Source organism: Oncorhynchus mykiss, chromosome 18 (assembly GCF_057628025.1).
Source record: "Oncorhynchus mykiss isolate SJ-2025 chromosome 18, ASM5762802v1, whole genome shotgun sequence".
Taxonomy (NCBI): domain Eukaryota; kingdom Metazoa; phylum Chordata; class Actinopteri; order Salmoniformes; family Salmonidae; genus Oncorhynchus; species Oncorhynchus mykiss.
The window spans coordinates 60353988-60495223 of NC_143039.1; the positions used below are offsets into that span (position 1 = coordinate 60353988).

Consider the following 141236-nt stretch of genomic DNA (forward strand, 5'->3'; position numbering starts at 1 on the left):
GTGGTCATAAACCTTCCACCTCCATGAGGAAAACACTTCCTATGGGGTCGAGGAATGGAGAGTAAGGTGGGAGGAAAACACTTCCTCTATGGGGTCGAGGAATGGAGAGTAAGGTGGGAGGAAAACACTTCCTCTATGGGGTCGAGGAATGGAGAGTAAGGTGGGAGGAAAACACTTCCTCTATGGGGTCGAGGAATGGAGAGTAAGGTGGGAGGAAAACACTTCCTGTATGGGGTCGAGGAATGGAGAGTAAGGTGGGAGGAAAACACTTCCTCTATGGGGTCGAGGAATGGAGAGTAAGGTGGGAGGAAAACACTTCCTCTATGGGGTCGAGGAATGGAGAGTAAGGTGGGAGGAAAACACTTCCTCTATGGGGTCGAGGAATGGAGAGTAAGGTGGGAAGAAAAGTGACACCATCCTGGGATGGGCTGTAAACCACTCTGTGACTGTATAGGAGTGGTGAAATGCCACATTGTCCCATACAATTACAAACATTAGCCGATTTTGCCTCACTGCAACCCTTTCCTCACCTGGCACAACCCTTCCATAGAGGTCATCCAGGAATGAAATGAGACGCTCGGTGTTGTGTGGCCCAATTAGCATTGTGATGTTGTCACCCCTCTGGCCCGGGACATCCACTGTGGCTCTTTTCCCAATCACATTCCTTCCTCACCGCCGTGTTTTGGCCAAGTTAAAACCAGCGTCATCCACAAAGATGAATATGTGGGGTGTTTGCCTGGCTTCAATCTCCATGACTCTCTCAAATAAATCCACAAGGCAACATAACAGTGAGGCTATTACGGTAGTTTACATTATACCTAAAAACATGCCATTGTGTGCCTCTGCCCTGTTTGGTTTTGTTCAAAACCAGTATTTTATAGTCATCTTACCTGGACATATTGGTTCCTGATTTGCTTAACCCGTTCAGAGTTCCTCTCAAAGGGGACAGTGTACAGCTGCTTCATCCTGACTTGATGTTGTTTCAGGACTACATTGTGAATATTTCCATATGCAATACTGTCTGTCAACACTCTGTCCCGAATCTCTGTGAGTTTTATGCCATTGTTTCTGATGACCATATCAACGATTGCAGTTTCCTGCACAGCAGTGAAAATCCTACTTCTCCCGCCTGTGGGAGGTAACCGTTGGGTCCTAAGCAGAAATGCAAAAACAATTACACACAAGTGGGTTTGGAGGCTTTGCTCAAATTACTTCTGTAATGTGCAGTACAGTCAGATGTCTTTGCAGAATGCACATCTAACCAGTTTTTTGGCCGGAAATTTCTCACAATAGATGCCACTGTTGAGCGTTGCAGATTTGGCTGCACTCTCAGACCAGCCTCACTCATTGACAGATCATTAATTATTACATTATCAATTAGAGTAGCCCTAATCTCATCTGAGACTACAGCTCTTGATCTTCCTCTCGGTCTTCTTCCACCATGCATACATACTCCTCTCCCTCTCCCAGCCACTCTTCTTCCTCTGTCAGCCACTTCTCTATCTCTTTCTGGGTCCATGTTTACATTACAGTACAGCATTATTCCTAAGATGTCCCCTTTGGTATAGATGGTAATGAAATTGAAAGACTAACACCTGGGTAGGTGTTCAGCTACAATGGGAATCAGCTGTGGTTGGTCTAATTGTTTTGATAGTATTTCATTTTTTAGATTTGGAATATATTTCAATACGGTATTACTGTAAAAATGTAGCAAATTGGGCCTCCCGGGTGGCCCAGTGGTTAAGGGCGCTGTACTGCAGCGCCAGCTGTGCCATCAGAGTCCCTGGGTTCGCGCCCAGGCTCTGTCGTAACCGGCCGCGACCGGGAGGTCCGTGGGGCGACGCACAATTGGCCTAGCGTCGCCCATTGGCCTGTAGGTACATAGAGTTTTGGTGGTGGTTGTGTCTGAGTGAGAAAATAATTCATGAAATTTGAAAGATTGGCATTTTGTGCCAAAGCAATGAAAATGGATCCACAGTTTAGCCCACATAGACTGCTGTAGTGCTCACTGTGTGAAGAGTTTTGAAAAAGTGAAATGAGCCCTATCGATTTCATTCTGTTTTGAATGTGTTTTTAACAGTTTTGGAAACAGTGTGTTAGCATCTGAAAACGTGCTGGAAATATATTGTTTTGCAGGTGGTGGAGTATGAATGAGAAAAGGGTTCATGGATTTCGTAGAATGTGGTCATTGAAAGCATTTTGTGTGAAAGCAATGAAAAATGATTCACAGTTTGTTCCACATACACTTCTGTTTCGCTGACTGTGTGAAGTGTTTTGACAATGTGACTTCAGTTTTGACCAATGCATGTTAGCAATTGAAAAAAAACTGTAATATTTTTTTTTATTTTTTAAAGCTGCTGAAAATCCAGTGTTTCTATTTCAAACGGTTTTGTTATATTTCAGTCTTCTGTGATGTATATAAAGTATAATATTGGGATGCAAACTCAAAATATAATACATATCTGACATGGTATAGTTGTCTTCTTTTGTTTAACCCCATAACCATGTGTGTGAAGTGTATACACTCAGTGTGACCCTGATTTAGCCCAATGCAGGGAAAGGGATATATTAAAAAGTGTAGTAGATTGGTAATGAAGTACTGAAGTTGCCCTGCACAAAGCCAAGGGGAAAGTTGTTTTTGTTGTCAATCGCATAGCCTACTGTGTGTGTGTGTGTCTGTGATTGTGTGTGTGTGATTATGTGTGTGTGATTGTGTGTGTGTCTGTGATTGTGTGTGTGTGATTATGTGTGTGTGATTGTGTGTGTGTCTGTGATTGTGTGTGTGTGATTATGTGTGTGTGATTGTGTGTGTGTCTGTGATTGTGTGTGTGTGATTGTGTGTGTGTGTATGTATGTATGTGTGTGTGTGTGTGTGTGTGTGTGTGTGTGTGATTGTGTGTGTGTGTGTGTGTGTGTGTGTGTTTGTCGTGTGTGCGTGTGTGTGTCATGTGTGCGTGTGTGTGTGTTGTGTGTGTGTGGGGGGGGGAAAGGCACCGGGGCTGTTTGGAAACGGGCTCGAGCTGTGCCAGAGCGGTGACGCATCTCTCCCGTTATTCCGGCAATGATCACCTGGACTCACCTTGTTATTGTTACCGTCCCGGTTTGGCGGCAGTGTTGCTGTTATGTACGCTAACATCCCATTCGACGCACAGGTTTCGGTTGTCCCTGCCCGCCTTCCCTTTCTTATAACTTTCGAGAGAGCGTTTTAAATTGCACAACTGGACTCCTCCCACGCGCACCCGTAGCAACCCTGGTGTTCCTCCCATGTTCTGGTCAAAGCGGCTCAACGCGCGAATCCAGTCAACTACTGTAGCCCTATCCCTCATCTCTCTTCCAAAAACGGAAAAGGAAGACGATATTACATTGAAATAATGACCACCGCTGCCGGTAAAGAAATATCCAACTGAAACTCCGAATGATTGTGCTGTGAACAGGTAGGCTATGAAGCCCGTGTGGAAACAACGGTTCGGATGCGGTTACGCGGCGCCAGGCACGAGATGGAGAGCGGCATGTCAGTCAAGAGGTGAAAACACTCAATCTTCATGCTTTAAAAGTAAAAAGTATAATTTCTCTCAAATATATATATTTATTGCTTAGTCTTTTTCTTATTTTTAGTCTTTATTTATTATTTCTTATGTATTTTAGAAAAATATATAGATTATTTTTATGTAAAAAAAAGTCGCAAATTGTGAGGAATGAAGAATGAGCAAAATACAGATACAACTGTATCTTGTATTCATTCTGGTCGCCGTTGTGGCTTCATCTGTGCATAAACCTCAGCACTTTGGCCTTGTTCTTATTGTTGTGTTAGAGTTATTTTTACCAGGTGTTTGTTTATAGGAGGTTAGGATCTGCTTCAGTGAAAAGCTGACAGAACAAGTGTTTTGTAGCTTGGTGGGAGATGGTGAATTTTTGGGATAGCCTTGTTAAAGGGGTAAAATAGGTTCATGGCACATACTGGATGGGGTGTGCGTCAGGGAGGGATTCCATACCTCCTCTCCAACTCCATGGACAACACAGGTGTGTGTGTGTCTGAAAGTGAAACATCTTCAACTTTGACACTGTGTCTAATGCTTAATTAATCATGCAGCTCCAGGAAAGAACTAGGCCACGCTTTTGTTGTTGTGGCTTGTGTGTGTGTGTGTGTGTGTGTGTGTGTGTGTGTGTGTGTGTGTGTGTGTGTGTGTGTGTGTGTGTGTGTGTGTGTGTGTGTGTGTGTGTGTGTGTGTGTGTGTGTGTGTAAACAAATCCGGCTGATCAGATTTGAGTCTTTTCCATGGACTGCATGAGATTCTTTGAGCGCCCCGCTCTCCTGCCTAAATTATTAACGCTTCCTTAAGACACACAAACACACACACACACATACACGATGAGGACCACGCATCATGTTACCTCCTTGTTTATCTAAGGAAAAGCAATAACCCAGTTAACCTATACAGACAGTTGATGATGACAAATTTAGAAAGTGGAAAGAAATCGTCTCAACTAACTTATCTAACTAACCCGTTGATTCTTTCATCTCTCTCTCAACCCTACACTCTTTACCCCCTTTTCCGGCACCCTCTCTTTCTCACCCCTTTCCCCTTTCCCCACATCTTTCATTTCTCTCTCTCCCTGCCTCCCCACCATCCTCTCTTCCCCCATCTCTCTCAGATTCCTCCCTCTCTAAACGTATGGGGGGTATTCCTCACCCTCAGGCCTGGCCCTCTCTCCCCCTCCCCCACCTTGACCCCCTCCCTCCAGCCACTAGGACACATCTCCCTAGTCCTTTTCCAGTCTTCCACACTCGTCATGCTGAGTTGAGTGCCGAGCGACCACGCTTGGTTACTGTGGTCCGACCATGCGGTCACAGCACCCTCAGGAAGGTAACGGTCCAGAATGAAATGATTAATGATTACAAAGAAGTAACCAACCCTCTTTCTGGAGAGCTACTGGATCTGCAGGATTTTGTTCCATTCCTGCACTAACACACATGATTCATAACGGAAGAAGTTGGCTTCAATTACATTTTATTCAATTATAATGATATGGTTGGCTTGGCTCCCACATGTTCAGTTCTTCCTGGTTTCTTGATGACATCATCTTTATGCCTGGTCAGGTGACATTGCTGTTGAATCGTAGGAGCGTGGTCTCGTACGAGCAGCTTCTATTGGACGTCTCTGAGGCGCTGGGGTTCCCTCGCTGGCACAGGGCCAGAGTCACACGCCTCTACACACCACACGCACGAGAGGTAACCACACACACGCACGCACGCACACACACGCACGCACGCACGCACGCACGCACGCACGCACGCACGCACGCACGCACGCACGCACGCACGCACACACACACACACACACACACACACACACACACACACACACACACACACACACACACACACACACACACACACACACACACACACACACACACACACACACACACACACACAACAACAACACACCTCTAATTCCAGGTGTTTGTGTCTAACCCTCCAGGTGCGAGGTGTGTGTGATTTCTTCCGTGGCGAAGCAGCGTTCCTGGCATTGGGAAAGTCTCGTCCAGAGCTCCGTAGTGTCGAGGAGGCCCTGGAGGAGCTGTTTCCACAACATTCCTGTTACCGCAACGACGCACTCCAGGCCTGGGAGAGGAGGTTACAACCTTCACCTGATAAAGCTGCCAAGGCCGACAGCGGATACAGCGAGGGGACAGACATACACACACACCCTGACAAGGATACACACACAAGCCTCGACACGAACACACAGACATACAGTGTTACATACACACAGGGATGCAACCTGGACACACACACACATACGCACCAAGACACACTGACACAACCCAATACACACCCCAAAACACTGACACACCACAATACACACCCAAACAGGCACTCCACACACAAAAACAAACACCCAACTAGACAGCCCATACACCCTATTCACACACACCTCGACACGGATGCGCACACACATAGACACCCTAACACGCATTCTAACCAACACTCCACACACCCCTCTCACCCCCCCAATCACCTTCAGAGGGTTAAAGTGAAAGTTGCAGCCAGAGAGATTCTCTCCTCACCGATAGGTCCCCCCACCCAGGAGGAGGAGCCCCCTCCTCCACTCTGCAGGAACTGTAAGCCTTCTGAAGGACCCATTCCGAGAGCAGGGAGGGCTCCACTTCCTCCCGTAACCAGGAAGCAAACAGGAAACGGACCAAACAACCAGGAAGTAGAGAAACATCACGTCGGTCCCACCCCACTCCACACTGGACCAATCTGCAGGCTTGATGAGGAGTCCCTCAGCCCATCAGAACCTTCATCCTCAGAGTCTAAACAGGAAGAGGCGAGGACTAAACAGGAAGTGATATTTGACCTCCCATCTGATGGTAGTGATGTCACCCTGTCAGACATTGAGCGTTGCTATGACATTGGCCGCATGGTCGGAGACGGGAACTTTGCTGTTGTGCACGAGTGTCATCGGCGCGACAATGGGGAAGCCTTCGCTGTGAAGATTGTGGAGCACTCAAAGCTCATTGGCCGAGAGCACATGATGCAGAATGAGCTGAGCCTTCTGGGTAGCCTGTCACACCCCCGCGTGGTTCGCCTCTTCACACACCACCACACACACACACACTCCTATCTCGTCATGGAGATGGTTGCCGGGGGCGACCTGTTTGAGGCAATCGCGGTCCGTGGGAAGTTTCCAGAAGAGGAGGCAGGGCTGATGGTGTGTGATGTCAGCGAGGCTCTGAGATACATCCACAGCAAGACCATAGTACATAGAGATCTGAAACCTGAAAACCTACTGGTGAGGGAGAGGGTATGTGTGTGTGTCTGTGTGTCTGTGCAGGTGCGTGTGTGTGTGTGTGAATACAAGCATTCCAAGCATCTCTCTCTGTAACCCACTCTCTCCCTGCTGCTCTCTCCCCCCCTCTCTCTCCCTGCCCCTCCCTCTCTCTTCTAGGTGGAATGCAGTAGTGATGGCATCAGTAGGTTGAAGCTGGGTGATTTTGGTCTGGCCATGGTTGTAACAGAACCCATCTTCACTGTGTGTGGAACTCCCACCTATGTCGCCCCGGAGATCCTCTCAGAGACAGGTGACCATGTCTATCACTTTATTTCTACCTTTATCTATCACTCTACAGTAGCTGTGCCTGTGTTGTGACAATTGCGATGTTTGCTCTATAACCTATTAATTCATATGCCTTGCCACCGTGATATATAGGCCTAAGACTGAGACAATAAGAAGACACAGTGGCAGAATAAATTCAACCACACCTCTGTTTTATCACAAAACCGGAGAGCAACATCTGCCTGGTGAAGTCCACAACCCCACCATTTTGCATGTAACACACAGTAACATGACCTACAGCATGGTCAAACAAGTTAATTGAGTACGTTAACATGCACACTAATAATTCGATATTAAATTGATTATGGCAAAAGGCAGAGTATGGCATTAGTCATGTAAACACCTAACTCTGTTTATCTTAATCAGCGTAAGGTCATAATCGAAGTAAGCATGTACCAATTAAAACACCTGGTTTTGTGTGAAACCTTTTGAATTATTAGGACACCTAAACAGCTTAATCGGCATCCCAGTGGTGTATTTGATCTGCACATTTCCCAGCAAAGGGTAGCGCAAGTTTCCCTAAAATGGACGAGTGAAGTGAGTTTGGAAAAACTGAAAGTATGCATCTTATAAATAGCTTTCACATACAAACTTTATATATCCGGACTAAGAATCGAATAGTCTTCGCAAAAATAACATGGTCATTGTGGTAGAATGTTTATTTTGATTGGCGATTTTCTGCATTGATCAAAAATCCCATCAGTAGCCTGATTTCAGATGTGTCCATGTAAACAGGAATATTAGAGAAATCGTTATTCTTGCAAAGTATGTAAACGTTTTAAACAAACTATTATATTAACCTATCCACAATAATCGTACTATTGTGTGCATGTAACTTTGCTCAATGTTTCCAACATTTTCAGACCACTAAACAACTAATGATTTAGAACCACAGAGTTACCGCAACTCGTAAAGAAAACTCCACTATTCCAGCACCATTTCAACTTCAACATTTCAACATCATCATATCACCTCTGCATAGTTGAATACAGTGACAACTAAAAGATACCATAAACAATGTAGTCCAACCAACGTAAACTAAATATGATGTGACCGTCCATGGTATTGATTTGTGTGTGTGTGTGCAATTAGAAAAACATGTCGACTCACCCTACTTGTATAGAAACACCAATGACATCCTCCTCTCTTTCATGTTGCCGAAACGGTCTATGACTGTCACACAGTACACTCTGTTAGTTTTTGTTATCCTAGGCTACCTGGCTAAAATGCTTGCTCGCTAGCCTAACTTCCTTTCATGGGCAACGATGCGCCAGGCCAGCTCGTTAACATTAGCCTTCTACATATATCTACATATTGAACTTCCATCCTCTCAGGCCAGGGGCACAATGTATGAATTAATGGTTGGATCAGAATGAAGTAAAACCACAAATCTAAATCCCTATCTTCTTCCATGGCTAGTTTAGGAAAGGGACGATTTTAGCTAGCTAGCCACCAGAAGACAATGAGATGCAACAATTCAATTTTTTTCTCTGAATGACGTTCTGCTTTTGATGTGATGTGATTGGAGTGAAGCCAAATCCAAACTGGCTTCCCTTGACACTTTGTTTTGGTGCACCAGGACCATTCACAGTTGAGCTCACTCAGTTTAGCTCAACACCGATTGGCTGTTATTTATTTATTTATTTTTTAATCAAAGGAGGCCAAACGCTCTCTGGCTTCCCTTCCATTCAATGCTAGGGGTGGCAACAATGTCATACTCCTTCTGACCAGACAGTATCAGATAGATGGGCTTTGGCTACACATACTGAGACAGAGGGGCGCTGTTTCGCTCGCTCAGATACTTCCTCCGGTGAGATATGTTCAGCCTCTTGTGAATTGAAGAAAAATGATGAAACACAGACAGGCGAAAGATGAACTGTTTTATATGGATGGATTTTCTCTTTTTTTTGTACATTTTTGGGGAAGCCTGGCTTCCCTTAGCATCCATGAATACACGCCACTGTCACTCTATCAATCACTTACCTCTACCTCTGTCTCTCTCTCTCCTCCCTCCACAGGGTATGGTCTGCCAGTAGACCTGTGGGCATTGGGAGTGATACTGTACGTCCTTCTCTGTGGGTTCCCTCCGTTCCGGAGCAGAGACCGAGACCAAGGGGAGCTGTTCCAGATGATCAGAGAGGCTCACCTCACCTTCCTGTCACCTTACTGGGATGACATCTCAGACGGTGAGACACACACATGGTTATAGACATAAGCAGGCACATACACACATGCTTGTACAAACACACATACACATGCACGCGCACGTGAGCGCACACACACACACACACACACACACACACACACACACACACACACTTGTAGACATACATGTATACACACACATGCTCACACATATTGTACCCTGTGTGTGTGTGTGTGTGTGTGTGTGTGTGTGTGTGTGTGTGTGTGTGCGTAGGAGCGCGAGGCCTGGTGAGAGCCTTGCTGCAGGTGGATCCAACAGAAAGACTGACGGCAGCTCAGACTCTTATGCACCCCTGGATTCAGACCACTACTGACCAGTACAGACCAACACAGACCACTACTGACCAGCACAGACCAACACAAATCAGTACTGACCAGTACAGAACAACACAGATCAGTACTGACCAGTACAGACCAACACAGATCAGTACTGACCAGTACAGACCAACCCAGACCACTACTGACCAGTACAGACCAACACAGACCACTACTGACCAGTACAGACCAACACAGATCAGTACTGACCAGCAGAGCCCAGCACAGCCGAGCAAAGGCAAACACAGACATGAACCGATCAGTGCAAACCAGCAGAGCCCAGCAAAGACCAGCACAGAACACTACAGACCAGTACAGAGTCCAACCACAGACCAGTCCCGACCAGCACAGACCGCTACAGAACACCACAGACCAGTACCAACCCCAGACCAACAGCGACCACCACATCCAATCCTCCCAGCGCACCACCCACCCACCCAGCCAGCCCCATCTCCTCACTCCAGCACCCAGCCAGCCCCATCTCCTCACTCCACCACCGAGCCAGCCCCATCTCCTCACTCCAGCACCCAGCCAGCCCCATCTCCTCACTCCAGCACCCAGCCAGTCCCATCTCCTCACTCCAGCACCCAGCCAGCCCCATCTTCTCACTCCAGCACTCAGCCAGCCCCATCTCCTCACTCCACCACCCAGCCAGCCCCATCTCCTCACTCCAGCACCCAGCCAGTCCCATCTCCTCACTTCACCACCCAACCAGCCCCATCTCTTCACTCCAGCACCCAGCCAGCCCCATCTCCTCACTCCACCACCCAACCAGCCCCATCTCTTCACTCCAGCACCCAGCCAGCCCCATCTCCTCACTTCACCACCCAACCAGCCCCATCTCTTCACTCCAGCACCCAGCCAGCCCCATCTCCTTACTCCACCACCCAGCCAGCCCCATCTCCTTACTCCACCACCCAGCCAGCCCCATCTCCTTACTCCACCACCCAGCCAGCCCCATCTCCTCACTCCACCACCCAGCCAGCCCCATCTCCTCACTCCACCACCCAACCAGCCTCATCTCCTCACTCCAGCACCCAGCCAGCCCCATCTTCTCACTCCAGCACTCAGCCAGCCCCATCTCCTCACTCCACCACCCAGCCAGCCCCATCTCCTCACTCCAGCACCCAGCCAGTCCCATCTCCTCACTCCACCACCCAGCCAGCCCAATCTCTTCACTCCACCACCCAGCCAGCCCCATCTCCTTACTCCACCACCCAGCCAGCCCCATCTCCTCACTCCAGCCCCATCTCCTCACTCCACCACCCAGCCAGCCCCATCTCCTCACTCCACCACCCAGCCAGTCCCATCTCCTCACTCCAGCACCCAGCCAGCCCCATCTCCTCACTCCACCACCCAGCCAGCCCCATCTCTTCACTCCACCCCCAAGCAGGACCCATCAACTGCTCCCCAGCCCCCCGGCAGTAGCACCTCTCAACCGCCCCACCCAATTTCCCCACCCTCCATCCTATCCACAGCAACATCCAAACCCAGCTGCCACCCACCTGGCAGAACCCCTCAATCTGCCCTCCCACTCCACCCAGTCTCCATCCCTCCACCCACCCACCCACCCTGCCTCCCTCCCAACACCCACCCATTCCCAGCCGAATACCCACCCAGTCCCAGTCCCAGCACGCAGTGTCCCACCCCTCAACAGCAACACCCAAGCCCCACTTCCCCTCAACCCATCCTCCTGAATGATGGGTTTCCTGAAACTTTAAACGCTTCTCCAGGAATTGAAAAGATCTGGTATTCTGCACAGACCCTGTTCAGGATTGTGTATCTGGAACTCACCAATTGTCATACACTGATGTTCAGTTCTATTCCAATAAAATAGTCATCAACAACTTTACCATTTAGGTTGTAGTATTTAGTTCAGTAGATTATCTAGCATAACAGATAACTCTAATAGTTTCAATACATGTTTTTTTCTGACAATGTGGTGTATTACACACACTTCCCCTTTGTACTGCACTAACAATAAATAACTTTGAACTGACTTTTACGTTGTGATGTATGACAACCGATAACAACAGACCAGCCAATCAGAATCTAATATTTATTATTTATTCCTTTTACCACAGAAGTATTTTAATACAGCTATTCCAGTGACATCATCAACAGTGGTCCAGGGAAGAGGGAGGAGGGTTGCATCCATAGAAATATAATGACTAGAGTTAACAAAGCCCCTCAGACCATATAGTTAGAATTACTAGAGTGGTGGAAATAATCATTTTCACAGTTTAACCAGCATCCCAGGATCTGGTGTGGAGGCCATCTTGGATATGCTATTGGACCCAGTTTCCAGTATTATAATTAAGAAGTAAGTTGTTATACTCTTACTAAGTGGTTTAAATGAGTGTTTATCAAGTTTAAAAACAATTTACCACAGAAATAGGTAAGTTACCCCAGCCCTGAGTTATTGGAAACCAAACCCATCCTTGTTCTAATAGAGAACGATAGACAGCACTGAGACAGGTGTAAAAGACTAGCAATATCACACACAAACATCATCACACACTAATATCATATCACACACAAACGTGTCAGAAAAATAAATCATCATTATTATCATTATCATAATTCTGCTTCAGTCCTCCTATTGGTCCGCTGGTCTGAAGAGAGCCCGCCCCCTGAGGCTGAACCCCACCTTCCTGCTTCCTGGGAGAGAGGAGGAGAGGGATGAAGAGGAAGAGGAGGAGGAAGGAAGGGAGGAGGGGGAGGAAGAAGAGGAGGGAGGTGCCTGGGTTGCAGCAGGATGTAGGGACGGCTGGCGAGAGAGAAGCTCCTTGAATACAGAGTTCATCTGTTTACTGATGTCCTGAAAGAGAGAGCGAGGGGGAGGGAGAGAGCGAGGAAGGAAGAGACGTTTCAGTGTCTTAGACGTACAGTATCCAGCCACATCTACCTCAAAATTAAACATCTGCAATGCTTCAAATTGACTATTTGCACTACATTCCTTTCAATGTATTTAATTTCAGCAGTCTCAAGGGCGAGTCCCCAAAAATGACTTAATCTCCACCCACCGGTCTTTCAATAGATCCTCCATCTGTCTGTCTCTCTATGGCTCCTGCCCTCTGCCTCACACTGTCCAAGGTGTGCCTACGCTCCTGATTCCTGAGAGAGAGAGAGAGAGAGAGAGAGAGGGGGAGAGAGAGAGAGAGAGAGAGAGAGGGGGAGAGAGAGAGAGAGAGAGAGGGGGGGGGAGAGAGAGAGAGAGAGAGGGGGGGGGAGAGAGAGAGAGAGAGAGAGAGAGGGGGAGAGAGAGAGAGAGAAGAGAGTGAGAGAAGAGAGAGAGAGAGAGAGAGGAGGGAGAGAGAGAGAGAGAGAGAGAAAAGAGTGAGAGAAGAGAGTGAGTGAGTGAGTGAGTGAGTGAGTGAGTGAGTGAGTGAGTGAGTGAGTGAGTGAGTGAGTGAGTGAGTGAGTGAGTGAGAGAGAGAGAGAGAGAGAGAGAGAGAGAGAGAGAGAGAGAGCGGAGGAGGGGAGAAAGAAGAGAGGGAAAGACAGAGAGGGGAGAGAAAGGGAGGGAGTAAGATTGCTGATGGAGTGTTTTTGGTACATTACAGGTGTGTGTGAGTGTGTTAGTTTGTGTGTGTTTATGTGTGTGTGTGTGCGTGCATGCGTAGCATGTTGTACCCTGTGTTTTGACGTGTCACAGGGGAAAGGGGGTTCTTTCGGACAGGACTGCCTCTGCCCTCCGCTGCCCTCTGCCGTCCAGGCAACGAAGCACTGTCACTGTTCACCCGCAGCCTGTCAAACACACACACACACACATAGACCTTGCTTTACTAGTTATTGATATAGACAGGTAGACCCCCTCAAGCATTTGCATGTCTATGTGTTTATGTGTTTATGTGTTTATGTGTTTGTGTGTTTGTGTGTTTGTGTGTGTGTGTGTGTGTGTGTGTGTGTGTACCGGGTCGTGTTCTCAGTCTGAAGCTCTTCTGAAGCCAGGTTTCCAGTACTTCCTCCACTGACCTCATCCCTCCTCCCTCGCTCCGCTCTGAGAAGAGAGGGGGAACATGGAAAGTAGGTGAAGAGAGAAGGGAACAGGGAAAATTAGGAGAAGAGAGAGGGAACAGGGAAAAGTAGGAGAGGAGAGGGGGAACAGGGAAAAGTAGGAAAAGAGAGAGGGAACAGGGAAAAGTAGGAGAAGAGAGGGGGAACAGGGAAAAGTAGGAGAAGAGAGGGGGAACAGGGAAAAGTAGGAGAGGAGAGGGGGAACAGGGAAAAGTAGGAGAAGAGAGGGGGAACAGGGAAAAGTAGGAGAAGAGAGAGGGAACAGGGAAAAGTAGGAGAGGAGAGGGGGAACAGGGAAAAAGCAGGAGAAGAGAGAGGGAACAGGGAAAAGTAGGAGAGGAGAGGGGGAACAGGGAAAAGTAGGAGAAGAGAGGGGGAACAGAGAAAAGTAGGAGAAGAGAAGAGGGAACAGGGAAAAGTAGGAGAGGAGAGGGGGAACAGGGAAAAGTAGGAGAAGAGAGGGGAACAGAGAAAGTAGGAGAAGAGAGGGGGACAGGGAAAAGTAGGAGAGGAGAGGGAACAGGGAAAAGTAGGAGAAGAGAGAGGGAACAGGGAAAAGTAGGAGAAGAGAGGGGGTACAGAGAAAAGTAGAAGAAGAGAGGGAACAGGGAAAAGTCGGAGAAGAGAGGGGGAACAGGGAAAAGTAGGAGAAGAGAGAGGGAACAGGGAAAAGTAGGAGAGGAGATGGAACAGGGAAAAGTAGGAGAAGAGAGAGGGAACAGGGAAAAGTAGGTGAAGAGAGGGGGAACAGGGAAAGTAGGAGTGGAGAGAGGGAACAGGGAAAAGTTGGAGAAGAGAGAGGGAACAGGGAAAAGTAGGAGAAGAGAGGGGGAACAGAGAAAAGTAGGAGAAGAGAGGGGGAACAGGGAAAAGTAGGAGAGGAGAGGGAACAGGGAAAAGTAGGAGAAGAGAGAGGGAACAGGGAAAAGTAGGAGAAGAGAGGGGGAACAGAGAAAAGTAGGAGAAGAGAGGGGGAACAGGGAAAAGTAGGAGAGGAGAGGGAACAGGGAAAAGTAGGAGAAGAGAGGGGGAACAGGGAAAAGTAGGAGAAGAGAGGGAACAGGGAAAAGTTAGGAGAAGAGAGGGAACAAGGGAAATGTAGGATGGGAGAGGGGGAACAGGAAAAGTAGAAGAAGAGAGAGGGAACAGGGAAAAGTAGGATGGGAGAGGGGGAACAGGGAAAAGTAGAAGAAGAGAGAGGGAACAGGGAAAAGTAGGAGAGGAGAGGGAACAGGGAAAAGTAGGAGAAGAGAGGGGGAACAGGGAAAAGTAGGAGAAGAGAGAGGGAACAGGGAAAAGTAGGTGAAGAGAGGGGGAACAGGGAAAAGTAGGAGAAGAGAGGGGGAACAGGGAAAAGTAGGAGAGGAGAGAGGGAACAGGGAAAAGTAGGAGAGGAGAGGGGGAACAGGGTAAAGTAGAAGAAGAGACGGGGAACAGGGAAAAGTAGGAGAGGAGAGAGGGAACAGGGAAAAGTAGGAGAGGAGAGGGAACAGGGAAAAGTAGGAGAGGAGAGAGGGAACAGGGAAAAGTAGGAGAAGAGAGAGGGAACAGGGAAAAGTAGGAGAAGAGAGAGGGAACAGGGAAAGTAGGAGAGGAGAGGGAACAGGGAAAAGTAGGAGAGGAGAGAGGGAACAGAGAAAAGTAGGAGAAGAGAGGGGGAACAGGGAAAAGTAGGAGAGGAGAGGGAACAGGGAAAAGTAGTAGAAGAGAGGGGGAACAGGGAAAAGTAGGAGAAGAGAGGGGGAACAGGGAATGTAGGAGTGGAGAGAGGGAACAGGGAAAAGTAGGAGAAGAGAGAGGGAACAGGGAAAAGTAGGAGAGGAGAGGGAACAGGGAAAAGTAGGAGAAGAGAAAGGGAACAGGGAAAGTAGGAGAGGAGAGGGAACAGGGAAAAGTAGGAGAAGAGAGAGGGAACAGGGAAAAGTAGGAGAAGAGAGAGGGAACAGGGAAAAGTAGGAGAAGAGAGAGGGAACAGGGAAAAGTAGGAGAGGAGAGGGAACAGGGAAAAGTAGGAGAAGAGAAAGGGAACAGGGAAAGTAGGAGAGGAGAGGGAACAGGGAAAAGTAGGAGAAGAGAGAGGGAACAGGGAAAAGTAGGAGAAGAGAGAGGGAACAGGGAAAAGTAGGAGAAGAGAGAGGGAACAGGGAAAAGTAGGAGAAGAGAGGGGAACAGGGAAAAGTAGGAGTAGAGAGGGAACAGGGAAAAGTAGGAGAGGAGAGAGGGAACAGAGAAACGTAGGAGAAGAGAGGGGGAACAGGGAAAAGTAGGAGAGGAGAGGGAACAGGGAAAAGTCGGAGGAGAGAGGGGGAACAGGGAAAAGTAGGAGAAGAGAGAGGGAACAGGGAAAAGTAGGAGAAGAGAGAGGGAACAGGGAAAAGTAGGAGAGGAGAGGGAACAGGGAAAAGTAGGAGAAGAGAGAGGGAACAGGGAAAAGTAGGAGAAGAGAGAGGGAACAGGGAAAAGTAGGAGAAGAGAGGGGGAACAGGGAAAAGTAGGAGAGGAGAGGGAACAGGGAAAAGTAGGAGAGGAGAGGGAACAGGGAAAAGTAGGAGAAGAGAGGGAGCAGGGAAAAGTAGGAGAAGAGAGGGGGAACAGGTAAAGTAGGAGAAGAGAGAGGGAACAGGGAAAAGTAGGAGAAGAGAGAGGGAACAGGGAAAAGTAGGAGAAGAGAGAGGGAACAGGGAAAAGTAGGAGAAGAGAGGGGGAACAGGGAAAAGTAGGAGAAGAGAGGGGGAACAGGGAAAAGTAGGAGAAGAGAGAGGGAACAGGGAAAAGTAGGAGAGGAGATGGAACAGGGAAAAGTAGGAGAAGAGAGGGGGAACAGGGAAAAGTAGGAGAAGAGAGAGGGAACAGGGAAAAGTAGGTGAAGAGAGGGGGAACAGGGAATGTAGGAGTGGAGAGAGGGAACAGGGAAAAGTAGGAGAAGAGAGAGGGAACAGGGAAAAGTAGGAGAAGAGAGGGAACAGGGAAAAGTAGGAGAAGAGAGAGGGAACAGGGAAAAGTAGGAGAGGAGAGGGGGAACAGGGAAAAGTAGGAGAAGAGAGGGAACAGGGAAAAGTAGGTGAAGAGAGGGGGAACAGGGAAAGTAGGAGTGGAGAGAGGGAACAGGGAAAAGTAGGAGAAGAGAGAGGGAACAGGGAAAAGTAGGAGAAGAGAGAGGGAACAGGGAAAAGTAGGAGAAGAGAGAGGGAACAGTGAAAAGTAGGAGAAGAGAGAGGGAACAGGGAAAAGTAGGAGAGGAGAGAGGGAACAGGGAAAAGTAGGAGAAGAGAGAGGGAACAGGGAAAAGTAGGTGAAGAGAGGGGGAACAGGGAAAGTAGGAGTGGAGAGAGGGAACAGGGAAAAGTAGGAGAAGAGAGAGGGAACAGGGAAAAGTAGGAGAAGAGAGAGGGAACATGGAAAAGTAGGAGAAGAGAGGGGGAACAGGGAAAGTAGGAGAAGAGAGAGGGAACAGGGAAAAGTAGGAACAGAGAGAGGGAACAGGGAAAAGTAGGAGAAGAGAGGGAACAGGGAAAAGTAGGAGAAGAGAGAGGGAACAGGGAAAAGTAGGAGAAGAGAGAGGGGGAACAGGGAAAAGTAGGAGAAGAGAGGGGGAACAGGGAAAAGTAGGAGAAGAGAGAGGGAACAGGGAAAAGTAGGAGAAGAGAGGGGGAACAGGGAAAAGTAGGAGAAGAGAGAGGAACAGGGAAAAGTAGGAGAAGAGAGAGGGAACAGGGAAAAGTAGGAGAAGAGAGGGGGTACAGAGAAAAGTAGAAGAAGAGAGGGAACAGGGAAAAGTCGGAGAAGAGAGGGGGAACAGGGAAAAGTAGGAGAAGAGAGAGGGAACAGGGAAAAGTAGGAGAGGAGATGGAACAGGGAAAAGTAGGAGAAGAGAGAGGGAACAGGGAAAAGTAGGTGAAGAGAGGGGGAACAGGGAAAGTAGGAGTGGTGAGAGGGAACAGGGAAAAGTTGGAGAAGAGAGAGGGAACAGGGAAAAGTAGGAGAAGAGAGGGGGAACAGAGAAAAGTAGGAGAAGAGAGGGGGAACAGGGAAAAGTAGGAGAGGAGAGGGAACAGGGAAAAGTAGGAGAAGAGAGAGGGAACAGGGAAAAGTAGGAGAAGAGAGGGGGTACAGAGAAAAGTAGAAGAAGAGAGGGAACAGGGAAAAGTAGGAGAAGAGAGGGGGAACAGGGAAAAGTAGGAGAAGAGAGAGGGAACAGGGAAAAGTAGGAGAGGAGATGGAACAGGGAAAAGTAGGAGAAGAAAGGGGGAACAGAGAAAAGTAGGAGAAGAGAGGGGGAACAGGGAAAAGTAGGAGAGGAGAGGGAACAGGGAAAAGTAGGAGAGGAGAGGGGGAACAGGGAAAAGTAGGAGAAGAGAGGGGGGACAGGGAAAAGTAGGAGAGGAGAGGGAACAGGGAAAAGTAGGAGAAGAGAGGGGGAACAGGGAAAAGTAGGAGAAGAGAGAGGGAACAGGGAAAAGTAGGAGAAGAGAGAGGGAACAGAGAAAAGTAGGAGAAGAGAGGGGGAACAGGGAAAAGTAGGAGAAGAGAGGGAACAGGGAAAAGTAGGAGAGGAGCGGGAACAGGGAAAAGTAGGAGAGGAGAGGAACAAAGAAAATTAGGAGAAGAGAGGGGGAACAGGGAAAAGTAGGAGAAGAGAGGGAACAGGGAAAAGTAGGATGGGAGAGGGGGAACAGGGAAAAGTAGAAGAAGAGAGATGGAACAGGGAAAAGTAGGAGAGGAGAGGGAACAGGGAAAAGTAGGAGAAGAGAGGGGGAACAGGGAAAAGTAGGAGAAGAGAGAGGGAACAGGGAAAAGTAGGTGAAGAGAGGGGGAACAGGGAAAAGTAGGAGAAGAGAGGGGGAACAGGGAAAAGTAGGAGAGGAGAGAGGGAACAGGGAAAAGTAGGAGAGGAGAGGGGGAACAGGGTAAAGTTGAAGAAGAGACGGGGAACAGGGAAAAGTAGGAGAGGAGAGAGGGAACAGGGAAAAGTAGGAGAGGAGAGGGAACAGGGAAAAGTAGGAGAGGAGAGAGGGAACAGGGAAAAGTAGGAGAAGAGAGAGGGAACAGGGAAAAGTAGGAGAAGAGAGAGGGAACAGGGAAAGTAGGAGAGGAGATGGAACAGGGAAAAGTAGGAGAGGAGAGAGGGAACAGAGAAAAGTAGGAGAAGAGAGGGGGAACAGGGAAAAGTAGGAGAGGAGAGGGAACAGGGAAAAGTAGTAGAAGAGAGGGGGAACAGGGAAAAGTAGGAGAAGAGAGGGGGAACAGGGAATGTAGGAGTGGAGAGAGGGAACAGGGAAAAGTAGGAGAAGAGAGAGGGAACAGGGAAAAGTAGGAGAGGAGAGGGAACAGGGAAAAGTAGGAGAAGAGAGAGGGAACAGGGAAAAGTAGGAGAAGAGAGAGGGAACAGGGAAAAGTAGGAGAAGAGAGAGGGAACAGGGAAAAGTAGGAGAGGAGAGGGAACAGGGAAATGTAGGAGAAGAGAAAGGGAACAGGGAAAAGTAGGAGAGGAGAGGGAACAGGGAAAAGTAGGAGAAGAGAGAGGGAACAGGGAAAAGTAGGAGAAGAGAGAGGGAACAGGGAAAAGTAGGAGAAGAGAGGGGGAACAGGGAAAAGTAGGAGAAGAGAGAGGGAACAGGGAAAAGTAGGAGAAGAGAGAGGGAACAGGGAAAAGTAGGAGAGGAGAGGGAACAGGGAAAAGTAGGAGAAGAGAAAGGGAACAGGGAAAAGTAGGAGAAGAGAGGGAACAGGGAAAAGTAGGAGAAGAGAGAGGGAACAGGGAAAAGTAGGAGAGGAGAGGGAACAGGGAAAAGTAGGAGAAGAGAGAGGGAACAGGGAAAAGTAGGAGAAGAGAGAGGGAACAGGGAAAAGTAGGAGAAGAGAGGGGGAACAGGGAAAAGTAGGAGAGGAGAGGGAACAGGGAAAAGTAGGAGAGGAGAGGGAACAGGGAAAAGTAGGAGAAGAGAGGGAGCAGGGAAAAGTAGGAGAAGAGAGGGGGAACAGGTAAAGTAGGAGAAGAGAGAGGGAACAGGGAAAAGTAGGAGAAGAGAGAGGGAACAGGGAAAAGTAGGAGAAGAGAGAGGGAACAGGGAAAAGTAGGAGAAGAGAGGGGGAACAGGGAAAAGTAGGAGAAGAGAGGGGGAACAGAGAAAAGTAGGAGAAGAGAGGGGGAACAGGGAAAAGTAGGAGAAGAGAGAGGGAACAGGGAAAAGTAGGGGAGGAGATGGAACAGGGAAAAGTAGGAGAAGAGAGGGGGAACAGGGAAAAGTAGGAGAAGAGAGAGGGAACAGGGAAAAGTAGGTGAAGAGAGGGGGAACAGGGAATGTAGGAGTGGAGAGAGGGAACAGGGAAAAGTAGGAGAAGAGAGAGGGAACAGGGAAAAGTAGGAGAAGAGAGGGAACAGGGAAAAGTAGGAGAAGAGAGAGGGAACAGGGAAAAGTAGGAGAGGAGAGGGGGAACAGGGAAAAGTAGGAGAAGAGAGGGAACAGGGAAAAGTAGGTGAAGAGAGGGGGAACAGGGAAAGTAGGAGTGGAGAGAGGGAACAGGGAAAAGTAGGAGAAGAGAGAGGGAACAGGGAAAAGTAGGAGAAGAGAGAGGGAACAGGGAAAAGTAGGAGAAGAGAGAGGGAACAGGGAAAAGTAGGAGAAGAGAGAGGGAACAGGGAAAAGTAGGAGAGGAGAGAGGGAACAAGGAAAAGTAGGAGAAGAGAGAGGGAACAGGGAAAAGTAGGTGAAGAGAGGGGGAACAGGGAAAGTAGGAGTGGAGAGAGGGAACAGGGAAAAGTAGGAGAAGAGAGAGGGAACAGGGAAAAGTAGGAGAAGAGAGAGGGAACATGGAAAAGTAGGAGAAGAGAGGGGGAACAGGGAAAGTAGGAGAAGAGAGAGGGAACAGGGAAAAGTAGGAGAAGAGAGAGGGAACAGGGAAAAGTAGGAGAAGAGAGGGAACAGGGAAAAGTAGGAGAAGAGAGAGGGAACAGGGAAAAGTAGGAGAAGAGAGAGGGGGAACAGGGAAAAGTAGGAGAAGAGAGGGGGAACAGGGAAAAGTAGGAGAAGAGAGAGGGAACAGGGAAAAGTAGGAGAAGAGAGGGGGAACAGGGAAAAGTAAGAGAAGAGAGAGGGAACAGGGAAAAGTAGGAGAAGAGAGGGAAGAGGTATTTCTCTAGTCTCTTGTTTACATTTTACTCACCCTTCCAACACACTGATATATTTATGCGGTATGAGACCCCTAACTCCTCCCGCTTCCCCTCTCCACCAATCAGAAGAGGCCTTGCTGTGCAGAAGGAGGGGATCCCCCTGCTTAAAGGACAGTTCAGTAGCAGATCGCGCGGTGTAATCAAACATGGCCACCGCCTCCCACTCTACAAGAAATACAAAACTTTATTGTACTGTACATTTCTGAAGAAAGAGAGAGGTGTGAGCATGTGTGTGCATGTGTTTGTGTGTTGTGGGGGTGAAAAATTAGTATTACTTTAAATTATAGGTATGTACAGTCCTGTATTCTGGTTGTGTAAATTGCTGTTTTCACCCAACTCTGTGCCTAATCCACCATCTTTCTTTTTCTTCTTTCTTTTTTTTTTCTCCCCAATTTCATGGTATCCAATTGTTGTAGTAGCTACTATCTTGTCTCATTGTTACAACTCCCGTACGGGCTCGGGAGAGACGAAGGTTGAATGTCATGCGTCCTCCGATACACAACCCAACCAGCCGTACTGCTTCTTAACACAGCGCACATCCAACCCGGAAGCCAGCCGCACCAATGTGTTGGAGGCTACACTGTGCACCTGGCAACCTTGGCTAGCACCGGTTACGACAGAGCCTGGGCGCGAACCCAGGGACTCTGATGGCACAGCTGGCGCTGCAGTACAGCGCCCTTAACCACTGCGCCACCCGGGAGGCCCTAATCCACCATCTTGTGTTCTTGCCCCCACCCTCTGAACTCTGTACTCTGAAACTTGCATGTTCGGAACGAGGTATCTCTGTTCTGAACAAAAGTCTCTCCTTAACCTCTATTCTAAGAACAAACAGTTCTTAGTACTAACAAGAGAACACAGGGTACAGAATATTTGGACATCTTGTAGATAGGGGTTGGTTCGACACATTGACACAGTTGTGGTGGATTGTAGGAAATGTAGGAAGGTTGGGCTGTATAAGACAATATCTACCACAGTGTGTGTGTGTGTGTGTGTGTGTGTGTGTGTGTGTGTGTGTGTGTGTGTGTGTGTATATGTGCGTGCTCACCATCCTCAATGTGGAATTGTTCAGTCTCACCATCTCCCTCCTCTGTGATTGGTTCACTACAAACAGAGACGACATCAGTCTTTTTCTCTCTGTTTCTCTCTGTAAACAATATGGTCAGTACTGCATAAAAGCCCAGATCCGATGTGGTTGGAGGCTCCGTATGGAGGATGTGATGCAATTGCGGAGCATCCGGAGGCATATTAGAGGCCAAATTGAGCTCTGTACTGCATCACTGTGCACCTCCCAAATTTTGTAACAATGCGGAGTGCTCCGTAAGCTCCGTTTAGCTTCACATTGACATGATTGGTTGCCGGTCGGTGGGAAAGGGAGGTCCTGTATAAATACAAGCTACTTTCCTTGACAAGTTCCTTAACAACAGCTCTGTGCTGCTCCACGAAGCACAAGAAGTATGAATGCCCTGACTTCTGCAGAGGCTGAATCACTGTAAATGCTGCACAGCCAATGCAGACGTCAGATTGACCATTCAGCACCTTTAAGAGATGTTTAAATGTGACAAAATGATTGTGCTTTATGGTAACTGGTTTATAAATCAGGATAGTACAGTATCTGTTAGTATCTATCTATCTCTCTCTATCTTACCAGTACTCCTGCTCCAGAGTCATGTGCTTCTCGTACACGGGCCCGGGCAGCTCTGATTGGCACGGGAAGATGACATCATACTGGAGGATCATGGTCTTGACGAGGTCATTGACCTGTGGTTGCCTAGCGACAACATCACCAGAATCCGACCCTCTCAGGAGGCTCGGCCCGAAACACACAGCCAGGTTATAGGGCTGCATCATGTTCTCATCGCTGTACTGGGACACACTACACACACACCAGACACATACACAGCCACACGCATGCACGCACACACACCCACCCACCGCCAAGTTATACAGCTGTGTAAGGGAGTTGGCTCTGTGAAGACACACGCAGGACATGAATGTGCAAACTGAAACGTACTGGTTGAGGAAAGCGAAGAGGTAACGTATGACGATAAGGAGAGGTCGAGGGAAGGAGGAGACAACTGACTTTATCTGAGCTGCTTTCTCTGCCAATCCCTCGTTTTCTGAGAGAGAGAGAGAGAGAGAGAGAGCGAGAGAGAGAGAGAGAGAGAGAGAGCAGGGGAGGGAGAGAGACGGAGAGAGAGAGAGAGAGAGGAGAGCAGGGGAGGGAGAGAGAGAGAGAGAGAGGGAGGGAGAGGGAGAGCGAGAGAGAGAGAGGGAGGGAGAGGGAGGGAGGGAGGGAGAAAGAGAGATGGAGAAAGAGAGAGAGCGAGAGAGACAGAGAGAGAGAGAGAGGGAGGGAGGGAGGGAGGGAGGGAGGGAGGGAGGGAGGGAGGGAGGGAGGGAGGGAGGGAGGGAGGGAGGGAGGGAGGGAGGGAGGGAGGGAGGGAGGGAGGGAGGGAGGGAGGGAGGGAGGGAGGGAGGGATGGAGAAAGAGAGAGAGACAGAGAGAGAGGGGGGGGAAGAGGGATGGAGAAAGAGAGAGAGCGAGAGAGAGACAGAGAAAGGGAGGAAGGGAGAAATAGGGAGGGAGGGAGAGGCATGATATCATACAGTACATGTGTTTAGTTACAGACACAAGTCAGTCGTGTCAGTAGTGTGTAGCATTGTGTGTGTGTGTTTGACTTACGGACACAGTCCAATAGTTCTGTGTAGTATTCATCAGGGAACAACGACGGGTCCAGTCCTCTGAAGTACAGCTTCAACACACCAGCCACCGAATCAATGTCACAGTCACTGTCTGCTAGAGGGTCCTCTCCTACAAACACACACACACACACACAAACATGTTGTTGACAACTCAGCTTCCATGCACACATACACACTGCATCCCCCAAATATAATCTTTGAATGGGCATCTGATGCAACACTCCCCAGTACCTCTCTCAGACAACACCTATGTGTGTGCAGGTTACCTCGCTCAAAAGCGTCCCTGATGTGGTTGACCTCTCTCTGGGACCCTGGAACACGGAATATCCCCTCATGGTGCAGACCGTGAAGATTTATAAAGCGAATGCAGCTTTCAACCACCACAGGAATCTGCTGCCCTGAACTCTGAGAGAGAGAGAGAGAGAGAGAGAGAGAGAGGAGAGAGAGAGAGAGAGCGAGAGAGAGAGAGAGAGAGAGAGAGAGAGAGAGTGAGTGAGAGTCAAACGGAAGTCAACATACACCACACACACACACACGACAGGAAAGAGTCAATAATACCTGTGTCCTAGACATTCTCCTCCTTCTTCTACACTCAGCCAAGCAGAAAGAGAGAGGGAGAGGGAAAGAGAAAGAGAAGGATTGAAGAGAAGATTATAAAAGTGAAAGAAAGCACAAGAGGGGAACAAGGCACACTCACAAGAGTAGAAGAGACACTACTGTTTAAGATCACTCACCGGAGTAGGAGAGAGACTACTGTTTAAGATCACTCACCGGAGTAGGAGAGAGACTACCGTTTAAGATCACTCACCGGAGTAGGAGAGAGACTACCGTTTAAGATCACTCACCGGAGTAGGAGAGAGACTACTGTTTAAGATCACTCACCAGAGTAGGAGAGAGACTACTGTTTAAGATCACTCACCGGAGTAGGAGAGAGACTACTGTTTAAGATCACTCACCAGAGTAGGAGAGAGACTACTGTTTAAGATCACTCACCGGAGTAGGAGAGAGACTACTGTTTAAGATCACTCACCAGAGTAGGAGAGAGACTACTGTTTAAGATCACTCACCGGAGTAGGAGAGAGACTACTGTTTAAGATCACTCACCGGAGTAGGAGAGAGACTACTGTTTAAGATCACTCACCGGAGTAGGAGAGAGACTACTGTTTAAGATCACTCACCGGAGTAGGAGAGAGACTACTGTTTAAGATCACTCACCGGAGTAGGAGAGAGACTACTGTTTAAGATCACTCACCGGAGTAGGAGAGAGACTACTGTTTAAGATCACTCACCGGAGTAGGAGAGAGACTACTGTTTAAGATCACTCACCGGAGTAGGAGAGAGACTACTGTTTAAGATCACTCACCGGAGTAGGAGAGAGACTACTGTTTAAGATCACTCACCGGAGTAGGAGAGAGACTACTGTTTAAGATCACTCACCGGAGTAGGAGAGAGACTACTGTTTAAGATCACTCACCGGAGTAGGAGAGAGACTACTGTTTAAGATCACTCACCGGAGTAGGAGAGAGACTACTGTTTAAGATCACTCACCGGAGTAGGAGAGAGACTACTGTTTAAGATCACTCACCGGAGTAGGAGAGAGACTACTGTTTAAGATCACTCACCGGAGTAGGAGAGAGACTACTGTTTAAGATCACTCACCGGAGTAGGAGAGAGACTACTGTTTAAGATCACTCACCGGAGTAGGAGAGAGACTACTGTTTAAGATCACTCACCGGAGTAGGAGAGAGACTACTGTTTAAGATCACTCACCGGAGTAGGAGAGAGACTACCGTTTAAGATCACTCACCGGAGTAGGAGAGAGACTACTGTTTAAGATCACTCACCGGAGTAGGAGAGAGACTACTGTTTAAGATCACTCACCGGAGTAGGAGAGAGACTACTGTTTAAGATCACTCACCGGAGTAGGAGAGAGACTACTGTTTAAGATCACTCACCGGAGTAGGAGAGAGACTACTGTTTAAGATCACTCACCAGAGTAGGAGAGAGACTACTGTTTAAGATCACTCACCGGAGTAGGAGAGAGACTACTGTTTAAGATCACTCACCGGAGTAGGAGAGAGACTACCGTTTAAGATCACTCACCGGAGTAGGAGAGAGACTACTGTTTAAGATCACTCACCGGAGTAGGAGAGAGACTACTGTTTAAGATCACTCACCGGAGTAGGAGAGAGACTACTGTTTAAGATCACTCACCGGAGTAGGAGAGAGACTACTGTTTAAGATCACTCACCGGAGTAGGAGAGAGACTACTGTTTAAGATCACTCACCGGAGTAGGAGAGAGACTACTGTTTAAGATCACTCACCGGAGTAGGAGAGAGACTACTGTTTAAGATCACTCACCGGAGTAGGAGAGAGACTACTGTTTAAGATCACTCACCGGAGTAGGAGAGAGACTACTGTTTAAGATCACTCACCGGAGTAGGAGAGAGACTACTGTTTAAGATCACTCACCAGAGTAGGAGAGAGACTACTGTTTAAGATCACTCACCGGAGTAGGAGAGAGACTACTGTTTAAGATCACTCACCGGAGTAGGAGAGAGACTACTGTTTAAGATCACTCACCGGAGTAGGAGAGAGACTACTGTTTAAGATCACTCACCGGAGTAGGAGAGAGACTACTGTTTAAGCTCTCAGAAGAGGAGAATTTAGAGAGAGAAAGAAAGTTGAGGAGAGAGAACAAAAGTGCCGAAGAGCTTTATGACACATTGTCAGTATTAGTGTTGGAGCGTGGAGATTGATTCCCTGAAGCTTCTGTCCACACACTGCATATCTCTCCTACACATGTTAGCGTTATGACATATTAGTGTGTATGTTTGTGTGTGTGTGTTACCTGTATGAAACCCAGCATATCAGAGGTGAAGAGAGTGTGGCTGTACATGGAACAGGGTCTGGACCTCCGCACACGCACTGACCTAGCACACTGCATTCTGGGAGATATACAGCATCACTCACCAGTCATACACTGATACACACACATCATGCTTTTCAACAGTAACAGTGTAGTGTTGTTTTTGCTACAGTCTTGGATTTGTTGCTGCGTTGAAGATTATACTCTCTCTTTCTCTCTTTCATCTCTTTTTCTTTCTCTCTCGTCTTTCTTTTTCTCTCTCATTTCTCTCTCTCTCCATGTCTCTCTCCCTTTCTCTCTCTCAGAGAAATAACAGGAATGTTTACCTGGAGGGGTCGCTATCAACGGCCTTAGCTGGAAAACAAACAGATATTTGAAGATAGAGGGGGTGAGGGAGGGGGGCGAGAGAGGAAGAATGGGAGAGGGAGAAGGAAGAAGGAGAGCGAGAGGGAGAGAGTTAGGAATAGTGCAAGATTAGTTATGTAGTAGTTGTGTGGTATTACAGTAGTAGAAGTATAGTAGTAGTACAGTTGTAGTATATAGTATTAGTATAGTAGTACAGTAGTGGTGCAGTAGTAGTATAGTATTAGTAAAGTAGTAGAATAGTAGTAGTACAGTAGTAGTGCAGTAGTAGTATAGTAGAAGTACCTTTCTGTATGGCCTCCTGCAGCAGGTCATGTTTAGCCTGTAGTTTGGAGATCAGGGAGCTTCCAATCAGATACTCCTTAACTTTCTGACAAACGACAGAAACAGAGATACACACTTTAACCTTTGCAGCTTTAGCTTGTTTACACAGCTTCAGCTCAGTTGGCTAACACAGTCTTGTGTTTTTCAGATGTCCCGGGTTTTAAACCTAGATGGTCACAGAAGCACTATAAGGAGACGCAATCCATAATACTATCATTAGACTCCCCTCACACCTTCCCCTGATCAATGGGATGTCCTCACCGTAAAGTAGAATGTCTCTGTTTCCTGCTGATTGGCTCTCCGCTTGGCAAGGGCTAGCTTGGAGGCAGAGGCGGTTCCCATGGGGTCGTGTGATAGGCTGATGGGCAGGTCAGGGGGGGGGTTACTGTCACTGTCACACATATTGTCCAATAGCGCGGAGAGGGTGGCTTTCAGTGTCTTACTGACCTGGAAAATAGATACATACAATATATAGAAAATGGATCCATCGATTGATCGATGGTTCGATAAATCAATGGATAGATTAAGGATAGAGCGAAAACCTCACCTCCTCTGTTTCCAAGGTTTCGGTGGAGAGGCGGGACTGGAGCTGTTGGAACCTGGTCTCTAACTCATACCTCACCTGGCTCTCCGCACTCACCTCGCCCACCTGGAACACATTAGGGATGTGTATAGTATAACAGGTGTACTGGTGTGTGAACCAACAGCACTTCCTATGGGATCTCAACATATCATGTTCAGTGTGTCACAGAATATACAGGACACATATTGGCCTCGTCAACAGCCATCTTTGCACTCCATAATTCTGATCAAATGTGTCACGGTCATCATCCACTGATGGATGACCATGAATGTGTGTGTACCTGGTCTCCCTCATGAGGATGGTAACTGAAGCGGAAGGGCAGACAGAATGCTGTGTCGTGGTTCTGTAGGAGAGCGTCTCTGTCTCCGCCCTGATCCAGTGATGTCACTTCCTGTTCCAGCTGCTTCAGCCCGGCCTCCTCAGCCTTCAGGACACGCCCCCTGCTGGCTAGGTAGGACCTCATCACTCGCTCCAAGGAGAGATGGAACCCCAGGTCAGTACACTGAGAGGTAGAGAGTGTGTGTGTGTGAGCGAGAGAGAGAGAGAGAGAGAGAGAGAGAGAGAGAGAGAGAGAGATTAATACTTAGTTTGTCAGTTAAACATTTTATAATATAAGATTGCGTAACAGACACACACAAAGGCACCAGCGCGCACAAAAACACGCACACACGCGCACACACGCGCACACACACACACACACACACACACACACACACACACACACACACACACACACACATACACACAGTGACTCACGTCTATGAGTGTGCTGAGATCCTGTAGATAGTACTTGTTCATAGTTGCGTTGGCAGCTGCCAGATTCAGCAGATAGTCATTACGAGCCTTAGTGCACTTCAGCTGGGTCTCCTGCACTCTGCCATGTCTCTATGGAGAGCACACACACACAATTTGGTTAAAAGAATAGCTAATGACAACGAAGGTCCGTTGATTCATACTGCCTTTGGTACAGGCTCAGGCCAGGGGTTAGAGGTTAGGGTTTAGGGTCAAGGGGTTTGACACTAGCTGTAGTTGGTTTGATTTGGCACTACAGAAGTAGCTCACATTATTGTTCCGTTGTGTGTGGTTTTCATGTGGCACAGGATGTCTGACTCAAAACTCTACAAAACTGTCTGTATCCTGTGCCACATGAAAACCACACACGTCTCAACAACAACCATGGCCACCCTCCAGGCTGACTTCATTGCAGACGTTGCATTGGATTAACAAATGGTTATGTGCCACATCATGGACTGTGCAGTCGGGCATCAGATTGTTATATCATACGATGTGGTTAGCTGTTATAGTAAATACATTGTGAGATCTGGCAGTGTAGTCAGATGCGACCTTTACCTTTTCCATCATTTTCTCCATCTTCTTCACAGAGCTCCGCCGCTGGCCTCCTGATTGGGTTATCCCCAGTTCAGCTGACTTCCCTGTCTGTCTCTCCTCCAATCGTGTGGCTTCCTTTAGTTTCCCCTCCGCTGTCAGACTCTCTGTATGGTACTGGTGGTATGTCCTCAGAGCCTACACACACACACACACACACACACACACACACACACACACACACACACACACTAGTGATACAATCTTCATCTTTTTACTTTTGTCCACATCGTTAGTGACTGAGGTATGTTCGTACCGTCTGCAGTTCAGTGGTGACCTTCAGTAGCTCATCTTGCATCTGAACTCCCACCTCCTTACTCTGATCAGAGACATATCAGTCATCAGACAGTGTAACACGCTATCACATTTTCACTTTTAGATTTTGGAGTTGTGTAGATCAGTGAAAAATACGTATCATTTTATGTACAGACGATCTTGACTGGAAGCCAAAGGAAGTGGGTCGATCATTTGTTCAGGTACTGTAAATATGAATGTGTGTTTACCCGTTTTGCCAGACGGTGTGTGTCCTCTGAGCAGTGTGTGAGTCGCTGTGTGAGTGTGTGTGAGCAGGAGTCACTCAGCGCTGCATGTTCTCTGCTCTCTGCACGTGTCTGAGTCAACAAAACTGACCAACACTGAGACACTGATTGACCACTCTGCTCCTTCCTACAGGGAGGGAGGGGGAGGAGGGGGTAGAGGAGAGAAAGACAGAGGGGGAAAGATAGATAGGGAGAGACAGAGGGGGAGAGACAGGGGGGAGAGACAGGGTGAGGACAGAGAGGGCAAGACTTAAACCAATTTACGTAATATTATCATTGAGTTCCCTATACTAACATTCCACCAATAATAATGTCTGCCAGTCAGTATGAACAGATCAAGCAATAAAAGCAAAATAAACAATGCAGAATTGTTTTTTACACACACACACACACACACCTCTTGGTCTTTAGGGTGAACCTCTCTGTAAGTTTGTCGAGGGCACGGGCATACTCCGCCTCAATGTCACCACGACGACGGAAGAACTCGGACAGGTCAGACAGCTGTTGACCTTTGACCTCCACCTGACCGTCCAGAACCTTCATTTGGTCACACAGCTGGGCCCGCAGGTCTACACACACACACATACAGACACACGCACACACACAGACACACGTACGAAGTTCACAACAGAGGCGATCACGAACAGATCTGATCAAAAAACATCATTATTAATGGGCCGTCATTGTAAATAAGAATTTGTTCTTAACTGACTTGCCTTAAATAAAGGTTACATAAGAAATGTAAATGTACGTTGAAAACACTCTAACGCCTCAAACCACTCAGGCCACAGCTAAGTGCATTGTTAGATGCCTTTTTGCCATCCCGAGTCAATATATACATAGAAGAGCTCAGCTAAACATAGAATCACATGGTTTATCCATCTCTCTGACCTCATGGTTTATCCATCTCTCTGACCTCATGGTTTATCCATCTCTCTGACCTCATGGTTTATCCATCTCTCTGACCTCATGGTTTATCCATCTCTCTGACCTCATGGTTTATCCATCTCTCTGACCTCATGGTTTATCAATCTCTCTGACCTCATGGTTTATCCATTTCTCTGACCTCATGGTTTATCCATCTCTCTGACCTCATGGTTTATCCATCTCTCTGACCTCATGGTTTATCCATCTCTCTGACCTCATGGTTTATCCATCTCTCTGACCTCATGGTTTATCCATCTCTCTGACCTCATGGTTTATCCATCTCTCTGACCTCATGGTTTATCCATCTCTCTGACCTCATGGTTTATCCATCTCTCTGACCTCATGGTTTATCCATCTCTCTGACCTCATGGTTTATCCATCTCTCTGACCTCATGGTTTATCCATCTCTCTGACCTCATGGTTTAACCATCTCTCTGACCTCATGGTTTATCCATCTCTCTGACCTCATGGTTTATCCATCTCTCTGACCTCATGGTTTATCCATCTCTCTGACCTCATGGTTTATCCATCTCTCTGACCTCATGGTTTATCCATCTCTCTGACCTCATGGTTTATCCATCTCTCTGACCTCATGGTTTAACCATCTCTCTGACCTCATGGTTTATCCATCTCTCTGACCTCATGGTTTATCCATCTCTCTGACCTCATGGTTTATCCATCTCTCTGACCTCATGGATTATCCATCTCTCTGACCTCATGGTTTATCCATCTCTCTGACCTCATGGTTTATCCATCTCTCTGACCTCATGGTTTATCCATCTCTCTGACCTCATGGTTTATCCATCTCTCTGACCTCATGGTTTATCCATCTCTCTGACCTCATGGTTTATCCATCTCTCTGACCTCATGGTTTATCCATCTCTCTGACCTCAGAACAAAGGTGACTACAAATGCAAAGGTACCAATGTCTATTCAATTGATACAAACAAGCTACATATCAAAATAAGCTTCAAACGAAAACTGAGGTGACTGCATTATAAAAAACAATTATTTCTTTGGCCGCCTCTCCTTCCAGTTCTCTGCTGCCAATGACTGGAACGAACTACAAAAATCTCTGAAACTGGAAACACTTATCTCCCTCACTAGCTTTAAGCACCAACTGTCAGAGCAGCTCACAGATTACTGCACCTGTACATAGTCCACCTATAATTTAGCCCAAACAACTACCTCTTTCCCTACTGTATTTTATTTATTTATTTATTTTGCTCCTTTGCACCCCATTATTTTTATTTCTACTTTGCACATTCTCCCATTGCAAATCTACCATTCCAGTGTTTTACTTGCTATATTGTATTTACTTTGCCACCATGGCCTGTTTGCCTTTACCTCCCTTATCTCACCTAATTTGCTCACATCGTATATAGACTTGTTTATACTGTATTATTGACTGTATGTTTGTTTTACTCCATGTGTAACTCTGTGTCGTTGTATGTGTTGAACTGCTTTGCTTTATCTTGGCCAGGTCGCAATTGTAAATGAGAACTTGTTCTCAACTTGCCTACCTGGTTAAATAAAGGTGAAATAAATAAATAAATAAAATAATAAATAAAAATAATGTAAACAGTAGGCTATAGGCCTATTTCAATCATATTGAAATACAGTGCCTTGCAAAAGTATTCAACCCCTTGGCATTTTTCCTATTTTGTTGCATTGCAACCTGTAATTTAAATAGATTTTTATTTGGATTTCATGCAATGGATTTACACAAAATAGTCCAAATTGGTAAAGTGAAATGAAAAAAATGACTTGTCTCAAAACATTAAAAAAAAATACAATCTGAAAAGTGGTGTGTGTATATGTATTCACCCCTTGCTATGAAGCCCATAAATAAGATCTGGTGCAACCAATTACCTTCAGAAGTCACATAATTTGTTAAATAAAGTATACCTGTAAGCAATCTAAGTGTCACATGATCTTCATATGATCATATGACCTGTTCTGAAAGGCCCCAGAGTCTGAAACACCACTAAGCAAGAGGCACCACTAAGCAAGCGGCACCATGAAGACCAAGGAGCTCTCCAAACAGGTCAGGGACAAAGTTGTGGAGAAGTACAGATCAGGGTTGGGTTACAAAAAAATATCAGAAACTTTGAACATCCCACGGAGCACCATTAAATCTATTATTAAAAAAATTAAAGGATATGGCATCACAACAAACCTACCAAGAGAGGGCCGCCCACCAAAACTCACCAGGCAAGGAGGGCATTAATCAAAGAGGCAACAAAGAGACCAAAGATAACCCTGAAGGAGCTGCAAAGCTCCACTGCGGAGTATCTGTAGTATCTGTCCATAGGACCACTTTAAGCCGTACACTCCACAGAGCTGGGCTTTATGGAAGATTGGCCAGAAAAAAGCCATTACTTAAAGAAAAAAATAAGAAAAAACGTTTGGTGTTCGCCAAAAGGCATGTGGGAGACTCCCCAAACATATGGAAGAAGGTACTCTGGTCAGATGAGACTGACATTTAGCTTTTTGGCCATCAAGGAAAATGCTACGTCTGGTGCAAACCAAACACCTCTCATTAACCTGATTCCCACAGTGAAGCATGGTGGTGGCAGCATCATGCTGTGGGGTTGTTTTTCACCGCCAGGGACTGGGAAACTGGTCAGAATTGAAGGAATGGTGGATGACGCTAAATACAGGGAAATTCTTGAGGGAAAACTGTTTGTCTTCCAGAGATTTGAGACTGGTACGGAGGTTCACCTTCCAGCAGGACAATGACCCTAAGCATACTGCTAAAGCAACACTCGAATGGTTTAAGGGGAAACATTTAAATGTCTTGGAATGGCCTAGCCAAAGCCCAGACCTCAATTCAACTGAGAATCTGTGGTATGACTTAAAGCTTGCTGTACACCAGGGGAACCAATCCAAGTTGAAGGAGCTGGAGCAGTTTTGCCTTGAATAATGGCTAGATGTGCCAAGAGACTTGCAGCTGTATTCGCTGCAAAGGGTGGCTCTACAAAGGATTGACTTTGGTGGGGTGAATAGTTATGCACGCTTAAGTTTTCAATTTTTTTGTCTTATTTCTTGTTTGTTTCACAATAAAAAACTATTTTTCATCTTCAAAGTGCTAGGCATGTTGTCTAAATCAAATGATTCTAACCCCCCAAAAAATCAATTTTAATTACAGGTTTGAAAAATTTGAAAAATTATCGGCCTACATCGAATCTCCCATTCCTTTCAAAAATGTTAGAAAAAGCTGTTGCACAGCAACTCACTGCCTTCCTGAAGACAAATAATGCATATAAAACACTTCAGTCTGGTTTTAGACCACATCATATTACTGAGACTGTACTCGTGAAGGTGGTAAATTACCTTTTAATGGCGTCAGACCAAGGCTTTGCATCTGTCCTCGTGCTCCTAGACCTTAGTGCCGCCTTTAACACCATCGATCACCACATTCTTTTGGAGAGATTGGAAACCCTAATTGGTCTACACGGACAAGTTCTGGCCTGGTTTAGATCTTATCTGTCAGAAAGATATCAGTTCGTCTCTGTGGATGGTTTGTCCTCTGACAAATCAATTGATCACTATATATTCTCTTGGTCATTCGGAAACGCAATGTCAACTTTCACTGCTATGCGGACGACACACAGCTGTACATTTCGATGAAACATAGGGAAGCCCTAAAATTGCATGCCCTGGAAGCCTGTGTTTCAGACATAAGGAAGAGGATGGTGGCAAATGTTTTACTTTTAAACTTGGACCAAGCAGAGATGCTAGTTCTAGGTCCCAAGAAACAAAGAGATCTGCTGTTGGATCTGAAAATGTATCTTAATGGTTGTACAGTCGTCTCAAATAAAACTGTGAAGGACCTCTGTGTTACTCTGGACCCTGATCTCCCTTTTGAGGAACGTATCAAGAATATTTTTTACATCTTCGTAACGTTGCAAAAATCTTCAACTTTTTGTCCAAAAATTATGCAGAAAAGCTAATCCATGCTTTTGTCACTTCTAGATTAGACTACCAGAATGTTCTACTCTCTGGTTAACCGGATAAAGCACTAAATACATTTCAGTTAGTGCTAAATACGGCTGCTAGAATCTTGACTAGAACCCTAAATGATCATATTCCTGTTAAGGCTAGAGCTGATTTCAAGGTTTTACTGCTAACCTACAAAGCATTACATGGACTTTCTCCTATCTATCTCTCCGATTTGGTCCTGCCGTACATACCTACACGTACGCTACGTTCACAAGACGCAGGCCTCCTTATTGTTCCTAGGCAGGGCTTTCTCCTATAGAGCTCAATTTTTATGGAATGGTCTGCCGATCCAAGTGAGAGACACAGACTCGGTCTCGAACTTTGTCTTTATTGAAGACTCATCTCTTCAGTAGGTCCTATTATTGAGTGTAGTCTGGCCCAGGGGTGCGAACGGCAAGGCACTGGAGTGACGAACCGCCCTTGCTGTCTCTGCCTGGCCGGCTCCCCTCACTCCACTGGGATCTCTGCCTCTGACCCCATTACGGGGGTTGAGTCACTGGCTTACTTGTGCTCTTCCATGCTGTCCCTAGGAGGGGTGCGTCATGTCGTGCCAGGCTTTTTTTACTATACATGACTTGAGTGGGTTCAGTCACTGATGTGATTTTCCTGTCCAATTTTGCGCCCACTCGGGCTTGTGCAGTGGAGGAGATCTTCGTGGGCTATACTCAGCCTTGTCTCAGGGTAGTAAGGTAGTAAGTTGGTGGTCTGTTAATATCCCTCTAGTGTTGAGGGGGCTGTGCTTTGGAAAGTAGGTGGGGTTATATCCTGCCTGGTTGGCCCTGTCCGGGGGTATAGGTGTCACAGTGTCCCCTGACTCCCCCTATCTCAGCCTCCAATATCTATGCTGCGATAGTCTATGTGTCGGGGGGCTAGGGTCAATCTGTCCAATCCAGTGAAATTCTCCTGTCTTATCTGGTGTTCTGTGTGAACTTAAGTATGCTCCTTCTAATTGTCCCATCTCTCTCTCTCTCGAAGGACCTAAGGCCTAGGATCATGCTTTAGGACTACCTGGCCTAATGACTCCCGATTGTCCCCAGTCCACCTGGTTGTGGTGCTGATCCAGTTTCTGCTGTTTTGCTTGTGGCTATGGAACCCTGACCTGTTCACCAGATGTTCTACCTTGTCCAGGACCTGATGTTTTCAACCCTCTCTCTCTTGTTCTCCATCTCTCTCTCTCTCTGTGTACCTCATCTGCTCTCTTGACCACTGAATACTCAGCTATGAAAATCCAACTGACATTTACTCCTGAGGTGCTGACATATTGCACCCTCTACAACCACTGTGATTATTATTTGACTGCTGGTCATCTATGAATGTTTGAAAATCTTGAAGAATAATCTGGCGTTAATGGCCATCTACTCTTATAATCTCCACCTGGCACAGCCAGAGGACGACTGGCCACTCCTCATAGCCTGGTTCCTCACTAGGTTTCTTCGAAGTCACCGTGTTTCTACATCTGCATTGCTTGCTGTTGGGGTTTTAGGCTGGGTTTCTGTATAAGCACTTTGTGTCATGTTTCTGCTCCTCCCCTCCGGCATCACCAAAATAATAACCACCGGTCCTGGGAATCATCATTGCGCACACCTGGCACTCATCATTACGCTCACCTGGCACTCATCATTATGATTCACACCTGGACCTCATTACCTCCCCTTCATAGGTCCCTTCCTTTTGTTCATTGCTCAGTTGGTCTTGAACCTGTGTTCATGTTACCGCGCTTCTGTTACGCTGTCTTGTTTTATGTTTGTTGTTTTCATTAAACGTTTTACCTGCACCTGCTTCTTGACTCACGGCGTCGTCATTACACTTTGACATCTGCTGATTTAAAAAGGGTTTCATAAATACATTTGATAGCCTAACATGTGCCAAATCTGATTTAGTGTATTTTCATTAGGTAAGCATTACAATAAGCTGCCTCAATATTTGCAGCCGTAGGTGGTAATATCTATCTAGGAGTTCTGAAATAATTCTTATGTTATGGAAAGATTTGGAAGGAGAAAGCTGATCCGAGAACAGCGCTCTTTTCCTTTCGTTCCTTTGGTTCTCTGTGTGGTGTTTTGGGAAACGCATGTTACATCTTCTGCTGTTGTAGGAAAGATGGATTGTTAAAACACTTGTTAAAACATCCATCACTACTTTAAGTCATACCACAGGCCCTGGTACCTTTATACACATGGTTTGGGAATGCTCTTAGGTGTCTATATTCTGGAATGAAGTAGCATCAAACTTGTCCACTGTGTTAAATATTCCTGCATCTCCTTTTATTTTACTTTTTAAATGTTTTTCTGTACTTCATTTATCTTTGTCAGATGCACATTCTTCCATTCTGACCAATTGGAATCTATGCTTCAAGATTGTTTTGATCACGCGGACATGGAAATGTTCCGGGTTGCCTCTGAGAATAGTATCAATGTACACTGAGTAAACAAAACATTAAGAACACCTGCTCTTTCCATGACATAGACTGACCAGGTGAAAGCTATGATCCATTATTGATGTCACTTGTTAAATCCACTTCAGTCCTCCACCCGGTACCCTGCCCTGAACCTTAGTCACCGTTCTAGTTTACCTCCACCCGGTACCCTGCCCTGAACCTTAGTCACTGTTCTAGCTGACCTCCACCCGGTACCCTGCCCTGAACCTTAGTCACTGTTCTAGCTGACCTCCACCCGGTACCCTGCCCTGAACCTTAGTCACTGTTCTAGCTGACCTCCACCCGATACCCTGCCATGAACCTTAGTTACTGTTCTAGCTGACCTCCACCCAGTAACCTGCCCCGAACCTTAGTCACTGTTCTAGCTGACCTCCACCCAGTACCCTGCCCTGAACCTTAGTCACTGTTCTAGCTGACCTCCACCCAGTACCCTGTCCTAAACCTAGTCACTGTTCTAGCTGACCTCCACCCAGTACCCTGCCTTGAACCTTAGTCACTGTTCTAGTTGACCTCCACCCAGTACCCTGCCCTGAACCTTAGTCACTGTTCTAGCTGACCTCCACCCGGTACCCTGCCCTGAACCTTAGTCACTGTTCTAGCTGACCTCCACCCGGTACCCTGCCCTGAACCTAGTCACCTTCTAGTTTACCTCCACCCGGTACCCTGCCCTGAACCTTAGTCACCAGTCTAGTTTACCTCCACCCGGTACCCTGCCCTGAACCTAGTCACCGTTCTAGTTTACCTCCACCCGGTACCCTGCCCTGAACCTTAGTCACCAGTCTAGTTTACCTCCATCCGGTACCCTGCCCTTAACCTTAGTCACCGTTCTAGTTTACCTCCACCCGGTACCCTGCCCTGAACCTAGTCACCGTTCTAGTTTACCTCCATCCGGTACCCTGCCCTTAACCTTAGTCACCGTTCTAGCTGACCTCCACCCGGTACCCTGCCCTGAACCTAGTCACCGTTCTAGCTGACCTCCACCCAGTACCCTGCCCTGAACCTTAGTCACCGTTCTAGTTTACCTCCACCCGGTACCCTGCCCTGAACCTTAGTCACTGTTCTAGCTGACCTCCACCCGGTACCCTGCCCTTAACCTTAGTCACTGTTCTAGTTGATCTCCACCCAGTACCCTGCCCTGAACCTTAGTCACCGTTCTAGTTTACCTCCACCCAGTACCCTGTCCTAAACCTAGTCACTGTTCTAGCTGACCTCCACCCGGTACCCTGTCCTGAACCTTAGTCACTGTTCTAGCTGAGCTCCACCCAGTACCCTGTCCTGAACCTTAGTCACTGTTACTAGCCACCTATCACCCGGTACCCTGCCCTGAACCTAGTCACTGTTCTAGTTTACCTCCACCCGGTACCCTGCCCTGAACCTTAGTCACCGTTCTAGTTTACCTCCACCCGGTACCCTGCCCTGCACCTTAGTCACCGTTCTAGTTTACCTCCACCCGGTACCCTGCCCTGCACCTTAGTCACCGTTCTAGTTTACCTCCACCCGGTACCCTGCCCTGCACCACCCGGTACCCTGCCCTGAACCTTAGTCACCAGTCTAGTTTACGTCCACCCAGTACCCTGCCCTGAACCTAGTCACCGTTCTAGTTTACCTCCACCCGGTACCCTGCCCTGAACCTTAGTCACCGTTCTAGTTTACCTCCACCCGGTACCCTGCCCTGAACCTTAGTCACTGTTCTAGCTGACCTCCACCCGGTACCCTGCCCTGAACCTTAGTCACTGTTCTAGCTGACCTCCACCCGGTACCCTGCCATGAACCTTAGTTACTGTTCTAGCTGACCTCCACCCAGTAACCTGCCCCAAACCTTAGTCACTGTTCTAGCTGACCTCCACCCAGTACCCTGCCCTGAACCTTAGTCACTGTTCTAGCTGACCTCCACCCAGTACCCTGTCCTAAACCTAGTCACTGTTCTAGCTGACCTCCACCCAGTACCCTGCCTTGAACCTTAGTCACTGTTCTAGTTGACCTCCACCCAGTACCCTGCCCTGAACCTTAGTCACTGTTCTAGCTGACCTCCACCCGGTACCCTGCCCTGAACCTTAGTCACTGTTCTAGCTGACCTCCACCCGGTACCCTGCCCTGAACCTTAGTCACTGTTCTAGCTGACCTCCACCCAGTACCCTGCCCTGAACCTTAGTCACTGTTCTAGCTGACCTCCACCCGGTACCCTGCCCTGAACCTTAGTTACGGTTCTAGCTGACCTCCACCCTGTACCCTGCCCTGAACCTTAGTTACTATTCTAGCTGACCTCCACCCAGTATTGTGCCCTGAACCTTAGTCACTGTTCTAGCTGACCTCCACCCAGTACCCTGCCCTGAACTTTAGTCACTGTTCTAGCTGACCTCCACCCAGTACCCTGCCCTGAACCTTAGTCACTGTTCTAGCTGACCTCCACCCAGTACCCTGCCCTTAACCTTAGTTACTGTTCTAGCTGACCTCCACCCAGTACCCTGCCTTGAACCTTAGTCACTGTTCTAGCTGACCTCCACCCAGTACCCTGCCCTGAACTTTAGTCACTGTTCTAGCTGACGTCCACGCAGTACCCTGCCCTGAACCTTAGTCACTGTTCTAGCTGACCTCCACCCAGTACCCTGCCCTTAACCTTAGTTACTGTTCTAGCTGACCTCCACGCAGTACCCTGCCCTGAACCTTAGTCACTGTTCTAGCTGACCTCCACCCAGTACCCTGCCCTTAACCTTAGTCACTGTTCTAGCCGGCTTCCATCTGGTATTCTACCCTGCTGCACCTAAGAGACTGCTGCCCTATGTACATAGTCATTGAACACTGGTCACTTTAATAATGTTTACATATTGTTTCACCCATTTTATATGTATAACTGTATTCTAGTCATGGCTCAGCCTATGTAACTTATTTTTTTGTATTTTGCTGGATTATGTGTGTAATAATTGTTTTATTGCTAGGTATTGCACTGTTCGCTGAACCTGTCATAACATCTGCTAATCTGTGTACACAACCAATACACTTTGATCTGATTTGTTGCTGGCCTAAAGGCTGCCAAGAAAATGATTGTAGTACGATGGAAGCCTCAACACTCACTCTTTATCCATCAATGTATACTCACTTTTTTGGTGTACAAAACATTAGGAAGACAAAGGAGAGGAGACAGCCCATTACAACATTGTTGCCCAAAGACCCATAAAAGAATGCACAACTTGTTGTATCTTGAGACGAATGGGGTTTGGCAGCCGATGACCTTACAGAGTTCCACTTATTTCAGCAAAAAACATGAAACTGCAGTTGCAGTGGGCTAAGGAATGAAAACACTGGACACTGGAGAATTGGGAAAACATTGCCTGGTCTGATGAATCCCGGTTCCTGCTGTTTCACACTGATGGGAGTACCACGGTATGGAGAAAACCACACGAGTACGTGCATCCATCATGCCATGTCAACATTGCAGGCTGGTGATGGTGGTGTGATGGTGTGGAGTGTGTTTTTATGCCACACATTGGGCCCCTTGATAAAAGTGGAGCAATGTTTGAATGCCACAGGATAGCTGAACATCATTGCCAATCAGGTGCATCCCTTCATCGCAACAGTGTATCCATATGTAAAGACATTGTTTTCAGCAGGATAATGCCCCATGCCACAAGGCTAGGATTGCCCAGGAATGCTTCCAATTCAGCTTCCTGCAGTGGGCTGCCCAGTCACCAGATCTCAATCCAATTGAGGATCTGAGGGATGAGATGGAACAAGCCATTTCCGCAGTAAAGCTCCACGACCAGCCAACTCGACACAACTGTGGGAAGCATTGGAGTCAGCATAGGCCAGCATCACTGTGGAATGTTTTTGACACCTTGTAGAGTCCATGCCCCAACAAATTGAGGCTGTTCTGAGAGCAAAAGGAGGTGTAACGCAATATTAGGAAGGGGTTCCTAATATTTTGTACAGTCAGTGTCTGGTGCGTTCACGGAGCTACAGAAAGTACTTTGAATGTGCTGCTTTAAGTTTTTCTTTTTTCTTTTTCGGGTCAATGTGTGTTGATTTCATTTGATCCCTAAAGTCCTCGGGTGGGCTGGGATGGGGGAGGGGAGTTGTAACCTATTTGTGTTTGTATGTATTCATGTTTGCTGACAGTTATTATTACTAAATAAAAAACATTTGATCACAAAAGAAGTTCACACAGTACATGCATGAACACACACACGAACACACGTGTACACACATACACACATGTATGAACTCACATGAACATACACACGACAACACAAGTTAGACAGTACATGCAGTATACTGTATGTATGAACACACACACACACACAGAAAAGTATGTGTTCTCACCTTTGATCTGGGAGTCATACTCATATAGACTCCCTCTCTGCATCCTCAGCTTTCCATGTGATGTCATCATGTCTGCCTAGTCCCTGACCTCTAACCCTGTCAATAGATCCTCCAGGTCTCCAATATGAATCTGGCTAAGCAGATGAACATGAGTGAGAGAGAGAGAGGGGGGGGGGGGAGAGAGATGAATAGAGTGGAAGAGAAAGAGCGATACAGAGAGAAAGAGAGAGATGAAAAGAGAGAAAGAAAAAGATAGAGAGAGAAAGACAGAGAAAGAGGAAGCGAGAGAGAGATAAGGAGATTTCATCTCCTTTTATCTCCTTTAGTCCTCATCTGGACTAATCGTCAAAGAGTCCTTAAATATTCAAATACAATTTATAATGCAATCACATGTTCACATATAACACACTGTTACAAACAACAGACATAACACACTGCCATATTGACCAGATAAATACTCTGGCAGTCTGAAAAGGTAGATTGGTTCCTTCATCCACCATAGTCCTGCGCATCCGCATCGGGAGACCATGAGTAATCTGAATAATGAAGGTTATGAAGTGCTGTAGGGTTAGGGTTCACACACAAACACACGCACACCCTGCCACATCCTGTACTGCTAACAGACAGCTTCACCTTGCCTTTTAGAACCTCTTCCATGTTGCTTCCTATTAAAACTAACTGGCTAGCACATGCTAATCCACTGATCCACATCAGTGGATAGACTATAGATCCTGTATATGATATGAAGAGTCTCAGATTCGTCTGCTCCAATAGAAATCCCTGATCACGCTATTAAGTAGTGTGACACACACACACACATTATGAAGCAGTGTCATGGCGGTGTTGGCTAGCTGAGCTCATGCGCAGAAACATTTGATCATGTCAAATTGCCCAACTGTGCATGTGCACACACAATATATAAAACGAATGAACACACACACACACACACCTAAACACATTCATCGGCACGATTTATATGCACATCCACAAACACACCATTAAGATATATAGACAAACACACACACACACACAGACACACGGACACACTGAAAATTCTGCACTAACATTACATCATTAATAATCTAACCATCATATTCCATCCATCATACATCAGCAAACGCAGGGTCAATGCAGTCATACACACACACACATAGACACACACACACACACACACACACGCACACACACACACACACACACACATGCATGCACACAAACAGTGTAATACATTAATTGTTCATACATACATACACACACACAAACTCATACACACGCCTCTGTCATAGCTATGAATAACGCAACCCATGACAGCAGTACCTCCCTGTGCAGTCCTGTGTTCTCTCGCTTCTTCTTCCTCTCTTCTCTTCCGCCTCTCTTCTCCTCCTCCCTCTCTCCTCTATCGCAGAGACCAGTGTGCGGATCAGACAGATTTTTCTCAGCTCAGTTCTCTCCTTTGCCTCCTCCCTCCTCCGTTTTCAAGCACATCCTCAAAACAGCCCTCCCTCAATCTCTTTTTTTCTCCTTCCCTCTATCAAAAACAGCTCTCTTATATTTCCCTATTTTTCTCCCTCTCTTTTACACACACAGCCCTCTTCTCTGTCCCCATCTCATTTTCATCCTCTCTGTCACATACATACTTAGCCCTCCTCCCTGTCTCCCTATCTCTCCCTCTCTCTCTCTCACACACACACACAGAACTCTCTCTCTCTCTCTCTCAGTGAATGTCATAACCTAAGCCACACCCCCATCCTCTCCTCTTTCCTCCTCGAGGCCTACTAGATATACCAGATACTGTCTTCCCCTCTCAGCCTCTCTCTCTCTCCCTTTTCCTCACACCCTCCCTCCCTGTCTATATCGCCCCCTCCCTCTCCCTCCATCTCTCCCTCCCATTCTCTCGAACTCTCCCTCCATCTCCCTTTCTCTTTCTCAGCCATTAAATGTTTTTCTGACGACCTTGTATTGTTTAGCTTAATACAATCACCATCGAACAGCCCCTTGTCTCTCAACACACATGCATGCACGCGCACACACACATACACTCACATACATATATACACACAGATACACACAGTGTTGCTCACTGTCTCCTCTGCATCCTTCATCTCTGCTCAGTCACAGCGGATGTGGTGAGGAGAGAAAACGCTAGATATAACACATATTTGATACAGTCATTTTCAACATATGTAGCCAACAATGGTTAATTGGCTGATTCAGATTCTCTATTGGCCCATTGCAGAGCAATTTGGTTTCAGCATAATAAAAACAGCAGAAAAAAATATACATAGTTTGCTATACCTCCCAAAAAACGTTATACTTATAGAGAAAATAAATATGACATTTTCAATAATAAGGTTAATTAGTGAAAAGAACAGCAGTATAAAAAAACAGGTCACGACATAGACGAACACTGTATAGATGTGATATGCTTTTGATTCAATTCCAGAACAATAGCATTTTTTGGCGTATTGGCACCACCTGGTGTATACTGAGGGAAACGCTAGCTATAGTGGTATCTGAGGAAACTACAAATCACTATTGCAATGTGGAGAATGTAGGTATGTGATGTCGATGATAACCCCTCAATAAAACCACAACCGAATCCCCGAGACAGTTTTTGGCAGAGGAGGCTGGTGGGGGGAGTTCTTGGAGGAGGGGCTCATTATAATGACTGGAAGAGAATGAATGGAACAGAGTCAAACGTGGTTTCCTTATGTTTGATACCATTCAATTGATTAAAGTCCAGCCATTACAATGAGTTTGTCCTCCTATAGCTTCTCCCACCAGCCTCCTCTGGTTTGTGATATGTAGTCTTGTGGATTTGACTATAGCCAGGGTAAGTTAAAGAGATTCTTTGGTACTTTTGTATACTTTTTAGCCAGTAGTTCTGAAAGCAACGCTCATGAGGCAAAAGTGTTCCCTGAAAATTGCTTACTACTACACGTCATTGCTCTCTCTCTCTATTTGTGTGTATGATGTGCCTCTTGCTAGCTGTCACTCAAATGGCGAGGGGCTGAAGCTCATTGGCTGAACTCGAATATCTAGGGTGCTGGCCCATGTGGGGGGAAATGTGGAGAAAATGGCGCAGCACAGCTTCCAGAAAAACAGTTGCTTTCAAACTAGGGATTTTGTGGCTAAACAGTAATTCTGCTCATAGATTATGCATGTATGAACTACACATTGACCGATCCAGCTCAAAGCAGGAGGTTTCAAAAATACTTACTAGTCGCCAAAGATCCGGAGCATGTCTTTAAGTTAAGTTGGCAAGTAAGTTAAATTGTTAAGTTAAGTTGTTAAGTAAGAGTTGAGTTGTATTTGGAGTGGTTCAGTGTGAGAGGGAGGTGATGATGATGGGTGTCACCAATGGCAGTGTGACTTTTGTGGCGCAGGTTCACTTCCTGTCTCCTCCTGGGTGTAAAGGGGAAAGGGAACTGTTTTGTGTACATATGCTACATATTAATCTTGTTTGACGATTGATGGTAGGGTAGTGACTGCTGAGTAACTTGTGTGTGAGTGTGTTTGTGTGTGTGTGTGCTCGCACGCACGCGAATAGCAGATATTGGTCTCTGACCATGTCATTTAGCTCATTTAAGGCATGTCCCTTTGGCCAAAGACATGCTACGACCCTACGGTGCCTGATCAGACAACTGATACCATGACATTCTGCCCCTGCACACACACACGCACACACGTCTAACAACCCCACCCACCCACGCCGACATACACACACAAAACTGCAATCTCAAGTCAAACCCTTCCACACACTATTCAGACTAGCTCCCCTTTCCTGCCCTGAGGATATCCTGGGTTGCTCAGCCATTTTGATTGACAGCTGTCACCCCCCATAAACACCTCACAGCAACTGGATTGGCACAACTGGAAGATGGGGGAAGGGACTGAAGGTTTCACTCTTGTGAATGAATATAGTAAAATACAGTAAAACAACATAAAGCAGTCAAATACAATAAAGAAAATGTATACAGTCAAATACAGTAAATAAATGAATACAGTCAAATACAGTAAAGAAAAAACAGCAACAAAAGAGTCCCATGATTGAAACTAAAGGAAGCCATAGATTTAACACACACACACCGTCCCCTTGCATAACTCAATTCTCAAACACATAAACCTAAATAGAATGGTCGTAATAACTACCATCGACACTCACAGAATTACACAACAGACAGACAAGGCTTACTCAAACTCTAACCCCACCTGCTCACTTTCTTCTCTGGCTCACGAGTTAATATGGGTGTTTCAGATACAAGACAAACATTTATGGCAAAGTTTTCCTTTGAGAGTATTTTATTTTGAGTGACCAAATAGTGTAATAACAGTGTAATGATCCTTAACAAGATCACAAAAACTGGGTCCTCTGGGGGTGGCCTATCACTGAATGTATCAGTCTATTAGCCTACATCATTTGACAAATGAAGGATAGGCCTATTGTTAGCACTGTTTGTAGGCTAGCCTACACTGTGTGTACAAAACATTAAGAACACCTGCTCTTTCCATGACATAGACTGACCAGGTGAATCCAGGTGGAAGCTTTGATCCCTTATTGAGGTCACTTGTTAAACCAATGTAGATGAAGGGGAGGGGACAGGTTAAATAAGGATGTTTAAGCCTTGAGACATGAATTGTGTATGTGTGCCATTCAGGGGGTGAATGGACAAGACAGAATATTTGAGTGCCTTTGAACGGCCTATGGTACTAGGTGCCAGGCACACTGGTTTGAATGTGTCAAGAATTGCAACACACCATGGTCTTTCACGCTCAACAGTTTCCCGTGTGTATCAAGAATGGTCCACCACCCAAAGAACATCCAGCCAACTTGACACAACCGTGTGACGCATTGAACATATGCCAGCATCGCCACGTAACGCTTTTGACACCTTGTAGAGTCCATGCCCCAACAAATTGAGGCTGTTCTGAGGGCAAAAGGAGGAGTACAAGTACAACACAATATTACAAGGTGTTCTTCATGATTTGCACAGTGTATATTGTGCAAGGGCAGGGTCAACCAAGGGTTTTCTGGTAGCATGATGTGTCTGGCCATTTCTGGCTGTGTCCAGGAAGGTGACGCCATGCTGGTGAGGTGACGCGCCCCATTTTAGTTAAATTCATCCTACCAGTATATTCATTCAGTCACTGGTCCGACCACGCTGACCCTGCAGACAGCCACTACGCATGCGCATCCACACTCTTTCCCCCCCCCCCCCCCCCCCCCCCCCCCAAGTCATCTGATACAACAAAACATTCCACTGATAGCCAATCCGCGATGCAGCCCAGGGACTGGCAAGAAAGGCCATAACAGCTACTGGCAAAATATTGACAGTTTCTCCGAAACTCGGGCTTAGTTTTTTTGTGACCTTGGCTAAGTAACACCAGTAAGGATCGGAAATCCTTAGCGCCGAGCTAGGGTGTAGTGAAGTCGGGGAGAGGAAGAGGCGACCGTCCGGACAGGAGAAAAACAAAGATGGCTGTGTAGTTAGAGAGTAGTCCCAGCGAACTGTCTGAACATATCTCTGCTTTTTCCAAAACTGACACTTCCCGGGGGCCGGTGGATAGTGAGCTGGTACAGGGGTAAAGCCATTAACCGATCAGCCGAACCGGGCAGTTGCTGAACGTCCGCTCACGCGCTGGCACGGCAAATAAAAGAATGGTCAACACAAAAACATCTGACGGGGTGTTTTGTTATAGCTAGACAGCGGAGAGAACTGGAGTGTTTTGTGAGCTTGATACCTATAGCCTAGTAGCTAGCTGAATTTCGCTTATCTGCCAACATCGCTAAATATCCATCTACAAAAAACGATAATCAAATAACAATTTAGGATATTCCAGAACGTTACGCGAGGGTTCGTGATTCTAAATTCCAAGCGCGTTATTGCGTAACATTGCCTACGAACAGGCACGCTATCTAGCTAGCCAACTGACCCTGAGCTGGGTGGCTTGGTTTTCCCTTGCCTGTGACGTTAAACCTGCCAGCTAGGTAACATTTGTGACGGGTAGCTAGCTAACGCCTGACAATCACCACCACCCACCATGTCCTCGGTGGAAGAGCGGGGAGAGGTGGGCGTCGCGGCCACCCCAGGCTCCTCCTCAGGCGGCCTGGGTGTTGTGGCGGTGGGGGCAGCCCTGGAGGCAGTCGTCGGGGGGCCGTCTATGCTGGAGGAGGTGAGCATCCGGAGAGGAGAGGGGCTCGGTCCCGAGTCGGATCCGGACGAGCCGCCGCCCAAGAAGCGGATGAGACTGCCGGAGGGAGAGTCGGGAAAGCTGGAAGAGAGGCTGTATTCAGTCCTGTGCTGCACTGTATGCCTAGACCTGCCCAAAGCCTCCGTGTATCAGGTAAATACTGTCACAAACACGCCTGTCCCTGGCCTACTGACTTTGGCCCTCTTGTCAATGCTAGCTAACTTCGTATGAAGTAAGCCTAACTAACATGTCTGTTAGTTAGCTAACTAGGCTGTCAGGCAAGAAGTGGGGGTTGAAGACAGTTTGTAGACTGAGCACCACCTGTCATGGACTGTAACGACAGGCGAAGAGTTGTAGGGCCCAGGGCCGCAGCCTAGCAGCTACGTTAACTCTGTAGCTAACTTGTTCAGGAGGGTTAGCCAGAGCTCAGCGCAGTGCAGAGAGATGATCTGATCTATAAATCATCTGGATGTAGATAGCTAGGTGTCTGAAATGGCTGCCGATTCTATTCAGATTAGCCAACAACAAGACATGAACAGATACAGATGTGTGGATCCCAGGCTGCCCCCTAGGAGTTAGGAATAGGCAAACCCCAACACATCTGCATGTAACACTGAATGAACATCCTGCCTCACACCCAGTTTACACCTGTGTCATTACTGTGGTTTGGTACTGAGTAGTATGCCCTCAAATAACACCTGCTCTCCCCACCCCCAAAGACTGGTTAGAAAAGATGGCCATTCTCTGTACTATGCATTTTTCTATAGCGTATGAACACGGATTTATAAAGACGACTATCCACAGTATGGACACACCAAACACACCTACATTAACTATTTCCTCTCTGCTCTACAGTGCACCAACGGTCACCTGATGTGTGCTGGCTGTTTCATCCACCTGCTGGCTGACTCTCGTCTGAAAGAGGAGCAGGCCACGTGTCCTAACTGCAGGTCTGTACACACAGTTTATAAATACAGTTGAATTGAGTGAGTGATTGACTGATTTAGGTGACTCTGTTTTAAGTGTGAGATTAGTAACCGCTTCTCTATACAAATATAATTGGATTGACTGGTTGATTGATTACCCCCCCCCCCCCCCCTTCTCCCTTTAGGTGTGAGATCAGTAAGTCCCTGTGTTGTAGGAACCTGGCTGTAGAGAAGGCTGTGAGTGAGCTGCCCACAGACTGCCCCTTCTGTCTCAAACAGTTCCCTCGCTCCAGCCTAGAGAGGCACCAGAGAGAGGAGTGTCAAGACAGGTACTCACCTCATTGGTATTCACGCACACACACACTTTGTTTTTCTATCCTCGTGGGGACCTACAATGTATTTGTAGAAACATGGTTTGCTTAGGCCTTGGGGAGGGAGGGGATATGACTTGCTGCTCTTCTGAAAAGAAAACAGCTGATCTACTTACTGACCAAACTGATTACAGGGTGTGTGTGCGTGCCTGTTCTGTTGTTGTTATGACGATCAGATGACCCTGCTGCAGGTGTTACTGACAACCAGCAGAAATTATACAGCCGGTCCCAAATCACTTCTTACCCCTCCCCCTCTGCCCTAACCCCTCCATGTTTGTAGATCTATAGGGTGATGGGTATAAGCAGTGCAGTGGTGGAGATTGTACCATATTCCTTACAGATCTGCAGAAACTAGGGGGTTGGACCAAGGGGGAAGGGTAGGAAGCAATTTGGGACTGGCTGATAGACACAAAACAAATTTGCTTATGGTCTTATTCCTCCTTATGATTGGCCCTAAACTCCCACCTCCTGATATGTTGCCAGGGTGACACAGTGTAAGTACAAGCGGATTGGCTGCCCGTGGAAGGGGCCGTTCCACGAGCTGCCGGCCCACGAGGAGGAGTGCTGCCACCCCACCAAGACTGGCACAGAGCTGATGGGCATCCTGGGGGAGATGGACCAGAGCCACCGCAGAGAACTAACCCTTTACAACTCTATATTCTCCCTGCTCTGTTACGAGAAGATTGGCTTCACAGGTAGGCTAGGTACACAGTACGCACTGTCTTACACACCATACCTGACTACCAGGACAATCGTTCCTATCGTTCTTGAAGGACCAGTCACACACATAGAAAACATGGATCTCTCTAATTCATTCCTACCTCTCCCCTGCGCAGAGGTCCAGTTCCGGCCGTACCGCACCGATGACTTTATAACCCGTCTGTACTATGAGACTCCTCGTTTCACCGTGTTGAACCAAACCTGGGTTCTGAAGGCCAGGGTCAACGACTCTGAACGCAACCCTAACCTCTCCTGCAAACGCACCCTCTCCTTCCAGCTCATCCTCAAGAGCAAGGTACACACTCACTGAACTTATGCGCGCACACTCACTGACGTACACACACTCTCTCTCGCTAACCCTCCTCCTCTCTGTAGGTGAACTCCGCTATAGAGTGTTCCTTCCTGCTGTTGAAAGGTCCGTACGATGACGTGAGGATCAAGCCTGTGATCCACCACCACGCGTTCAGCAACGACACCAACGAGACAGACTACGTCCCCCTGCCCATCACCGACTCTGTGGAGTGTAACAAACTACTGGCTGCCAAGAACATCAACCTTCGACTCTTCATCTTCCAGATCCAGAAATAGACGGGGGGGGGGGGGGGGGGGAGAAAGAGGGGTAGAGGAAGGGGGAGAGAGGACCGAGAGAGGGGTAGAGGAAGGGGGAGAGAGGACCGAGAGAGGGGTAGAGGAAGGGGGAGAGAGGACCGAGAGAGGGGTAGAGGAAGGGGGAGAGAGGACCGAGAGAGGGGTAGCGGAAGGGGGGAGAGAAGACTGAAAGAGGGGCAGGGGAAGGGGGGAGGAGAACGAAGAGAGGGAGAGCTTGTTCACCCCCTGAAGTTTGAGATTAAAGTGATACACCACTGAACCACTGATACCTCTTTACACAGACACACACACCACTGGCTGACATACTTCTGAGAGTTTTATAGAACCCTAACTTGGGGTGCTTTCATTGTTGCTATGAAGACAAGGTGGTGTTGCCAGGGGAATTTGTCTGTAGAGACTGACATGGTTCTTCCTATGGAGACGGGGATGTTGCTAGGGGAGAGAGGGTGTTGTTGCTATGGACTCAGTGGTGACACCTGAGCCTACGGTAGCACATACAGTGCATTCGGAAAGTATTCAGACCCCTTTCCACATTTTGTTACGCTACAGCCTTATTCTAAAATAATTATTCTACACACAATACCCCATAATGACAAACCAAAAACATGTTTAGAAATTTTATTATAAATAAAAACTGAAATAGCACATTTACATAAGTATTCAGACCCTTTACTCAGTACTTCGTTGAAACACCTTTGGCAGCGATTACACCCTTAATTCTTCTTGGGTATGACGCTACAAGCTTGGCACACCTGTATTTGGGGGGTTTCTCCCCATTCTTCTCTGCAGATCATTTCAAGCTGTGGAGCAGGTTTTCATCAAGGATCTCACTGTACTTTGCTCCGTTCATCTTTCCCTCGATCCTGACTAATCTCCCAATCCCTGCCACAGATGGTGCCAGGTTTCCTCCAGACGTGACTCTTGGCATTCGGGCCAAAGAGTTCAATTTTGGTTTCATCGGACCAGAGAATCTTGTTTCTCAAGGTCTGAGTCCTTTAGGCAAATGGGCTGTTAGGTGGCTTTTCCTGAGGAGTGGTTTCTGTCTGGCCATTCTACCATAAAGGCCTGATTGGTAGAGTGCTGCAGAGATGGCTGTCCTTCTGGAAGGTTCTCCCATATCCACAGAGGAGCTCTGACAGAGCTCCAATCGGGTTCTTAGTCACCTCCCTGACCAAGGCCCTTCTCCCCCGAATGCTCAGTTTGGCCAGGTGGCCAGCTCTTGGAACAGTCTTGGTGGTTCCAAATTTCTTCCATTTAAGAATGATGGAGGCCACTGTGTTCTTGGAGACCTTCAATGCTGCAGAAATGTTTTGGTACCCTTCCCCAGATCTGTGCCTCGGCACAATCCTGTCTCGGAGCTCTATGGACAATTCCTTCGACCTCATGGATTGGTTTTTACTTTGACATGCACTGTGAACTGTGGGACCTTATATAGATGTGTGTGCATTTCCAAATCATGTCCAATCAAATGAATTTACCACAGGTGGACACCAAGTTGTAGAAACATCTCAAGGATGATCAATGGAAACGGGATGCACCTGAGCTGAGTTTTGAGTCTCATAGCAAAGGGTCTGAATATTTATGTAATAAGGTATTATAAATAAATAAAAAATGCAAACTTAAAAAAAAAAAAAAATGTTTTCACTTGTCATTTTGGGGTATTGTGTGTAGTAGATTGATGAGGACATTTTTTCATTTAAATCATTTTAGAATAAGGACGTAACAATGTTTTTTTTTTTTTTTAAATCAAGGGGTCTGAATACTTTTCGAATGCATTGTACCAACCAAAGCAGGATGGTCCGCGCGTGTTCCAAAGATGTGAATTTTGAATTCTGTTGACCACTCAGTTAGTTTGTCCAATGGAGAGGTAAAGGGTGTATGTGTGTCTTTGAGCCACCTGTATACACACACACTCACTTGCTCCCTGACCTGATCCTAGTCTGTGTGTTTAGGACAGGTGTTCATTTTGTATCTGAGAGCAGCCAAGACCAGAGCCAAGATGGCTGTGTTTTGTCCTTTGACACACAGGAGAGGTGTTCTGCATGCTCCTTTTTAATTAGCCCTTTAAACATTAGTTGTGATTTATATATTAACGTTATAAGCTAACTTATACCAATTCATATTTACTTTTAACCCTGAATATTTAAATACCTGTGAACTTTTCCTTTGTAGTTAGTTTTTTTTGTTTTTTGTTTTTTGTGTGTGTGTGTGTGTGTGTGTGTGTGTGTGTGTGTGTGTGTGTGTGTGTGTGTGTGTGTGTGTGTGTGTGTGTGTGTGTGTGTGTGTGTGTGTGTGTGTGTGTGTGTGTGTGTGTGTGTGTGTGTGTGTGTGTGTGTGTGTGGAGAGACAGATTAATTTTGGGCCCAAGTGAACACATCCCTATAAACACACATGTGGACTCCTCCCTCTGCTCTGGTTGGTCTGTACTAGAGACCTGCTAGAATTGGAGAACCCCAGCTTGCTCTGAGAGAGGGGAAGCCCGGGGTTTGAACCCAGTTTGTCTGCGTGCCACGAGACTGTGTTGGTCCTCTGAGCTGAAGTGTAGGCATTAGCTTGGGGAGGTACCCCAAGTCTTCTAGTCTCAGATAAGGTTATTGGCGATGGGAGGGTGGTTCATCTCAGAGAGAGGGAAAATATAACCTGAATGGTCCACCAGCTCAACCTTGTTCTAGAGGACTAGACCATGACTCCGGTTCTAAAGGGGGAGAACCCTTTGGGGCAGTGTGTGTGTGAGAGTGTGTGTGTGTGTATAGGGGGTGGGTGTGGTGCATTACTATGGTGACATGTTTAGAGCGTTAGACTTACTTGAGTGACGCTATGATGATGAGTGACATTACTAAAAGTAGAATCTACTGTGATAGGTCAGGAGTAAAGACCAGGCCTATCTAGGGCTTGTATTCTGTGTTTTAATGCTTTTTGTCTCTATACCAATAGACTCACTGACTCATCTCACTATGGCTGCCTTTTTATTAAAGATCATGGAAACTGAAAAATACATTCCTCTCCTGTGAGTGAGTGACTGAGTGTGTGTGAGTGTGTGTGTGTGAGTGAGTGTGTGAGTGAGTGTGTGTGTGTGAGTGAGTGTGTGTGAGTGTGTGTGAGTGAACGTGTGTGAGAGTTATCCAAATTGTTAACTGCTGAAACTAGTGACAATGAGGATGATAACCCCTTTGGTCGGTCACGTATACTAAGTTTTGCTTTGCTTACTTCAATACTGTGGTGTGTATTATGTCATTTTATGGAATTAGATGGCAGTGTTTGTGTTCCTGGGTCACTTCCGGGGCTATACTCACCAATGCCGACTGGCCACCTGTAGGGTGCCATGAAGCCAAATTGCCAAGCAGACAGCTTACATCCCTTTGCATTTTGAAAGACGGGGGGAGGGGAGTTGTGAGGTGTCTCCCCCACACTGACAGAAGCCAGGCAGAACGTGTGTGTTTTATACATTTGTGTTTGTCTCATCATTGGCCATGTTGCATCAGTAAAGGTTTGTGTGTGTGTGAGAGAGTTAGTGATGGAGACCATGAGAGTGAGTGAGGGAGAAAGACAGATACTGAGCAGAAAGGGTGAACTAAAAAAATTGCCACACGAAATGTCTTAATAGAGTGGTTTTGTCTTTTTTTAAACCTCACATCACTCTTTTCCTTTCTGCAAAAGGGACAGCAGTGGTTATTATGGTAGTGGGTGTCCTCATCTACTACAGATCCTACTGTCCCACAACCACTAACTCCTCGATGGACCCTTAAGAGTGAAGACAAGACTTTGGAGACAGGACCATAACAAAAGGTGTAAATATACTGAAATATATATAAATGCAACATGCATCAATTTCACTGAGTTAGTTCATAAGGAAATCTGTCAATTGAAATCAATTCATTAGGCCCTAATCTGGATTTCACGACTGGAAATACAAATATGCATCTGTTGGTCACAGATGCCTTAAAAGGTAGGGGTGTATATCAGAAAACCAGTCCATATCTGGTGAGACCACCATTTGCCTCATGCAGCGTGACACATCTCCTTCTCATAGAGTTGATCAGGCTGTGGCCTGTGGAATGTTGTCCCACTCCTCTTCAACAGCTGTGTGAAGTTCCTTGATATTGGCGGGAACTGGAAGACACCGTCGATCCTGAGCATCCCAAACATGCTCAATGGGTGACATGTCTGGTGAGTATGCAGGCCATGGAAGAACTGGGACATTTTCAGCTTCCAGGAATTGTGTAGAAATCCTTGCAACATGGGGCTGTGCATTATCATGCTAAAAAAATAAGGTGATGGCTGCAGATGACTTGCACAAAAATGGGCCTTTGGATCTCAAATTGGCATCAATAAGATGCAATTGTGTTTGTTGTCCGTAGCTTATGCCTGCCCATACCATAACCCCACCACCACCATGGGGCACTCTGTACACAATGTTGACATCGGCAAACCGCTCACCAACACAATGTCATAAATGTGGTCTGCAGTTGTGATGCCGGTTGAACGTACTGCCAAATTCTCTAAAATGGCATTGGAGGTGGCTTATGGTAGAGAAATTAGCATTCAATTTCTGCAGTCATGTCAATTGCATGCTCCCTCAACTTGAGACATCGGTGGCATTGTGTTGTGTGACAACTGCACATTTTACAGTGGCCTTTTATTGTCCCCAGCACAAGGTACACCTGTGCAATGATAATGCTGTTTAATCAGCTTCTTGATATGCCACCCGTCAGATCGATTAATTATCTTGGCAAAGGAGAAAAGCTCACTAACAGGGATGTAAATAAATGTGCACAAAATTTGAGAGATAAATGGAAAATATCTGGGATCTTTTACATGTTGCGTTTTATATTTTTCATAAGTGTAAGACTTGTTATAGATTGCTCTCTGTGAATTACATTCTGGATCTATCAACAACAAAAAAAACATCCGTTCAACAATTTAATAATTGTGATACAATCAATGCTAACAAATGTCAGCAGTGTGTAGATTAGAAAATCAGATCAAATCCTCAATGTGAAAGAGACCACAGCCGTTAGAAAGGTGCCCTGTCAAAGCAGCCACATCAGTTTATTCTGCTCAAACACTACAATACATATATATAATCATTTCATATCCATACAAAACTCAACTGGAGTATATAAATGATGCTTTTAAATCAGTACAGTACCTCTGATACAGCTTTGGCACAATACATTGCCTGTGGTATACTGTGTGTGTGACAGCTTGAACACTGGTTGCATCTCAATCAACACAGTCCGGTGGGGTTGTGCAAGTAGAGGTGGGGGGGAAGGGAGGTCAAGTGTGTGTATGTGTGGGGGTTATGTAAGTTTAGTTTGGGTGGGGGCGTGTGTATGTGTGGGGTCGTGTTAGTATTTTCCCGCCCACCCCTGGCTGCTGATGTTGCTACAGCTGGAGGCATGGCAGCCGGTGTGTAGAGGGGGAGGGGGTATGGGACCAGGGGGACAGGTTGGAGATACCATGCAGCAGTAACCCCCCTCACCCCGCGACATGAGACCAGTCTGGGGATACGATACCCCCACACCACCCTGAGGGAGAGATTCAATTTAGGCATAGATTTGATTAGTAGCCTGACAACACTGCAACTTTAATTCAACACTGAGGAATTACTGTGGTCAGTTTATTAGGTACACCCATCTAGTACCAGGCCGGACCCCCCTTTGCCTCCAGAACAACCGGAACTCTTCAGGGCATGGAAATGTTGCTAATTTGGTCTAATATAAGCCATTTAGCAGACGCTTATCCAAAGGGACTTAGTCATCCTGCAGACATTTGACCTTCCACACCATTACACCCCCATCATCAGCCTGTACCGTTGACACCATGCAGGATGGGCCATGGACTCATGCTGCTTACGCCAAAGCCTGACTCTTCCATTGGTATGACGCAACAGAAACCGGGATTCGTCGAACCAGGCAATGTTTTTCCACTCCTCAATTGTCCAGTTGGTGATTGCGTGACCACTTGAGCCAGCTCTTCTTGTTTTTAGCTGATAGGAGTAGTACCAGGTGTGGTCGTCTCCTGCAATAGCCAATATGTGACAAGGTCCGACAAGTGCGTTCCGAGGTGCCGTTTTACATACCACTGTTGTACTCTCACCAAGGAGCTGTTTTCGCCCACAGGACTGCCGCTGACTGGATGTTTTTGTTTGTGGCACCATTCTCTGTAAACCCTAGATACTGTCAAACGTGAAAAGCGCAGGAGTCCGTTTCTGAGATACTGAAACCGGCGCGTCTGGCACCGACTATCATACCATGCTCAAAATCACTTGGGCCACTCGTTCTGCCAATTCTAACGTTCAATCAAACAGTTACTGAATGCTTCGATGCCTGTCTGCCTGCTTTATACAGCAAGCCACAGCTACGTGACTCACTGTAGGAGCTCACCATTTCTGTGAACAGGGTGGTGTACCTAATACAATGGCCACTGAGTATATGACACTGTGGTTGTCATAGTTACCTGTGTTACACCACATGGGTGGGAGGAGCCAGGTGGATAAGAACCCAGCAATCTTTGGGCTTGGCTCTGAGGCAGCTGCAAACTCATCATCCCCTGGTAGGTCTGCTGCTGATTGGCTACGACAGGAGAGTAACCTACAAATACACACAGAGACAGATATACAGATAAATGCCCAGCAGATTATTCATAAAACATCAATCAATTGCTTGTTTGTTTAAAGCTAATTCAAAGCTGTATCATTTGCTGTAATATCTGACAAATGGAGGACTAGCAGCTAATCAGGATCTCTCTGTAGAGTAGAAGCAGCAGGAAAAGAGACCGGTTCACTGTGAGACCTCAGACTACATCTCTTACAGTGTAACGGCCCCCCTCCCTACTGCCGCACGCACGCACACACACACGTACGTACCTGTAGGCTGTATGGCCTGGGTAGGTGTGGCAGGTCTTTGGGGTGCTGAGGTAGGATACTGAGTAGTAGAGTAGTAATACACAGGCACCTACAGTACAGAGTTCAACATCATGTCAACACATGGGACTATTCTATTATTCTGTTCTATCATTCTACGATTCTATGCTAACACATGGGACTATTCTATTATTCTGTTCTGTCATTCTACGATTCTATGCTAACACATGGGACTATTCTATTATTCTGTTCTGTCATTCTACGATTCTATGCTAACACATGGGACTATTCTATTATTCTGTTCTGTCATTCTACGATTCTATGCTAACACATGGGACTATTCTATTATTCTGTTCTGTCATTCTACGATTCTATGCTAACACATGGGACTATTCTATTATTCTGTTCTGTCATTCTACGATTCTATGCTAACACATGGGACTATTCTATTATTCTGTTCTGTCATTCTACGATTCTATGCTAACACATGGGACTATTCTATTATTCTGTTCTGTCATTCTACGATTCTATGCTAACACATGGGACTATTCTATTATTCTGTTCTATCATTCTACGATTCTATGCTAACACATGGGACTATTCTATTATTCTGTTCTGTCATTCTACGATTCTATGCTAACACATGGGACTATTCTATTATTCTGTTCTGTCATTCTACGATTCTATGCTAACACATGGGACTATTCTATTATTCTGTTCTGTCATTCTACGATTCTATGCTAACACATGGGACTATTCTATCATTCTACGATTCTATGCTAACACATGGGACTATTCTATCATTCTACGATTCTATGCTAACACATGGGACTATTCTATCATTCTACGATTCTATGCTACCATTCTATTATGATTGTGTTGTGTTATTCCTACCTGAGTTGGAGGGGGTTGGCAGTAGCTGGGGGGGTTGTGAGGAGGGGGAGGGGCGGTATAGACATAACTCTGTGTGGGAGAGGCTAAGGGAGGGTATAGAGACGGAGCTTCCCCCAATGGCTGACAGCTCACAGTAATGTGACCAAACTGAGACGACAGGTCCTCGCTCTGAGGACCACAGAGAGCATGTTAACAAAGACACGCAGACAGACATAATAAATTTTTACTGTTCATGCATACACTGTTATGTCCACAAAAACACATGCATGAAAAAACTCAGTACCGTAGAGTATTGCAACTGCTGGGGAGGATAAGAGACGGACGAATATTGAACCACCTGAGAGAAAGCATTGTTATTGCCAGTCTTCTATTACAAAAACAGGCTCTGTTTATTGCTATTATCGACACGGCTGGAACACAATTTGGCCAATCGGGTTGCATGGACAGGACTGTTTATACATTTAGTATAACTAATGAATAGGTAGATTATTGTATTTGTATTCAAATTCTATTTGGTTACTGTGCAATCAGTGTTTTTACCTGAGGGACTGTGTGGCCAGCCATTGGCTGCTGCGGCAGAGGGGCCTGCTGCTGAGGCTGGCTTCTTGTTGGCTGCTGGGGGTCGGGGGGGTTGTAGATGGCAGGACTTCCGTCTGGGTTCAAGAAGGGCTGGCCTGGGGTTAGAGGTCAAGGTTAAACTCACAATTCCCTTTTCACATATACATGTATGTGTATGTGTGTGTACCTGTATGTGGGTTCAGTAATATACTTCCTGGTGGAATCCCGTTCTCCATGGGCACCGTGAGGTAGTTGGAGCCTGTGGTGGGGGCATGGTCATCTGGGAGAGAGAGATACAGAGAGACAGATGACAGATGAGGAGGTAAAGGGAGAGAGGAGGAGAGAAGGAGGGAAAGGGAGATAAGGAGGAGAGAAGGTGGGAAAGGGAGAGAGGAGAGAAGGTGGGAAAGGGAGAGAGGAGGAGAGAAGGTGGGAAAGGGAGAGAGGAGGAGAGAAGGTGGGAAAGGGAGAGAGGAGGAGAGAAGGTGGGAAAGGGAGAGAGGAGGAGAGAAGGTGGGGAAGGGAGAGGGGAGGAGAGAAGGTGGGAAAGGAAGAGGAGGAGGAGAGAAGTTGGGAAAGGGAGAGGAGGAGGAGAGAAGGTGGGAAAGGGAGAGAAGGTGGGAAAGGGAGAGAGGAGGAGAGAAGTTGGGAAAGGGAGAGAAGTTGGGAAAGGGAGAGAGGAGGAGAGAAGTTGGGAAAGGGAGAGAAGTTGGGAAAGGGAGAGAGGAGGAGAGAAGTTGGGAAAGGGAGAGAAGTTGGGAAAGGGAGAGAGGAGGAGAGAAGTTGGGAAAGGGAGAGAGGAGGAGAGAAGTTGGGAAAGGGAGAGAAGTTGGGAAAGGGAGAGAGGAGGAGAGAAGGTGGGAAAGGGAGAGAAGTTGGGAAAGGGAGAGAGGGTGGGAAAGGGAGAGAGGAGGAGAGAAGGTGGGAAAGGGAGAGAGGAGGAGAGAAGTTGGGAAAGGGAGAGAAGGTGGGAAAGGGAGAGAGGAGGAGAGAAGGTGGGAAAGGGAGAGAAGGTGGGAAAAGGAGAGAAGGTGGGAAAGGGAGAGAGGAGGAGAGAAGGTGGGAAAGGGAGAGAGGAGGAGAGAAGGTGGGAAAGGGAGAGAAGGTGGGAAAGGGAGAGAGGAGGAGAGAAGGTGGGAAAGGGGGAGAGGAGGAGAGAAGGTGGGAAAGGGAGAGAGGAGGAGAGAAGGTGGGAAAGGGAGAGAAGTTGGGAAAGGGAGAGAGGGTGGGAAAGGGAGAGAGGAGGAGAGAAGGTGGGAAAGGGAGAGAGGAGGAGAGAAGTTGGGAAAGGGAGAGAAGGTGGGAAAGGGAGAGAGGAGGAGAGAAGGTGGGAAAGGGAGAGAAGGTGGGAAAGGGAGAGAGGAGGAGAGAAGGTGGGAAAGGGAGAGAGGAGGAGAGAAGGTGGGAAAGGGAGAGAAGGTGGGAAAGGGAGAGAGGAGGAGAGAAGGTGGGAATGGGAGAGAGGAGGAGAGAAGGTGGGAAAGGGAGAGAGGAGGCGAGAAGGTGGGAAAGGGAGAGAGGAGGCGAGAAGGTGGGAAAGGGAGAGAGGAGGCGAGAAGGTGGGAAAGGGAGAGAGGAGGCGAGAAGGTGGGAAAGGGAGAGAGGAGGCGAGAAGGTGGGAAAGGGAGAGAGGAGGAGAGAAGGTGGGAAAGGGAGAGAGGAGGAGAGAAGGTGGGAAAGGGAGAGAGGAGGAGAGAAGGTGGGAAAGGGAGAGAGGAGGAGAGAAGGTGGGAAAGGGAGAGAGGAGGAGAGAAGGTGGGAAAGGGAGAGAGGAGCAGAGAAGGTGGGAAAGGGAGAGAGGAGCAGAGAAGGTGGGAAAGGGAGAGAGGAGCAGAGAAGGTGGGAAAGGGAGAGAGGAGGAGAGAAGGTGGGAAAGTGAGAGAGGAGGAGAGAAGGTGGGAAAGGGAGAGAGGAGGAGAGAAGGTGGGAAAGGGAGAGAAGGTGGGAAAGGGAGAGAGGAGGAGAGAAGGTGGGAAAGGGAGAGAGGAGGAGAGAAGGTGGGAAAGGGAGAGAGGAGGAGAGAAGGTGGGAAAGGGAGAGAGGAGCAGAGAAGGTGGGAAAGGGAGAGAGGAGCAGAGAAGTCGGGAAAGGGAGAGAGGAGCAGAGAAGGTGGGAAAGGGAGAGAGGAGCAGAGAAGGTGGGAAAGGGAGAGAGGAGGAGAGAAGGTGGGAAAGGGAGAGAAGGTGGTAAAGGGAGAGAAGGTGGTAAAGGGAGAGAGGAGTGGAGAAGGTGGGAAAGGGAGAGAAGGTGGGAAAGGGAGAGAAGGTGGGAAAGGGAGAGAGGAGGAGAGAAGGTGGGAAAGGGAGAGAGGAGGAGAGAAGGTGGGAAAGGGAGAGAGGAGGAGAGAAGGTGGGAAAGGGAGAGGAGGAGGAGAGAAGGTGGGAAAGGGAGAGAGGAGGAGAGAAGTTGGGAAAGGGAGAGAAGTTGGGAAAGGAGAGAGGAGGAGAGAAGTTGGGAAAGGGAGAGAAGTTGGGAAAGGGAGAGAGGAGGAGAGAAGTTGGGAAAGGGAGAGAAGTTGGGAAAGGGAGAGAGGAGGAGAGAAGTTGGGAAAGGGAGAGAAGTTGGGAAAGGGAGAGAGGAGGAGAGAAGTTGGGAAAGGGAGAGAAGTTGGGAAAGGGAGAGAGGGTGGGAAAGGGAGAGAGGAGCAGAGAAGGTGGGAAAGGGAGAGAGGAGCAGAGAAGATGGGAAAGGGAGAGAGGAGCAGAGAAGGTGGGAAAGGGAGAGAGGAGCAGAGAAGGTGGGAAAGGGAGAGAGGAGGAGAGAAGGTGGGAAAGGGAGAGAGGAGGAGAGAAGGTGGGAAAGGGAGAGAGGAGGAGAGAAGGTGGGAAAGGGAGAGAAGGTGGGAAAGGGAGAGAGGAGGAGAGAAGGTGGGAAAGGGAGAGAGGAGGAGAGAAGGTGGGAAAGGGAGAGAGGAGGAGAGAAGGTGGGAAAGGGAGAGAGGAGCAGAGAAGGTGGGAAAGGGAGAGAGGAGCAGAGAAGGTGGGAAAGGGAGAGAGGAGCAGAGAAGGTGGGAAAGGGAGAGAGGAGGAGAGAAGGTGGGAAAGGGAGAGAGGAGGAGAGAAGGTGGGAAAGGGAGAGAAGGTGGTAAAGGGAGAGAAGGTGGGAAAGGGAGAGAGGAGGAGAGAAGGTGGGAAAGGGAGAGAAGGTGGGAAAGGGAGAGAAGGTGGGAAAGGGAGAGAGGAGGAGAGAAGGTGGGAAAGGGAGAGAGGAGGAGAGAAGGTGGGAAAGGGAGAGAAGGGAGACATTAAAGTACATGGAAAAGGATCAGGATCATAGTTCCATTAAATTAGATTATTTTCTACCTCGTGCGTCCCAGCTGTGATTGGCTGGTCGGGCCTTGGGGGCGGGCCTCTGATAGGCAGAGTCTGAGTCTGTGCTGCTCCAGGGTCGGGGGTCGTTGCTATAGCGACCTGAGTCAGTGCTGCTCCAGTTACTATAGCGACTATAGTCAGTCTCCGTGCTGCTCTGTCGGCTTGAGCCCGAGTTACCCCTGGTACCCCTGAAGGACACACAGACCAGCAACTGATTTAGACTAGTAAACTGGTCATTAAAGGCCCGGTAGTGTGTTCAGCTAAACGCTACTAGCACGGTCAAGATTCAGTACCACTCAGCCACCAGTCGAGAGCACACTCACCTAAAGAGCTGCCTTCTCTGAGTCGCAGCATGGGGGCTACCATCCTCTATAGACCTGCAATAACGACACACAATAATCATCACAATGTTATTACAACCGTCCATTGGGGAACATAAAAAAAAAACGTCAACCCAACTTTATTTACGTCTAACATAAAAACAATATTACCTGGTCTCCTGGGGACAGGCAGGCTGTGGAAGACAGAAGAAAGAATAAGATGTGTGTGTGTGTGTGTGTGTGTGTGTGTGTGTGTGTGTGTGTGGTTGTACCTCCTGGTTGAATATCCTTTCTCTAGCTCTCTGGTACTCCTCCTCTCTCTCTTCCATTGATTTGCTCCGCCTCTCCTCGCGTAGTGGGTGGAGCCTCGCCTGGTGGGGGCAGGATAAGAACACAACCTCTCAAAATCTGGAACTCTGACAAGGACCTCTAAAAGCTGTCCAAATATGCAAGCTTATATAGTGCTTACATGCTACTAAGAAAGAAAGAAAGAAAGACAGAAAGAAAGACAGACAGACAGACAGCTAGCTACCTGGTTGTCTTCTGCGTTGTCTCTCTTCAGTATGGTTCTCCACTGAGTCTCCTCTCCTCTCTCCTCCTGGACATAGTCCATAAACCTCTGCTCTGGTCTACACACATACAGAAATAGAGAATAATACAACAACAATAATATGTCCTTCAGACACATTTATGTCCAAAGACTTATAGTAGTGAGGACACACGTTATTGTATGGGTGTCCCCAGCGGGAATCAAACCCAACCCACGATCCTGTTGTTGCAAGCGTACTGATATACCACAGAGAGGAGAGAGTTACGTACATGCGTGTGTTACTGGTGCTATTGATGATGACAGATTTGCCAGTCTGGTCCACATTGTGTTCCATGCCAAAGTAGGCTGCTACCCGGTGGACCAACATACGATGGTAGGAAGACATGTGAGGGAATTTCTTATAAGGACTGAGAGAGGGAGAGAGAAGAAGATGGGAGGGGATGACAGTCCTGCTTAGACAACACATTGAAGTAAATACAGTAAATCATATTTGCATTAAAAATTATGGCCACACATACACACACATACCCGTTGTCTGTGATGAAGTCGATCATGTCCTGCTCCAGTTTCAACAGCATCATCCTGTCCCTGAAAGATGACAACACCATGACATCATATTATTACCATGACATCATTGCTAGCTAAGCAGTTACACACACACACACACAGTTTTTTGTACCTGGGATTGCTGTTCAGGGTGGTGATGATAAACTGGTGCAGGTCAATCCCAGTAGAGTCTGTGTATTCCTGACTGGTGTCTGAGATAATTAGCGTGGGCACATTTGGCTCTTTGCTCTGCTCTTCCTCATCGTTGTCATGGCAACCTGGCAGCATGGTGACTTCAACAGAGCTCTAAAACATCAAACATCACATGATGTGTGTGTGTTGTGCATGTTTTGTGTCTGTGTTATGAGAGTGTGTGTGTTGTGCGTGCATGTTTTATGTGTGTGTGTGTGTTACCTGGCTGTCTTGGGTGGTGTCAGGAGGGGATGGTGGGAATGACTCCTCACACACAGCCATGCTCCTCACCAACCTGCCTTTGGCCTGAAACAAGCAACAACATTAACCAATGAAATAGCCTCAGAAGTGCAAACCCTGCCCCCCCGGGGCTAAATCAAGGCTGACACAGTGTACATACACAACAGTGATATATATGGTTCTACGTAGGTGTGTGACAGAAACAGAGTCTACCTTGGTTCTCTTCCTGGCTGGTTGCCCCTGGTTACTGACGGGTTTCTGTGGGACAAAATGTGACAAATCATCACACAGTGACATCACATGGCATTCCTCAGGGACCACCAGTCATGTCACCTATCTGATCTATAATAACAACACCTAATTCAGTCACAAGTCTTACCTGCTGCTCCACCTTTCTGTTGTCATGGTGACACTCATCCTCTGTGGCAAGGGGGGGTGAGGATGGCAGAGCGGAGGGGCATAACTCGTTACATGACCTCAGCCCTGAGGATTCTGGGACGATCGCTTCAGACATCCTCTCTGAAAACTACAAAACACACACGTCAGTTACTGATATAAACACACACACACCTACTTAATGTCACTTGCAGATCCCATAGAACGGCTTTTACATATGCTGCCTCTCTCTGACCTCCTTCCCCCTGTACAACACACTCCATGGCTGCCTAGTTGGGTCTAAGGGTGTGTGCATGAGCGTGTGTGTACATAGTAAATGTGTGTGCGCAGTGAGTGTATGCGTAACGTGTGTATTCTTAGGCTTTTCTTAGTAACAGCAGCTGTGGGAGGCATCATCCGATCTGCCGGCAGCAATATTCCCAGAATTCCGAGCTGAGCTCCTGATCCCACTGGTGGGAAAAACCACATTCCGGCCAGCGCTCCAACCCCTTGGACAGGAACACTTATTCCTGTAACACCACAGTGTCATAGGGAACACTTATTCCTGTAACACCACAGGGTCATAGGGGACACTTATTCCTGTAACACCACAGGGTCATAGGGGACACTTATTCCTGTAACACCAGTGTCATAGGGGTAATTTATATATGGAACACCACCCTATTAGAGTTATGATTACTAATGTTGCGTCTAAAGCAGTTTGTTTAATAGATAGTTTGGGCAGACGTGGTCTACGTTTCAAATGGCACCTATTTCCTTATGTAGTGTCTGGTCCAAAGTAGTGCACTGCATAGGGAATAGAGGTGCCATTTGGGACACAGCCATGGCTACAAAGAAAGTGTATTACATAGATCCAGAAAGAGGGGTAAAGAGATTTAGGGACACGGACAGAGAGAGATGGGAGAGAGAAAGGATACAGAAAAAGATGGGGAGAAGCAGTGATGAAAAGAGAGAGAGATCAGAGAGAAAGCTCAGAAAGAGGGATAGAAAAGAGGGTAGGGAAAGTGTAGAATCAGCAGGAAGAGGAGAGTGGAGCATATGGCTGCTGGGTTGAACTGATCACCGTGGTAACGGAGCTTTATGGGAGGCTTTAAGGAGGGGAGAGAGGAGAGTTTTAGCTGAACACTGGAGAAACTGTGACACGCTTGTTGGAGTGTGACAGATGGAGGCGGGACACAGGGACCTGTGTCTGTTTAGGCCTGTGCATCATCATTCATCTGCTGATCCAACTGCCCCTGTGCCCGAGGAGAGAAAAGTTTAGTTACCAGTTCTTCACCTGCAGAAAGTGGTTTTGCACACCATATCGAGTAGCCTACTAAACTACACTGAACAAAAATAGAAAAGCAACAATTATTTTTTTTTTACTGACTTACATTTCATATAAGAAAATCAGTCAATTGAAATAAATGAGGCCCAAATCTATGGGTTTCACATGAGTGGGCAGGGGCACAGCTATGGGTGGGCCTGGGAGGGCATAGACCCACCCACTTTGGAGCCAGGCCCACCTAATGGGGAGCCTTGCCCAGCCAATCTGAGTTTTTTCCCCCACAAAAGGGCTTTATTACAGACAGAAATATTCCTCAGTTTCATCAGCTGTCCGGGTGACGGGTCTCAGACGAAGCCGGATGTGGAGGTCCTGGGCTGGCGTGGTTACACGTGGTTGGCGGTTGTGAGGCTGGTTGGACATACTGCCAAATTCTCTAAAATTATGTTGGAGGCAGTTTATGGTAGAGAAATGAACATTCAATTCTCTGGCAACAGCTCTGGTGGACTTTCCTGCAATCAGCATGCCAATTGCACGCTCCCGCAAAACTTGAGACAATTGTGGCATTGTTGTGTGGCAAAACTGAACATTTTAGAGTGGCCTTTTATTGTCCCCAGCACAAGGTGGACCTGTGTAATGATCATGCCGTTTAATCAGCTTCTTCATATGCCACACCTGTCAGGGGGATGGGTTATCGTGGCAAATGATAAATGCTCACTAACAGGGACGTAAACAAATTTATGCACAACATTTGAGAGAAATAAGCTTTTTGTTTGTATATAACATTTTGGGGATCTTTTATTTCAGCTCATGAAACATGGGACCAACACTACATGTTGCGTTAATATTTTTGTTCAGTGTAGTTCTGGGGGGAAAAAGTAAAAAAAATCTGTATAACGTTGTGTCCGACTTTGTACGGCCAACCCGAGTCTGGAACCTTACAACAACAACAACACTTGGTACCTGCAGTGGGCTAACCACTGGTCAACCAGAGTCATGGTTGACTGGGGGCCACACACCAGTACAGTGCACTCAAAGTATTCAGGCCCCTTGACTTTTTCCACATTTTTATTACATTACAGCCTTATTCTAAAATAGTTTTTTTTTCTTCATTAGTGTACACACAATATTTCATAATGACAAAGCACAAACAGGTTTTAAGAATTATTTGAAAATGTAAAAAAATAAACAGAAATATCACATTTACATAAGTATTCAGACCCTTTACTCAGTACTTTGTTGATACACCTTTGGCAGCAATTATAACCTTGAGTCTTCTTGGATATGACACTACAAGCCTGGCACACCTGTGTTTGGGGAGTTTCTCCCATTCTTCTCTGAAGATCCTCTTAAGCTCTGTCAGGTTGGATGGGGAGCGTCACTGCACAGCTATTTTCAGGTCTCTCCAGAGATGTTCGATCGGGTTCAAGTCCGGGCTCTGGCTGGGCCACTCAAGGACATTGAGACTTATCCCGAAGCCACTCCTGCGTTGTCTTGGCAGTGTAATTAGGGTTGTTGTCCTGTTGGAAGGTGAACCGTCATCCCAGTCTGAGGTCCTGAGTGCTCTGGAGCAGGTTTTCATCAAGGATCTCTCTGTACTTTGCTCCGTTTATCTTTCCCTCAATCCTGACTAGTCTCCCAGTCCCTGCCGCTGAAAAACATCCCCACAGCATGATGCTGTCACCACCATGCTTCACCGTAGGGATGGTGTCAGGTTTCCTCCAGACGTGATGCTTGGCATTCAGGCCATAGAGTTCAATCTTGGTTTCATCAGACCTTCATAGAGCCAGCTCTAGGAAGAATCTTGGTAGTTTCAAACTTCTCCCATTTAAGAATGATGGAGGCCACTGTGTTCTTGGAGACCTTCAATGCTGCAGAAATGTTTTGGTACCCTTCCCCAGATCTGTGCCTTGACACAATACCGTCTCGGCGCTCTACAGACAATTCCTTCGACCTCATTGCTTGGTTTTTGCTCTGATTGTGGGAACTTATATAGACAGGTGTGTGCCTTTCCAAATAATGTTCAATCAATTTAATTTACCACAGGTGGACTCCAATCAAGTTGTAGAAACATCTGAAGGATGATAAATGGAAACAGGATGCACCTGAACTCAATTTCTAGTGTCATAGCAAAGGATCTGAACTCTTAAGTAAATAAGGTATTTGTTTTTTATTTGTAATACATTTGCAAACATTTCAAAAAACTTGTTTTGGCTTTGTCATTATGAGTGTTTATTATTATTATTGAGTGTAGATTGATGAGGGAAAACATGTATTGAATCCATTTTTAGATTAAGGCTGTAACGTAACAAAATGTGGAAAAAGTCAAGGGGTCTGAATACTTTATGAATGCACTGTATGTGTATGTGTGTATCATATTTCTCTGTAGAATCCACTTGACCCACTGAGACAGAGCTGATATAACCATAGTGGCCAGTCAAGCTACTATTCAGGGTGTGTGTGTGTGGCATTCCTGTGCCCTGGCTGAGCTAAGACACATGATATTTTTACCCCTATAGACCTCCTGCTCACAACCTTCATTGGGCTGTCAACTAAACCTCTCTCTCCTTACCCCCCACCCCCTCTCTAACTCTCTCCCTATCTATCTCTACTTCCCCCTCTCACTCTCTTTTTCTTTCTTTTTTTCTCTCTCTGGGAGGACAGGAGCACACACCGTCACCGCCAGTTCACCACGTATTTCAGTTGCTGTTTGACCTCATTTTTCCTCTGGTAAACCGAGAAGGTAGCCTGCGTACAGGGCCCATTTAGCAAAACTTGTCCAAATAAATGAATTGTCAAGGACAAAACCAGTATCTGGTGTTCGTGGACATTTAGCACACATTTAGTAACAATATCTGACCATGTGGACTTGTCTGTCAGCCCTCAGTATGAAAATAGGTAAAGCCATTTGGCCGGGGGATGACTAACCCATGGATATAGGTTTATCTATAAAAACTGCAACAACCCGAAGGAGAAGACACAGCACAACTCGATAGCACAGCGACAAACAACAATAACATCATCATCATCATCATCAACCACAACATCAACAGCCACTTCAGTAAACAGTGGGAGTGTGTGTTTATTTTACCTCGCGGGAGATGATTCGTAAACCAGGAGCTCCTCGAGCGCCGTGTCCGTGTCAAATCTCCCCTCAGACGCTCGGGTCGGCTCTTTTTAGAGGTGTATTTTTGAGTGAGTCACGGTTGGTTTCCACTACGCGCCTTTCGCTTTTCTATCTGTCAGACACCAGCACAGTGCACGAGCTGCCTCTCTCTCCACCCACACGCTGTATCTCCAACACACACACCAGCTCTGCTGCGTGACACTGAAAGGCACGCGCACAAAATTCTCTCTCTCTCTCTCCCTTTCCCATCTATCCATCCATCTATCTCTCGCACACACAGTAGCCTAGTTGTCACCTGCTAGTCTAGGTTTAGGCGGTATGGTTGGCACGGCGTGCAGAGATGGAGACTGGGTGTCGGCCTCATCTCCCCATGGCACACTGTCAGAAATAGACCCACCTATTATATAAAGTCTATTAGAAAGAGGACAGCTGTGTGTGTGTGTGAGAGAGACACTCAGCTGGTACATCAGCTATAGCTCTCTAGTGCGTCTGTACTGTGAGGTGTTTACTGTAAGTGTAAAATTGCTGGAGCTTTTGGGGAAGAGAGCAGAGCAGCCTAAAACAATTTAATGTATGCTACATATTAATGTACTCTACTTAACTTGGTTTGTAAGGACATCCTTTGAATACTCTGTGTGTGTGTGAATGCATGCGTGTGTGCATGCGTGTGTGTGCGTGTGTGTGCATGCATGTGCGTGCGTGCACCTGCTATAACACACCTGTCTCATTGTGGCTTAGTGGTGGGTAACGAACGTTTGCATAGAACAGCTAGAGGTTTTCTTACTCCCTTTTAATCTCTCATTTCCTTCTCTGCTTCACTCCCCCACTCTCCCTCTTGGCTATTTATCTAGACAGAGGGAAAGAAAGAGAGAGAGAAAGGTATAATTATTGTTAACTGTCCTGGACTAATTTGCAGAAAGAAGCTGTAAAAAAGTCCTTCTCAAGTGTGTGAAAACAGCACTTTAGAAGCTAGAGAGACAGCGAAGGGGGTGGGGGGTGAGGAAGAGAGAGAGCTCTAAAGCTTACACATTTTAGGCCAACAGGTCTCAACACTCTCAGATGTGGGTATCATGAAGATGATGGTGGTGATATGATGATGATACGACAAACACGATGATGGCCATTTATATTTGTTCCTAATGAATTGAGATTTTTCGCCGACATAGCAACAGTCTCTATGGATACTCAGCAGTTAGATACCAGAGCAGATCAAACTATTTAGTCTTCTGAACTCTCTTATTATGGGCTGCGGTTCCCAGAGCCTGACCTGTGTGTGTGTGTGTGTAAGCGTGCACGCATACGTGTGCGTGTTTAACCAGAAGTCCCCACAAGAATAGTAATCAAACAAAAATTTGACCAACTGGGGACATTTTGTTTATCCCGAAAGAAATACGAGCTATGTAGATATTCCATTAAAAAAATCAGCCGTTTCCAGCTACAATAGTCATTTACAACATTAACAATGTCTACACTGTATTTCTGATCAATTTGATGTTATTTTAATGGGCAAAAAAAAAGTTTTTCTTTCAAAAACAAGGACATTTCTAAGTGGTAGTGTGTGTGTGTGTATAAATATGTATTAACCCAAAAAATATATGGGGGATTGGAAAGCTACAATCTATCTGCAGTATTAAAGCTCATCTAACCCCTGAAAAAAATAACATTTGTATTTTATCCCCATACAGTGCAATACCACTTCTAGGGGGTTTAGGGTTAAGAATTAGCTTCAGGAATTAGGGTTTGTTTTGGGAATTTATCTTTACTTAACAAGGCAAGTCAGTTCTTATTTACAATGACAATGACCAGGCCAAACCCAGATGATGCTGGGCCAATTGAGCGCCGCCATACGAGACTCCCAATCATGGCCGGTTGTGATACAGCCTGGATTTGAACCAGGGTATCTGAAGTTACGCCTCTAGCACTGAGACACAGTGACTTAGAACGCTGCGCCACTGGGGAGGTTAAGTTTTTGGGTTAAGGTTTGTTTTTTGGGTTACGGTTAGGTTAGGGAAAATAGGATTTTGAATAGGACTGAATTGTGTGTCCCACAAGGTTAGTTACACAAGAAGTGTGTGTGTGTGTGTGTGTGTGTGTAGGCCTGACTATGAGTAACAGGTCATCACAGACACACGCAGATTAATTAACATAGAGTAGGCAGTTTATCTTTCTCTCTGTTTCCCTATTTCTCTATCACTGTTTCTGTATCTTTCTCTCTTCATCTCTGTCTCTCTACCTTCCTCTATACTGTATCTATCTCTTCAATCTGTAGGAGGAAACAAGTTAAAAGAGAAAGGAGAAAATAATATTGTGTGTGTGTTAGTGTGTGAACGTGCATGTGTGTGAGAGTGAGGGAGAGAGAGAAAGAGAGAGAGAAAGATGGAGCTGACTATAGTGTAGCTAACCTAAGTTAGAATAAGATCCTGCATGTAATTTAGGCTACTGTATGAGCCTTTTCTAGGTTTATGTTTATGCTACTAAAGATGGGTCAGTCAGCTGTGTGTGTCAGTGTTTCTGCTACTAAAGATGGGTCAGTCAGCTGTGTGTGTTAGTGTTTCTGATACTAAAGACGGGTCAGTCAGCTGTGTGTCAGTGTTTCTGCTTCTAAAGACAGGTCAGTCAGTTGTGTGTCAGTGTTTCTGATACTAAAGACGGGTCAGTCAGCTGTGTGTGTTAGTGTTTCTGATACTAAAGACGGGTCAGTCAGCTGTGTGTGTTAGTGTTTCTGATACTAAAGACGGGTCAGTCAGCTGTGTGTCAGTGTTTCTGATACTAAAGACAGGTCAGTCAGCTGTGTGTCAGTGTTTCTGATACTAAAGACGGGTCACACAGCTGTGTGTCAGTGTTTCTGATACTAAAGACGGGTCACACAGCTGTGTGTCAGTGTTTCTGATACTAAAGACGGGTCAGTCAGCTGTGTGTCAGTGTTTCTGCTTCTAAAGACAGGTCAGTCAGTTGTGTGTCAGTGTTTCTGATACTAAAGACGGGTCAGTCAGCTGTGTGTCAATGTTTCTAAAACTAAAGACGGGTCAGTCAGCTGTGTGTCAGTGTTTCTGATACTATAGATGGGTCAGTCAGCTGTGTGTCAATGTTTCTAATACTAAAGACGGGTCAGTCAGTTGTGTGTCAGTGTTTCTGATACTAAAGACGGGTCACACAGCTGTGTGTCAATGTTTCTAATACTAAAGACGGGTCAGTCAGCTGTGTGTCAGTGTTTCTGATACTAAAGACGGGTCAGTCAGTTGTGTGTGTCAGTGTGTCTGTTACTAAAGATGGGTCAGTCAGCGTTTCTGCTACTAAAGATGGGTCACACAGCTGTGTGTGTCAGTGTTTCTGATACTAAAGACGGTTCAGTCAGCTGTGTGTGTCAGTGTGTCTGCTACTAAAGATGGGTCAGTCAGCTGTGTGTGTCAGTGTGTCTGCTACTAAAGATGGGTCAGTCAGCTGTGTGTGTCAGTGTGTCTGCTACTAAAGATGGGTCAGTCAGCTGTGTATGTCAGTGTTCCTACTACTAAAGATGGGTCAGTCAGCTGTGTGTGTCAGTGTGTCTGCTACTAAAGATGGGTCAGTCAGCTGTGTGTGTCAGTGTGTCTGCTACTAAAGATGGGTCAGTCAGTGTTTATGCCACTAAAACGGGTCAGTCAGCTGTATGTGTTAAGTGTTTTTGCTACTAAAGACAGGTCAGATAGCTGTGTGTGTCAGTTTTTCTGCTACTAAAGATGGGTCAGGCAGCTTTATTTCAGTGTTTCTGCTACTAAAGACAGGTCAGGCAGCTTTATTTCAGTGTTTCTGCTACTAAAGACAGGTCAGGCAGCTGTATTTCAGTGTTTCTGCTACTAAAGACGGGTCACACAGCTGTGTGTGTCAGTGTTTCTGCTACTAAAGACGGGTCAGTTAGCTGTGTTTGTTAGTGTTTCTGCTACTAAAGACGGGTCAGTCAGCTGTGTGTGTTAGTGTTTCTGCTACTAAAGACGGGTCAGTCAGCTGTGTGTCAGTGAGAGGGACAGTTAAGCCCTCAGATATGATAAGTGAGTTTCAGGCACGGCAGAATCCACAGAGACTGACACTGGAGAACAGACAGCAGAGTGTGTGTGTGCATTGGGGAGACAGTACGTCAACAGTGCCACCTGCTCCAGAGGGACGAAGGCCAGAGGAACACACGCACGTACACTGTTGGTTTTACTATCCAAGTGGGCACCAAAAAATGTATTCCCATTCAAAATCCTATTTTCCCTAACCCTTAACTCACCCTAACACCAAACCCCTAAAATTAAACCTAACCCTTAACTTACCCTAACACCAAACCCCTAAAATGAAACCTAACCCCTAGCTGTAACCCTAACCCAGGGGTTATTCAACTTTTTCAGCCTGGGACCCAAATGAGAAATTCTGTATTTTCCTGGGACCCAAGCTTATGAAAACATGCAACTATACGTAAATATCGGTACTTTTCATATTGCCCTTATGCCTAAAACAAATGCAAAATAGACAAATAGTAAATAACAATGAAATATAATAATATTAATACAGTTGAAGTCAGAAGTTTACATACACCTTAGTCAAACAATTCCTGACATTTAATCCTAGTAAAAATTCCCTGTCATAGGTCAGTTAAGATCACCACTTTATTTTAAGAATGTGAAATGTCAGAAAAATAGTAGAGAGAATTATTTATTTCAGCTTTTATTTCTTTCATCACATTCCCAGTGGGTCAGATTAGTATTTATACACTCAATTAGTATTTGGTAGCATTGCCTTTAAACTGTTTTACTTGGGTCAAACTTTTCGGGTAGCCTTCCACAAACTTCCCACAATAAGTTGGGTGAATTTTGGCCCATTCCTCCTGACAGAGTTGGTGTAACTGAGTCAGGTTTGTAGGCCTCCTTGCTCACACATGCTTTTTCAGTCCTGCCCACAAATGTTCTATATGATTGAGGTCAGGGCTTTGTGATGGCCACTCCAATAACTTGACTCTGTTGTCCTTAAGACATTTTGCCACAACTTCAGAAGTATGCTTGGGGTCATTGTCCATTTGGAAGACCCATTTGCGACCAAGCTTTAACATCCTGACTGATGTCTTGAGACGTTGCTTCAATATATCCACATAATTTTCCTTCCTCAGGATGCCATCTATTTTGTGAAGTGCACCAGTCCCTCCTGCAGCAATGCACCCCCACAACATGATGCTGCCACCCCCGTGCTTCGCGGTTGGGATGGTGTTCTTCAGCTTGCAAGCATCCCCCTTTTTTCTCCAAACATAACGATGATCATTATGGCTAAACAGTTCTATTTTTCTTTCATCAGACCAGAGGACAATATTCCAAAAAGTACAATCTTTGTCCCCATGTGCAGTTGCAAACCGTAGTCGGTCTTTTTTTATGGTGGTTTTGGAGCAGTGGCTTCTTCCTTGCTGAGCGGCCTTTCAGGTTATGTCGATATAGGACTTGTTTTACTGTGGTTATAGATACTTTGGTACCTGTTTCCTACAGCATCTTCACAAGGTCCTTTGCTGTTGTTCTGGGATTGATTTGTACTTTTCACACCAAAGTATGTTCATCTCTATGAGACAGAACATGTCTCCTTCCTGAGCGGTATGACGGCTGCGTGGTCCCATGGTATTTATACTTGCGTACTATTGTTTGTACAGATGAACGTGGTATCTTCAGGCGTTTGGAAATTGCTCCCAAGGATGAACCAGACTTGTGGAGGTCTACAATGTTTTTTATGAGTTCTTGGCTGATTTATTTTGATTTTCCCATTATGTCAAGCAAAGAGGCACTTAGCTGGAAGGTAGGCCTTGAAATACATCCACAGATACACCTCCAATTGACTCAAATTTTGTCATTTAGCCTATCAGAAGCTTCTAAAGCCAATTTTTCAAGCTGTTTAAAGGCACAGTCAACTTAGTGTATGTAAACTTCTGACCCACTGGAATTGTGATACAGTGAATTATAAATGAAATAATATGTCTGTAAACAATTGTTGGAAAAATTACTTGTGTCATTCACAAAGTAGATGTCCTAACCGACTTGCCAAACCTATAGTTTGTTAACAAGAAATTTGTGGAGTGGTTGAAAAATGAGTTTTTATGACTCCAACCGAAGTGTATGTAAACTTCCGACTTCAACTGTAGCTATTCATGTTTATGTTTCCCCATTAAAAGCACTTACAGTGCATTCAGAAAGTATTCATACCCCTTGACCTCAGGAGCAGGTTTTCATCAAGGATCTCTCTGTACTTTGCTCTGTTCATCTTTGCCTCGATCCTGACTAGTCTCCCAGTCCCTGCCCCTGAAAAACATCCCCACAGCAAGAACAAATTTGTTCCTAACTGACTTGCCTAGTTAAAAAAAGGTTCAATAAAAATATATATTGGTTAAAGGGAAATGGTCTGAATAGTTTCCTAATGCACTGTACTCATCTGTCTAAGTTGGAACTGCTGCTGTTAGAATATAAGAAATCATTTTAATTCTGAACTGGAATAAGCTGATTGATCACGTCACACATATGTAGACCAGAAAACACAGACACAGGGTCAGTTTTTGATAGTGCAACCCTAAGTAACAGTACAGAAGAAACATGATCAGGCCTACTGTACATCTTACTGTAGAAATTATTGTTGAAAATAAATTAGGTTGGAACTGCTGTTAAAATACAATAAATAATTAGCATTCTGAATTGGAATACACTGACTGATCACATCACACAGATGTAGAGCAGAAAACACACACGGTCCTAATGAGAGGTGTGTGGCTGGTTGAAGCTTTCAACAAGCATTTCTATTCTGGGCTCAGTTTTTAACAGTGCAACCCTGAGGTCATGCTCGGCATGGAATCTGTTTCTGTACTTGTTTTTTAAGTACACCAGAGTTGAGAACCCTGACTCACTGCCAAACTGGATCAGAACATCTACTGCTTTCTCAGTCAGGTAGGAGACTGCTTCCTGCTGTAGATGAGCAACCCAGAACTGTGTGTGAGTTTGCCTCAAAAAGCATCTTGCTTCAATCAGTTTACTCCAGTTCAGAATAACAATTATTACTTGTATTTTAACAGCAACAGTTGTTTATACCAATCCTTTCTACAGTAAGATGTACAATAGGCCTGATCATTTTATCTTCATATGTACTGTAACTTAGGGTTGCACTATTAGTATAGCAAGCTAGCTTGCTTACTTAGGCTAATATTAGCAATCTACGTTAATAGCTGTGTACAAGGGAATTATTTGAAAGAGAAATTCACAACTACTACTTTGATAGTATTCCATTGTTTCTGTTTATAAAACAACAACAATGCCTTGCAAGTTGACTTACTTTTCCACTGTCGAGGCACTGTTACCTGAAGCATTCAGTCCTGCTCTGAAAGAACTCCTTGGGTTTTACTGTCATGCTGTGGATGTTTGGTCAGGACCTGCCGTTTTTAATTTGTTTGTTTTGAGAGACTCATTACTAAGCACTTCCCCGCACAAAACACATTGTGGGTGCACCTCGTTATATCTCAAAGTTTGTACCAAGAGAGAGAAACTCATCGCTGTATTTGCGTTTCATGACGATTGAGCTGTCAGAACTTGTGGCTAGCTTGACTCCATTTGGTGACATCGGCGAGTGAGATAGCGCGTCATCTGCTGCTGAACTACAGCGCTGCATCGTGTGCGTCGCGGGGTGATCTTCAAGAAAACTTAATTAAAGAAATCTGGTAAACTGCGAAGCACACGGGCATCTCCCTCCCACCGCGCAGTTGACAAATTTACACCGCTGCTAAGCAGAAAGCGCAATGAACAGAGTCCATTTGCACTTGGCCAAATCAATTCCAGTAATAATTAAATAATTATACATTTACTATAACACGTCGTGACCCCCCCCCCCCCCCCCCCCCCCCCCCCACACACACACACACACACACACACAAAAAATTCCAAGACCCCCCTCATATCCTTGTCCTCTGCCGTTATGGCTGAGTCATCAGGGACAGTTTAACATATCACAGAGACAGACAGACATAGACCTGACACAACAATGCAACAACTGTCAGTGTGTGTGTGTGTTTGGTTTTACTATCCTTATGGGGACCAGAAGTCCTAAAGCCTATGCATGCTATGCCTATGAGCATGGGGAGCTAACACAAGTCTTCAGGTCTCCATCAAGGTTATTCTTGAATCACCTTTGTTCGGGCCCATTTATTGATTGGTTGTTTAGGCAGGAAATGACATACTAGGGGACCCCAGTCAGAGAGTTTGTGTGGGTGTTTGTCTAAGTGCCTCTGTCCACCAGTAGTAGATCATATCTGTGACAGTGAATGGGTGCGACAGCGCGGAGCTGAGAGCTCTTGTGAGTCATTTTGGCATGCTGGGTAATTAATAATCTGTCACAGTTATGTTCTCCCGCTCTCTTTCCCCCTTCTTTTTCAATGCAATTAAAAGTGACACTCCTGTAGTTACAAGTTGTGAATTACTGACGGACGACATGCCGACACTTTAGATGAACACAGTGAAACTGTCCTTCTCTACATTCATCCTGTCTGAGAGATGGAGGTAGAGCGAGAAGTAGAAGGTCAGTCTTACTGAGCTGACCTCTCCATCTCTCCTCCCAGACCTCAGACTTGACACCCATCTGTCACACACACTCAGTGGAACATCATTTGCATAATAATTTACTTGGAGATGCCCAGAGCTCAGGGGTGTGATTAGTGGAACAGAATTAACCTCACAAATAAAATAACAGTCTTTTGGGCCTCCCGGGTGGCGCAGTGGTTAAGGCAGCGCCAGCTGTGCCACCAGAGACTCTGGGTTCCCGCCCAGGCTCTGTCGTAACTGTCCGCGACCGGGAGGTCCGTGGGGCGACACACAATTGGCCTAGCGTCGTCCGGGTTAGGGAGGGTTTGGCCGGTTGTCTCATCGCGCACCAGTTTTATTCACTGCTTTAGCACACTCCGCCAACCCGGATGTCCTAGCTGTGTCTGAATCCTGGCTTAGGAAGGCCACCAAAAATCCTGAAATTTCCATCCCTATCTATAACATTTTCCGACAAGAGGGGCGGAGTAACAATCTACTGCAGAGATAGCCTGCAGAGAGCTCTGTCATACTATCCAGGTCTGTGCCCAAACAATTCAAGCTTCTACTTTTAAAAATCTACCTTTCCAGAAACAAGTCTCTCACCGTTGTCGCTTGCTATAGACACCCTTCAGCCGCCAGCTGTGCCCTGGACACCATATATGAATTGATTTCCCCCATCTATCTTTAGAGTTCGTACTGTTAGGTGACCTAAACTGGGACATGCTTAACACCCCGGCCGTCCTACAATCTAAGCTAGATGGCCTCAATCTCACACAAATTATCAAGGAACCTAACATAAATCCGTAACCATGGGCACCCTCTTAGATATCATCCTGACCAACTTGCCCTCTAAATACACCTCTGCTGTCTTCAACCAGGATCTCAGCGATTATTGCCTCATTGCCTGCCTGCGTAATGGGTCCCTGGTCAAACAACCACCCCTAATCACTGTCAAACGCTCCCAAAACACTTCAGCAAGCAGGCCTTTCTAATCAACCTGGCCTGGGTATCCTGGAAGGATATTGACCTCATCCCATCAGTAGAGGATGCCTGGTTGCTCTTTAAAAGTGCTTTCCTCACCATCTTAAATAAGCATGCCTCATTTCAATAAGCAATTTTCTACGGCTGGCCATGCTTTCCACCTGGCTACCCCTACCCCGGCCAACATCTCAGCACCTCCTGCAGCAACTTGCCTAAGCCCCCCCCCCCCCCCCCCCACCACCCCCCACTTCTCCTTCACCCAAATCCAGACAGCTGATGTTCTGAAAGAGCTGCAAAATCTGGATCCCTACTAATCAGCTATGCTAGACAATCTGGACCCTCTCTAAAACTTTCAGCCGAAATTGTTGTAACCCCTATTTCTAGCCTATTCAACCCCTCTTTCGTATCGTCTAAGATGCCCAAAGATTGGAAAGCTGCCGCGGTCATCCCCCTTAGGTTGTGTATCGGAGGACGCATGACTTTCAACCTTCGTCTCTCCTGAGCCCGTACGGGAGTTGTAGCGATGAGACAAGATAGTAGCTACTACAATTGGATACCACGGGGAAAAAGGGATTGAAAATTCAACAAAAAAATAAATTGTAATAAAAGCATCTCCAATCCAAAATTAAACCTAGAATCGGCATCCTATATCGCAACAAAGCGACTGGAATGAGTTGCAACAAAATAATGTTTGTACCATGTTTTGTGTTGCTACCATCCTGTGTTGTCATGTTTACAGTTGCTACGTTGTTTTCTTAGGTCTCTTTATGTAGTGTTGTCTCATATATATATATATATATATATATATATATTGTATTTATTTTTTATTTTTAATCCCTGGCCCCCGGCCCCGCAGAAGGCCTTTTGGTAGGCCGTCATTGTAAATAAGAATTTGTTCATACCTGACTTGCCAAGTTAAATAAAAATACCTGCCCTCTGTTGGCTACTACCTTTAACTACAGCAACATAATGTAGAATATTGTTTCAGTAGCTTTTAGCAGACTGGGCAAGGATGTATAAATGTCTATGGTGCTGAAGACCAAAGAATATGTTCAGCAGAAAGTAAAATACCCAGACACACACACACAGGTGTCTGGTATGCAGAGGTGTTTTAATCACATTAGAACCAAAGAGAAACACTGTGTCGTTGGGTTAACCACAGTCTTTATATATAATAACCTTTATCCCAGAAAAACATCTACAGCCATTTACAGCTTTACTCTGATTGTAAAACAGAAAGACACATCCCCACAGAGAGAGAGAGGAGAGGAGTGATGGAGAGAGGGGAGTGATAGAGAGGAGTGATAATTGAGAGGGAGACAGAACAGAGACAGCGAGAGTGCATCTCCAAGAGTCCTTATCTAAATTAGAAAAACCGACAGCCATTTTTATTGGATTATTACCTAAGTACATTACAAAAATATGATATAGTTGTTATAGAAGCGGCAGGCGTTAAGCTGAGTGATCGTAGCTGGGCCGTATTCAGTAGCAAAACGGTTTGAAAACAGACAAGGAAGAATTGCTTCTCTTATTGCAAAAGTTCAAGCTGTAAACCCCCATTTCATTCCGTTTCTAAACGTTTTCTCCCTACTGAATACAACCCTGGGTCCTCAGGTTCTTCATTCAGTGACATTGAATGTGACGCCTCCCACTTGCTCCCAAATAAGGAATCATGCCACGCCCTCCTCATCCAAGAATGACATGCAGCTCCTCTAGTGTTCTATATCTAGGCCGAGTATATACAGGTTAGGACAACGCAATAATCAATAATTCCATGCGGCAGCATTTGAAAATAAACAAATGAATTGGACTGGGTGCCACTGCTGATTCTACAGGATTAGCATTGAAAATGTGACAATCGGTCGGAAAAATAAAGGGTCTGTAGATAACTAGAAACACATTTAAATGAACAGAATGACAGTAAAACAGTTATGCTATGTGTTTGCTGACTAGTTCGCTGAAATTCACTACAATTGTGTTAATTTTCCACTTGATGGCAAACTTTCTGTACTGCTAAAATTCACTTCCAGTCATTTTGGCTCGCATTGCTAGTCCCATTGTTTAGAATTCTTCTGCATTTATGCAAAGACTTATGGAATCCTCTTATCCTAACCTGTATATTTTTGACCTAGGCCCATACCAGGAAGTCAGGTATAGCAGGAAGAAAAGTTAGGACTTAAAGAATTAAAGCAATAATTAGAAAAATAATATGAAAAAAAATAAATAAATAGAGGAGCTGGTTCGTAGATGAGTATGTAGAGGGAGGGATGGAAGAAGAGCGAGAGGGTAGATGAGGGAGGGAGAGAGAGAGGGAAGAGGAGGGAGAGAGGGTAGAGGAGAGAGGGTAGAGGAGGGAGGGAGAGAGGGTAGAGGAGAGAGGGTAGGAGAGAGGGTAGAGGGCAGAGGAGGGAGGGAGAGAGGGTAGAGGAGAGAGGGTAGAGGAGAGAGGGGAGGAGAGAGGGTAGAGGAGAGAGGGTAGGAGAGAGGGTAGAGGAGGGAGGGAGAGAGTGTAGAGGAGGGAGGGAGAGAGTGTAGAGGAGGGAGGGAGAGAGTGTAGAGGAGGGAGGGAGAGAGGGTAGAGGAGGGAGGGAGAGAAGGTAGAGGAGGGAGGGAGAAAGGGTAGAGGAGGGAGGGAGAGAGGGTAGAGGAGGGAGGGAGAGAGGGAGAGAGGGTAGAGGAGGGAGGGAGAGAGGGAGGGAGAGTAGAGGAGGGAGGGAGAGAGGGAGGGAGAGAAGGTAGAGGAGGGAGAGGGAGGGAAGGTAGAGGAGGGAGGGAAGGTAGAGGAGGGAGGGAAGGTAGAGGAGGGAGGGAAGAGAAGAAGGAAGAGCAGAGGAAGAAGGGAGAGATAGAGAGAGATTGAGGAGTTATTGCTGGGCGTAGTAGCATGGTTTCTGCTGTCGGTCGGAGTAGCGATAGCAGAGGAGAGGGATGGAGGAGAGGAGTGAGAGAGTAGTTATTGTTGTGGGTAGTATGGCTGTGGTGGTGGTTGCTGGGGCTGCTGTTGGTAGGTGTAGGGGTGCTGCTGTGTGGGGGGGACCCCAGGGTAGCCCCCCTGTCCGGGTGCTGGGGCCTGCTGATAGGGGATGTAGGGCTGCATGTTAGGCTGCATAGTTGGGGGCATGTTGTACTGGCCGTACGCTGCATACGGGTTATAACCCATAGGCATCTGGTAGGCATACCTGGAGATACAGAGAAAGAGAGGTTAGTGTGTATGAAAATGAGAAGACAGGGATAGTGAGATGAACAACAGACGGGCTACAGTTGTGCAACGCACACAGCCAACTGGGACAATAAGGATAATGATTGATTTGATTGACTCACCCGGGGTATCCCTGGTATGTGGGGTAAGGCGGTCCCTGGGCCTGTGAGGGAGGGGCCATAGGTGGGGGGTTTACTGGTTGAGGCTGGTTACTGGGAGGGTTGCCTGGTGCGGAGGCGGCCTGGGGGGTGAAGGCAGGGGGAGGGGGCCGCTCGGGAGGCTGGGCCTTCGCCTGGGGCTGCTGAGGCTGCTGGAAACGGAAGAGGGAAAGATCAGAGGTCACTAAAAATCAGTCAAAACAGATCAATAGTAAACCTTGTGACAACTGCAGATGTAAAGTGGTCACAATAAGAGACAATATTACGGTCATGTCTCTGTCGCGATTGAGGGAGTTCGTCAGGCTGAACCGGGATATGACCCGTCAAGACCAGGTGAAACTGCTCAAATCAAACAGTCATTGTCAACAAGGCAGCATGGTGCATCGTTCAGAAACATACAATATGTGTTTCAATTTTCAAACTAGTTTTCCTTGGTAAGATAAAGCACATATGTTTATTTTATCAAAAGCAAAACGTAAGTCAATACTCCACGTGCCTCACATACGTCACTCTGTTGAGCCAATTTCGCCATCGGCTTTGAAAGGGGCACACAACTCACACCCGGGAGACACCTCGGTTACAAATGAATGCAATCACTTTCACCCGATGCAAATTTCGCCCACCCAGTGAACCGGGCAAGTTTAATTGAATCGTCATTGGCACAGAGCTGCCCTCTGATTGGGCTGGAGAGAGGAGCCACCCAGCTGTGATTGGCTACTTACGAAGACAGTCCTTGGTGCGGGGGTTGGTCCAGTGGCGGTGGGGGTGGGGTTAGTCTGGTAGGCGGGGACAGAGAAGGATGGGGCACTGGGCTCCCTGGCGATGCTCTGCTGCAAATCCCTGGGTGGGTAACCACAACAACAGAAATGTCAGTCATTGGTCACCAAGGCAACCCCAACATCAGTTGCTCGTCATGGTCACTTCTAGTTCACATAAATCACCAATCACATAAAAATATAATCAATGATATTTCACTAATAACACAATACAGTGATTATTACAAATATTCATAACAACTGAAGCATCGTTATTGAGACGACATCACCACCACATACTTCAGCAGTTCATCCCGTTCTGTCTTGCGGGCGAAGACGATGTCACTGCACTTGTTCTGGAACTTCAGCAGGATCTCGGTGAGGTCATTGTAGAACTACAGAGAGCGAGAAGGTGATTGGTCAGATTGAGAGACAACCAAAGTCATCCAATAATCAAGCCCTTGTCAAGTTCAACCTGTTGTGTTTTTCAGGGGGTTAATAACAAAAAAGAAAAAGAAACAGTCCTCAACCCACCCATTCCCTAGAAACAACCCTCCCTGACATTCCCTAGGCGACAGTTACCTTGGTGCCCTCTCTGAGGTTGCTGGTGATCTCAACGTAGCTGTCGTGGGCCGAGGCCAGCTTCTTCAACACCTCCTCACGATCATTAGCCTCAGAGTTGGACTGCTTCAGACTGGAGAACTCCTGGTGAGATGCCTGGGGGGAGACAATCAACAGGAGAGAATCGATAAAGTAACATTTCTCGACATCTGAAAAAGTATTTGTGGAAATTGCGTATAGGGGTGTTTAGGCGAGTGTGTCTCTGTATCCTACCTGCACGTTGCCCAACAGCTCTTCCTGAGAGCGGAGACTGGCTTGAACCCTCTGGCTGTAGCTGCCGTATGATTGGTCCAGCTGGCTCATTGACAGTGCCTCCTCATTGATGGCCCCGTCCTGAGCCAGAGCCGTCAGGAAGCTGGAGGACATGTCAAAGGTCACGCCCTTAATCTCCGTCTCCAGCACCTCCCTCTCTCTCTTCACCACCTCTAGCTGGGACAGCTGGGAACGCAACACACTCACAACCTAGAGGGAGAGAGAATACATAGTTAGAACACACACACACACACACACACACACACACACACACACACACACACACACACACACACACACACACACAATCCCTCACCTCGCTGCCCTGCAATGTCTTAGCAGGGTTGGCTGAAGGTATGGCAGCGGTGAGTTCAGCCTCAGGTTTACAGAGGAGAGCGATCATCTCACAGTGTGCATTATAACGCTCCCTGACCACCTGGTCAGCCTGCACTGCCTTGTCCAACACGCTACGGAAGTTACCCCCCTCTGGACCGCCGGAGGTAGAGAAGCAGAAATAATTATCATTTGATTCCAAGGTAGTACACAACACCACACATATCAGTATGTTTGTTTTTGGATGTGTGTGTAGGCATGAATAGGTGTGTGAGTGTGTGTACCCGCTCTGAGTGGTTTGTAGAGGTCTCCAGAGGGAGTTCTGTTCCAGCGTTGGCTGAACTTGGATCTCAGCTCGCTGTCTGTCGACTCCTCATCATCCAGCATCTTCAGAGACTACAAACACACATATTACACATCATGGGTATACGAACTAGAGGTCGACCGATTCATCGGAATGGCCGATTAATTAGGGCCGATTTCAAGTTTTCATAACAGTCGGAAATCGGTATTTTTGGGCGCCGATTTGCCCAATTATTATTATTTTCAATGACGGCCTAGGAACGGTGGGTTAACTGCCTTGTTCAGAGGCAGAACAACAGATTTTTACCTTGTCAGCTCGGGGGAGCCAATCTTGCAACCTTACAGTTACCTAGTCCAACGCTCTAACCACCTGCCTCTCATTGCACTCCACGAGGAGACTGCCTGTTACGCGAATGCAGTAGAAGCCAAGGTAAGTTGCTAGCTAGCATTAAACTTATCTTATAAAAAACAATCAATCAATCATAATCACTAGTTATAAGGTGAAATTGTGTCATTTCTCTTGCGTTCATTGCACGCAGAGTCAGGGAATATGCAACAGTTTGGGCAGCCTGGCTCATTGCAAACTAATTTGCCAGAATTGTACGTAATTATGACATAACATTGAAGGTTGTGCAATGTAACAAGAATATTTAGACTGATGGATGCCACCCGTTAGATAAAATACCGAAAGGTTCCGTATTTCACTGAAATAATAAATGTTTTGTTTTCGAAATGATAATTTACGGGTTTCGACCATATAAATGACCAAAGGCTCGTATTTCTGTGTGTTATTATGTTATAATTAAGTCTATGATTTGATAGAGCAGTCTGACTGAGCGATGGTAGGCAGCAGCAGGCTCGTAAGTATTCATTCAAACAGCACTTTCATGCGTTTTGCCAGCAGCTCTTCGCAAGCACAGCGCTGTTTATGACTTCAAGTCTATCAGCCTAATGGCTGGTGTGACCGATGTGAAATGGCTAGCTAGTTAGCTGGGTGTGCGCTAATAGCGTTTCAAACGTCACTCGCTCTGAGACTTGGAGTAGTTATTCCCCTTGCTCTGCAAGGGCCGCGGCTTTTGTGGAGCGATGGATAACGATGCTTTGAGTGTGGCTGTTGTCGATGTGTTCCTGGTTCGAGCCCAGGTAGCTGCGAGGAGAGGGACGGAAGCTATACTGTTACACTGGCAATACTATAGTGCCTATAAGAACATCCAATAGTCAAAGGTATATGAAATACAAATGGTATAGAGAGAAATAGTCCTCTAAATACTATATTAACTACAACCTAAAACTTCTTACCTTGGAATATTGAAGTCTCATGTTAAAAGGAACCACCAGCTTTCATATGTTCTCATGTTCTGAGCAAGGAACTCAAACATTAGCTTTTTTACATGGCACATATTGCACTTTTACTTTCTTCTCCAACACTTTGTTTTTGCATTATTTAAACCAAATAGAACATGTTTCATTATTTATTTGAGGCTAAATAGATTTTTATTGATGTATTATATTAAGTTAAAATAAGTGTTCATTCAGTATTGTTGTAATTGTCATCATTACAAAAAATAAAAATAAAATAATAATAAAAATAAATAAAAAGAAACCGGCCGATTAATCGGTATCGGCTTTTTTGGGCCTCCAATAATCGGTATCGGGGTTGAAAAATCATAATCGGTCAACCGCTAATACGAACACGTGTGTGTGTGTGTGTGTGTGTATATATACACACACCTCATCCAGGATCTCTCTGTTGCGTGTCAGTAGTTCCGGCAGGTCTCTGATCAGCTGCTCTATGCTCTGCAGCCCCCCCTGCTGGACGATGGCATGGGCCTTTTCAATAATGGATTGTGGGATAGAATCTCCAGACAGGTCCTCCAGAGCCGCAGGCAGGTTCAGAGATGCCAGGACACTGTTGTTAAATGATCAATACATGATCAATATAGACATGCCAACACACTGTTTAGTTATTAACGCAATTCACCACCAATAAATATGACCTACACAGTGTACAAAACATTAAGAACACCTGCTATTTCCATGACAGCCTGAACAGGTGAAAGCTGTGATCCCTTATTGATGTTAAATCCACTTCAATCAGTGTAGATGAAAGGGAGGAGACGGGTTAAAGAAGGGTTTTTAAGCCTCGAGACAATTGAGACATGGATTGTGTGCCATTCAGAGGGTGAATGGGCAAGACAAAACATTAAAGTGCCTTTGAACGGGGCACGGTAGTAGGTGCCAAGAACGGGGCACGGTTTGTGTCAAGAACTGCAACACTGCTGGGTTTTTCATGCTCAACAGTTTTCTGTGTGTTTCAAGAATGGTCCACCACCCAAAGGACATCCAGCCAACTTGACACAACTGTGGGAAGCATTGGAGTCAACATGGGCCAGCATCCCTGACAAATTGAGTCTGTTCTGAGGGCAAAAGGGGGGATATTAGGAAGGCGTTCTTAATGTTTTGTCCACTCAGTGTATGATGACTTAACCGGGTGCTGTTGACTGTGTTGATAATGAAATGTATTGAAATCAATAGAGTAGAAAAAATAACGATTCAATTGTTAAATGATCAAAGTAACATCCATACCCGTTGCAGAGGTTAGTAGCTTCCCTCACGGTTCCTACCAGTCTGTTGACGGTCTCAGCCTTCCTCTGGCTGTACACACTCATACTCTGCTGCACAGCCATGGGCACCATCTTCTCAAACAAGTCTATACAGACACACACGTCAGAAACTAACCCACACGTTTAAACTCTTTTAGACATCTACACAAAAAGCAAAAAAGTGTGTCCCCCCCGCACCAGTGAACTTGGCGCTGAGTGGTTGTGTGTGTATTCGGTCTCTCACCAGTGAACTTGGTGCTGAGTGGTTGTGTGTGTATTCGGTCTCTCACCAGTGAACTTGGTGCTGAGTGGTTGTGTGTGTATTCGGTCTCTCACCAGTGAACTTGGTGCTGAGTGGTTGTGTGTGTATTCGGTCTCTCACCAGTGAACTTGGCGCTGAGTGGTTGTGTGTGTATTCGGTCTCTCACCAGTGAACTTGGTGCTGAGTGGTTGTGTGTGTATTCGGTCTCTCACCAGTGAACTTGGTGCTGAGTGGTTGTGTGTGTATTCGGTCTCTCACCAGTGAACTTGGCGCTGAGTGGTTGTGTGTGTATTCGGTCTCTCACCAGTGAACTTGGCGCTGAGTGGTTGTGTGTGTATTCGGTCTCTCACCAGTGAACTTGGCGCTGAGCGGAGGTGTGATGGTGGTAGCCTTGACCAGCGCTGCCTTGCCGATGTGTTCCAGGTCTTTGACCTCAGGGACGCGGTCGTGGTAGATGAAGTCGTTGTCCTTCTTAGCTGCGGTCAGAGCGCGGCTGATCTTATCACTAAGGTCTTTCACACTGACGTACTCATCATAGCGAGACGCTACCGTCTTCACCAGCTCTGAAGCATGCTGCAGGGATGGAGGGAAGGAGAGAATAGAGGAGTGAATGATAGTCGGATCCTTCACACTGTCAACCATAAAGCAGGGCTAGACTCTTCACTAATTAGTTTGCTGAGGGATGGAGAGAACGAGAGAATAGAAAACAATGTATGAGGACTTTGGTTGAGTGGTTGTGTTTACAGTGGGAAGAAAAAGTATGTGAACCCTTTAGAATTACCTGGATTTCTGCATAAATTAGTCAGAAAATCTGATCTTCACCTAAGTCACAACAATAGACAAACAGTCTGTTTAAACTAATAACACAAACAATTACATGTTTTCATGTCTTTATTGAATACACCGTGTAAACATTCACAGTGCAGGGAGGAAAAATATGAACTGGATTTAATAACAGGTTGACCCTCCTTTGGCAGCAATAACCTCAACCAAACATTTTCTGTAGTTGCGGATCAGACCTGCACAACGGGAGGAATCTTGGACCATTCATCTTTACAAGACGGTTTCAGTTCAGCAATATTCTTGGGATGTCCGGTGTGAACCGCTCATTTGAGGTCATGCCACAGCATTTTAAATCCGGTTTAGGTCAGGACTCTGATTGGGCCACTCCAGAGGTTGTATTTCCTTCTGTTGAAGCCGTTCTGTTGTAGATTTACTTCTGTCTTACGGGTTGTTGTCCTGTTGCATCACCCAACTTCTGTTAAGCTTCTATTGGCGGACAGATAGCCTTACATTCTCATGAAAAATGTCTTGATAAACTTGGGAATTCATTTTGCCATCGATGATAGCAAGCTGTCCAGGCCCTGAGGCAGCAAAGCAGCCCAAACCATGATCCTCCCTCCACCATACTTTACAGTTGGGATGAGATTTTGATGTTGGTGTGCTGGGCCTTTTTTCCTCCACAGTGTTGTGTTCCTATAGTTTCATCTGTCCACAGAATATTTGGCCAGTAGCGCTGTGGAACATCCAGGCGCTCTTTTGCAAACTTCAGACGTGCAGAAATGTTTTTTTGGACAGCAGTGGCTTCTTCCGTGGTGTCCTCCCATGAACACCATTCCTGTTTAGTGTTTTACGTATCGTACTCGTCAACAGAGATGTTGGCATGTTCCAGAGATTTCTGTAAGTCTTCAGCAGACACACTAGGATTCTTCTTAACTTCATTGAGCATTCTGTGCTGTGCTCTTGCAGTCATCTTTGCAGGATGGCCATTCCTAGGGAGAGTAGCAACAGTGCTGAACTTTTTCCAATTATAGACAATTGGTCTTACCGTGGACTGATGAACATCAAGGCTTTTAGATATACTTTTGTAACCCTTTCCAGCTTTATGCAAGTCAACCATTCTTAATATTAGGTCTTCTGAGATCTCTTTTGTTCGAGGCATGGTTCACATGAGGCAATGCTTCTTGTGAATAGCAAACTCAAATATTGTGCGTGGTTATTTTTTTAAACGGGGCAGGGTAGCTCTAACCAAAATCTCCAATCTCATTTCATTAATTCAACTCCAGGTTAGTGGACTCCAATTAGCTTTTGCAGAAGTCATTAGCCTAGGGGTTCACATACCTTTTCCAACCTACACGTGAATTTTTAAATTATGTATTCAATATAGACAAAATACAACAATTTGTATGTTTTTAGTTTAAGCACACTGTTTGTCTATTATTGTGACTTAGATGAAGATCAGATCCAATTTGATGTCAAATGTATGCAGAAATCCAGGTAATTTCAAAGGTTTCACATACTTTTTCTTGCCACTGTATTTGGTCATAGGAAAATCACTACATTTTCAGGTGGGCTACACTGGAAACACCACTGGGTTAGAGTGCTGTGTGTGTGTTTGTGTGTACCTGCAGGCGAGCGATCTCCTCCCCAAAGTGTTTCTTCTGCTTGGCGAGGATAGACTGGTGTAGCTCAGCGTTGGCCTGCATGATGCAGTGTTTAGCTGCCAGCACCGGCAACACCTCCTGGAAATAAATACACTGACCAGGGAGAAGCAACCACAGAGCAGTGCGCACACGCACACACACGGGGCAAACCAAAACACATACATGCAAACAAAGGGACCACCAAAGAACAACACCGCCAAGAGCAAATCACGAACGAGTTTCACGTCACAGAAGCCAAATCAGGAACACAGGCACACACACCACCACGAGGGATGCAGAGAGCGGAGGATAACGGGAGAGAGAACAGAAGTGAGTGATTAATCTTTCTGCCACATTCACCCAAACTTTATTACAAAGTAGTGTGTGTGTGTCTACAAAGTCCAGCCCCATGTATTCCCACCCCAGAACGTGTGTGTGTCTGCAAAGTCCAGCCCATGTATTCCCACCCCAGAACGCGTGTGTGTGTGTGTCTGCAAAGTCCAGCCCATGTATTCCCACCCCAGAACGCGTGTGTGTGTGTCTGCAAAGTCTGGCCCATGTATTCCCACCCCAGAACGTGTGTGTGTGTGTGTGTGTGTCTTTTAGTAGTAAGACAGGTCAGTCAGATTTCAAACACACATCATTTCAGAAGCTCATTATTAGGTAGTGAGAGACCAATAAGAACGGGGGTGAGACGGTGAAAGCGCCACTGAGAATACAGCCCAAGTAGTGAACAAGCACAACCAATGAGAATACAGCCCAGGTAGTGAATAACAAATCAGAATGGAGACTGTATGGTAAACAACCAATCAGAACAGAGATAGTGAAATGAGAGAAATGGGGAAAGTTCCACACCCTGAGTGTTATCCCCCCACACACACACACACACACCTTGGGCAGGTTCTCTTTGTACTGACACTGCTTGAAGGCATCGCTGTAGAAATCTGCCGCCTGATTGGCCAGTTTAGCGATGATGGCGTCCTTCATCTTATCTGTAGGGCAAACGATACCATGGTTACTTGATTTATGCACACACGTGTAATGTGTGGGTATAGCATGTGTGTGCGTGACGTATGTGTGTACCTGAAGTAGCCTTGAGAAAGAAGACTTCCTGTGCCTGAGCCAGCATGATGAGACTGAGGGTTCCTACGGTCTCAGGAGAAATGTCCATTGTAGGCTCTCTGTTCAGAGCCGACAGCACTGTGTCCTTAATGTGACCAAATGCTCCACTTGCCAACTGGAGGGGGTGGAGGAGGGAGAGAGTGTATGACAGAGAGAGATGGAAAGACATTTGGCTGTAGTATTTGTAGTACTGTAATAATTAGATGTGGTATAAATTGTAGTGTTACTATAGAACCTGGTAGTATTGTAGCATTACTATAGTAGTACCTGGTAGTATTTGGCTGCGGCCTTCAGTCCTTCATCGCTGTCTAGGTTTTGTTCTGAAGCGATCTGACTTGCCAACGCTGCTCCATTGAACAACACACATGTCTTCTCATAGCCCAGACTGGCCAGGGCTAAAAACACACACACCTGTTCATCAGGCTGACATACCTCACAATAGGGTTACAGAGGTTACCTCTCGCTGGAAGATAGCACACGCCGGCCCAGCTCTACACATGCCACAGACAGGTAATCATTTAGGTTGCAGGGTTTCCATTAGGAACATTTGGCACTGGACAAGTGACCTGAAAGATGACATTTGAGAACTGTACCGGTCATCCATCTGCATTGGGAAAGTAACCCATTAGGGCATCCATCCACGCAGCCAGCACAATCAATAAACAAGGGATATTGGCCAAATGAGCCACACTTACGTGTCCTTAAAACCAGCCTTTTAACAAATTACAAATACACTATCCTTTGTGTTTCGATGTTTAGCATATGCAGAACTCAAATATCAATTGTCCACCTTACGGTTCAGCTGTCAGAGATCTGATCACTAAATGCATCAGGGCATTGCATGCATAGGCCTATAGGCATCTACTGTATGAAATTAATATTAAAAAATATCAAATCAAATTTGATTTGTCACATGCGCTGAATTAGACCTTACAGTGAAATGCTTTCTTACAAGCCCTTAACAATCCGTTTAAAAAAAGTGTTAAATGATTTACTAAAATAAACTGAAGTAAAATATAAATAAAAAGTCAAATAAAAAAATTGTTAAAAGAACAACAATAAAATAACAGTAGCGAGGCAATATAAAGTGGTACTGGTACAGAGTCAAGGTTAGTCGAGGTAATATGTACATATATATATATATATATGAAAGCGCCATAATATGTAGAGGTAAAGTGACTATGCATAGATAAACAGAGAGTAGCAGCAGCGTAAATAATGAGGGTGGGGTCAATGCAAATAGTCCGGGTAACCATTTGATTAGCTGTTCAGGAGTTTTAAGGGTTAGAAGCTGTTAAGAAGCCTTTTGGATGTAGACTTGGCACTCCTGCACCACCTGACATGCGGTAGTAGAGAGAAGAGTTTATGACTAGGGTGGCTGGAGTCTGACAATTTTTAGGGCCTTCCTCTGACACCACCTGGTATAGAGGTCATGGATGGCAGGAAGCTTGGCCCCAGTGATGTACTGGGCCGTACGCCCTACCCTCTGTAGTGCCTTGCGGATGGAGACCGAGCAGTTGTCATATCAGGTGGTGATGCAACCAGTCATGCAGACGTGAGGGCTACGGGTTGGTAGTCACTCAGGGAAGTTACCTGGGTGTTCTTGGGCACAGGGACTATGGTAGTCTGCTTGAAACATGTTGGTATTACAGACTCGAACAGGGAGAGGTTCAAAATGTCAGTGAAGACACTTGCCAGTTGGTCAGCGCATGCTAGGAGTACACATCCTGGTAATCCGTCTGGCACTGCAGCCTTGTGAATGTTGACCTGTTTGAAGGTCTTACTCACATCGGATACAGAACGCGTGACCACACAGTCTTCCGGAACCGCTGGTGCTCTAATGCATGCTTCAGTGTTGCTTGCCTTGAAGCAAGCATAGAAGTCATTTAGCTCGTCTGGAAGGCTTGTGTCACTGGGCAGCTCGCGGCTGTGCTTCCCTTTGTAGTTCGTAATAGTTTGCAAGCATTGCCACATCCGACAAGCGTCAGAGCCGGTGTAGTACAATTCAATCTTAGTCCTGTATTGATGCTTTGCCTGTTTGATGGTTGGTGGTGGGGCATTGCAGGCTTTCTTATAAATGTCCGGGTTAGAGTCGCACTCCTTGAAAGCGGCAGCTCTACCCTTCAGATTAGAGGTCGACCGATTATGATTTTTCAACGCCGATACCGATTATTGGAGGACCCAAAAAGCCGATGCCGATTAAATCGGCCGATTAATTTTTTGGGGATATACAGTGCCTTGCGAAAGTATTCGGCCCCCTTGAACTTTGCGACCTTTTGCCACATTTCAGGCTTCAAACATAAAGATATAAAACTGTATTTTTTTGTGAAGAATCAACAACAAGTGGGACACAATCATGAAGTGGAACGACATTTATTGGATATTTCAAACTTTTTTAACAAATCAAAAACTGAAAAATTGGGCGTGCAAAATTATTCAGCCCCCTTAAGTTAATACTTTGTAGCGCCACCTTTTGCTGCGATTACAGCTGTAAGTCGCTTGGGGTATGTCTCTATCAGTTTTGCACATCGAGAGACTGACATTTTTTCCCATTCCTCCTTGCAAAACAGCTCGAGCTCAGTGAGGTTGGATGGAGAGCATTTGTGAACAGCAGTTTTCAGTTCTTTCCACAGATTCAGGTCTGGACTTTGACTTGGCCATTCTAACACCTGGATATGTTTATTTTTGAACCATTCCATTGTAGATTTTGCTTTATGTTTTGGATCATTGTCTTGTTGGAAGACAAATCTCCGTCCCAGTCTCAGGTCTTTTGCAGACTCCATCAGGTTTTCTTCCAGAATGGTCCTGTATTTGGCTCCATCCATCTTCCCATCAATTTTAACCATCTTCCCTGTCCCTGCTGAAGAAAAGCAGGCCCAAACCATGATGCTGCCACCACCATGTTTGACAGTGGGGATGGTGTGTTCAGCTGTGTTGCTTTTACGCCAAACATAACGTTTTGCATTGTTGCCAAAAAGTTCAATGTTGGTTTCATCTGACCAGAGCACCTTCTTCCACATGTTTGGTGTGTCTCCCAGGTGGCTTGTGGCAAACTTTAACCGACACTTTTTATGGATATCTTTAAGAAATGGCTTTCTTCTTGCCACTCTTCCATAAAGGCCAGATTTGTGCAATATACGACTGATTGTTGTCCTATGGACAGAGTCTCCCACCTCACCTGTAGATCTCTGCAGTTCATCCAGAGTGATCATGGGCCTCTTGGCTGCATCTCTGATCAGTCTTCTCCTTGTATGAGCTGAAAGTTTAGAGGGACGGCCAGGTCTTGGTAGATTTGCAGTGGTCTGATACTCCTTCCATTTCAATATTATTGCTTGCACAGTGCTCCTTGGGATGTTTAAAGCTTGGGAAATATGTTTGTATCCAAATCCGGCTTTAAACTTCTTCACAACAGTATCTCGGACCTGCCTGGTGTGTTCCTTGTTCTTCATGATGCTCTCTGCGCTTTTAACAGACCTCTGAGACTATCACAGTGCAGGTGCATTTATACGGAGACTTGATTACACACAGGTGGATTGTATTTATCATCATTAGTCATTTAGGTCAACATTGGATCATTCAGAGATCCTCACTGAACTTCTGGAGAGAGTTTGCTGCACTGAAAGTAAAGGGGCTGAATAATTTTGCACGCCCAATTTTTCAGTTTTTGATTTGTTAAAAAAGTTTGAAATGTCCAATAAATGTCGTTCCACTTCATGATTGTGTCCCACTTGTTGTTGATTCTTCACAAAAAAATACAGTTTTATATCTTTATGTTTGAAGCCTGAAATGTGACAAAAGGTCGCAAAGTTCAAGGGGGCCGAATACTTTCGCAAGGCACTGTATATATTTTTTTATTTGTAATAATGACAATTACAACTTAATTTAACTTAATATAATACATCAATAAAATCAATTTAGCCTCAAGTAGATAATGAAACGTTCAATTTGGTTGAAATAATGCAAAAACAAAGTGTTGGAGAAGAACGTAAAAGTGCAATATGTGCTATGTAAGAAAGCGAACGTTTCAGTTCCTTGCTCAGAACATGAGGACATATGAAAGCTGGTGGTTCCGTTTAACATGAGTCTTCAATATTCCCAGGTAAGAAGTTTTAGGTTGTAGTTATTATAGGACTATTTCCCTCTATACCATTTGTATTTCATTAACCTTTGACTATTGGATGTTCTTATAGGCACTTTAGTATTGCCAGTGTAACAGTATAGCTTCCGTCCCTCTCCTCGCTCCTCCCTGGGCTCGAACCAGCAACACAACGACAACAGCCACCACATCGAAGCAGCATTACCCATGCAGAGCAAGGGAAACAACCACCCCAAGGCTCAGAGCGAGTGAAGTTTGAAACGCTATTAGCGCGCGCTAACTAGCCAGCCATTTCACTTCGGTCACACCAGCCTCATCTCGGGAGTTGATAGGTTTGAAGTCATAAAGAGCGCAATGCTTGACGCACAACGAAGAGCTGCTGGCAAAACGCCCGAAAGTGCTGTTTGAATTAATGTTGACGCGCCTGCTTCTGCCTACCACCGCTCAGTCAGATACTTGTATGCTCAGTCAGATTATATGCAACACAGGACACGCTAGATAATATCTAGTAATATCATCAACCATGTCTAGTTAACTAGTGATTATAATTGATTTTTTTTATAAGATAAGTTTAATGCTAGCTAGCAACTTACCTTGGCTTACTGCATTTGCGTAACAAGCAGTCTCCTTGTGGGGTGCAACGAGAGAGAGGCAGGTCGTTATTGCGTTGGACTAGTTAACTGTAAGGTTGCAAGATTGGACCCCCCGAGCTGACAAGGTGAAAATCTGTCTTTCTGCCCCTGAACGAGACAGTTAACCCACCGTTCCTAAGCAGTCATTGAAAATAAGAATGTGTTCTTAACTGACTTGCCTAGTTAAATGAAGATTAAATAAAGGTGTAAAAAAACGGCAAATCGGCGCCCAAAAATACAGATTTCCGATTGTTATGAAAACTTGAAATTGGCCCTAATTAAATCAGCCATTCCGATTAATGGGTCGACCTCTACTTTAGATAGTGCGGATGTTGCCTGTAATCCATGGCTTCTGGTTGGGGTATGTGCAGTACCAGTCAAAAGTTTGGACACACCTACTCATTCAAGGGATTTTCTTTATTTTCACTATTTTCTACATTGTAGAATAAAACTAAGTTCATTAGAGTTAACTGCACCTCAGAAATTGCAGCCCAAATAAAAGCTTCACAGAGTTCAAGTTACAGACATCTCAACATCAACTGTTCAGAGGAGACTGCATGAATCAGACCTTCATGGTCAAATTGTTGCAAAGAAACCACTACTAAAGGATACCAATAAGAAGAGACTTGCTTGGACCAAAAAACACAAGCAATGGACATTAGACCGGTGGAAATCTGTCCTTTTGTCTGATGAGCCCAAATTTGAGATTCCAACTGCTGTGTCTTTGTGAGACGCAGAGTAGGTGAACGGATGAGGCGGCAGGGTAGCCTAGTGGTTAGAGCGTTGGACTAGTAACCGGAAGGTTGCAAGTTCAACCCCCCGAGCTGACAAGGTACAAATCTGTCGTTCTGCCCCTGAACAGGCAGTTAACCCACTGTTCCTAGGCCGTCATTGAAAATAAGAATTTGACTTGAATTTGACTTGCCTGGTTAAATAAAGGTCAAATAAAATAAATAAATGATCTTGGCATGTGTAGTTCCCACCGTGAAGTATGTGGTGTGATGGTGCTTTGCCGATGACACGGTCTGTGATTTATTTAGAATTCAAGGCACGCATATCTACCACAGCATTCTGCAGTGATACGCCATCCCATCTGGTTTGCGCTTAGTGGGAAAAATAATTTGTTTTTCCAACAGGACAATGACCCAACACATTTCCAAGGGCTATTTGACCAAGAAGGAGACTGTTGCATCAGATGACCTGGCTTCCACTATCACCGGACCTCAACCCAATTGAGATGGTTTGGGATGAGTTGGACCACAGAGTGAAGGAAAAGCAGACAAGTGTTCAGCATGTGGGAACTCCTTCAAGACTGTTGGAAAAGCATTCCAGGTGAAGCTGGTTGAGAGAATGCCAAGCGTGTGCAAAGCTGTCAAAGGCTAAGGCAGGCTACTTTGTCTAACAGTTTTTTGGTTACTACATGATTCCGTATGTGTTATTTTATAGTTTCGATGCCTTCACTAGTATTCTAAAATGTAGAAAATAGTACAAATAAAAGGAAAAAACCCTTGAATGAGTAGGTGTTCTAAAACCTTTGACTGGTCCTGTATGTACGGTCATTGTGGGGATGACGTAATTGATTCACTTATTGATGAAGCCAGTGACGGATATTGTGTACTCCTCAATGCCATCGGAAGAATCCAGGACCATATTACGGTCTGTGCAAGCTAAAACAGTCCTGTAGCTTAGCACGTGTGTCATCTGACCACTTCTGTATTAAGCGAGTCACTGGTACTTCCTGTTTTAGTTTTTGCTTGTAAGCAGGAATCAGGAGGACAGAGTTATGGTCAGATTTGCGAAATGGAGGGCAGGGGAGAGCTTTGTACGCTCTGTGTGTGGAGTAAAGGTGGTCTAAAGTTTTTTTTCCTCCTCTGGTTATACATGTAACATGTTGGTAGAAATTAGGTAAAAATTGATTTCATTTTTCCTGCATTAAAGTCCCCGGCCACTAGGAGCACCACCTCTGGATGAGCATTTTCTTATTTGCTTATGGCCTTATATAGCTCGTTGAGTGCCGTTTTAGTGCCAGCATTGGTTTGTGGTGGTAAATTTACAGCTACGAAAAATATGTATGAAAACTCTTGGTAAATAGTGTGGTCTACAACTTATCATGAGATACTCTACCTCAGGCGAGCAAAACCTTGAGACTTCCTTAATATTTGATTTCGTGCACCAGCAGTTATTTACAAATAGACACAGACCGCCACCCTTGGTTTTACCGGAGGCAGATGTTCTGTCTTGCCGATACACGGAAAACTCAGCCAGCTGTATGTTATGCATGTCCTTATTCAGCCACGACTCAGTGAAACATAAGATATTACAGTTAATGTCCCATTGGTAGGATAGTCTTGATCGGAGCTCATCCAGTTTATTATCCAATGATTGCACGTTGGCTAATATGACTGATGGTTGAGGCGGACTACACACTCGCCGTCGGATCCTTACAAGGCACACCGACCTACGTCCCCGAAATCTCTGTCTCTTCTTCATGCGAATGACGGGAATTTGGGCCTTGTCCGGTGTCTGAAGTAAATCCTTTGCATGTAGACACGTTAAATAAATAAATATTTGTCCAGTACGAGGTGAATAATCGCTGTCTTGATATCCAGAAGCTTTTTTTGGTCATAAGAGACGGCGGCAGAAACATTATGTACAAAATAAGTAACAAATAACGTGAAAAAAATACACAAGATAACAATTGGTTAGGAGCCCGTAAAATGGCTGCCATCTCACCCGGCACCATAAATATAGAAGAAAGAAAAGCTTAGTCTTAGAGCGAGAGAGATAATGGCAGAATGATGACAGGACATGGATTTCTTTATCCTTGTCAGATAGGCTACTGCGTCTGCTATACAGATATATACAGTCGTGGCCAAATGTTTTGCTAGTGACAAATATTAATTTTCACAAAGTCTGCTGCCTCAGTTTGTATGATGGCAATTTGCATATACTCCAGAATGATATGAAGAGTGATCAGATGAATTGCAATTAATTGCAAAGTCCCTCTTTGCCATGCAAATGGCACGTGCCATCATCATTGCTTTGCACAAAAAGGGCTTCACAGGCAAGGATATTGCTGCCAGTAAGATTGCACCTAAATGAACCATTTATCGGATCATCAAGAACTTCAAGGAGAGTGGTTCAATTGTTGTGAAGAAGGCGTCAGGGCGCCCAAGAAAGTCCAGCAAGCTCCAGGACCGTCTCCTAAAGTTGATTCAGCTGCGGGATCGGGGCACCACCAGTACAGAGCTTGCTTAGGAAAGGCAGCAGGCAGGTGTGAGTACATCTGCACGCACAGTGAGGCGAAGACTTTTGGAGGATGGCCTGGTGTCAAGAAGGCCAGCAAAGAAGCCACTTCTCTCCAGGAAAAACATCAGGGACAGACTGATATTCTGCAAAAGGTACAGGGATTGGACTGCTGAGGACTGGGGTAAAGTCATTTTCTCTGATGAATCCCCTTTTCCGATTGTTTGGGGCATCCGGAAAAAAGCTTGTCAGGAGAAGACAAGGTGAGTGTTACCATCAGTCCTGTGTCATGCCAACAGTAAAGCATCCTGAGACCATTCATGTGTGGGGTTGCTTCTCAGCCAAGGGAGTGGGCTCACTCACAATTATGCTTAAGAACACAGCCATGAATAAAGAATGGTACCAACACATCCTCCGAGAGCAACTTCTCCCAACCATCCAGGAACAGTTTGGTGACGAACAATGCCTTTTCCAGCATGATGGAGCACCTTGCCATAAGGCAAAAGTGATAACTAAGTGACTCGGGGAACAAAAGATCGATATTTTGGGTCCAAGGCCAGGAAACTCCCCAGACCTTAATCCCATTGAGAGCTTGTTGTCAATCCTCAAGAGGCGGGTGGACAAACAAAACCCCACAAATTCTGACAAACTCCAAGCATTGATTATGCAAGAATGGGCTGCCATCAGTCAGGATGTGGCCCAGAAGTTAATTGACAGCATGCCAGGGCAGATTGCAGAGGTCTTGAAAAAGAAGGGTCAACACTGCAAATATTGACTCTTTACATCAACTTCATGTAATTGTCAATAAAAGCCTTTGACACTTATGAAATGCTTGTAATTATACTTCAGTATTCCATAGTAACATCTGACAAAAATATCTAAAGACATTGAGGCAGCAGACTTTGTGAAAATTAATATTTGTGTCATTCTCAACTTTTGGCCACGACTGTACAGCTAATTCGTACATGTTCTATCAGAATTTTTTTTATAAAGATAAGCATTATTGTTAGATTACAGGAGTAACTATGGTAGGCTTAGAACATTCTTCCTCGCCTCAAGTTCAAGGAGTGTTGGAGTCAGTTGGACTGCCGGAATGCAGTGCCTTCATATCATAGGCCGGCAGTGTAAAAGCCAGACCAAAAGTAATTAAGTCTAGCCATTGTTCATAGGGAAAATACAAGCAGGATATTATATTGCGGCAAACACAACATTCCAGTTGGAACTTAATTTAGCTAAAGAAAATTACAACAGAATGAAACAAAACATGTTTGGCATATTTAAAGAACTGGTTTAGATGACTAAATAGGCCTAAAATAATAACAATGAGCGAGTTGCACAGAAGCCACACCAACATTTCTCTCGTCTTTGACACCTACAATATTAAAACTTGTCCATACGGAGGACATTCCCCCTTGTAGGCATACTCTCTAACTTTAATTTTACTTAAATTAAAAAAGTCTCCATCTTCGCAATCAACAGTAGCCTAGGCCAAAGCTCCTCTCTCCTTAGCAGCAGGTGCATGTACATAAGGCAGAGTGTAATGAGTGAGAGAATGGTGCTGAAGTGCAAAATCTGGGTTTATGATAGGCAGCCCTGGGCAATTTGGCCGCATACGATTGAATTTATTGTCTTTTAATTGATTTGATCGGCCAAAATCCGGAGAACGGAAACCTTGATATGTTGAAAAAGACAAGGAGTGAACACACATCATACAATATTACTGCTTCCTACACCTACTGGAACAACCATGCCCGCAAGCCTTGTGTGTGTGTGCGTGTGTGTGCGTGTGTGTGCGTGTGTGTGTAGCGTACCTAGTTTGACTGAGCCCCCGAACAGTGAGCCCTTATCAAAGGCATCTTTCCATGTGAAGGTTAGACACAGCTGCAGGAACACAGAAAGAGAGATTAGCAACATTATCAGACAAACCTTATTTTTTTATTAGCGTTTCATGTGTGACGTGATTCTCTGTACCACGCAGACACATACTGTATTCTATTGTTTTCAGCAACAGTGTGTATTTTGTATTGAGTGGATGAATGGTTATATGTACCTGGTTTTCAGAGAAGGGAAACTTTGGCTCCACGGCACACAGCTGATCATAATACCTACAGAAAAGAGAGATGTTGTTGACTGTGTTACTGACCAACTACACTTGGGCGGAATCCAGATTCTCATACCTGCCTTGTGCCATACCAGGATACTCTGGAATTTTGTATTTTTATTTAACCTTTATTTAACTAGGCAAGTCTGTTAAGAACAAATTATTATTTACAATGGATGGCCTATGAACAGTGGGTTAACTGCCTTGTTCAGGGGCAGAACAACAGATTAGAACCTTGTCAGCTCAGGGATCTTTTGGTTACTAGTCCAATGCTCTAACCACTAGGCTACCTGCTGAATGCTTATGTAAATGTGATGTTTCAGGGTTGTTTTATTTATACTCAGTAAGAAACTTTGGCAGCCACTAGTTTTCTTGGCACACCTGTACTTGGGAATTGTCTCCCATTCTTCTCTGCAGATCGTCTCAAGCTCTGTCAAGTTGGATGGGGAGCGTTGTTGTATTATTTTATTATTATTTATAATTATTTTCAGGTCTCTCCAGAGATGTTTGATCAGGTTCAAGTCCGGGCTCTGGCCGGGCCATTCAAGGCATTCAGAGACTTATCCTGAAGCCACTCCTGCGTTGTTTGGCTGTGTGCTTATGGTCATTGTCCTGTTGGAAGGTGAACCTTCGCCCCAGTCTGAGGTCCTGAGCAGGTTTTCAAGGATCTCTATGTACTTTGCGCCGTTCATCTTTCCCTCGACACTGACTAGTCTCCCAGTCCCTGCCGCTGAAAAATATCCCCGCATGCCACCACCATGCTTCACCGTATGGATGGTGCCAGGTTTCCTCCAGACGTGACGCTTGGCATTCAGGCCAACAAGTTCAATCTTGGTTTCATCATACCAGAGAATCTTGTTTCTCATGGTCTGAGAGTCTTTAGGTGCCTTTTGGCAAGCTCCAAGCGGGCTGTCATGTGCCTTTTACTGAGGAGTGGCTTCCGTCTGGCCACTCTACTATAAAGGCCTGATTGGTGGAGCGCTGCAGAGATGATTGTCCTTCTGGAAGGTTCTCCCATCTCCACAGAGGAACTTTGGAGCTCTGTCACAGTGATCATCGGGTTCTTGGTCACCTCCATGACCACGTCCCCTTTTCCCCAGATTGCTCAGTTTGGCCGGGCAGCTAGCTCTAGGAAGAGTCTTGGTGGTTCCAAACTTCTTACATTTAAGAATTATGGAAGCCAATGTGTTCTTGGGGACCGTCAATGATGCAGAAGTTTTTTTGGTACCCTTCCCCAGATCTGTGCCTTGACACAACCCTGTCTCGGAGCTCTACGGACAATTCCTTCGACCTCATGGCTTGGTTTTTGCTCTGACATGCACTGTGAACTGTGGGACCTTATATAGACAGGTGTGTGCCTTTCCAAATCACGTCCAATCAATTGAATTTACCACAGGTGGACTCCAATCAAGTTGTAGAAACATCTGAAGGATGATCCATGGAAACAGGATGCACCTGAACTCAATTTCAGGTCACATATTTGTATTTATTTATTTAACCTTTCTTTAACCAGGTAGGCTAGCTGAGAACAAGTTCTCATTTACAACTGCGACCTGGCAAAAGAGTCTGATTATTGAATACTTTATTTATTTATATACATTTGCAAAAATGTCTAAAAAAACTTTTTTTCCCCGCTTTGTCGTCATTATGGGGTAGTGTGTGTAGATTGATATGGATTTTTTTTTATTACACATTATAATAAATGTGTAACGTAATAAAATGTGGAAAAAGTGAAGGGGTCTGAATACTTCCGAATGCACTGTATTAGACAGCAAGGCTCTTGATTCATTCTCTACTGTTTCCAAGCGAAGCTTGATTTTGGTAGAAGCTAACCACTTAGCTACATAGCTACTAAATTAACAAACCAAATGGACAACTGCAGAGCATTTAGTGAATTTTAGACAGTTAACTTAATAGATATAAGATACATAGTTGGAGAACATTTGTGAACTCTATACTGTAACTAGACCACCTGGCACATGCTGTGAGTGACTCACAAGGCTCCAGTCTTACGTCCTTGTGTGCTTGTAAACAAACACCTCGTAACTGGGGACTACTAGTAAGCTTCATAATGAAAAATTGTGACAGGTGAAATTAAGAATGCAATCTTCTTTATCTCCTAATGTATTGCACAAGTTGAGTGCAGGAATTTACTTAAAAAGTAGCTACAAATATTTAAATGTGTAAAAATAAATAAAAACCCCAGATGAAATAGTTTCAACAGAATTGACTAGAGGTCGACTGATTATGATTTTTCAACGCCGATACCGATTATTGGAGGACCATAAAAGCTGATACCGATTAATCGGTTGATTTTTTATTTATTTATTTGTAATAATGACAATTACAACAATACTGAATGAACACTTATTTTAACTTAATATAATACATCAATAAAATCAATTTTGACTCAAGTAAATAATGAAACATGTTCAATTTGCTTTAAATAATGCAAAAACAAAGTGTTGGAGAAGAAAGTAAAAGTGCAATATGTTCCATGTAAAATGTGTGCCATGTAAGAAAGCTAATGTTTCAGTTCCTTGCTCAGAACATGAGAACATATGGTGGTTCCTTTTATGTGGTTCCTTTTAACATGAGTCTTCAATATTCCGAGGTAAGAAGTTTTAGGTTGTAGTTATTATAGAAATTATAGGACTATTTCCCTCTATACCATTTGTATTTCATTAATTTTTGACTATTGGATGTTCTTATAGGCACTTTAGTAGTGCCAGTGTAAGAGTATAGCTTCCGTCCCTCTCCTCGCTCCTCCCTGGGCTCGAACCAGCAACACAACGACAATTAGCGAGGGTTAACTACCTAGCCATTTCACTTCGGTTACACCAGCCTCATCTCGGGAGTTGATAGGCTTGAAGTCATAAACAGCGCAATGCTTGACGCACAACGAGGAGCTGCTGGCAAAACGCACGAAAGTGCTGTTTGAATTCATGTTTACGCGCCTGCTTCTGCCTACCACCGCTCAGTCAGGACACGCTTGACTGAGCGGTGGTAATATCAACAACCATGTGTAGTTAACTAGTGATTATGATTGATAGTTTTTTTATAAGATAAGTTTAATGCTAGCTAGCAACTTACCTTGGTTTACTGTTAAAGTTGCAAGATTGGATCCCCTGAGCTGACAAGGTGAAAATCTGTCGTTCTGCCCCTGAACAAGGCAGTTAACCCACTGTTCCTAGGCCGTCATTGAAAATAAGAATGTGTGTTTGCTTGTTTGTTGACTTTTTTTGTACAGATTTAACTGTACTACTGTATCATTTAGACACGCAGAGACTCAAACGGTGTTCCATAGCACACTGCTCAAAAAAATAAAGGGAACACTTAAACAACACAATGTAACTCCAAGTCAATCACACTTCTGTGAAATCAAACTGTCCACTTAGGAAGCAACACTGATTGACAATAAATGTCATATGCTGTTGTGCAAATGGAATAGACAACAGGTGGAAATTATAGGCAATTAGCAAGACACCCCCAATAAAGGAGTGGTTCTGCAGGTGGGGACCACAGACCACTTCTCAGTTCCTATGCTTCCTGGCTGATGTTTTGGTCACTTTTGAATGCTGGCGGTGCTTTCACTTTAGTGGTAGCATGAGACGGAGTCTACAACCCACACAAGTGGCTCAGGTAGTGCAGCTCATCCAGGATGGCACATCAATGCGAGATGTGGCAAGAAGGTTTGCTGTGTCTGTCAGCGTAGTGTCCAGAGCATGGAGGCACTACCAGGAGACAGGCCAGTACATCAGGAAACGTGGAGGAGGCCGTAGGAGGGCAACAACCCAGCAGCAGGACCGCTACCTCCGCCTTTGTACAAGGAGGAGCAGGAGGAGCACTGCCAGAGCCCTGCAAAATAACCTCCAGCAGGCCACAAATGTGCAAGTGACTGCTCAAACGGTCAGAAACAGACTCCATGAGGGTGGTATGAGGGCCCGAAGTCCACAGGTGGGGGTTGTGCTTACAGCCCAACACCGTGCAGGATGTTTGGTATTTGCCAGAGAACACCAAGATTGGCAAATTCGCCACTTGCGCCCTGTGCTCTTCACAGATGAAAGCAGGTTCACACTGAGCACACGTGACAGTCTGGAGACGCCGTGGAGAACGTTCTGCTGCCTGCAACATCCTCCAGCATGACCGGTTTGGCGGAGGGTCAGTCATGGTGTGGGGTGGCATTTCTTTGGGGGGCCGCACAGCCCTCCATGTGCTCGCCAGAGGTAGCCTGACTGCCATTAGGTACCGAGATGAGATCCTCAGACCCCTTGTAAAAGGCTACATAGGACTAAATATTATTATTGATATTACTTAAAGGAGTATGGTTATACTTAATTTGCTCTGTTAAACCTATCCTTTAGAATGACTTCGATAGCAACAGTCAATTATGTAGTTATTATGCTGGTGCGGTTGGCCCTGGGTTCCTCCTAATGCAAGACAATGTTAGACCTCATGTGGCTGGAGTGCATCAGCAGTTCCTGCAAGAAGAAGGCATTGATGCTATGGACTGGCCCGCCTGTTCCCCAGACCTGAATCCAATTGAGCACATCTGGGACATCATGTCTCGCTCCATCCACCAACGCCACGTTGCACCAAAGACTGTCCAGGAGTTGGCGGATGCTTTAGCCCAGGTCTGGGAGGAGATCCCTCAGGAGACCATCCGCCACCTCATCAGGAGCATGCCCAGGCGTTGTAGGGAGGTCATACAGGCACGTGGAGGCCACACACACTACTGAGCCTCATTTTGACTTGTTTTAAGGACATTACATCAAAGTTGGATCAGCCTGTAGTGTGGTTTTCCACTTTAATTTTGAGTGTGACTCCAAATCCAGACCTCCATGGGTTGATAAACTTGATTTCCATTGATAATTGTTGTGATTTTGTTGTCAGCACATTCAACTATGTAAAGAAAAAAGTATTTAATAAGAATATTTCATTCAATCAGATCTAGGATGTGTTATTTTAGTGTTCCCTTTATTTTTTTGAGCAGTGTATATATGTCGTGAAGCTCATAGCAGTGATGCTATTACTGTGTAACTCCGGTAGGGCAACATCGGAAAAAATTGCACACTTGGTATTGTTAATCGGTGCTCGACCAGTTGGCGAAAGCCAACATCACCCACGACAGAGAACGTTTGATTATCAAGGGCAATGAATTTCATTATCTTGGCTTTAATGGATTTCACCTTTGAGTTGTTACGCTGAAATTTTGACTTGTTGACTGCTCGAACCACACAGCAGACATTGTGGGCTAGTTTAGGAATGCTGTGTTGCACTTATAGCTCAAAATTGTACGTGGCATTACGTCATGTACCTTCGTTATATAGGTATGCACATCAGCTGTGACATGGTTTTGCACATCGGGTGTTAAACTAGACATCGGCCGATTCCGATATGTTCACCAATATATCGTGCATCCCTAATTGCGATACTGGTATCGTCTCGGACAAAAGGCACCTAATTGGCGGAACAAACCTGGTACTATAGTTGACTCTCAGGTCAGAGAGGCAATGAAGGAATGTGAAGGAAGGAGGGAATGAGGAGTACTTACAGAAATGCAGTGAGAGAATGGGAAAATAAGGAGAGTGAGGGTAGAAGAGTAGGGAGAAAGGGAGAGGGAGGAGAAGAGCGGTCACTAGGTGGGTGCACTGAAGGTTTTTAGGTACAAACAATGGTTACCATGGTTACACTAAGATTAGCAAGGCTGTGACTACTTGGTAGGGAACAAAGTACATCCCTGGTAGGGACCAAAGTACATATGGGACCAAAGTACATACAGAGTTTGCATTTTTGGGTACATTTCCATTGGATCCATTACACCGGGGTAGTTAATGTGGAACATGCGAACCTCAAGTATTTGATGGAAAACAAATATTTTTTTACAGTTTAGAGTTCTGTCCTAGACAGGTCTGCTGGTGACTAGACTACTGCTGCTGACACAATGGCAGTCTGTCTGCAGAGCTGTGAAAGGGATATGGAATACAAGGCCCGTTGCCATAGCTACCTGGCACATGGCTCACTCTGTACATGAGCTGAGAGCTAAGAGGCTCCAATGCTAAGATTCACCTCCTAGGCATCTACCCACTCTGTATAGCAAAGCGTAGCCAGAACGTTAACATACTGTAGGCCAGCAATAGCATGTCCCTATCCCATCTTGTAGTTAGGAAGCCTATGCTAACATTGAATAAGTTCCTCCAGCAAACACTCCTTACAGCAAACAGAGATGCCAAGGCTCTATTGTAACTATTGTAATGCACTAGTATTAAATAATGCTCTGTGGACAATACAATGCTAAACTATTAGTCAATTGATTCTATACAGGGGAGCAAAGTCTAAATCCTGCTCATATCACTAGTAGCCTACTGTATAGAATAGATGACTGGCTGGAGAAACTGAGGAAAGAAAATCAGAAAAGTCAATAGGTCACCACTCCAAGATACGTGTGGTGATATCACACAGGACTGGAGACACATCTTTGGTAGGGTAGAGGAGGTTTGTTAACCAAATAACAGTCCAGTTTCCTCCATGGAACTCTATGCAAAACATTCCTACCATCTCCCAGTGTGGGTATTCTTTTTAGATGAGATGGCTCGGATTTAGCTGAATAATGCCTCCGAGGCAGGCAGACTATATTGAATGTACATTATATAGCGTAGCCTACTTCTACTCTGAAAGTTATGTAGTGTTGCATCCTCCCACCTAAATCTTGGATCAGTTGAGTATCTATCAAGAAGCGATAGTGAGGGACCTTCCAAGGGGTCCGAGTCTTTATGGCACAGGAGGTAATGTTAGCCATCCTGAAACCACCCCCACATAACCCTCCTGAAACTAACATTACTTGTATAATGTTGTAATAACATATCAATAAACACTAGCTAGAAACATGGAGATTTTGATGACGTTAGAACATTTGACAATGACACATTCAAATTTGATATTGGGGCCGGTCAAACTGACTCATGAGGATGCCAGCTGGGAAATACCCCTGTCAGAAAATACATACCCTACCATTACGCTTGTTTACACATCTGCACTGTAGTCTGAACGGTTACATTAAGACACTGTGGAGAAGGCGCAAGATATGGGTCAGAAAAAGTACCTCAATGCAGGGATAGGATATGCCACTGTAATCCACACTGCTCAATCAAGAAGATTGAAATACTGCTTGTTTCCCACAAAACTGCCCTTTCATCCTCTGGCTTGTTAACAAAATGACTGCGGTGCCATTTTTCAATCTTCTCAATGGAGCATGTGGATAAAGGTACATTTGAGTACAATGGTATATCCCATCCCCATATCTGCGCAGGCTTTATGGTGTCTTAATATAACCATGATTGCGTTCTGACCACAGTGCAGTGCACTGTGAACAAGCATAACTGTAGGGTCGGTAACTTCTGGCAAGGAAATAGCCATTACTTAATTGTCACTGTTTTAAGCTAATGTTTATTGGAATTGGCTAACATGGAAGTTAGTTAACTAGCTAGCTAAGCTAGTTACTTTACTAATTGACAGCAGGTTCATTTCACATGTAGAAATCGTTATTGAGCCATTACAGTAGCATCACATGGACATTGATTGTCAATGCGTTAACTTTTCATAAATTGTTAAACACATGACTCAAAAGGAAAAACTGCTTCCGAGAATTTCAGGGTGCGGCAATGGAGTTAACTAGTAGCCCAACCATTCCCAAACAGGTGAAATAGCTAGTTAACTGTTAGGTGTCTAGCTGGAGTTAGCTAGTTACGTCAGTGCGGCAGTATTTCAAACCTCAGGAGGATTTCCAGCGAGCTTTCGTGTTTGTCGAGCGGCCTCCCCAGAGCACTCTTGCGCAGCTTGTTCAACTCCTCCACGGATCGGATATACTCAGCTTGATCCTCGCCCGTTGGGTATGTCGCCGTAACGAATTTCGAGAGCGGTTTAACTAGTTCGACTTCAGACGACTTCTTTAACGGGACAGAAATAAAAGTCGCCATTTTTGGCCCGCGAAAAGTAACAAATAAAATGTGAAAGGACTATCAATCGGCAAAAACAACAAGCGACTCCTCACTTCCTGGATTCTGCTGCAAACGTCAGAAGACGTTGACGCATAGAGCGAGCTGCGCAGACGCAGTGAGGGCTGGACAGGGGCAATACAGGTTTCTGATATCTCGATGTATTTTTTTCTTCATGTTATTGGATGCTTACATTAAGGGCTTTATTTAGACAGGACATGTCTATGATTATTTATATTTAAAGGTGCTCCGCCATTTCCTGGTTGCTAAAATTCTAAAAGTTTGCATAATTTCAGTTATGTAGTGTAGTGAATCATTGTACGATCTTAACTGCTGTGAAATATTTTCACTAGCCAAAAATATTGTATTTTCAGCTGTTTGAAGCTGGTGTACAAAACCAAAAGTTCAAGAAGCAAAAATACACTTAAGGGACGCATACAAATAGCGCACATAGAACATATCTACTGCTTCTGAGACTTGCTTTCATTGAGAATGACAGATCTATAACTAACGTCTATGTGGATTTGGTGGATGCCCAAAAAGTTACATATTGCAGCTTAATAAACTCAGCAAAAAATGAAACGTCATCTCACTGTCAACTGGGTTTATTTTCAGGAAACTTAACGTGTAAATATTTGTATGAGCATAACAAGATTCAACAACTGAGACATAAACTGAACAAGTTCCACAGACATGTGACTAAGATAAATTGAATGTGTCCCTGAACAAAAGGGGGGATCAAAATAAAAAATAACAGTCAGTATCAGGTGTGGCCACCAGCTGCATTACGTACTGCAGTGCATCTCCTCCTCATGGACTGCACCAGATTAGCCAGTTCTTGCTCTGAGATGTTACCCCACTCTTCCACCAAGGCCTGCAAGTTCCCAGACATTTCTGGGGGGAATTGCCCTAGCCCTCACCCTCCGATCCAACAGATCCCAGACGTGCTCAATGGGATTCAGATCCGGGCTCTTCGCTGGCCATGGCAGAACACTGACATTCCTGTCTTGCAGGAAATCACACACAGAATGAGCAGTATGGCTGGTGGCATTGTCATACTGGAGGGTCATGTCAGAATGAGCCTGCAGGAAGGGTACCACATGAGGAAGGAGAATGTCTTCCCTGTAACACACAGCATTGAGATTGCCTGCAATGACAACAAGCTCAGTCCGATGATTCTGTGACACACCGCCCCAGACCATGACGGACCCTCAACCTCGATCCCGCTCCAGAGAACAGGCCTCTGTGTTACACTCATTCCTTCGACGATAAACGCAAATCCAACCATCACCCCTGGCAAGACAAAACTGCGACTCGTCAGTAAAGAGCACTTTTTGCCAGTCCTGTCTGGTCCAGCGACGGAGGGTTTGTGCCCATAGGCGACGTTGTTACCGGTGATGTCTGGTGAGGACCTGCCTTACAACAGGCCTACAAGCCCTCAGTCCAGCCTCTCTCAGCCTATTGCGGACAGTCTGAGCAGTGATTGTGCGTTCCTGGTGTAACTCGGGCAGTTGTTGTTGCCATTCTGTACCTGTCCCGCAGGTGTGATGGCCAGATATACAGTGGCTTGCGAAAGTATTCGGCGACCTTTTGCCACATTTCAGGCTTCAAACATAAAGATATAAAACTGTATTTTTTTGTGAAGAATCAACAACAAGTGGGACACAATCATGAAGTGGAACGACATTTATTGGATATTTCAAACTTTTTTAACAAATCAAAAACTGAAAAATAGGGCGTGCAAAATTATTCAGCCCCTTTACTTTCAGTGCAGCAAACTCTCTCCAGAAGTTCAGTGAGGATCTCTGAATGATCCAATGTTGACCTAAATGACTAATGATGATAAATACAATCCACCTGTGTGTAATCAAGTCTCCGTATAAATGCACCTGCACTGTGATAGTCTCAGAGGTCTGTTAAAAGCGCAGAGAGCATCATGAAGAACAAGGAACACACCAGGCAGGTCCGAGATACTGTTGTGAAGAAGTTTAAAGCCGGATTTGGATACAAACATATTTCCCAAGCTTTAAACATCCCAAGGAGCACTGTGCAAGCAATAATATTGAAATGGAAGGAGTATCAGACCACTGCAAATCTACCAAGACCTGGCCGTCCCTCTAAACTTTCAGCTCATACAAGGAGAAGACTGATCAGAGATGCAGCCAAGAGGCCCATGATCACTCTGGATGAACTGCAGAGATCTACAGCTGAGGTGGGAGACTCTGTCCATAGGACAACAATCAGTCGTATATTGCACAAATCTGGCCTTTATGGAAGAGTGGCAAGAAGAAAGCCATTTCTTAAAGATATCCATAAAAAGTGTTGTTTAAAGTTTGCCACAAGCCACCTGGGAGACACACCAAACATGTGGAAGAAGGTGCTCTGGTCAGATGAAACCAAAATTGAACTTTTTGGCAACAATGCAAAACGTTATGTTTGGCGTAAAAGCAACACAGCTGAACACACCATCCCCACTGTCAAACATGGTGGTGGCAGCATCATGGTTTGGGCCTGCTTTTCTTCAGCAGGGACAGGGAAGATGGTTAAAATTGATGGGAAGATTGATGGAGCCAAATACAGGACCATTCTGGAAGAAAACCTGATGGAGTCTGCAAAAGACCTGAGACTGGGACAGAGATTTGTCTTCCAACAAGACAATGATCCAAAACATAAAGCAAAATCTACAATGGAATGGTTCAAAAATAAACATATCCAGGTGTTAGAATGGCCAAGTCAAAGTCCAGACCTGAATCCAATCGAGAATCTGTGGAAAGAACTGAAAACTGCTGTTCACAAGTGCTCTCCATCCAACCTCACTGAGCTCGAGCTGTTTTGCAAGGAGGAATGGGAAAAAATGTCAGTCTCTCGATGTGCAAAACTGATAGAGACATACCCCAAGCGACTTACAGCTGTAATCGCAGCAAAAGGTGGCGCTACAAAGTATTAACTTAAGGGGGCTGAATAATTTAGCACGCCCAATTTTTCAGTTTTTGATTTGTTAAAAAAGTTTGAAATATCCAATAAATGTCGTTCCACTTCATGATTGTGTCCCACTTGTTGTTGATTCTTCACAAAAAAATACAGTTTTATATCTTTATGTTTGAAGCCTGAAATGTGGCAAAAGGTCGCAAAGTTCAAGGGGGCCGAATACTTTCGCAAGGCACTGTACCGATCCTGTGCAGGTGTTGTTACACGTGGTCTGCCACTGTGAGGACGATTAGCTGTCCCTCATGTCTCCCTGTAGTGCTGTCTTCAGCGTCTCACAGTACGGACATTGCAATTTATTTCCCTGGCCCCATCTGCAGTCCTCATGCTACCTTGCAGAATGCCCAAGAAACGTTCACACAGATAAGCAGGGACCCTGGGCATCTTTCTTTTGGTGTTTTTCAGAGTCAGTCGAAAGGCCTCTTTAGTGTCCTAAGTTTTCATAAATGTGACCTTAATTGCCTACCGTCTGTAAGCTGTTAGTGTCTTAACCACCGTTCCACAGGTGGATGTTCATTAATTGTTTATGGTTAATTGAACAAGCATGGGGAAACAGTGTTAAAACCCTTTACAATGGAGATCTGGGAAGTTACTTGGGTTTTTACAAATTATCTTTGAAAGGCAGGGTCCTGAAAAAGGGATGTTTCTTTTTTTGCAGAGTTTACATGTATGTTTTCTATACAATTTGTGTTATGGTTCATAGCATGTTATGGTATGTGGCCCTTATCACAATCATATAAATAAACACACACCATCTTTATGAAATCGTTTTATTTCCAGAACAGAAGTGTGTGTGTGCATCTCCAGTTTGACTGTAGGCTGTACAGAAACACAGTGATCACCTCCTCACTGACACACAGAGACAGGGAACACAAGTTGCTAGAACTAGGACAGGTATCACTACTGTATTACACATTTGTTACACATCAATTTCTGTGTGAAAGGCTCCCCGCATTCTGTGTTTGACCAAGGTCTGTAGAGCTGGGGTGTATATGTTCTGAACGTTGCAGATAAAAAATAGAATGAATAGAGCTTACATGAATCCCTATTTTATCTGACAGACGATCATATCCGTTCAACACCATACATTTCTATCTTAACGTTCTGTAATGATGCACCATCCTGAACAGGCCCCTGTGCTCCTCAGTCTCTGGTGTTGAAGTAGGTGACACACAATGGAGGTGATGTTCAGTTTCACTTCCAACATTATTAATAATATTCACTTTATTTCTCCCAGGTTCCGTGAAGGGCGTGGTTCACAAACAACACACTACATCAAGTTGGACTTCTGTGGTTTTCAGTGCAGACTTGGTCTTTTATTTCTGGGGGAGAAAAGAGGGACGACTGGGCTACACTTTTTCGGACAAAAAAAAAAACCTTCCTACTCTCCTCCGCCCAACTCATGCTCTTTACTAAAAGGCAAACTAAGCAGGGTTCATGCCAAGTGGGAAAGCAGTGATAACTACTGAAATTTAAGTTAGCCGTGGCAATAATTGCTGTGGGGTAGGGGAAGATAAACACATGCACACATACTCACACAGCCACAGTTTCCACTGCCTGCAGTCAACGACTAACTATACAGCCAGTGACAGATCTAAGAACACATACAGGGTTTCCAGCCCATCTTGTCAGGGGTGAAGGAAAACTACACCTTGGCTACGCCCCTGGTTTCACTACCAGACACACAACCTGTTCTAACATCGACTTCTTCCCAAATCAGTTTGGTCCATTTCATAGTGAGTTTATTTAAGCCTTGCCCCTCTCCTTCATGTCAATAGTCTGAGTATAGTCAGTGTGTCCACCCCCTAAATATTTATTTGGACAGTGAAGCTAAACCTTTTAATTTGGCTCTATATTCCAGCATTTTGAACTTGAGATCAAATGTTTGAGGTGACAGTATAGAATTTCACCTTTTAGTTGAGGATATTTTCATACATATCTATTTTACCATATATAAATGAAAGTGCTATGTATCTAGTCCCCCCAGTTGAAGGTGTCATAAGTATTTGGACAAATATAAATATAGTGTATTCAATTTAAACAACAGTTTAGTATTTGGCCCCATATTCCTATCACGCAATGCCTACATCAAGCTTGTGACTCGACAAACTTGTTGGATGCACTTTCAGTTTGTTTTGGTTGTGTTTCAGATTATTTTGTGTAGAAATTAGTGGTAAATAAAGTATTGTCATTTTGGAGACATATTTATTGTAAATAATGTTTCTGAACACATCTATATTAATGTGGATGCTACCATTATTACAGATAATCATGGATAAATCATGAATAATGATGAGTGAGGAAGTTAGAGGCTTAAATATCAATACCCCCCCTCCAAACGAAATTATACCCTCCTGTGATTGGTAATGGTGAGAGAGGTATGCATGATTTGGGGATATGATCTTTGAGCATCTAACTTTCTCACAATTCATTCATGATTATCTGTAACCATGGTAACATCCACATTAATGTAGAAGTGTTCAGAAACATTTTCCATCCATATTTACTATTTGTTTTTAAAGTCTACAATACTTCTGACACCTTCAAATGGAGGGACTAGATACGTAAAGTGCATTCATTTCTAAATGGTAAAATATGTATGAAATTACCCTCAAATAAAAGGCAACATTCTGTACTGTCGCCTCAACAAAACATTTGAACTCAAATCCAGGTGTATAGAGCCAAATCAAAAGTGTTAGCTTCACTGTCCAAATAAACATGTAGGGTAGTGTATGTGTGAGAAAAATAAAACGAAGCCTAGCGAACAGTGAGAAGCATGGCATCAGAGACACATTATCTTACACAACAGACAAACAAAGAAACTACCATCATCAATAAGACAAACTAAAAATGTTAAAAGAGACAGTAAAAATAGGAAATATGTCATTTAAGAGACTTGAGTGGGGTGAAACAAGTATCCATGATGCTTAGGCAGGCTGGGTCTCCAGTGGAAATCCTCTGTCCTGTTCTGAAATAGGCTGGGGTATATTGCAACATGGTCTCAGTATTAATCTGTACGTAAATCTGAGACACTTAATTTAGTATCACAACCGGCCGTGATTGGGAGTCCCATAGGGTGGTGCACAATTGGCCCGTCATCCGGGTTTGGCCGTCTTTGTAAATAAGAATTTGTTCTTAACCGACTTGCCTACTTAAATCAAATAATGTCATGTTTCATATGATATGCACTAATTTGTGGATGTCCATCATCCATTTCTTATGTTACGATTTGCAATTTGTACTTTTCAAAATGTACAATATGTTAAGAATTCCAATTTGTTGTAGTTAACATTAGCCAGTGGTGTAAAGTACTTCAAAGTATTTTTACTTAAGTAGTATTTGGGGTATTTGTACTTCACTATTTATATTTTTGACAACTTTTACTTTACTACATTACTAAAGAAAATATTGTACTTTTTACTCCATACATTTTCCCTGACAACCAAAAGTACTCATTACATTTTGAATGCTAAGCAGGACAGGAAAATTGTCAAATTCAGTGCCCCTGGCTATCCATAAATTTAAATAACAAGAAAATGGTGCTGTCTGCTTTGCTTAATATAAGGAATGATAAATTATGTATATTTAAAACCAAATAGTTTTAGACTTTTAGTCAAGTAGTCTGACTCACTTTTAATAAAGTAACCTTCTATTAAGGTATCTATACTTTTACTCAAGTATGGATATTTTGTACTTTTTCCACCACTGACATCTAAGGGTGGTTAACATTAGCTAGTTTGCTAACGATATCTAGGCTAGGGGTTAGGTTTGGGGGTTAAGGTTAGGAGGTGGGTTAAAGAGTTAAGGCAAGAGTTAGCTAACATGCTAAGTAGCTGCAAAGCAGCTAAAAAAGTACTAAGTAGTTGCAAAGTTGCTAATCAGCTAAAATGCTGAAGTTGTCCGTGATGATATTTGAACACGCTCCTTTCGTTTTTTCTTTAAGTAACCTTTGGTCTAATGTAACCGTACCAAACATAACATACACTATATATACAGAAGTATGTGGACATCCCTTCAAATGAGTGGATTCGGTTATTTCAGACACACCCGTTGCTGACAAGTGTATAAAATCGAGCACACCGCCATGCAATCTCCACAGACAAACATTGGAAGTAGAATGGCAGTGACTCAATGTGACACAGTCATAGGATGCCACCTCTCCAACAAGTCCGTTCATCAAATGTATGCCCTGCTAGAGCTGCCCCAGTCAACTGTAGGTGCTGTTATTGTGAAGTGGAAATGTCTAAGAGCAACAAAGGCTCAGCCGCAAAGTGGTAGGCCACAAACTTACAGAACGGGATCACTAAAAATAGTCTGTCCTCGGTTGCAACACTCACTACCGAGTTTCAAATTGCCTTTGGAAGCAACGTCAGCACAATAACTATTCATTGGGAGCTTCATGAAATGGGTTTCCATGGCCGAGCTGCCGCACACAAGCCTAAGATCACTATGAGGAATGCCAAGCGTCGGCTGGAGTGGTGTAAAGCTCGCCGCCATTGAACTCTGGAGCAATGGAAACGCGTTCTCTGGAGTGATGAATCACGCTTCACCATCTGGCAGTCCGACGGACAAATCTGAGGTTGGCGGATGCCAGGAGAACGCTACCTGCCCCGATGCATAGTACCAACTGTAAAGTTTGATGGAGGAGGTATAATGGTCTGGGACAGTTTATGGTTCGGTCTAGGCCCCTTAGTTCCAATGAAGGGAAATCTTAATGCTACAGCATACAATGACATTCTAGACGACTCTGTGCTTCCAACTTTGTGGCCCCCGTGCACAAAGAGATCCATAAAGAAATGGTTTATCGAGATCGGTGTGGAAGAACTTCACTGGTCTGCACAGAGCCCTGACCTCAACCACATCGAACACCTTTGGGATGAATTGAAAGGCAGACTGAGAGCCAGGCCTAATAGCCCAATATCAGTGCCTGTCCTCACGAATGCTCGTGGCTGAGTGGAAGCAAGTCCCTGCAGAAATATTCCAACATCTAGGAGAAAGCCTTCCCATAAGAGTTGAGACTGTTATTGCAGCAAGGGGGGTGGGGACAACTCTATATTAAATGCCCATGATTTTGGAATGAGATGTTTGACGAGCAGGTGTCCACATACTTTTGGTCATGTCGTGTATCATACTAATTTGAGTGTCCCAGATTTACATTTACTGTGTCTAGTCTATGAAAGCAGGCTGTATATTATGGTATCAGACTTGGTTCATATGATACATGAACCAGAACAGGCCCTGTTAGACACTGGCTAACAGAATGCTAACACCCCTAACAGTCAAATCTTGACTTGATTGGCTAAGAGGACCCCCATCCTCACTAGTTCTAGAATGTCTGGGAACAGATCTAGAACGTTCATATCTAGACTACTGTGTTCTACACAATATACACAACCACACAGAGACTGTTGTTCAAGATCAGCGTCAAACTCATTCCTGGGAGGGCCGAGTGTCTGCAGGTTTTTCCTTTCAATTAAGACCTAGACAACCAGGTGAGGGAAGTTACTTACTAATTACTGACCTTAATTCACCAATAAAGTACAAGGGTGGAGCAAAAATCTGCAGACATTTGGCCCTCAGAGGAATGACTGACATGTTCTAGACAGTTTGTTCTGTTTGAGTTTATTAGTTGCCAGCTCTGCTTCCGTGGAAGTGGTCGAGTCTCAGTCAAAGCAAATGAGATCAAACGTCTGGGGTCCGTCTGTCTGTCCATCAATCTGTATGTTCAAGTCACATGGCATTACAGCACTGACTACTGGCCTAGCCCTGGCTGAAGCCTTAAGCACTGCCTCTATGAGCCTCTCTGTGGGGGGCAGCCTACCCCTCCCCACTTATAAAACTATAAAGAAATGGAGAGAATAAAACACGCCACAAGCCTCCCCCTCTCTGCCCCTCAGTAATAGTGTTTTCAATATGAAACAGTGGTCACACCCGCGTCAGATTCTAACGTTAACATGGCTTCAGTTCAGTCCCTCTGTCTTACACATAGCAATCTGAATGATAGGGGAGAGAGAGGGAGGGAGGGAGACTGCTCTGCTATTCACAGAGGGAGGAGTTTTCAGTGATGTCATCACGCTCTCGTCCTCCATCGCTACTTCAAAACCAGGTGGAGCCCCTCCCCCGTTTCATCTAGAGGGAGAGAGAGAAAGTTAGGGAAAGACAAGACGTAGTGTTAGCATGGAGGCCAAACATGGGAAACAGAAACTAGAAAATAAATGTCTAGGGCCAGACACACAGACTATCAACATACCTTTGAGTGTGCCAATGAGAAAGCAGCTCTCATCAGGTAAGTTATAAACCACCTGGGAAACAACATGAATAAACTTCAACATTAAATACTCATAAAAACAAGGGATGTTACTGTTAAATCTTTGATAAACAAAATAAATATCTTATAACTACAAGACAATGTAATCATGTGAGGGTTATACTGATAAAGAATTAAAACGGGTAGATAACTCCACTAGCTGTGATGGGCAGTGTGTTTGGGAGTGATTTGAATGGCACACTTCCTGAGTGAGTTGAAGGGTTAGGGTGGGACACAGCATTGTGTAACAGAGGCAGTATGTAAATATAATGCAAACACCTGATGGACAAAGAACATCAGCTCTTCCTAGTCAAAGATAAAATTCACACATAATGTGTAGGTATGTGCTTACCTGGTCACTCAGCAGTATGTGTATTCCTGTGGGTCCTTGTCGGTAGACCTGGTTGATCTGTCCCAGTGGAACACTACACACACACGCCATCTTCCTGATCAACTCAGCAGCCGTCAGCTCCTCCAGGTATAGAGCATGGTACACTGCACACACCCCCATTAAAACACACCCCCCCATTAAAACACACACGCACACTGATGCTTCTATTAATTGGACACACAGAGGTGTGTACAGTATATTCCAAATGAGTCCTCACAGAAAAAGTAGCTTTATCCATAGGCAAACAATTGTGGTGGTATAACGTCAAGTTAATTTTTTTCCCCAGCAACATTTCTGGTTATTTCCCCTTTTTGAGGGACTATATACCGTATCTTTAAAAGGGGCTCTCTGTAGTTCAAACAATAAGAAAGCAGTCACCTCGCTAGAGTTGGTAAATAGCTGACTGACCATCCACGAGATCAAAAGTACAAGGAGACCACAGGAGTCTGCTGAGGGGCGGACAGCTTATAACAATGTCTGGAACGGAGTGAATGGAATGCTATCAAACACATGGAAACCATGTGCTTGATGCGTTTCGATACAATCCCATTGGTTCCGTTCCAGCCATTATGAACCTGTCCTCCCCAATTAAGGAGCCACTGCCTGCGAGACACACCTACCATATAAGTTAGGTGAGTCACTGTGCTCTCCGTTCTCGCTGTCGCAGCGTCTCTCCAGCAGGGGGCTCTCCACATCACCCTCCTGACACACATAGATGGTCAACCTGGGACGCACCGACCTGCAAGGATACTTACACGTTATACACAGATAAACAGGAATATAAATCAGAGATGCACACATTCACATAACCTGTCTCACCCACTCTGCCAGGTACCAAACACTCTGCCCTGAGTGGGTGATCATTTCACCTATTTATGTTTTAAAATACATTTTCCCAAGGCAAATATGATTCATGTTCAGAATCACATTTCACCCCTCCCTCCCTCGCTCTCCACCCCCACCCCCCCTCCCTCCCTTACACCCACTCACACTTTCACTCCCTCCCTTACACCCACCCCCTCACTCACAACCACCCCCTCACTCCCTTACCCCCACCCCCTCTCACACCCACCCACCCACCCACCACCTCACTCCCTCCCTTACACCCACCCCCTCACTCACCCACCCACCCTCCCCCTCACTCACTCACTCCCCCTCCCCCTCACTCACTCACCCACCCTCCCTCACTCACTCACCCACCCTCCCCCCCTTACCCCCACCCCCTCACTCACACCCACACACCCCCTCACTCACACCCACCCACCACTTCACTCCCTCCCTTACACCCACCCACCACCTCACTCCCTCCCTTACACCCACCCACCACCTCACTCCCTCCCTTACACCCACCCACCACCTCACTCCCTCCCTTACACCCACCCCCCCACTCACTCACTCACCCACCCTCCCCCTCACTCACCCACCCACCCTCCCCCTCACTCACTCACTCACCCACCCTCCCCCTCACTCACCCACTCACCCACCCTCCCCCTCACTCACCCACCCTCCCCCTCACTCACCCACCCTCCCCCTCACTCACTCACTCACCCACCCTCCCCCTCACTCACTCACTCACTCACCCACCCTCCCCCTCACTCACTCACTCACCCACCCTCCCCCTCACTCACTCACTCACCCACCCTCCCCCTCACTCACTCACTCACCCACCCTCCCCCTCACTCACTCACTCACCCACCCTCCCCCTCACTCACTCACCTGGATCTGAGTGTGTAGAAGAGTCTGATTCCATCAGCAGCTCCACAGATCTGAACCAGGTCATCCCGGGTCAACTTCATTAAGTCACAACCTACACATCAAATCACATTTTATTTGTTACATGCGCCAAATACAACATGTGTAGACCTTACTGTGAAATGCTTACTTGAAAGCACTTAACAGTGCAGTTAAGAAAATACCACCCCAAAAAGTAAGAGATAAGAATAACAAATATTTAAAGAGCCACAGTAAATAACAGTAGAGGGGCTGTATACAGGGGGTACTGGTACAGAGTCAATGTGGAGGCACCGGTGGCTACGCATAGATAACAGAAAGTAGCAGCAGCGTGGGGGGGGGGGGTGCAAATAGTCTGGGAGTCTTATGGCTTGGGGGTAAAAGCTGTTTATAGAAGCCTCTTGGACCTAGACTTGGCGCTCCGGTACTGCTTACCATGCGGTAGCAGAGAGAACAGTCTATGACTAGGTTGGCTCGATGCACTTATTGATAAAGCCAGTGACATATGGTGTACTCCTCAATGCCATCGTATTCCAGTCTGTGCTAGCAAAACAGTCCTGTAGTTTAGCATCTGCTTCATATGATCCCTTTTTTATTGATTGAGTCACTGGTGATTCCTGCTTTCATTTTTGCTGGTAAGCAGGAATCAGGAGGATAGAGTTATGGTCAGATTTACCAAATGGAGGGCAGGGAGAGCTCTGTACGTGTCTCTGTGTGTGGAGTGAAGGTAGTCTAGAATTTTTTCCCCTCTGGTTACATGTTTAACATGCTGATAGAAATGAGGTAAAACTGATTTAAGTTACCCTGCATTAACTTCTTATGGCTGGGGGGCAGTATTGAGTAGCTTGGATGAATAAGTTGCCCAAAATAAAACGGCATGCTCCTCAGTCTCAGTTGCTAATACACTGCTCAAAAAAATAAAGGGAACACTTAAACAACACAATGTAACTCTAAGTCAATCACACTTCTGTGAAATCAAACTGTCCACTTAGGAAGCAACACTGATTGACAATACATTTCACATGCTGTTGTGCAAATGGAATAGACAACAGGTGGAAATTATAGGCAATTAGCAAGACACCCCCAATAAAGGAGTGGTTCTGCAGGTGGTGACCACAGACCACTTCTCAGTTCCTATGCTTCCTGGCTGATCTTTTGGTCACTTTTGAATGCTGGCGGTGCTTTCACTCTAGTGGTAGCATGAGGAGCAGTCTACAACCCACACAAGTGGCTCAGGTAGTGCAGCTCATCCAGGATGGAACATCAATGCGAGCTGTGGCAAGAAGGTTTGCTGTGTCTGTCAGCGTAGTGTCCAGAGCATGGAGGCGCTACCAGGAGACAGGCCAGTACATCAGGAGACGTGGATGAGGCCGTAGGAGGGCAACAACCCAGCAGCAGGACCGCTACCTCTGCCTCTGTGCAAGGAGTAGCAGGAGGAGCACTGCCGGAGCACTGCCAGAGCACTGCAAAATGACCTCCAGCAGGCCACAAATGTGCATGTGTCTGCTCAAACGGTCAGAAACAGACTCCATGAGGGTGGTATGAGGGCCCGACGTCCACAGGTGGGGGTTATGCTTACAGCCCAACACCATGCAGGACGTTTGGCATTTGCCAGAGAACACCAAGATTGGCAAATTCGCCACTGGTGCCCTGTGCTCTTCACAGATGAAAGCAGGTTCACACTGAGCACATGTGACAGACGTGACAGTCTGGAGACGCCGTGGAGAACGTTCTGCTGCCTGCAACATCCTCCAGCATGACCGGTTTGGCGAAGGGTCAGTTATGGTGTGGGGTGGCATTTCTTTGGGGGGCTGCACAGCCCTCCATGTGCTCGCCAGAGGTAGCCTGATTGCCATTAGGTACCGAGATGAGATCCTCAGACCCCTTGTGAGACCATATGCTGGTGCGGTTGGCCCTGGGTTCCTCCTAATGCAAGACAATGCTAGACCTCATGTGGCTGGAGTGTGTCAGCAGTTCCTGCAAGAGGAAGGCATTGCTGCTATGGACTGGCCCGCCCATTCCCCAGACCTGAATCCAATTGAGCACATCTGGGACATCATGTCTCGCTCCATCCACCAACGCCACGTTGCACCACAGACTGTCCAGGAGTTGGCGGATGCTTTAGTCAAGGTCTGGGTGGAGATCCCTCAGGAGACCATCTGCCACCTCATCAGGAGCATGCCCAGGCGTTGTAGGGAGGTCATACAGGCACGTGGAGGCCACACACACAACTGAGCCTCATTTTGACTTGTTTTAAGGAGTTGGATTAGCCTGTAGTGTGGTTTTCCACTTTAATTTTGAGTGTGACTCTAAATCCAGACCTCCATGGGTTGATAAATTTGATTTCCATTGATAATTTTTGTGTGATTTTGTTGTCAGCACATTCAACTATGTAAAGAAAAAAGTATTTAATAAGAATATTTCATTCATTCAGATCTAGGATGTGTTTTTTTAGTGTTCCCTTTATTTTTTTGAGCAGTGTATATGCATATTATTATTATTAGTATTGGATAGAAAACACAAAAGTTTCTAAAACGGTTTGAATGATGTCTGTGAGTATAACAGAACTCATATTGGCAGGTAAAATCCTGAGGAGAAATCAAAATAGGAAGGGAGAAATCTGAGCTTTGTATGTATTCACCAGAGTCCCCAATGAAATCCCCTTGAGATATTAATGATGTTGCACTGCTTAGGGGTTCCACTAGATGTCAACCATCAATAGAAATGTTAATGAGACTTCTATGGTGTTGTGGGAGTGAATGATAGATTCTACTATCAGATGTCTGGCAGTCAGCCATTTTCTGATCACGCGCATTCCTCATGGTATTCACTTGCGTTCCATTGCTCATGAAGACAAATAGGAATACTCCGGTTGGAACTTTATTGAAGCTAAATGTTAAAAACATCCTAATAATTGATTCTGTACTTAGTTTGAAATATTTCTTCGACCTGTAAAATAACTTTTTGAAGTTTTTGTCCAACGTAACGCTGACCAGAATGAGCGTTTGGATATGTATACCAAACGCGCTAACAAAAGAAGGTATTTGGACATAAATAACGGACATTATCGAACAAAACAAACATTTATTGTGGACCTGGGATTCCTGGAGTGCTTTCTGATGTAGATCAAAGGTAAGGGAATATTTATAATGTAATTTCTTGTTTATATTGACGTCAACATGGCGGCTATTGTGACAAATTTTGGGATGGTTTTGGAACTAGTGAATGTAACGTGCCAATGTAAACTCATATTTTGATAAATATGAACTTTAACAAAACATACATGTATTGTATAACATTAAGTCCTATTAGTGTCATCTGGTGAAGATCATCAAAGGTTAGTGATTCATTTTATCTCTATTTGTGCTTTTTGAAACTCCTCTCTTTGGCTGGGAAAAAAAATGGCTGTGTTTTTGTGGCTGTGTGGTGACCTAAATCGTTTGTGGTGCTTTTGCTATAAAGCATATTTGAAATCGGACACTGTGGTGGGATTAACAACGAGAATAGCTTTAAAAATGGTATGAGATACATGTATGTTTGAGGAATTTTAATTATGAGATTTCTGATGTTTTGAAAATGGCGCCCTACACTTTGACTGGCTGTTGTCATATCGCTCCCGTTAACGGGATTTCAGCCATAAGAAGTTCAAGTCCCCAGCCACTAGGAGCGCCACCTCTGGATGACATTACAACAGGTTCACTTTAATAACTCCTACAAAATAACCTACACAATGCGAAGAGTGTGTGTGTACCTGAGAAGTGGGAGAAGAGTCGTGCATATGTGTTGAAGCGGTTCTTGACAAGCCACTTCTGAGCCTCCTTGATGGTAGCCGTAGGACTGAGCTGCTAGAGAGAGGGATATAGAGAAAGAGAAGAGGGTGTGTTGGGGGGAATAACAATGAATTTCAACATAAATACAACCTAAACTGGAGGCTTTTGTTAAATGAGAAGTTTTTACAGGATTTGAGACACGTCAGTGTGTGTGTGTGTATGATGTATACTAACCTCTGTGACGACTTGGCTGACAGGGTCTGTCTGGTGATTGGGCGACGAGGGGCCACTGGAATACAACAGTCACAGTCAGCATTATCTCACTATGTCCACACAGAATTTTCTCACTCTCAGACACGGGCCTACCTGTCAGGTACAGAGGAGGCAGTGTATGTGGAGAGCGGTGTAGAGGAGAAAGAGGGGCCAGCTGTCTGGGGAGAGCTGATGTAGGCATCAGGCCACGGAGAACACTGATCAGAGAGGAGAGAGAGACAACACACTGCGATAATACTACTGAGCATTACCGTCACCAATTAGCAAGCATCAAACCACTCCACATATTATATTCACTGCCTTGACAGGAGTGGAGGATGTTTATATAATATATAGTTAGTTATATTGTTATATTAGTCTGAATTTTAAAATGGATCAAATTGAGATTTTGTATCACTGGCCTACACACAATACCCCATAATGTCAAAGTGGAATGGTGTTTTTGACATTATTATGATTTATTTTTTTAAAGCTGAAATGTCTTGAGTCAATAAGTATTCAACTCCAAGCCTAAATAAGTTCAGGAGTAAACATTTGTTTAACAAGTCAAAATGTGTACAATAGTGTTTAACATGTCTACCTCGTCTCTGTACCCCACACATACAATTATCTGTAAGATCCCTCAGTCGAGCAGTGAATTTCAAACACAGATTCAACCACAAGCATTTGGAAAGTTTTCAGACCCCTCGACTTTTTCCAAATTTTGTTAGGTTACAGCCATATTCTAAAATGGATGAAATCGTTTTTTCCCCTCATCAATCTACACACAATACACCATACTGACAAAGCAAAACAGGTTTATAGAAATGTTTGCACGTTTATTTTTAAAAATAAAAAAAATGAAGGAAATATCACATTTACATTACTGAGTAAAGGATCTGATGTTCTTTGTTGAAGTGACTTTGGCAGCAATTACAGCCTCGAGTCTTCTTGGGTATGACGCTACAAGCTTGGCACACCTGTATTTGGGGAGTTTCCCCCATTCTTCTCTGCAGATCCTCTCAAGATCTGTCAGGTTGGATGGGGAGCGTCGCTGCACAACTATTTTCAGGTCTCTCCAGAGATGTTTGATCGGGTCAAGTCCGGGCTATGGCTGGGCCACTCAAAGACATTCAGAGACTTGTACCGAAGCCACTCCTGCGTCGTCTTGGCTGTGTGCTTAAGGTTGTTGTCTTGTTGGAAGGTGAACCTTCGCCCCAGTCTGAGGTCCTGAGCGCTCTGGAGCAGGTTTTCATCAAGGATCTCTGTACTTTGCTCCATTCATCTTTCCCTCAATCCTGACTAGTCTCCCAGTCCCTGCCGCTGAAAAACTTCTCCACAGGATGATGCTGCCACCACCATGCTTCACCGTAGGGAGGGTACCAAGTTTCCTTCAGACGTAACGCTTGACATTCAGGTCGAAGAGTTCAATCTTGGTTTCACCAGGCCAGAGAATCTTGTTTCTCGTGGTCAGTCTTTTAGGTGCCTTTTGGCAAACTCCAAGTGGGCTGTCATGTGACTTTTACTGATGAGTGGTTTCCATCTAGCCACTACCATAAAGGCCTGAAAATGGTGGAGTTCTGCAGAGATGGGAGAACCTTCCAGAAGGACAACCATCTCCACAGAGGAACTCTGGAGCTCTGTCAGAGTGACCATTGGGTTCTTGGACACCTCCCTGACCAAGGCCCTAATCCTCCAATTGCACAGTTTGGCCGGGCAGCCAGCTCAAGGAAGAGTCTTGGTGGTTCCAAAATTCTGTCATTTAAGAATGATGGAGGCCACTGCGCTCTCAGGGATCTTCAATGCTGCAGAAATGTTTTGGTACCCTTCCCCAGATCTGTGCCTCGACATAATCTTTTCTCAGTGGTCTATGGACGATTCCTTCGACCTCATGGCTTGGTTTTTGCTCTGACAAGCAGTTAAAATTTGTTTTAATACATTTGCAAACATTAAAAAAAAAAAACAGTTTTTGCTTTGTCATTATGGGGTATTGGGTGTAGATTGAGAGGGGGGGGGGGGGGGGGGGGCGACGACAATTGAACCAATTTTAGACAAAGGCTGTAACGTAACAAAATGTGGAAAAATGGAGGGAGTCTGAATACTTTCAGAATTTACTGTATATTATATAGGACACTTACAGTGCCTCTCTTGGCCAGCGAGTCCCCACAGTCAGCCGGCAGCGTCCGCTTGCTGGACTTCTTCAGCTCATAGTCTCCTGCCTCCTCTATGATGGGCTCCAGCCTCATCTACACAAACATGCACACTCACAATCTGACTGCAAACAAAACAGATAAAACTTGCCTACTAATACCCGTAAGTGACACTTCCGATACATGCAAACACTGTTTCATTAAGTGCCTTCTAGTTTTCCAGTCCTAATTAAATGCCATTCAAACCCCCAGACTGACTAACCTCTGATAGTATGGTTGTGTCGTAGGAGGGCTGGTACTTCTCCTTTTCCTGAGACGTTCGTTTCTCCATCTTCTCTCTGTCAGTCTTCTGTTTCCTGTCTGCCCCCTTTGGCTGGGGGGGAGGAGAGAAAGAGAGAGAGAGAGAGCGAGAAAAAGAGGGAATGCAGAATGTTAAATCAGGTGCAGGCTTGTCCTCTGACTTAGTATGTCAAAGTGTGTAAGTGTGATTGACTGTTCAGACAATGTGAGTGTTTTATTTAACTAGGCAAGTCAGTTAAGAACAAATTCTTATTTTCAATGACGGCTTTGGAACAATGGGTTAACTGCCTTGTTGAGGGGCAGAATGACAGATTTTTACCTTGTCAGCTCGGGGATTCGATCTAGCAACCTATTCGGCTACTGGCCCAACACTCTAACCACTAGGCTACCTGCCGCCCTGTGTGTTTGTGTACCTTGAAGACTTTGATTTGGCAGGAGGCAGAGTGGAGGTGTTCAGTGTACTCTCCGTTGTCTCCCTGTCTGAAAGTGTCGATCTGGATCCTGAAGGGAACTCCCTTCTCTCCTCCATGCTTTCTAGGGGTGAACTCTGTACTGATGCAGTGAACCTACACACACAATGATGGAGAGAATAGAGGCAGAGGACAGTCTGAGTCAATGTGACTACAGGGAAGTGTGTGTGTGTGTGTGTTGATTGGTGTGTTACCTGCACAAACACGGAGGCTCTCTTGTTGAGGTCCCAGAGGAATTCGGCAGCGTTGAGCTGAGCGGGGTTGGCCTTCGCCTCCACAATACCCACTGACAGGGGGATGTCTACACACACACTGCAAATTAGTATTACATACAGAACAACCCCCCCCCCCTTAAGGCATCACATGGACTGACTGCTACACACACACTTAAGTGTTCTTACCGATATCTAGGAGACGGTCTCCAGGGCGATTCCATTTCCACCCCTCCAGTTGCTGGTGCTCTGTGTACTGGAGTCTTCTGTCATGAAACACCACCCTAACGATGCTCTACACACACACACACAGTTATGAAACACCACACTAACGATGCTCTACATACACACACACAGTTATGAAACACCACCCTAACGATGCTCTACATACACACACACAGTTATCAAACACCACCCTAACGATGCTCTACATACACACACACAGTTATCAAACACCACCTTAACGATGCTCTACATACACACACACAGTTATGAAACACCACCCTAACGATGCTCTACACACACACAGTTATCAAACACCACCTTAACGATGCTCTACATACACACACACAGTTATGAAACACCACCCTAACGATGCTCTACACACACAGTTATGAAACACCACCCTAACGATGCTCTACACACACACAGTTATGAAACACCACCTTAACGATGCTCTACATACACACACACAGTTATGAAACACCACCCTAACGATGCTCTACATACACACACACAGTTATGAAACACCACCTTAACGATGCTCTACATACACACACACAGTTATGAAACACCACCCTAACGATGCTCTACATACACACACACAGTTATCAAACACCACCTTAACGATGCTCTACATACACACACACAGTTATCAAACACCACCTTAACGATGCTCTACATACACACACACAGTTATGAAACACCACCCTAACGATGCTCTACACACACAGTTATGAAACACCACCCTAACGATGCTCTACATACACACAGTTATGAAACACCACCCTAACGATGCTCTACATACACACAGTTATGAAACACCACCCTAACGATGCTCTACATACACACAGTTATGAAACACCACCCTAACGATGCTCTACATACACACAGTTATGAAACACCACCCTAACGATGCTCTCCACACACACAGTTATGAAACACCACCCTAACGATGCTCTACACACACACAGTTATGAAACACCACCCTAACGATGCTCTACACACACACAGTTATGAAACACCACCCTAACGATGCTCTACACACACAGTTATGAAACACCACCCTAACGATGCTCTACACACAGTTATGAAACACCACCCTAACGATGCTCTACACACACACAGTTATGAAACACCACCCTAACGATGCTCTACATACACACAGTTATGAAACACCACCCTAACGATGCTCTACACAGTTATGAAACACCACCCTAACGATGCTCTACACACACACACAGTTATGAAACACCACCCTAACGATGCTCTACATACACACAGTTATCAAACACCACCCTAACGATGCTCTACATACACACACACAGTTATGAAACACCACCCTAACGATGCTCTACACACACACAGTTATCAAACACCACCCTAACGATGCTCTACATACACACACACACAGTTATGAAACACCACCCTAACGATGCTCTACATACACACACACACAGTTATGAAACACCACCCTAACGATGCTCTACACACACACAGTTATCAAACACCACCGGCACAACGACCGCAACAATCATAACACAACTACAAAGAAACCACGCACACAGAAAAGCTGCAATATTAATATTTCTGACCTTGACACTCTTGTTGTTAATCTCTGGTAACTCGGCCAGCTTTCGGTTGTCCAGCATACGGATCTCATAAGACTGGCCTGAGAGACAGAGGGGGTTAAGATGAGGTTTGAGTGATTCTGTATCTCTGCTGTTTGAAAATAGACAACATCCTTTCTTGCTATTGGTGGAGAGCTATTAAGCATTACCATGTGAGTGTGGGTTTGTGTACAGCATAGTTAAGTAGTTTCCCATGACAGGAGTGTGTGAGTAAGTCACCTTGGTTCAGGTAGGTGAGTGTCTCATCGTGTAGTTTGACAGCAGGGGAGGTGGCAGCACAGAGAACGTACTGGAAGGGAGGGTTGAGACTGCTGCTCTCACAGTCTGAAGGAAGACTGGAGTCCTCCTGTTTAAAGATTGGCAGGGCCAGCACATCACTGGAGAGACAAAGAGAGATGGTGGGAGAGAGACTAGTTAGGGTAAGTAAGACTAAGTAGCCCTGTTGAAACAGTAACAGTTGGAAGTGTCCCACTGGAAAATACTTTTCTGTTTTACAACACACGAGCCAGTCTGACATAACCTGCACACAGACACTTGGCACCAGCTCCAGACAGACAGCCTGTCCCCAGCTCACCCTAACGGATCCTAGCGCTCGGCAGAAGTGTGTGTGTGCCCGGGTAACCAAAGTCTCTCCTATATGCCAAGAAATGTGTTCATGGTCCCTGGAACAGCTCAGGTTAATTAAGTTCACTTTGAAAATGTGGGGGAAGTTGGCAGTCTGAATTTAAAGTCCACATAATGCTCTAAGGACAAGTCAAGCTGTAGAAGACCTCCTCTACCTTGAAGTAAAAACTAAGAATCTGACAAGATTGGATAGGTGAACATTTTTCACTAAATAGCTTCCATCAATCCAGTGATGTCAGATCAGTGAAAGAAAATAGGCAATGAAGGGAGAGGAAGGAATCCTTGAACTATTGGAACAGACCATTAGTGTGAATTAGTCTGCTAGAGTGGTATATCTTAAAATAAAAAGATTATTCCAAATTAAAACAAGTCCACTGCCATGACATGGTTTAAACAAAACAATCCATGTGGGTGCACTTGTCATCCCGCGAAGGTCCCGTATTTAATGTTACATTTTAGTAATTTAGCAGACAGACACACTTACCCAGTGCAACTTAGTTGTGTAGTGAGTTCATATATTTTCATACTTTTTTCGTACTGGTTCCCTGCGGGAATTAAACCCACAACCCTGGGGTTACAAGTACCATGCGCTACCAACTCAGCTACAAGTTGGAATTTCATGTGTCCCAACTTTTCTTTCTACAAAAAAAAAGGTCCTACTGTCAGTAAGGCACCAATTACTTAAGGTTACAAGAGTGTAGACCCAATGACAATCAGTCAGAGTGTAGACCCAATGACATCAGCAAATGTCATTACACTTGTGATTTGTAAGAGATGTTTCGTTCCATTAATCAAATGGCAAATGTGCACAGTTTGGATGCTGGAATTATTTTGGAGAGATTTGTTTGACAATAAGATTAAAACATTGTGAATGGCTGTGTTCATGCCAAATTAAAAAGGTAGGATATATATATATATTTTTTACCGGTAAACGACATGTCTTTACTGTTTATTGCATTCGCAAGCACATCCACACAAACAAGGTCCCGCATAAAAAAATAGAGACCCCCTGAATGTCATGGTATAATTCACTCTGGAACAGACCCCTCTCATAAACACAACTACTGCAGACAGTATACTGTATTCTCCCTGTCCCACCCTAACCCAACGCCTCCTGCATGGCATGCCAGTTGCAGAGCCGCTTCCCCACTCAGCATTGCTGCCAAGGAAACTGCATCTGCTTCCTGACACACGAGGAGCCGGCTCCACTGACAAACAGACATTCTGTTCCTACTGAGCACCACAGCTGCTCTCTAAACATGTGAGACACACACACAGGGAGGATCCTGATAAGATAGCTGACAGTCCTGGAACTCTTTCCCACAGAAACACAACCTACTTCACAAAAACATCTGTGGGGAAAACACACATAAAGCTGTTGCGGTACTGTGAGGGTGGTGTTTCATAACTGTGTGTGTGACACTGAGGTACACTGAGGTAAGGGGTGTGTGTGTGTGTCTTTTCCTGACTGTTCCATAGTGGATGATCTGACTGGTACAGTTACAAACTCCCCTGAGCATCCCAGCTTATTGCTGCAATAGCAACCCCAGTAACACCATGGTGCGTTCACTTCAAGAGGTGCCACAGGCACCCAGAGAGAGGTGGTGGGTGAGAGCTTATCCCCCCTCCCTCCCTGTGCTTAGGGTTTATGTTCCCGACATTCTGCCACTGTTCCCCCCCCCCCCCCCCCCCTTTGTGTCTAGTATGGTATTTAAGCCCTCTGTCCTCCATGGCAACCTGCTGTGATGGCCCCCTCCATCCCAAAACAAAGACCAACACATACATACCACACAGAGGGGATGCGATACAACACACACAAAATGTAATTCCTCCATATTGGGTGAATCCCAGGGTTTAGGAGACAGAGTGGGAACAATTTGTAGCTTCCATCCCATGTCCAGACACAGTGATATCTATTTTGTATACCAAACGGTCTCTCTAACCTCATACTGTATGCGCCAGCCCCCAGCTCCTGCCCGATGCCCGAAAGACTGGCATCGAAGTCGTGTACCAGTCCTGACTCGATGGTGGCATCGTCCATCTTCAGCACCCAGGCCATGGCCCCCAGTTCCTTCTCCTCCGCCTCTAGCCGAAGGGCCGCCAGATTGCCTCCGGGGAAGGGACCGCAGCTAGCGGGAGAATAAACCGCTGCTGGTGGACTAGAGAAGATTTAAGACAAAGTTAACCAAGGTAGCTAGTTAGATAGTTGTGTTTGCTACTACCTGCTAGCTACTGGTGGTTGGCTAAGAAGATGGCTAGTTAGCTGTTAGATAACTGCTGTAGCTAGCTAACTGAAGATCGAATAACAGTGTATTGATAGCGCTCCACTAGCCGGGTGATATATCGCCATAATTGGTTACAATATGGCTGGCAAGTGAAAGTAGAAATCTGGACTGATGTGAAGACTACAGACTAACTAGCTAGGTAAAGTTAACAGACATACGTTAGCTAGCAAGTTAACAACAACCATTACGTTGGGTTGATTACCAGCAGCATGCTAAATAACCGTTTGCTAGCGAAACCCTGCACCACTAACGCTAGCTACCCAGCTAGCGCTAGTTAGCGCAATTGCGGTCCTCGAAAGTCAATTTCGCCGGCGATATGGCACACCGTAATATCCCAAACCCAGCCAAAGCTAGCCACCTAGCTAGCTAGCAACATTACGTAATTGCAGGGGGATGTTGTTGACAGTCCACACACCGCATTCCCACGCAATGTCCGTCTGAATTAACTAGCTAGCATTAACAGGCTAGTAGCATTAGCAAACTTCACTTGCTTTTGATTCACGGATGTTTGGAATCCTCCTATGCGAAGGTCGCAGCCAGCGCTTCCTGTGCCCTCCGAAACCTCTCTCCTTTTTTCATCGCGGACTTGTGACCAGGGCTACAGTTCCCGGCCGGTTAAATAAGAGTCTTTAAACATCAGAAGAGTGGCAGTTGTCACAAAAGCAGCCAGCATAAACATGGCTTCTCAACAGACTATGCCCTCACAAACCCCCCCCCCCCCCAAAAAAAAAACTTCCAGCCGCAGTAGATGCCACAGAGTCTATGGGCCAATCAGAGAGCCGCTCTGGTGCCAAGCGCACTCAGCTCAGCCAATGGTCTCCCTCGGAGCTTTCGTCAACCCATCGACGTTATAACACCGATGTGACCAGTTCATAGCAGGCACAGGCAACCCATCACATACATTGACATAATCATAATACACAATTCAACCGAGACATCATAAATCAGGGAAAATAGTCAGCTACTACAGGCTAGCATGTTCACACCCCTCTGCTTCCAGAGAACAGTATTATAGAAAAGAGAGGAATGGATAGATGCAGTGTGGGACCAAGGCCAACAGAAGTGAATTCAGATGTAGTTAGTTGGAATGATTGTAGTGAGAGATATTTGGGATGGTGATACAGAGGCTCTTTAGGAGACACATGTTAACCCATAACCCTGTGTCTGGATTTCATGCTGTTAGAGGTCAGTGTGCATTTATAAAGAACATAAATCAGCCATGAATCTTCACTCCTGCAATAGCAGGACTACCCACCCTTATCTTGAGTTAAGAATCAGATAATGTCACATATTAACTTGTGAATATAGAAACTGCTATGAACTTTGGTCACCAAGTGTTATTCCAATATCCCATGCCTCACAAACATTGCATTCGTAAAGTATTCAGACCCCTGAACTTTTTCCACATTTTGTTACTTATTCTAAAATGGATTAAATCTACACACAATACCCCACAATAACAAAGCAAAAACAGGAATATGTAAATGTTATAAGTATTCAGACCCTTTACTCAGTACTTTGTTGAAGCACCTTTGGCAGCGATTACAGCCTCCAGTCTTCTTGGGTATGACGCTACAAGTTTAGCACACCTGTATTTGGGGAGTTTTTCCCCATTCTTCTCTGCAGATCCTCTCAAGCTCTGTCAGGTTGGATGGGGAGCGTCGCTGCACTGATCATTTCAAGTCTCTACAGAGATGTTCGATCGGGTTCAAGTCCAGGCTCCAGCTGGGCCACTCCAGGACATTGAGACTTGTACCGAAGCCACTCCTGCATTGTCTTGGCTGTGTGCTTAAGGTTGTTGTCCTGTTGGAAGGTGAACCTTCGCCCCAGTCTGAGGTCCTGAGCACTCTGGAGCAGGTTTTCATCAAGGATCTCTGTACTTTGCTCCATTCATCTTTCCCTCAATCCTAACTAGTCTCCTAGTCCTTGCCGCTGAAAAACATCTCTAGCATGATACGGCCACCACCATGCTTCACCATAGGGATGGTGCCAGGTTTCCTCCAGACGTGGTGCTTGGAATTCAGGCTAAAGAGTTCATTCCTGGTTTCATCAGACCAGAGAATCTTGTTTGTCATGGTCAGAGTCCTTTAGGTACCTTTTGGCAAACTCCAAGTGGGAAGTCATGTGACTTTTACTGAGGAGTGGCTTCCGTCTGGCCACTCTACCATAAAGGCCTGATTGGTGCAGTGCTGCAGAGATGGTTATCCTTCTGGAAGGTTCTCCCATCTCCACAGAGGAACTCTGGAGCTCTATCAGAGTGACCATCGGGTTCTTGGTTACCTCCCTGACCAAGGCCCTTCTCCCCAGATTGCTCAGTTTGGCTGGGCAGCCAGCTCAAGGGAGAGTCTTGGTGGTTCCAAACTTCTTCCATTTAAGAATTATGGAGGCCACTGTGTTCTTGGGAACCTTCATTGCTGCAGACATTTTTTGGTACCCTTCTCCAGATCTGCGCCTCGACATAATCCTGTCTCAGTGCTCTACGGACAATTCCTTTGACCTCATGGCTTGGTTTTTGCTCTGACATGCACTGAACTGTGGGACCTTAAATCGACAGGTGTGCCTTTCCAAATCATGTCCAATCAATTGAATTTACCCTAGGTGGACTCCAAGTTGTAGAAAGGATGATCAATGGAAACAGGATGCACCTGAGCTCAATTTCAAGTCTCATAGCAAAGGGTCTGAATATATTACTAAAAAACTTTCGCTTTGTCATTATGGGGTATTGTGTGTAGATTGATGAGGAAAACATTTAATTTAATCAATTTTAGAACACGGCTGTAACATAACAAAATGTGGAAAAGTGAAGGGGTCCGAATACTTTCCATTCTGCACTGTATGATCATTGTACTGGATCAAAATAAACAAGAGAATTCAATTCAGTTTGAGAGGAAATGTGAAAGGCCACACATGTGGGCCGGTTCACATTAAAGGGACAACCCAAACTGTTCTCTACTGGCTTAGATATTTTCTTTTCACATTGTCCTTTCCAGGACAGTTCCAATAACAACTACAGCCTACTACGGAAGTTACCTCTCTCAACCACACATTCCGAGCCTAATACGAGGTTATAGTTCAGCTTCAGGTAGACTATCTATTCTGCAGCTTTCACATTTAGACATTCACACACACTGTCCAGCAGAAAGAAGTATCTTCCCTGTGTTGTCCTCTGGTAAATAATTACCAGTTGATTCCAGTCAGTGCGCAAGGGACATGACTTGGTTTAATTGTAGAACACGCGTGTGTGTGGTGTGTGTTAGCTGAACAGTTGTCCCTCACAGTAACTGAGACAGAAACCATGTTTATTATGGTCTGTACAAGTTTTCTTTATTTTTCATTTTATTGTAAGCACAGCTTTGTAAATGCACTGAGGGAAACACAGTGAAGACTAGAATGTCACAAGAAGAGGGAGCAGAAGAGAGGAAAGGAAAAAGAAGAGAAGGAGGGGGCGAAAGGTGACTCGACAGTTTCTGATCAGTAAATAATACATGTCTCCCCGGTGGGGAAACTAACGTGAGAGAGACTACGGAACGCGCAACAGAAAATAAAATAGATCAGGATGCAGAGCGCACACGTCCTTCAGGGACTCTCCTAAATGACGTTGTTATCGGATATTATTACATTTTTTTATAATATCATGTATAGTTACATATCCACTAGGTGATAATAATATTAATAATAATAAGCCATGTCTGGTCATAGTTTGATGTATATAAGCCTCTCCCTCTCTTTCTGTCTGAAATGAGCTCATCCAAGACATGGCGGGGAGCAGTGGAAGGTACCATGGACTCCTCTGAAAGGGGTGGACATCATTAACTTTAATTTCACCCCCTCCCTTCTACTGTGACAGTTAATAGGCTCCGGATAAAAAGATCTTGTTAAAATCATCGTCATGCATAGCCAAGCACATTATGCCTCCTATACCTCACACTCACTGCCTACGTAGCTGCTAAGAGCAGTTATGATCTACTGTGACCTGCTTATGAGCATTAGTGCTGTGCAGGGAAGGTCCTACCATGTTCCCACTGCCACAGGGTGGAACTAGCACCATTCGACGGACAGAGAATGCTTTGAGACAAAATTGCACCCTACTCCCTATAGTTTGACCAGAGCCGTATGCAGTGGCACTATGTAGCTCTGGCCAAAAGTAGTCCACTACGTAGGGATTAGGGTGCCATTTCAGATTTGCCTTCAGTTTCAGCGGCTAAAACCCACTCAACCACTATGATGGACAGGCTGACTGACCACAGATATACACCCCCCTATCACACACATACATGCTCCTCTACCCTCCCTCTATCTGTTTATCTTGCCTGGGGTGTGGCTACATCATGCTGCTGTTCCGGCCCCTCCCCTATTCTACTAAAACCAGGAAGTTAAACCAAAGTTAAAACCGTTAGCATTGAGGCTTCAGAGTGAGATCGGGGTCAGAGGGCGAGGTGTGTCGACGTCAGGGGTGAATCTCAGAGAGCAGGTTGGATCTTCAACGTCAGTGAAGGGAACTACAACACTCCTCTCTTCCCAGAGTGCATTGCAGAGTGCCCTGCAGTAGGCGACTTGGAGGTAACAGGAGAGGGGGGGGGGGGGGGGGTCCAGGACAGTGTGTGTGTGTCAGAGCCTTCTTATCAGCATGTTTATGTGTAAGCAGATGTAAGCGTATGTGTGTTCATGTAAGCGTGTAAGTAAGTGCACATGTGTGTTCATGTAAGCATGTATGTGTTTGTGCATCCATGTAAGAGTGTGTCCTTGTGTGTCCGTGTTAAGTCTCCAGAGGGAGAGTGCAGCTCCATAGTTGTCCCGTGGGCTGTTCATCTGTTCTATAGGCTGTCTGCTGGGGGCTCACCACCACTGGAGCCGGACTGGGCACGCTTGATGTACAGATTCAACAACTTCAACTGGAGAGAGAGAAGAGAGTTTGGGTTGTAGAACTGAAGCAGTTCTTCTGGAATCCTCCTGATCCAGTAATATAAAATGTATTGATGAATTTAAGAATGAAGTATGCTAGCGTGGATGTATTGGAACACAGATAATGGGTCTGGTTAGTAGAAAGTGGGCATGGTCACTCACTTTGCTGCCAGACAGTTGGTTGAGGTGAGGTTTTAGCTCCTCCCCTATGACTGCGTAGAGAGCCACCAGACAGAATACACAGGCCTTCCTCACACTGCTCTCAGAGTTGTCATAACCCTGCATAACATGACATAGAGGGGTTATTAGCCTGTATTACACGACAGAAGGGTTATAGCCCTCCATAACATGACAGTGGGTCATAACCCTGAATAACGAGGATGTGTTACCTATATGTGTGTGTGTGGGTGTGTTACCTGTATGTGTGTGTGTGTGTTACCTGTATGTGTGTGTGTGTGTGTTACCTGTATGTATGTGTGTGTGTGTTACCTGTATGAGTCCGGGGACTATCTCAGGCAGCATGCTCACTAGTCCTTCATGGGGGACCCTCTCTATAACTTTAGTCTGCATCTTGATGGCAGCCAGGTTGATGGGGTAGTCAGCTGACTGGATGATGGGACACAACACCTTGATACACTGGTCTGGACTGATGGACGACGCCAGCATGGCTGCAGTCTCCTCTGCCGCTCGCACCACCTACAGACACAGGAACAGGGTTATAGTACCAGATTTATAATAGCTCCTATACACACACAGGAACGACAGTAGGAGAGTGAATGTATGTGTGTATGTGAGAGAGATTATACCAGTGTAAATGTGTGTATGTGAGAGATTATAACAGTGTAAATGTGTGCATGTGCGAGAGATTATATGGAGTGTGTGTATATTATAAGGAGTGTGTGTGTACGTGCGTGTGTGTACCTCTTTGTGTGGGTCCTTGTGCGCCTCCAGGGCCTTCATGATGGTGAGTTCAGCATAGTTCTTAAACCTCCAGGGCTGGCGGCTCAGAATCTCCCTCAGAACACGCAGAGCTAACGCCCTGATCACATGCTGCAGAGGGGAGAGAGAGTTTGGTCAAAGTGTGTTCGTTGCATTGATGCACATATTGAGTGTGTGTGTGTGTGTGTGTGTACCTCTCTGTCCCCCAGCGTCTCCAGTAGTAACAGGAGGATGGTTTTGAAGTGTTCATCCCAGGAGACCTGCAGGGTGTTTTCTCGAATCAGCTTCAAGAGCTCACAAAGCGCTGCCTTCCTCTCCTCCACACGCTCATTGTGATTGGACAGCTCCTTCAGCAGCTCAGACACCAGCTCTGATTGGTCAATGCTGCTGTCTGTCAGGGGCAACAGCCAAATGGGGTTGAGATTGATAAATTGATGGCAATCAGTATCTATCCCATATTACACTTCAATACATTTTGTGTGTGTGTGTGTGTGTGTGTGTGTGTATGAATACGTGTGTGTGTGTGTGTGTGTGTGTTAGTGGAAATGAATATACAGTACCAGTCAAAAGTTGACACGTAGCCATTCAAGAGTTTTTCTTTATTTTTTACTATTTTCTACATCGTTGAATAATACTGAAGACATCAAACCGATTAAATAACATATGGAATCATGTAGTAACCAAAAACATGTTATACAACTCAAAATATATTTTAGATTCTTCAAAGTAGCCACCCTTTGCCTTGATGACAGTTCTGCACACTTGGCATTCTCTCAACCAGCTTCACCTGAATTGCTTTTCCAATAGCCTTGAAGGAGTACCCACATACGCTGAGCACTTGTTGGCTGCTTTTCTTTCACTCTGTGGTCCAACTCGTCCCAAACCATCTCAATTGGTTTGAGGTCAGGTGATTGTTGAGGCCAGGTCATCTGATGCAGCACTCCATCACTCTCCTTCTTGGTCAAATTGCCCTTACACAGCCTGGAGGTGTGTTGGGTCACTGTCCTGTTGAAAAACAAATGATAGTGGGACTAAGTTCCACTAATCAGATTGGATGGCGTATCGCTGCAGGATGCTGTGGTAGCCACGCTGGTTAAGTGTACTTTGAATTGTAAATAAATCACTGACTGTGTCACCAGTAAAACACCCCCACACCACCTCCTCCATGCTTCACAGTGGTAACCTCCCATGCGGAGATCATCCGTTCACCTACTCTGCGTCTCACAAAGACATGGCTGTCTCAAATTTGGACTCATCAGACCAAAAGGACCGATTTCCACCGGTCTAATGTCCATTGCTCGTGTTTCTTGGCCCAAGCAAGTCTCTTCTTCTTATTGCTGTCCTTCAATAGTGGTTTCTTTGCAGCAATTCGACCACTAAGGTCTGATTCACACAGTCTCCTCTGAACAGTTGATGTTGAGAGGCCTCTCTTAGGCTGGTAACTCTAATGAACTTATCCTCTGCAGCAGAGGTAACTCTGGGTCTTATTTTCCTGTGGCGGTCCTCATGAGAGACAGTTTCATCATAGAGCTGGATGGTTTTTGTGACTGCACTTGAAGAAACTTTAAAAGTTCTTGACATTTTCCAGATTGACTGACCTTCATGTCTTAAAGTAATGATGGACTGTCGTTTCTCTTTGCTTATTTGGGCTGTTCTTGCCATAATATGGACTTTTTTTTTACCAAATAGGGCTATCTTCTGTATACCAACTCTACTATATGTTACAACACAACTGATTGGCTCAAACGCATTAAGGAAAGAAATTCCACAAATTAACATTTAACAAGGCATACCCATTAATTGAAATGCATTCCAGGTGACTTCCTCATGAAGCTGGTTGAGAAAATGCCTAGAGTGTGCAAAGCTGTCATCAAGGCAAAGGGTAGCCACTTTGAAGAATCTCAAATATAAAATATATTTGGATTTGTTAAAATACTTTTTTGGTTACTAGACGATTCCATATGTGTTATTTCATAGTTTTGATGTCTCAGTACTATTCTACAAAGTACAAAATTGTACAACAAAAAAAAAAAAACCTGGAATGAGTAGGTGTTTCCAATCTTTTGACTGGTACTGTATGTGTGTTTGTGTGTACCGTCAGTTTGCTGGTCTGATTCGTCTAGTGAAGTATCTATGACGCTGTGTTTGAAGGGGGAGTCAGTGAAGGGGTCACGGGACCCCCGGGGAGAAGAGGAGAGCAGGGGGGTGTTGAGGAGAGACGTCTTGTTGTCCAGAGCTGTACGACCTCCATCCACCTGGTCAGCACCAGCACTACCACCCTGAGGGAGGGGGAGAGAGGGAGACACACGGTGGTATGTTTCAGACAGACATAGACAGAAATGTAAGCGCTGTCAAGTGCTGTCATCGCATGCACGCACACACAGTGGTGTGTGTGGGTTAGGGTTTTTATCATTCTATGGATGGAATGAGGAGAGATATAAGATCTGTTACAGTTCCTGTTAATATTTTCACTCAAACCAGAAAACCCCCTGACGGGTCAGGTGATGGAGTCAGTTGAGCTCTGATTGGCAGGTTGAGGATGAGTGGCCGGGTCAGGTTTCAGACTGACCTCTAGAGGAAATGTCAGCTTGGACATTGCCCTTCCTTGAAACATACCACGGAGAGGGGTGTCATAATGAATAACATCTCACATACTGTACGCACTCGGACACACACGCACGATACTCCCATCACAACCTACACTATATATACAAAAGTATGTGGACACCCCTTCAAATTATTGGATTCAGCCATTTTAGCCACACCCGTTGCTGACAGGTATATAAAATCGAGCACACAGCCATGCAATCTCCATAGACAAACATTGGCAGTAGAATGGCCTTACTTAAGAGCTCAGTGACTTTCAACGTGGCACTGTCATAGGATGCCTCCTTTCCAACAAGTCAGTTCGTTAGATTTCTGCTCTGCTAGAGCTGCCCCGGTCAACTGTAAGTGTTGTTATTGTGAAGTGGAAATGTCTAGGAGCAACAATGACTCAACCGCGAAGTGGTAGGCCACACAAGCTCACAGAAATGGACCGCCGAGTGCTGAAGTGCGTAAAAATCATCTGCCCTCGGTTACAACATTCCCTCCTGAGTTCCAAACTGCCTCTGGAACCAACGTCAGCCCAATAACTGTTTTTTCGGGAGTTTAATAAAATGGGTTTCCATGGCCGAGCAGCCGAACACAAGCCTAAGATCACAATGCGCAATACCAAGAGTCGGCTGGAGTAGTGTAAAGCTGCTATTGGACTCTGGAGCAGTGGAAACGAGTTCTCTGGAGTGATGAATCAAGCTTCACCATCTGGCAGTCCAGAGGACGAATCTGGGTTTGGAGGATGTCAGGAAAATGCCACCTGGCCCAATGCATAGTGCCAACTGTAAAGTTTGGTGGAGGAGGAATAATGGTCTGGGACAGTTTATGGTTCGGTCTAGGCCCGTTAGTTCCAGTGAAGGGAAATCTAAACGCTACAGCATACAATGATATTCTAGATGATTCTGTGCTTCCAATTTTGTGGTAACAGTTTGGGTAAGGCCCTTTCCTGTTTCAGCATGACAATGCCCCGTGCACTAAGCGAGATCCATACACAAATGGTTTGTTGAGATCAGTGTGGAGGAATTTGACTGGCCTATTCAGATTCCTGACCTCAACCCCATCGAACACCTTTGGGATGAATTGGAACGCAGACTGCGAGCCAGGCCTAATTGCCCAACATCAGTGCCCGACCTCACTAATGCTCGTAGCTGACTGGTAGCAAGTCCCCGCAGCAATGTTCCAACATCTTGTGGAGAGCCTTCCCAGAGGAGTGGAGGCTGTTATAGCAGCAATGTTCCAACATCTAGTGAAGATATTCCCAGAAGAGTGGAGGCTGTTATAGCAGCAAACGGGGGACCAACTCCATATTAATGTCCATGATTTTGGAATGAGATGTTCGACGAGCAGGTGTCCAAATACTTTTGGTCAAGTAGTGTATTTTAACCTGTAAAAATACTGAATGTGTTATTTTTTCCCTGATATTAACTTACACCACCAGATAAAAAAGCTATTTCCGGTGAAATCCACTTTGTTAGAAAGGTA

The 141236-nt window shown here is 45.5% G+C and overlaps 7 protein-coding genes across 73 annotated transcripts in view; 2 read left to right on the forward strand and 5 right to left on the reverse strand.

Moving 5' to 3' along the window:
• The first annotated feature begins 4673 nt into the window (after window positions 1–4673).
• dclk3 (doublecortin like kinase 3) lies at window positions 4674–11634 on the forward strand. Its single transcript, XM_036953152.2, has 6 exons — window positions 4674–4865; window positions 5099–5230; window positions 5484–6800; window positions 6957–7089; window positions 9143–9310; window positions 9544–11634. Exons 1-6 carry the CDS (start codon window positions 4674–4676, stop codon window positions 11070–11072), a joined length of 3471 nt encoding a protein of 1156 aa, XP_036809047.2. The 3' UTR covers window positions 11073–11634.
• Window positions 11635–11689: 55 nt separating this feature from the next.
• Window positions 11690–43019, reverse strand: arhgap4b (Rho GTPase activating protein 4b). 8 transcript variants are annotated; one of them, XM_090208933.1, is made up of 23 exons: window positions 42604–43019; window positions 41287–41416; window positions 30001–30172; window positions 29568–29730; window positions 29321–29383; window positions 29029–29202; window positions 28435–28563; window positions 27959–28180; window positions 27643–27744; window positions 27357–27542; window positions 27057–27141; window positions 26735–26762; window positions 24097–24124; window positions 23805–23943; window positions 23519–23647; window positions 22847–22952; window positions 22481–22708; window positions 21881–21936; window positions 20829–21000; window positions 13561–13647; window positions 13281–13394; window positions 12671–12761; window positions 11690–12457 (listed from the first exon to the last, which is right to left on the reverse strand). In XM_090208933.1, the coding sequence occupies exons 2-23, from the start codon at window positions 41354–41356 to the stop codon at window positions 12455–12457; spliced, it is 2547 nt and encodes an 848-aa protein (XP_090065059.1). In that variant the 5' UTR covers window positions 41357–41416; window positions 42604–43019; the 3' UTR covers window positions 11690–12454. The 8 variants fall into 8 exon arrangements, with proteins under 8 accessions (XP_090065059.1, XP_090065056.1, XP_090065058.1 ...); XM_090208930.1 differs by having other exon boundaries at window positions 11690–12465; XM_090208932.1 differs by having other exon boundaries at window positions 41287–41420; window positions 42604–43014.
• A 2557-nt stretch (window positions 43020–45576) lies between these two features.
• zftraf1 (zinc finger TRAF-type and ring finger containing 1) lies at window positions 45577–53097 on the forward strand. Of its 2 annotated transcripts, none has more exons than XM_036953159.2 (6): window positions 45577–47631; window positions 48334–48428; window positions 48590–48733; window positions 49259–49470; window positions 49612–49790; window positions 49871–53097. In XM_036953159.2, the coding sequence occupies exons 1-6, from the start codon at window positions 47329–47331 to the stop codon at window positions 50081–50083; spliced, it is 1146 nt and encodes a 381-aa protein (XP_036809054.1). In that variant the 5' UTR covers window positions 45577–47328; the 3' UTR covers window positions 50084–53097. The 2 variants fall into 2 exon arrangements, with proteins under 2 accessions (XP_036809054.1, XP_036809053.1); XM_036953158.2 differs by having other exon boundaries at window positions 49259–49479; window positions 49871–50363.
• A 2021-nt stretch (window positions 53098–55118) lies between these two features.
• On the reverse strand, window positions 55119–76107 carry arpp21 (cAMP regulated phosphoprotein 21). Of its 4 annotated transcripts, none has more exons than XM_036953160.2 (20): window positions 75673–76107; window positions 69087–69214; window positions 63960–64106; window positions 63794–63838; window positions 63563–63646; window positions 63282–63454; window positions 63131–63190; window positions 62872–63009; window positions 62585–62681; window positions 62325–62423; window positions 62224–62246; window positions 62056–62109; window positions 61724–61920; window positions 58609–58701; window positions 58404–58537; window positions 58147–58200; window positions 57864–58031; window positions 56973–57060; window positions 56564–56697; window positions 55119–55632 (listed from the first exon to the last, which is right to left on the reverse strand). In XM_036953160.2, exons 2-20 carry the CDS (start codon window positions 69093–69095, stop codon window positions 55453–55455), a joined length of 1977 nt encoding a protein of 658 aa, XP_036809055.2. In that variant the 5' UTR covers window positions 69096–69214; window positions 75673–76107; the 3' UTR covers window positions 55119–55452. The 4 variants fall into 4 exon arrangements, with proteins under 4 accessions (XP_036809055.2, XP_090065061.1, XP_036809057.2 ...); XM_090208935.1 differs by having other exon boundaries at window positions 68332–69214; window positions 75673–75971; XM_036953162.2 differs by lacking the exon at window positions 69087–69214 and having other exon boundaries at window positions 75673–75988.
• A 2876-nt stretch (window positions 76108–78983) lies between these two features.
• On the reverse strand, window positions 78984–109256 carry pdcd6ip (programmed cell death 6 interacting protein). 4 transcript variants are annotated; one of them, XM_090208936.1, is made up of 18 exons: window positions 107768–109256; window positions 99947–100001; window positions 99708–99777; window positions 90190–90317; window positions 89884–90037; window positions 89692–89792; window positions 88783–88899; window positions 86728–86950; window positions 86099–86222; window positions 85244–85421; window positions 83494–83605; window positions 83193–83362; window positions 82838–83086; window positions 82586–82720; window positions 82304–82398; window positions 81971–82088; window positions 81213–81397; window positions 78984–81070 (listed from the first exon to the last, which is right to left on the reverse strand). In XM_090208936.1, exons 1-18 carry the CDS (start codon window positions 107971–107973, stop codon window positions 80845–80847), a joined length of 2646 nt encoding a protein of 881 aa, XP_090065062.1. In that variant the 5' UTR covers window positions 107974–109256; the 3' UTR covers window positions 78984–80844. The 4 variants fall into 4 exon arrangements, with proteins under 4 accessions (XP_090065062.1, XP_021428114.3, XP_021428113.3 ...); XM_021572439.3 differs by having other exon boundaries at window positions 81213–81400; XM_021572438.3 differs by having other exon boundaries at window positions 88783–88914.
• Window positions 109257–111732: 2476 nt separating this feature from the next.
• Window positions 111733–132082, reverse strand: ubp1 (upstream binding protein 1). Of its 4 annotated transcripts, none has more exons than XM_036953165.2 (17): window positions 131810–132082; window positions 130977–131192; window positions 128629–128786; window positions 128374–128450; window positions 126749–126854; window positions 126542–126648; window positions 126291–126443; window positions 125840–125950; window positions 125566–125673; window positions 123542–123645; window positions 123410–123464; window positions 123157–123247; window positions 119391–119481; window positions 118295–118413; window positions 117636–117778; window positions 117227–117278; window positions 111733–117105 (listed from the first exon to the last, which is right to left on the reverse strand). In XM_036953165.2, the coding sequence occupies exons 2-17, from the start codon at window positions 131090–131092 to the stop codon at window positions 117068–117070; spliced, it is 1629 nt and encodes a 542-aa protein (XP_036809060.1). In that variant the 5' UTR covers window positions 131093–131192; window positions 131810–132082; the 3' UTR covers window positions 111733–117067. The 4 variants fall into 4 exon arrangements, with proteins under 4 accessions (XP_036809060.1, XP_036809058.1, XP_036809059.1 ...); XM_036953163.2 differs by having other exon boundaries at window positions 123157–123250; XM_036953164.2 differs by lacking the exon at window positions 131810–132082 and adding an exon at window positions 131521–131746 and having other exon boundaries at window positions 123157–123250.
• Window positions 132083–134616: 2534 nt separating this feature from the next.
• The window catches only part of clasp2 (cytoplasmic linker associated protein 2), an 86306-nt gene continuing 79686 nt past the window's right edge, over window positions 134617–141236 (reverse strand). For 43 of the 50 annotated variants that reach the window (XM_090208965.1, XM_090208961.1, XM_090208962.1 and 40 more), the window contains 6 exons: window positions 139255–139438; window positions 137354–137550; window positions 137142–137270; window positions 136710–136916; window positions 136383–136499; window positions 134617–136210 (listed from right to left, as the gene is read on the reverse strand). In XM_090208965.1, coding sequence (XP_090065091.1) covers window positions 136133–136210; window positions 136383–136499; window positions 136710–136916; window positions 137142–137270; window positions 137354–137550; window positions 139255–139438 — 912 coding nt within the window. In that variant the 3' untranslated portion in view covers window positions 134617–136132. Of the gene's footprint in view, window positions 136211–136382; window positions 136500–136709; window positions 136917–137141; window positions 137271–137353; window positions 137551–137729; window positions 138165–139254; window positions 139439–141236 lie in introns of those variants that run through there. The other 7 variants (XM_090208979.1, XM_090208981.1, XM_090208980.1 and 4 more) reach the window with 2 other exon arrangements.

What these genes read in the sequence shown, in the direction of transcription:
- arhgap4b (XM_036953154.2), bottom strand. Translation starts at nt 41,356, where the DNA reads ATGATGACATCACATGGAAAGCTGAGGATGCAGAGAGGGAGTCTATAT. An exon ending in AAACCTTGGAAACAGAGGAG is followed by an intron (nt 27,543 to 27,642) that starts GTGAGGTTTTCG and finishes TCTATTTTCCAG; the next exon opens with GTCAGTAAGACACTGAAAGC. An exon ending in GTTGATAGCGACCCCTCCAG is followed by an intron (nt 26,488 to 26,734) that starts GTAAACATTCCT and finishes TATATCTCCCAG; the next exon opens with AATGCAGTGTGCTAGGTCAG.
- pdcd6ip (XM_021572437.3), bottom strand. Translation starts at nt 107,973, where the DNA reads ATGGCGACTTTTATTTCTGTCCCGTTAAAGAAGTCGTCTGAAGTCGAA. An exon ending in AGGAGATCGCTCGCCTGCAG is followed by an intron (nt 86,951 to 88,782) that starts GTACACACAAAC and finishes CCATCCCTGCAG; the next exon opens with CATGCTTCAGAGCTGGTGAA. An exon ending in ACAGAGAGATCCTGGATGAG is followed by an intron (nt 83,606 to 85,243) that starts GTGTGTGTATAT and finishes GTGTGTTTGTAG; the next exon opens with TCTCTGAAGATGCTGGATGA.
- zftraf1 (XM_036953158.2), top strand. Translation starts at nt 47,329, where the DNA reads ATGTCCTCGGTGGAAGAGCGGGGAGAGGTGGGCGTCGCGGCCACCCCA. An exon ending in CCAAAGCCTCCGTGTATCAG is followed by an intron (nt 47,632 to 48,333) that starts GTAAATACTGTC and finishes TCTGCTCTACAG; the next exon opens with TGCACCAACGGTCACCTGAT. An exon ending in GCCACGTGTCCTAACTGCAG is followed by an intron (nt 48,429 to 48,589) that starts GTCTGTACACAC and finishes TTCTCCCTTTAG; the next exon opens with GTGTGAGATCAGTAAGTCCC.
- ubp1 (XM_036953163.2), bottom strand. Translation starts at nt 131,092, where the DNA reads ATGGCCTGGGTGCTGAAGATGGACGATGCCACCATCGAGTCAGGACTG. An exon ending in GCCAAATCAAAGTCTTCAAG is followed by an intron (nt 125,951 to 126,290) that starts GTACACAAACAC and finishes CCTCCCCCCCAG; the next exon opens with CCAAAGGGGGCAGACAGGAA. An exon ending in TGACTCACCTAACTTATATG is followed by an intron (nt 117,779 to 118,294) that starts GTAGGTGTGTCT and finishes GGGTGTGTGCAG; the next exon opens with TGTACCATGCTCTATACCTG.
- dclk3 (XM_036953152.2), top strand. Translation starts at nt 4,674, where the DNA reads ATGGGGGGTATTCCTCACCCTCAGGCCTGGCCCTCTCTCCCCCTCCCC. An exon ending in GTCACAGCACCCTCAGGAAG is followed by an intron (nt 4,866 to 5,098) that starts GTAACGGTCCAG and finishes ATGCCTGGTCAG; the next exon opens with GTGACATTGCTGTTGAATCG. An exon ending in TGAAACCTGAAAACCTACTG is followed by an intron (nt 6,801 to 6,956) that starts GTGAGGGAGAGG and finishes TCTCTCTTCTAG; the next exon opens with GTGGAATGCAGTAGTGATGG.
- arpp21 (XM_090208934.1), bottom strand. Translation starts at nt 64,271, where the DNA reads ATGCACACACCCTTAGACCCAACTAGGCAGCCATGGAGTGTGTTGTAC. An exon ending in AAAGGATATTCAACCAGGAG is followed by an intron (nt 62,247 to 62,324) that starts GTACAACCACAC and finishes TGTCTTCCACAG; the next exon opens with CCTGCCTGTCCCCAGGAGAC. An exon ending in GCCAACCCCCTCCAACTCAG is followed by an intron (nt 57,061 to 57,863) that starts GTAGGAATAACA and finishes TCTGTACTGTAG; the next exon opens with GTGCCTGTGTATTACTACTC.